The following is a 144179-nucleotide window of genomic DNA, read 5'->3' on the forward strand; positions in this document are numbered from 1 at the left end:
GATCGATGGGTTGAGTATTTTGATGAACTGCTCAACAACCAAAATATCGTCCAGTTGGAGGTCTCGCCAACTGAAGACGACGGACAAATGCTGCCACCAAGCATAGATGAAACAGTTGGTACAGTTCATCGGCTTAAAAACCACAAGTCGCCAGGAGCCGACGGAATTACAGCCGAATTGGTTAAAAATGGAGGCGACCAATTACACCAAGCACCAATACGACTGACAATGGGGCAGTTTCTGTCCCATAAATAAAAAGGGAGATATCATACAGTGCAACGATTATAGAGGTATCAGCTAAGTACCATTTATAAGATATTCTCCGCTATCTTGCTAGGCCGGATAGCCCCATACGCTCAGAACATCATTGGCCCATACTAAAGAGGCTTCACTCCAGGTAAATCAGCAACAGATCAGATTTTCTCTGTTTGAATATGGCAATCAGTCGCACCATCTTTTCATCAACTTTAAAGCCGCCTATGACAGCATAGCCAGGGTAAAACTATACACGACCATGAGAGAGTTCCGTATCCTGACGAAATTGATAAGACTGACTAGGCTGATCTTGACTAATGTAGGAGGCCAGATAAAAGCAGCAGGATCACTCTCGAGACCATTCAATATCAACAACGGTGTAAGACAAGGGGATGTCCTATCATGCGTCCTATTTAACCTGGCCCTGGAGAATGCGATTCGCGGTGCAAACGTAAATGAGAGAGGCACCATCCTCTTCAAGTCCACCCAACTACTGGCCTACGCTGACGATATTGATATTATGGGAAGAACAACCTGAGATGAACAGTCTACCTTCATCGAGGTCGAGCAAGCGACGCGAAATCTTGGACTGCACATTAAGACAGAACGCAACGTCAGCGCCAAAACCGAAGGAACGAACAATATTAAATCGCACTGGTCAAACGAAAACAATGAAGAAAAAAGACTACAATTTTGAGACCGTGGAAAATTTCTCCTATCGGGGGTCGAAAATCACAACCGATAACAGCTATGACGATGAAATTCACGCAAGATTGTTGGCTGCCAACAGAGCCTATTTCAGCTTACAACTGTGTCGCTCAAAACGTCCTTAGGGTCAAAGCTCTTTCTGTACAAGACTATCGTCTTGCAAGTCATTATGTATTGCTCGGAGAAATCCGTTTCCAGAAGAAGGCAATCTCAGGGGCGAAGATAGTGCCTGACGGCTCGCCGTTACAGGACGGTAGGAATGCTTTTATTGATACGCTGAAGAGTGCCATATGAATAATAAATTATCACAGAATTATAAGATTCAATATTGAGGGCAACTCTGAACTAGAAAGAATATAAATGAATCCCAGAAGGCGGATTGGATATCTAGTATAACGCACTTGAATATTCATGGGGCTCATCTATAGGTGGTTGGCAAATGCGTTTGAAGCGAATGAAACGGACCGGAAATAAAAAGGAAACTAATAAAAAAAGTTTGATTAGAAACTAGATTAGGATGGGCACTCCACTCACTCGAAGGCGATGAAATTTTCCCACCACTATTTCAGTACTGCTTAGTGATCATCTTATGGTCTCTCCTAAGGGCGGCAGGGGGGCCTCAAGGCTTAGGGATATATATCAAAGACATTGGAGGTGGGTAAAAGCGGTCTTTATTTCGAAATCTGGCAAAAACGACCAATTCGGGTGACATTTGTCCTGACAGCAGGAGGGAAGGTGTTACACAACCACATTAAAACTTATATTCTAACGCGCAATGTGCTTATAGCCACGTCAATATGCTTCCTGGTCAGGACTGTCAACTAGAATTGCTCTATATCACCGGATGAATATATTACGTGACACTATAGAAACTAGGGGAATTGCACTATGTTCACATCGTGGTTACTATCACCGCTAATGTGGAGTATATCATAGTAGTTGACGAACTCCTAGGAGAGTTAAAAAATGCTGGAATGCAAGGGCGAGATGTATGTTGATGAGGTTGTATTAATCTGTAAGAGCCAAGATGAGACGGCGATAAAATTCAAACGGGGTTGACAACTGTACCTGGTGCAGGCGAGCTTGGCTGAGCATCAATCCGGCTACAGTCAGCATGGTACCATTCAATAGGAAACGCAAGCTTGATAACCTGAGAGCAATTAGACTGCATAGAATAGAAGCTAAAGGAGAAACTGAGATAAAATGCTTTCGTTATGATGCGACGTTGTCAGTGATCTTCAGAATAGACTACGTGTAGCTTTAGTTTACTGGGAAGCAATTTCCTTTCTGACGGGGAATTCCGTAGAGGCTCAACTACGGCAGAAATTGATACTAATGCAAGTAGTACTAGCCGCCTTCCTCTCAAACTGCTTCCTCAGAACTTACTGATGTTCAAAAGAGGGACGAAGACGGCTATGGTTTCGTACCAGGGCAGAGGCAACTCATCAGACGCTTCCTCACCACTGCTCTAGGAGCAGAATAACCGAAGCGATTCGCACGTGTTGTTTGCCCCCTTTTATAATTCGTAAAACACTACAAGGGTACGAATTATATTCAGCGTAAATCCGCCCATTGGTCCGGTCCGACATTAAATGGCTGCGGACTTAGGACTCCTCAAATTGTCTAGCTCCGGCCAAGCTTTGGTCCAAACTATGGGCGGATGTACGCTGAATATAATTCGTACCCTTATTGTGTTTCACGAATTATAAAAGGGAGAAGGGAACTCCTTGAAAGAATTCTCAATTCTCACAAACGATTCGCTATTTCCGCTGGATGTCAAGTCAGGTAAGATTTACCTTCCCTACACTCTGAGACACTAGTGTTTCACGGCCATTCGGGCTATAGCGATCCTTAAATCCGCCTTCTCAAACGCATTTTGCACCATCCATGATGGAGGTGACGCGATATCGATCAAAAATCTTTTAAGTTCAAATGGCGTTTGGAGTTTGGTAAGCCCAAACAAAAATATGAAGTAGCTCCTTCATGCTAGTAACATTGACATGAGGTTAATATCGATACCACCTGCTGAAGCCGAAGTTAATCACATATAAGCGTCCCTTTTTCATTCGAAACGTCTCCAGGCAAATTGACCGAGCGTAAACAGGGCTGTCGAGCCTTTCATAGAGTACGATTTTTCCTGATCGTTAGCAGTTACTTAATGTTGATGTTAACTAAGTTTGGGAGCAGGAACAATGAATAATGAACTCTGTTATACTGCTGGAGAATTGCGATTGGTAAGCCCGTGAGACTTTTTCACAAAAGGTTCACCGGATATAATAATAATAATAATCGTTGGCGCAACAATCCATGTTGGATCAGGGCCTTGAAGTGTGTTAGAGCACTTCATTCAAGACCGTAACGGTGCACTAGGAGGCAATGTGGTCAGCATTGCGCTCGCCCGAGATTATTACCCTGATTTGACTCAGGTACTCATTCGCAGCTGAGTCGACTGGTATCCGACGTCAAATCACGATACAAATTCCACTGCCACCAGTGAGATTTGAACCGCGACCTTCCGTACGACAGCCTTGCACTCTAACCACTCAGCTATCCGGACGCCGGATATACTTATCCATAATTAATACCATTTTGATACATGTACACATCGTCCGCCGGCTGAGACCACACTTTCACAATATCACAAAGTTGCTAACATTTAACCAAAGGCTAAATAAAAACTATCTGGGAAATGATGATCACTCCATGCGAAGACTTGAAGCTAGGATAGACCAGTTCCCATTTATCATCGTCCACGGAGCAACAGAAGGTATTCGGTCTTGGCCTGCCTTAGTAAAGAACTAGATATATACCAGTTTTGCGCCGAGATCTACCAATTTGACATCCCTAAGAGCTGTCTCGCGTCCTGGCCTACGCCATCCCCCAATCTCAGGCAGGGTCTGCCACGTTTTCTTTTCCAATCGTAGATATTGCCGTTATTGACTTTCCGGGCTGGATCATCCTCACCTAGATTTACTTAGTTTTTGCCTACAACCAGATCGTTCATAAATTTCATCGTTGTATAGGTTACGGGATTGTCGATGCTCCGCTAGAAAGTCAAACATTTTCGGGAGGATTATTCTTTCGAACACAGATAAGAGTTGACAATTTTTTCGCTAATAACTCAAGTCAAGTCTGAAGACTAGCAAGATTATTGTCATGTACGGAGAGAGCTTTGACTGTATGATTAGGCGTTTTGATCGGAGTAGTTTTGTGGGCTGAAATAGACTGTTTAGACTGCCGGTAAGCTAGCGCGAATTTCGCCATCGTAACTGCTATCAAATTTTCGACCCTAGATAGGAGAAATTTTCAACGGCGTCAAAGTTGTATTCTTTCTATAATTGTTGTTCTCAGTTGACCACTACTATTTGATGTTTTCACTTCTTTCGTTTTTGGTTCTGGCGTTTCCACCAAGTATTTTATCTTGGCTCTATTTATGTGCAGCCCAAAATCTCGCCTCGATAGCCATCTGCTCGATCTGGGTTTATCTTTCAGTAGTTGTTTGGAATTCAAGAAAATGGTGCCTCTCTCTCTCTTAGGTCTGCATCACGGATCACTTTTCCCAGGGTGAAGGTAAGGAAGACGCATGGTAGGGCATCCCCTTGCCTTAGTCCGTTGTTGATGTTTCAAAAGTGATCCTACTGCTTTCACTTAACCTCGGAGATTAGTCGGGAACAGAATTCTCTCATGGCAGCAACGCGGCCTTGAAGTAGATGGAGAAATGGTTCAACTGATGGCCATCCAACAGTTTTTCCATCATTTGCCGTAGAGAGAAATCTGATTTGTTTTTGAAGGAGGAGTGAAGCCTTTTGTCTATGACCGGATGATATTCTGTGTATGGTGCTATCCAGCCTTGCAAAATAGCGAAGAATATCTTGTTAGACGGTATCCAGCAACGTGATCTATAGTTTTTGCACTGAGTGAAATCCCCCTTTTATGGTATGGGCAGAGAGTGTCTCGTTGCCAGCCATTAGGTATTTGGTCGCTGGCTCAAATGTTTAGCATAAATTGACAGCTTGTTTTTATTTGTTACATTATCGCTTTCACATTCACTGAATAAAACATAAATCCACTAACGGCTCATGCGTGCTTGATACCATTGACCCGAATGGCGATACTACTGTTCGCCATGTGTTTATTCAAAAGTCCTCTGCAAACAATGAGTTATTCTCTCTTTCTATCCTAAAAAAATCGGAAGTCCAGAAACTAGGCGCTTCGTGTATCTGCGACCTTTGCTGCACCTACTTCTCTCCCTTGTTCTCTCCCTTGACCCCTTCACCCTCTACGCCTCTTCTAACTGCAGACTGCTCCGCATCTCTGGTCATTCCTCTCCCTACGCCTTCCTTGATTGAGTTCCTCATTGGTCATCTTGACCCCAATATTGGACCTAGCCCCGATGGCTTCCCAACCTCTTCTTTTTAATGTAGAAAACACATTTTCCTCTCCCTGTGTATAATCTACAAAAAAAAGTCGAGTAAAATGTTACTTTCCCTGTGTTTTCTGTGCATTGTCTTCATTAAATAAATAAATAAAGATTTTGTTTCCTCTTATATGAGAGGCTTCCTATGCAGGTTTTGCAATTCGTTTCTATTTAAAAATTCAAAATACTCCTTCATAGCTTTTCTAACTCCAAGATACGAGGGTAACCCTAATTTGCGGGCCTGATTAAGAGTTGGCGTTAGGAGGTTTGCTCTTTTACTGGTTTTCTGTAAGTCTATCCCTGATCTCCATGATATTCAGCCCTAAACATTTAACTTCCGAATTTCAGAACGCCAATTAAGGTTACAAATGTCAAAATGTTTGAAAGGATCATAAAATCGTGCAGAGGGCCGCAGATTGTTGAGGCTAGGTCACAAGTTGACCCGGAGCACTATTTCGACCGCGAAATCTGCACCTTACAGTCAGCATACATATATTCATATGTCTACCTCGAGTAAATGATACTGATATACAATATAAATGATTCTAAAAATTTCCCATTCATATGAGCTCACCTTGTTGCAGTATTGACGAATTGATATAAGACGAGCACGCCATACACGTCCGGCCACTATTTTTTTCTTAAATTATGGAATACGCCAAGAACGCACCATTCGAATCTTTTCCGATGGTGAAATAGCATTATTAGCGTGGTAAGCTAGCTTCCAGTTAAATTTGATCGACTCGATAAAGCATCCTAGATATTGTGGTACTTGAATACTATCAAGGCTATAAAGGATTTGATTCCAAAATGTTGGTGCTAAGGCAGAGCTGTTAAGTCTTCTCTGTAACAACGCCTTAAAAAGCGAGACATGAAAACCCTTGTAAAGCACTAACCCCTGAACTGCCCCATGCAGAGAACCAGCTACATGACTACAGTTTCTTTTTTTCTAAAATCCTTCCAGTAGTTTCGGGCGCTAGATCTTTCATCGATCAGTGCTAAGTTTCCTGCCCCAAGTGCATCCCTTTACTTAATGACTATGATTTTTTTAGAAACGATACATATTTTTTGGGTCAGAGGAGAAAATCCGGGCAGGTCAGGGGTGAAGCAGGAATCAGGAAGCCAGCCATTAGCTATGCTACTGCGGTCAATGGCGTATGACTGGCCATACTGCCAAAAACGTTTCATGAGCAAATACTCACTCGTGAGAAGCAGAAAAGTATCAAAGACCTTGTCTTCAGGCAGTTGTGCAAGAGATGGACCGCGAAACTTGTGTTCATCGTAATACGCCTTCGACCAGGTCATACGGGATGATATACCAGAAGCACACATAGTGACAGTTTTTCCCCCGAAAGCCACAACAATAGAGATGGATGATCTCATGGACCTCCTAATCGCTCAGAATGAGGATCTCCATACACGATTATGGAGAGTCTTCAGAAGCAAGGTGGAAGGTAAGGGTAAATTCCTCACGATCGGAGTAGATGACCGAACCATGGAAGAAATCAATCGTCGGAGTTGCCACACCATACCGAGGTCCCCGAAGAACTCCCGAAAGCCATAGAAGCGGAAAGGACTGGATCAGCCAGACAAGTAAACCTGCTGCCCAGTGAAGAGCAGAAGCTGAAGGATCTAGACCTAGAACTTCTAGGGCTCAGGAAGTCGATACTCCTACAGTGAAGAAGAGCTCCAAACAATAACAGAGCCAATGGCCCGCACTAAAATAGCATAAATAAACCTCCACTATGCGAAAGCTGCATCTATGGTAATTGCAAGGGTAAGTTCCAAGGAGAACATTTGAATAGTGTAGGCTTAGAAGCTCTGTGTGTACAGGGGGAGATTCGCGGTCTGCAAGGAGGATCCATGCTGGTAATTCGGGACTCCTCTTGTGAAAAACCAAGAGCTCGCATAATTCTTAAACGTAATTTAAAATATATATATATATTTTTCAGAGTTCCAAACCCGGGAATTTGTGGTTATCCAAGTTTCACTGGAGCACTTGAGAGGCAGTCGGGGCATCGGGATACTTCCTAGGAGACGATATCCGATATTCATCGGAACAAGTCGCTAAACTGGTGAAGTACTGAGAGAAGAGGGCATTACCACTTCTCCTCGGTTGCGATGCCAATGCCCATCACAAAGTCTGGGCAAGCAGCGGCAGCAAGAGGTGAGAACGTTCTTGAATTTATTTTTAGCAATAAGTTAGAAATAAATAGCATAGTGGCAGTAGAATTTGTATCATGATTTGACGTCAGATACCAGCCGACTTAGCTGTGAATGGGTACCTGAGTCAAATCAGGGTGACAATCTCGGGCGAGCGCAATGCTGACTACATTGCCTCCTATAGGGTACTGTAACTCTGTAGTGTATCATTACGGTCTTGAATGAAGTGCTCTAGCAAACTTCAAGGCCCTGATCCAATTGGATTGTTGCGCCAACGATTACTGTTATCATTATTACTAGACAGGAGGTACTAGCCAAACTTTAGGAAATACTCGGGCTGGTCAGGAATTGGAGATCATAGAATAATCAGATTGGACATTGAGGGTAACTCCGAAATAAAAAGAATAATAACGAGTCCCAGGAGAATGGATTGCGAATCCTATGAAACATACCTGAGCAACAACATGGCTCACCTTCAAGAGGCCGGTGACATCAGGAGCAAGCTGGAACTACAAGCAGTGGTGGAAAACCTCAACACAGTCGTCAATGACGCATATCAGGTCAGTTGTCCGGCTAAGACAGTTAAATAATCAAGGGATGTACTATGGCGGAACAGGAACCTGGTCAGAATCAGAACAGAGGTAACAATAGGTAACCGGCAACACAAAACGGGGACTGCCCAAAATACAAAAAGTGCGCTGAATGCGTATAGCAACGGCACAGCTTCAAGCATTCTGTGAAGAGATCGAACGCAACCGGGCTTTACAAGACTGTAGCCAAAGACGTGGCAATATCCTCTGTCTATTTGAAGAAGGAAGATGTGACTTTTCCCGAGAGTTAGGAGGACGTAGTACACCTGCTTCTCAGAACTAACTTCCCGGGGTCCTACCGCAGAACAGCAGTAGGCGATAACATTATGCCTGACACCCCAACAATGAATAAAAGACGAAGAAAGGAGAACTGGAAAATAGCAAAAGAGGTATGGTGGCGGATTAGGATAAGGTGATCAGTGGGAACTTTTAAACCACTGGAATCGCCCGAAGTAGATTACATTTTTCCAGCACTAATCCAGAGAGGTCGAGAAATCTCTTCTGAAGGTGGTAAGGGCAGCATAGTCCTAGGATATATACTAAGGGTATGGAGACGGGCAAAAATGGTCTTTATTCCGAAAAGATAAAGAGTAAAAAGAATCCTTTTCACCCTAAATCTTCAAACCAATTTATCTAACATCTCTCACACTCAAAACGGTGGAGAAGGTCATAGACAACTGTATTAGAATTAGCGTTCTAAGGCGTAATGCCGTACATCAATGTCAACACGCTTACCGGACAGGACAAACTGCTTTGCTGAAACTGCTTTGCATCAGCTGACGGATATACTTCGGGAAGCCATAGAAGGAACAGAAATAACACTGTGCGCGTTTTTGGATATCGATGGAGCATTCGACAACACATCACACACAGAGATACAAGAAGCCCTGAGCCGCAAGGGAGTGGTGATTTCTGGATGGGCAAAAATGCTAGAGAGTAGGCAAATAGAAGACCCGACAGGCAGAAATTCTATTGTCGTGAATACTACTCAAGGTTGCCCACAGGACGGGGTATGATAAACTCCCGGATGTCCTAAAAATACTGAAATTCAGGTCCATGATTACGCGAATGACATTGTTTTAATCTGTAGGGGCAAATATGAGGATACCCTATGTGATAGCGGGTCAATCCAGCCAAAACCACCATAGTACCATTCACTAGTATATGTAAGCTTGATCACCTGAGAGCCACATTGAGGTGAAACGAGAAACAGAGGTCAAATATATGGGAATTACGCTAGACCAAAAATTACACTGGAGGACACATCTCGGAAACACTTGTTGGAAAGCCACGAGGGGTTTGATGACTTGTAGGTATATAGCAGGAAAAAAATGGAGTTGCAGCCCGAAAAAAATACTTTGGATATACACTACAATAGTAACGCCAATGATTACCCAAGGGGCAGTAATCTGGGCAGAAAGAACTAAACTCAGCACACAAGCCAGGGAGTTACACAAACTCCAAAGACTGGCTTGTGTGTGTATAATGGGGGTAATGAGGATATGTTCCACAACATCCGCGGAGGTACTTCTGGGGATAACCCCTCTCCATCTGCACATGCAGATGCAGACAAGGAGCGCAATATTCAGAGTGGCCGGGAATATCAATGAGGCGGGGAGCTGCCTAAATCAAAGGAAGATTGATATTCTTTCTATGCGGTATCCCGAATTACTGATAACAAGGGATATTATGACAACGAGGTTTCATTTCATTAAAAAGTTTGAAACGTGTTGGAGTAATAAGGCAAACTAGGAGAGCGTGGCTCTGACATACGGCTTAAACCGTCAATTGGTTAATTGGTATGCTGACGGATCCCTCACAGCACATGGAGCGGATGCCGGTGCCATTGATCGAAGGAAAATGTACTTGGAGCCAATGGGTACGAACACTAGCATATTCCAGGCGGAAATACACGCCATAGACAAGGGTGCCTCCTTTAATTTCCAAAGGGGCATTGCTATACTCACCAACAGCCAAGCAGCGATCAAGTCCCGTAGGTCCAATTCAATGCATTGAGAGACTAAATACGTTCGCAACAAGGTCTGGATACTCTGTCTGTTGGGTGGGAAGGCAATGAGGCAGCTAACGAACTAGCCAAGAAGGAAGTAGGGACGCCTTTATATGGGCCAGAATTTCTCTGTGGAATGGAAAACGAGCTCATGGCTACGACATTAAAAAATGAAGAGGAACGGTTGAGGGAACTATATCGGGTGGGTCTACCCGGAATGGCGCAATCCAAGCTGCTTATTAGGGGATATTGACCCACGCGCACAAAGAATTGATTTTTTTTTTTAGTAGGGTAGGTGAATGCGTTTACGCACAGAGTGTTGGACTCCCGCAACAGCACGCTGGCGGACTACCAACTAAACACCTCCCTGTCATCAGAGAACTAGCCTGGAACCGTTTGACACATTGCTTCGGGCTCGCCCTTCTGCTCTCCCGGCTTTGGGAGCCTTCAAGTCAGGCAATTTCTTTCACCAACGGGAGGGGAGGGGAGGAAGGGAGTTGTTCTTAGTTCAGGGAACCCTTTACCGTCCGATCCCTCCGCCGGTCGAGCTCAATCTTCTTCGTAATAAGAAGAGCCCGAACATTATGCGCAATACCCTTCCAGCTGCAAGCGCTCTTCAGCATCTCTCTGACAATGTTGTCTGGAGGGAGCTCCCCTGCGTCTACATAAAGCTGTTGGCGGAGGCCGTCCCACCTCTCGCAAGAGAAACAGGTGTGTTCGCGTCATCCGCCACTCTATTGCAGAACACACAATCAGGATATCGCGCCTTCCCAACCCTGTGCAGGTAAGACTGGAAACCTCCATGCCCACTTAGAAGTTGGGTAAGGAAGTAATCAATCTCACCGTGCATTCTGTTCAACCATGGGTCTAATTTGTAGATGAGCCGCGCAGTCCACTTGCCCCTTCGCTCATTTTGCCAAGAAAGTTGCCACTCGCTAAGGGTGCGTTGACGTTCTTCACGGGCAACCACTTCTCTTAAGTTTTCGCCCTTACGGCGATAGATAGCTTTGTGCTCCTTGACAAGGAGGGCAACGGGGATCACTCTCGCAATCACCATCACAGCCTGTTGGGAGACGGTGCGATAAGCAGACGCCACTCGCAAAGCTCCCCGTCTCTGTACTTGAGCGAGGCGATTACGATGCACCTCCTTGTCAAGGGCATCACCCCATACCTCCGCACCATAGAGAAGGATGGACTGCGTTGCTCCCATGAGGAGACCTCCCCTATTTGATATAGGGCCCCCGACATTCGCCATTAGCCGACTCAAGGCCGCGACTCCTGCTGCAGCCCTGTCCGCGGCTGCTTTGATTTGCTCGAAGAAGCTCATCTTCGAGTCGAGCATTAAACCAAGGTATTTGATCGCTGGTTTTGACTCTATAGTCAACTCGCTGATCGATATGGGACGCAGGGTCGGGATTCTTCTTCTGGTCAGGATGACTACATCGGTTTTTCCCAGCGCAAGGTTGAAACCGTGAGCAGAGAATTGATTAAACCTCACCTAAAAGAACCTCCGAATCATAATGGGAATTCTCACTGGTTACTATCGGCTGAACTACCACCTAGGGAAGCTAAGGATATCTACGGACACTGCCTGCAGGTACAGAACCCTACATATTCTAGGACAGGTTCCGGCACTTGTGCAAAGTAGGTGAGGCATCGGGGAGAATACTTAATACCAGATTCAAAGTTGAAAGATTTGCGGTTATAGGCTTGCTTGAGATGCTATGATTAGTAGGTACACTATAACCAGAAAAGGGGCACGATAGTTCTTTAAGGATGCGGTGGGACTTCCGTTAGCAGAATAATAATAGGTTCCTTCTTTCCGAATTGCTCATTGTCAAGTTATTTGATCAAGACATATGGTAAAGCACCTATAATTCTGATCTGAAGTGATACGTTATTAACTTTCACGTTCACTTACCTTCAATTTTAACTACAGTTATACACGATCTCAAAACGGATCCTAGTTAAACGATAAGCCTACAAACGTTCAGCGTTATCTGCTTTTAAGGTCAGCGTATATAATATGTTATAAGTCTACACCAGCGGTACAAAAAGTAAAAACGGGCAGTGCATCTGTGATACAAGCGGGATCCGAACCCTAGAATTGAAATCGAGAAACCAACTGCATATTCATCGATATTTTTTACCCTCAAACATTCAATAAAAATTATTCTACTTTAATAAATCGGGTACGTTGCATCTGTCATTCATTTTATTGCCTTCGAAAGAAAATAACTAGCAGCCTCTTGTTCTAAAGAAGTTACACGCAGTATTTCAAAGTGTGAAACGTGTCCCATTCACAATGGGCACTGCAGCAGAGGGCGTCTGTATCGCACTAAAATTACAAAAGCCAGATTTCGATTTAATTAACCAATCAAACAGAAAATGGTTAAAAATCTTACCTGGAACCCAGTTAGTTTACAGGCAGTAATCCCATCTCCAGCGCTAAAATCAGCTGTCGCTAATATTGCTAATACAGAGAGCAGACCGACTACGATCCCAGCGGTGAAAATAACTTGTGTCACCATATTGGAAGCTAAAACGGATCTACTATGTAAGTCACTTGAATAAATCATACTCCAAGTAGCAACAACTGTTTCTAAAACGCATTTCAAGTGTAATGAATGATGAATAATTAACATTAGTCGACCCTATCAGTAGTTTTACGCTCTCAGTCTCCTACAAACGTAATGGGCTATGTTCCGCTAGTGATTCCAATGAACATCTTTCTAGGTGGCAGACTGTGCTAGATTCAAGAGCACTAGGAAAGCTTAAATATAGACAATCGACAACAAAATAGCGTACAACGAACTCTAAATACAACCGTTACTTCTTCGATCGTATATCTGCCAAAAGTATCACTGTCTCTCTCTGTTTGCAACCCCAAGAAACCCGTGGATGTCTGCTAAACTTTACTCTCTCTCGGTGATTACACTCTTCCAGGTTATCCTTACCACACATATTTCTAAATGTTTAATTATTTGAGCTATCTGAATCTGCTCCGTCGGTAGAAAGGACGCAACTACTTATCTTTACGTTTTTAGTGAACATAACTAGTGTAGGCTTCCTAGTATACTCCTTTCTGATCTGGAATAACTCAATCCACTTTATAATTAACAAAAAAAAAATGTTTTTCAAGTAGCTCCCATCCAGGTAGTAACCACTTGTAACGACGCTTAACTTCAGAGATACGGCACCTACATACCATTATTCTTGTTTGGCTAATGCTATTATCAAAAACTGGGAACAATCTTCCCATAATGGCAAATGGAATACCAAATTCTCCCCGTCAGAATCAAACAAACATACTCCAAGGTTTAAATTGACGAAAGTAAGAAGACTTGCAGAAGTAGTGTGGGCATATAATTAACCAGATAAGGGGCGACTGTTTTCTCTATGGCACAGGTAACTCCCTCAGATGCTGGCAGTCCTGATTTGCTACGAAGTTCCAAAAAAAAACAAGTCGGAATACCGGAAGCTCGCGCTTCGACTATGTAAGTCTTATGTAAGAAACTTCAACGCACATTTTTCTATCCCTATATGGCTACAAATCCAACATATTCCTGCATCATTGATTCATTCATTCATTCTTTTCCAAACTACAAAATACACGTACATATTATAGCCATTGATTATCCTCACTCTAAACAAACATTTCCGAATACTGTACGTATATATGCACGTACATAAATTGGGCATACCCATGTTTCCGATTTACTTCGTGCACAATATAGTACGTACATACATTGAATGCGACTGGTTCAATGTGCCTATATATCTATCTGAATTAGACACTACCCGCAAACTTCATTAGCACGCATGTCTGGTTGGAGTAATTGATATTCATATACAAATGACTAGAAAACTAAAACAAAATAATTCTTTGTGACCACATTCATACCAACCATCCTTCGGTGTGTTATTGACGAATTGATATGTGATGAAGACGTCATACTTAAATTTCCTAGAGATACATCACTGTAATTTTTTTCAGATTTTTCGGTTGGATAGGTTCTAAAAACGAGACCTGTTACACTTTTTGTGGGTCATATTTTGAGCCCTCACTCCCCTATGTTTCACCCAATATCAGATATGGAACCAGTACTAATTGAGCACTTTCGTCTGATACTCCACATGTCCCCATTTTGTGAAAAAAAATTTGCACCCTCCATTCACATTTATGGGGAGCCCCCTGGAACTTAACACAAAATGGCGCTACTTGCTGCATGTAAAGGGAACAACAGATCACATACTCTTACCTATTTTCGTGACAATCGGTCTAGCCGTCTCAACAACAAATGCTACAGGCTGCATATTGCTCGAAGTATTTTCACATCTAATCGTTATTCTGGCAAATACTGGCGGCGTCAATACTTTCCGGAGACGGGATATGGGATCGGTAATAGACCTCACCTTTGTTAGCGGTTCATTATTTAAGGATCTGCAATGGCATGTGAGCGAGGAATATACGCACAGTGCCTACCAGACTATCATCTTCCAGATGGACCGTACGACAGGAGCAAAGCGAATCAAGCACACTGGTGGCCTTAGACCTCCAAAAAACTTGATGAAGAAATGTTTGAGGAAACACTTCTGGAGGAAGCGATGCCGGTGGGAAATGCACGAGAAAAGGTGGCGCAGGTCTTTGAAAAGTTACAAAAAGCTTGTGACGCCTCACTACACGTTACTCAAACAACGAATGCCCAACTTCAGGTGGAATGCTGAAATCGAAGAACTTCGTAAAGTTTGCCTTAAAGCCAGAAGACACAGCCAGCGTAGCAGAAACCGGTCTGAGTCTGAGGACACCAATATTAGAAACCGAGGAAAGAATTGCAAGCAGTCATTTCTAGAAGTAAAACTGAACACTTCAAGAGGTTATGCAAGGAAGCGGACTTCGACCCATGGTGAGGTGCATACAAGGCAGTTATGGCAACAATCAAGGGAAAGCGCTCACCGCTGATCACCAACTCTGATTTGCTGCGGGAAATCATTAGCACTGTCTTCCCACAAGTTTCAAGTCAATCGAACCTACCCACTGTCCGGGTAGATCCCGGTGAAATTCCTGAGGTAACCACGAAAGGAGTCCTGGAAACCGCGAAGAAGATTGCTGAAAATAAAGCCCCAGGTTTAGACGGCATTCCGAATAAAGCACTGACACGACGTGCCTCATAGATGGGATTTTCCCGGAAGCGTGGCGGAAACAGAAGCTTGTGCTAATCCCGGAGCCAAATAAACCATTGGGTGATCCTTCGTCCCTATGCCTGCTATCGGCATCGGCAAACTTTTCGAACCGGTCATCTTCAATAGGCTTATACCAATCGCAGAAAGGGAGGTTGGTCTCTTATACAGGCAGTTTGGATTCCGAAAGGCAAGATCTACGGTCAATGCCGTCAGCACGGTGACGGAAATTGCGGAAAAAGCAATGGAGGTCAATAAATCTTGCGCGGTAATTACTCTCGACGTGAACAATCCTTTTAATACGGCAAAGTGGAGCAAAATAATTGCGGCTTTAGCCAAATTGGACGCTCCTAAATATCTGGTGCACATAGTCATGGAATTTCTCCGGGAGAGGATATTGTGTTACGATTCGGACGATGGACCTAAGACGTATACAACAATCTGCGGGGTTCCACAAGGATCAGTCCTCGGTCCTCTCCTGTGGATAATAATGTACGACGGAATTTTAAATTTGCAACTACCCAAAGGAGTGACAATCATTGGCTTCGCGGATGATATCGGAGTAACTATCGTGGCACAAGACATTGATGACATCATACAGTCGCAGACAACGCTTCAATAATTAGGAGTCATGGTTGACCAAAGACTGAAATTCAAGTCCCATCTTGAAAATTTAGTAACCAAGGCTTCCTGAGTGGCTACATTGTTGGCAAGAATGCTACCAAATATAGCTGGTCCTAGGCAAAGCCGTCGACTCCTGATCTCGAGTGTTGTTAGCTTCATCTTATTTTATGCAGACCCAGAGTGGACATCGTTTTTGAAGATGGAAGCAAAGAGAAGAAAAATGACAGCCCCATACCGATTGAACGCATTACGTACGTCATGCGCTTACTATACAACTTCAGATTAAACAGCTTGTGTGATAGCAGGCATGATCCCCATCGACATCTTGGCGAACGAGGGTCGACGCCTCTATGACCCATCATATTCAATCGGCGAGTCCTGCCCCAATCGTCGGCAATTAGCACGAAGTGAATCTATTTTGGAATGGCAAAAAAGGTTTGGATGATTCACCTAAAGGACGCTGGACACACAGGATTATTGATCAAATTGATCAAGCGAAAGCACGGTGAGGTTAGTTACCACCTAACTCAATTGCTAAGCGGACACGCACGGTACCGTGAATACCTTCATCGCTTCGGGCGTGACGACTCCCCATATTGTCCGACATGCGTGATGATTCCGGAGATGCGGAGCATATTGTTTTTAACTGCCCGCAGTTTGCTGCACATAGAGCGCAGGCGGAAATTGCCGCCGAGGCACGGTTGACACCCGAGAATATCATGGACCACATGCTAGCCTCTGAAACATCTTGGAGGGCGGCGGAAAAATTAATGAAGGCGATCCACAATCTGCTGAGGAGGGAGGAGCTTCGGAGGAAAGTTACAAATAACGACAGAAGCCACAGTTCATAACTGATCCTGCCCCGCGATGTAATACCGAAATGGCAGTCCCGCGCGGTAAGCGAAGGAGAAGGAGGTGGTTTTAGTGAGTAAAAGTCTCACATAACTGTATGGCAGGAGCCAGCGGTACGTTTTGAACCTTTCCACATTCCAACGTATAAAAAAAAGACAGACAGACGGACAAACAGACATCGAATCGATTCTAATAAGGTTTTATTTCACAGAAAACCCTAAAAACTCAGCTTTTCCGATAACTATAATCGCTTTAAACTGTGGACCATTAAGATGCTGATAACGTGGTAAACATACGCAAAACCACCCTAGACTAAATAGAAGTTTCTTGTGCTCCACCATTAGATGAACATCCAATAAGAACATTAACAATAATGATTTAATTAGATTCTACGCTTAAGAGACTATCCTTTTAATCTGCGGCGTAGGCGACGCGACAAAGAAGTAGCATTATCGAACTGCTAAAACCTAAGCAAAAACTCAATGACTTCCGATCAATATCAGAGCTGATACCAACAACGACCAGATTGAGAATTGGGAGAAACTCATCAATTATAATATCTCCAATGTAAGGAATAGGGAGAAATCTAGGCCATGAGTATTCCCTTAATATACTGGGTCTCCAATCAAAGCCAATATCAAAATTATAGAGAATAAGTTTAAATGAATAGGTTTAAAGGACTCCCCACATTTCCGAGCCTGGCAAGCACAGAGGCGTGCAAGAACGTCTCAACCGAGCACTTTGATGGAGCTTCAATCTTTGTGGGCGGATCTTCACGGTCAATTTCGCCAACTTTTTAGATTTCTGGGATAGCTCTTCCCTCTAGGTCGTTCTCGGCCACTTAGGATAATCGTTTGATCCTCCTATTTCCCTTAAGTTCATTACATGTTGTTGCCGTACTTCCTCCTATTTTCGACACTGCTCGGTCCGATTGGTTACCACTTCGTGGAATTATTTTTGCTGCGTCATTCAACGCTTTTCAATAGTTGTCCGTTCCCTGTCTGGAGGACTATGGGTAAGGCTTTGTGCGCAGCTAGTGGTTGTGCTTTCGAGAGTCTTGCTGGTGTGCGATAGGGTTTAGGAGTTTCTCTTGCTTCGTTTTCCATAGGACCACCTCTCATTTCTTGAGTAGCCTTCTTTGATCCCCCTCGTGTTCATCAACCTTTTTTTCCCGACAAGTAAGTGTCAAGCAGCTAAGAACTTGTCATCTTTTCATTCGTGGCAATTTTTCCGACCCCAAGCTCGATGGCACCTACTCTTTTTGGCCGCCTCAACTATTTCCTTCCACGGTGCTACTCTCTTTCTCACCACTGATCCGGTTTTCTATTGGCTTTTAGCTTTGCACTTCTTGGAAAAGGATTTATTAGAGAAACACTTCGTATAGTTGCTAGAAGCGATGGAAGTGCAAATTTTGGTAATTTTAAATTGTCGTCGTAATTGTTGCTGCTGTCATTGTTAGTGTTATTGTTCTTATATTATGGGTCCCTGCTGCTAGTCTGTAAAAGCAGGGAACTAACGCGCGGGTTGACACATATATGAATTTTTGTGAAGAGCCAGAATCAGGTGCTCGTCAGGAGTTCATCTGATCTGAGCCTGCAGTGGTAACTTAATGGTTTCTAGGTTGGACGAACTTCAGAGCTTCGGAGATTATAATCGGAGATGTGACTCGATTTGACTGGGAAATTAACCAGGGTCGTTTGCAGCCATTAACTTTGTCCCTTCAACCCTTTGATCCTGCGTTGCTTATTGATTTTGATATTTTGCTCGAAATTAATTACCAATTACAAACAATATCAAATCAACAAAATCATGGATACAAATAGCTAAAATTTGAACATATGAAGAAAGTTCTTATCGCCAATAGTAAGAGAACCAATGCAACCAATGCCTTGTTTGATGACCCCGAAGCAATTTCGAAGTCGAATAATGGAGAAAATACCGGAAGGACCACTTAACCTCCAGCTGAAATGGTAGTTAGCATCAGGAAACCAATATACCGTCTAGGTGACAGAATCCACCCTGCACTACTCGACTCCGGAGGACTCCAGGAGGGAGCATCATCCATATCGTTATACGTCATAAACTGAAGAGTGAGTTCACATACCACGAAAGTATGCTGGGAGTGAGCAGTCCATTAGAATCATCTGCGGTAAGGTACCGTCGGAGAAAGTATCGAAGACGGAACGCGTCCTATAAGTTGAAACAGTTCATCATAATCTAATCGAACAAACTTTCAAGGCGGAACGGCCATATATTGCAGTTGTCAATATAATTTCAACAATGTAAAACAAGCAGAAATAAGTGAGTTGCATTCATAACACGAAATCAATCCGTACAATAGGCAACACGAACGTCCTAATTTTGGTCAGAAACACGAACCACGAAGCACCCCTTTACGGTGAGCCTGTGAGGATGTGGACAGGTCAGGCGGCCTGGCGCAGTGGGAGCAAATCCCGGCGCTGCTTACTTATACTTCTGTACTTATTATTTGGCATTTATTCGTCCTTTACATCCATGGAAAATACAAAGAGTTAACAAAATAATGAGTCCTGTTCCTGTTTGAGAGTAGTAAGCCGGAACATTATTGTCGAAAAAAGTCATTTACACTTGGAAACAAAGAAATCCCATCTACAATAACCACTGCAGCACTCTTCATTGGAAGTACACTAGAATAGGGGGAATTAAGTTTAGATTTGGTTTAGGAAAGGTTCAGCTATGAAAGTATGAACCTCACTTTAAATCGGCTTAGTAAGCACTGGCTAACCCCATCTCCAAGGTCAATATCAGCTGTCACTAATTCAACAATCATTGAAAGCAGTCCAACTATGAACCCAATGTTAACAATTATTCGCGTTATCATATTGGAGGCTTCGGTTCACCCGAAGGTACCAAGAAAGTAAATTATTTCCGATATGACACTGCGAACAGAAACAATTTCCTTGAAACGAAGCAAAATAACCTCCAGCCTTTTCAGAAATATCTGATATATCCATGCGAAAAGTCTGTAATTCGCCCCCGGTGAATGCATGCTTAAATTATTAGTTAATTATTATAATTCTTAATTTGGTTTGGTAAGGTAGAGCTAATAGAGTTGGCACCTTTAGTGCCACTATTACATATTCCTGGAACTTCTAATTATAGTTATTTTACTTGATGCAGAATTCGATCTACATAATATGGTCATTAGTTCCCAAGCCTTGATTATGTAGCTACAAAGACGTGAAATTGAACAAATATAATTGATAAGGGGCTCAAATGATTACTGTGGCTAATGACATCAATCACGCGTTCAACCTATCATTGTTGATTTTTAGTGTCAAATCTAATCTTTGCAGAGAAGAGTTCGCTCGTTTGTAACCAGTCCTCTTTATTTAGCGAACATCCCTTGGATCCCACTGGCAGAGCAAGCTGCAGCACATAGCGTATCATTAGCAGTAATCTTTCTACTTTGTAATTTAACCATGCAATCTTTCTAATCAACTCAATAAAGATCTCCACCGGTAATCATACTTTGGCTGAACATTGCAAGTTGCTTTTGGACCCGCAATACCGCAGTTAAACCTGATACGAAGCCACAAATGAGCTATAAGATGATCATCGCACTGGACTCAAGATACAACGATAGATCCGACAGAGAGGAAGAAAAGAAACGCCTCCAGAAAAGAATGAATATACCATATATTATATATGCCATTCCGTAAATTATGGACTTACACTAGGTCCCTTAGTCAGCCAAAATATGAAACCTTCCGCAATCTGTTTTAAAAATGCATGAACCCTCGAAGGCTGACCCCCGTATCACGCCAAAACCACGCATGGGCGGCAAAGAAGTAGGGACCCAGACACAAATAACAACGACCCACGGATCATCCAACTAGTTATATCAGACGAAATGGTTGCCGCAAGTACTGCAAGGAAAATATCCATAATAACCGTATACTTCTAGAAAGGAAATAATTTTCAGCCAAATTGATCATACTCATATTTTAAGGCAAAGTACATGGTGGAAACGGTACAAGAAAGGTAAAACAGTGGCAACATCCAATAGCAATGGTCGATTGAGAACAAAGTGGTGGGACTCGAGAGAGCAGTCCTTTGCCTCCTGAACCATTGTCCTTTCGTACTCTGGTTGCTTAGTAGAAGCAGGATATTGACTAGAAGGTTTCAGTGTAGGTTGTCAATTGTGCACTGCAACGCATCAATAGGGAATTCCCGGACGAAAAAAGAAGCCCATTTCTTCGACTAACAGCACGTAGTTCAGGAGAGGTTCCTTAAAGGTGACACTGTTATTGTGAAGGGTGATTTGAATGATAAAAACCGATAAAACCTTGTTCAGACATATGGTGAGGAAGTATTCATGACCGTAATAATACTTTTTATCGCCAGTAACGATACGATGCAAAAAAACCCTTCTTTTTTGCCGTTGAGGCAGTTATTCACATGTGAAAAAAGGCCTACGTTACTCTCTCACTTCAGTTCGTATGATACCCAGCTTCCTTCGTTTTGAAAGCTGTTTGACTCAGTTTCATCAAACTATTGCTTCTGTTCATAGGAGAACAGAGCCCCGAAAGCATCAGCACATGGTCTTCATGATACGTCTAACATCCAGCAGTGGAAAAACTCTCTTATTTATTTACTACTAACCCAAGTATATTGACGATCACTGGGCCGCCACAAAATTACCTTTTTTATGCGCGATTTAGGGCGCATCGCAAGAGGCAAAATCTGGCTGACTCTGAAAACATAGAGCCGGCACAACGAAGATAAGGAACCAAGAGCTCTGCTGATAACAATAGGCTCGGCTGGGCAAGATACGCGGTCAGGAACACGGAAGCTACTTTAAATTGCAGTGTTTTCGTGTATGAATCGTCAGGAATTGAGGAACCGATGACGCAATACACGCTGCGCGGTTACTCATGGACAAACACCGTGAGAGGCATCGCCCTCTTTTCATTATATTTCTGATTTCTATAGAACGCGGTTCACCGTGTGGCATAAAAACTCATCTGATATGCTGAGCGGCAACCCTCAGTGATAGAGAAAAACGTCTGGTGGGTTAAATTGCCCTACCACCATCCGGGAACTAAAGCGCAAAGTGTGGCGGGTATATCAAAATCGCTTTGTACCTCTGTCGGTTTTCATCAAGGAAACGCTCTCTCACCATTCCATTTTGTTCCTTATACAGATACTGTTCGCCGGGAAACCAAACGTCTAGCGCCCTATACACTACTCTATGCAAATGATGTTCTAGCGTCTCATAGCAAAGCAGATCTCGACCACTCAACCAAAAGTGGAATGATCGCCTCATGCAAGACAGTCTGAGACTGAATCTGAACAAAACCGAATTTTTGACGCCCAACCCCTACAAAACAGGCATTATCACTATCAGTAGTAGGGCTCTACCGAAAACTGAGCGATTTAAATATCTCGCATCAGTTATATCGAACAATAGTGAATTGCCTGTCGCCCTCCGTAGTTCCGAGTGCTGACCGATTATAAAAGACAATGAACGGCGCCTTGTAGTTATGGAGATGACGATGTTGCTTTCAACCAGTTGAGCAGCCAGCCTGAATCACAAGAAAAAATTAGGATATCGGTGATCGACATAGGGTTCCACCGATTGGAAGAATTGGGAAAGAGCCATGTCTCATGTTTGATTTTTCGGGAGGTTCATCCATTAGCCAAGCTTTATCAACAAGTTAATTCTTCCCATTTAGCCGGGCTGCGATTAGTTTCTCCACGCGCACACATCTCTGAGTGCCAAATATGCATGATAATGCATCCGCCTCATGTACCCTAAATTGCAAAGGATACTCTCGATGTGACATTTGAAAACTCCATTTGGGATGTATGCATGTAACGGCCCTTGTTACTAGAGGCTGTACAACGTAAAAGGGGTGGCAGTCTATAAATAGGATATTCAACTCCCAGCACATTCTTTGATACTTTTTGGAGACGGAAAAGCCTTGCACACCTTCGAGCGCGACGGAAGTTATACAAAAAAAAAATCCGTGCCTAAGCGCTGTTGTTAGTGCCATGTATGTGATGCAGCATCTGTCATAACAATGTTTTTTGCACAGCTGTTTATGGCTTCCCATATTCCAGCAGAAACCAAAGACAGAACTTCCTTAAAGATTCATTTCGGAATAATGGTAATGGATCTTAATAGAATCACTGAACGAATGCCGCTTCAAAATTCCTCTATAGGAAACTTTGTGGAAGCAAGCAAACATTCTCGTCAACTGATCCATGTTTGGTCTCCTAGAAAGTAAGGAAATAAGTAGTCGCATCCAAGATCAATCTTTCGAATGCATATGTGTCCTACTAGGATAAGATGAAAAAACCCAGACAAGAAAATCATCCAGGCAACATCGACACACGAATATCACTTACTTACTTCATCCCTATCAGAAACGGAAACAATGAGATTCCGTGTCCTTTTCTGCTGAAGTTGCTCCTCTTGCTAATAGTCTTTCTTTTTTTTGGGAGTAGGGTAGGTGAATGCGTTTACGCACAGAGTGTTGGACTCCCGCAACAGCACGCTGGCGGACTACCAACTAAACACCTCCCTGTCATCATGCCTGGAACCGTTTGACACATTACTTCGGGCTCGCCCTTCTGCTCTCCCGGCTTAGGGAGCCTTCAAGTCAGGCAATTTCTTTCACCAACGGGAGGGGAGGGGAGGAAGGGAGTTGTTCTTAGTTCAGGGAACCCCTTACCGTCCGATCCCTCCGCCGGTCGAGCTCAATCTTCTTCGTAATAAGAAGAGCCCGAACATAATGCGCAATACCCTTCCAGCTACAACCGCTCTTCAGCATCTCTCTGACAATGTTGTCTGGAGAGAGCTCCCCTGCGTCTGCATAAAGCTGTTGGCGGAGGCCGTCCCACCTCTCGCAAGAGAAACAGGTGTGTTCGCGTCATCCGCCACTCTATTGCAGAACACACAATCAGGATATCGCGCCTTCCCAACCCTGTGCAGGTAAGACTGGAAACCTCCATGCCCACTTAGAAGTTGGGTAAGGAAGTAATCAATCTCACCGTGCATTCTGTTCAACCATGGGTTTAATTTGTAGATGAGCCGCGCAGTCCACTTGCCCCTTCGCTCATTTTGCCAAGAAAGTTGCCACTCGCTAAGGGTGCGTTGACGTTCTTCACGGGCAACCACTTCTCTTAAGTTTTCGCCCTTACGGCGATAGATAGCTTTGTGCTCCTTGACAAGGAGGGCAACGGGGATCACTCTCGCAATCACCATCACAGCCTGTTGGGAGACGGTGCGATAAGCAGACGCCACTCGCAAAGCTTCCCGCCTCTGTACTTGAGCGAGGCGTTTACGATGCATCTCCTTGTCAAGGGCATCACCCCATACCTCCGCACCATAGAGAAGAAAGGACTGCGTTGCTCCCATGAGGAGACCTCCCCTATTTGATATAGGGCCCCCGACATTCGCCATTAGCCGACTCAAGGCCGCGACTCCTGCTGCAGCCCTGTCCGCGGCTGCTTTGATTTGCTCGAAGAAGCTCATCTTCGAGTCGAGCATTAAACCAAGGTATTTGATCGCTGGTTTTGACTCTATAGTCAACTCGCCGATCGATATGGGACGCAAGGTCGGGATTCTCCTTCTGGTCAGGATGACTACTTCGGTTTTTTCCAGCGCAAGGTTGAAACCGTGAGCAGTTATCCATCCGCTTACCCGTCGCATCAATATACTGTCTGCTTTGCGCCTGTTCACCAGTGCGTCCGGCAACAAGTGCCGCAACGACCAGGCGCGACTCTTCGGGCATATCGGGTCTCAGCAGACTATTGTAGCAAGCGTTCCAGAGATCCGGCCCTAGGATGGATCCCTGCGCTACTCCCGACGTGATTTCCATCCTCCGCTGGCCTTCTAGCGTCTCAAAGAGCAGGGAGCGGAGATAATCCCTCAATATCCGCAAGAGATAGCTTGGCACGTGAAAGGAGTTCTCTAGTGTGCCTAGCATATCTGTCCATCTTACGGAATTAAAGGCATTTCTGACATCAAGCGTTATGAGGAGCACTATCGAGATCGGCGGCTGTGTGCCCCGGCTCGATTAAACGCATCTACGACCTCCATAACAGCCTCCACTGTAGATTTCCCTGTTCTAAACCCGAACTGCCTTGCGGATAAGTCCCCGGCAGCACGGATCGCTTCAGCGAGTCTACCCCTGATGAGCTTCTCGAGCACTTTTCCGGGTCTCCTTTACTCTTACTTATCAACGCGAGTCTGCCCACTTTCCAGCGACAAAAAAAAATGCTCTCCTTCAAGCACGCGTTGAACACTTCCAGCAGCAATTCTGGCCGTTGGCGGAACAAGCTTATAGCCAAGCCTGCACGGGTCATCATTCACCTCATTAACAAGATTTTGCCAGCCGCGAGCTTTGCTTTTATTTATAGCGCTGCGGAGTCTCCTTTTTGCTGATCTATATTGTGCCTTTATGGCACATGCCTCCTGGTTGGCGTACAAACGTTGTGCCAAACGGCTGAGCTTATGACACTTCTTCCGTAGGTCGGCAATTTCTGCCGTCCACCAATACATAGATGGCTTTTCGCGCCTGGGGCCTCTCCGGGGCATGGAAGCCTCACACGCCGTCGTTATCAGATTCATCACTGAATTTACGACGGTGTCAGCTGCGACACCACCACCCCCCGAAGTGCCCCCCAGCGCGGCCCTACCTGCTCTAAGAGCTTCGACAAACTTTCCGATGTTCTTCTAGGACTCGCCACCCGTCCACCGATGATGCCAGAGATTCCGACGCAAAAGTGATGTCAGGAATGCTTCCTTCACAACCTGGGCGCCGAAACGTTGGCGTGGATCCGGTGTTTTAAACTATGAGCCCGGTTCTCGCCGCCATTTCCAGAATCCGTTTCCCTCTGGAGTCTGATTGAGGCATGCCCCATTCAAGAGCCCTGGCATTAAAATCACCGCCAACCAGGATTCGTCCCTCCGTGCTCGAACCGGCGTCCTCCAGAGCATCAAGCCGGCCGACTCATTCGGCGTCAGGTAAACGCTAAAAAACGTTATCTCTAAACACCGGATCCAGACAAATCCGTCCCCCCGCCCTCCGGCAAGAACACGAAGTCGAACGTCGTCCCGAACCCAGATAGCAGCGGTGTCCGATAAGTCGAGATACCATGAGGACCGGTCCTTGTTTCGGTATTGCTCGCTAATCAGCACTAGATCAGCATTTACTTCCACAGCGAACTGTGCTAGCAACTGGTGAGCGGTTGCACTCCGGTGCATGTTAATTTGCAAAATGCGGATCATGGCGTTCGCACCCTAGCCCTCTCCAATTCCGCCCTGAAGATCGGTCACCGTCCCGAGCCCGCAGTGTGTGCGACGCTTTCGCCAGACGAACCACGATCCCTGCAAAGAACACAACTCTCGCTTTCCTTGCAAGTCTTCGCTTGATGACCCACTTGGCCGCATCTCCGGCATGCTACCCTCCTGTCCGGACCCTTGCAAGCTGCTGACGTGTGTGCTTATAGTCTTGGGTGACAGATATGTTTAATGGACATGCCTAACACGAAATAGGAGATGGGTTCGGCTGAAATGATGTTACCATCTAACGATGTGAAGGTGCTTGCAAGTCGGAATATTTGGATGCTATTTCTTTCAGATGGTACAAATGCGGGAAGAGTGGGCTAATGATGATAGTGCAGCTCGATTTTACAGTAAAAAGGGAGGGAAACCTCACTTCTCGTCTAGCTCAAAGGACTCTCTTCCATGAGGCCCCAACCAAGATCACCGTGAAACGCTTACAACTAGGTCGGCCTTAAATATCCGAGCTAGAAAAAATTTTTCGAAAGAGCGCACGCCTTTACTGGACGACCAGAGAAAACCTCCGTTTGGGTGTCTGTTGAATCCCATTTCGAGATAGAACAATACCTACTCCTATTTGGTAGGATTGCTGATGCTTTCTGAAATTCACCGAAACGCTTTTCAGATTCCTTCGTGACAGGTAACACGTTTAACGACATTTTAAGACTGCATTACTTTCACAAAGTAGTATTTGAAAGCCAGACACGTCTGCAAAAGGCCTCATTTTCCACCAAAGCTCAGTGTACTGGTCGATGGAATATTTGAATGTGAATTTTTCTTTACATTTTTCATGCTATAAGAACCTTCGTAAAATTACTTATTTAACTGTGCCCCATGGAAACAGATCTTAAGAAGCCGAAATTTCTTGTGACCGCAAAGGTACGCAATAAATTTTATTCGTTTTTATGACACCAAGCGTCCCCGATAAAAAGGACGAATTCGCAATAGAATGTTCATTTTCATTTATTTTGAATGACATGGTCCTTCTGCCGGATGAAAATCGGTATGATGACATTTTCGTGGGCCTCAGAGCGTGTATCCTTATTTTAAGTAGAAGAAACCATGTGACATTATTCATGTCTTGTGTGCGTACGTATACTGGTATATATTGGAACATATGCCCGCTCTCTTACAAAGGAACAATTTCCTCATGAAAATTCCACAGGACATATCTTTTACGAACCTGATGTATACGTATTTCGATGTGTCTTTTATGTGTCCCAAGCGGAACATGAAAATGTCATGATGGACTCAGTGGAAACTGAAGGAAGCAGGGAACGAGTCTGTATATCAGAAATTGTATTTCAAAATAAGATTTCTCCGAAATGAGATGGACTGGCTTTAAACTTATGGCCTGTGTTTGATGGTGAGTTGCATGAAGCCTAAGCTCAGACTTGCCGTGACAGATAATTATTCCCATAACCGAAAAACAGCCTTCAGAAAAGCCGACTAATTTCGCTGCCGAAGCCACCCTCTTCAGCAAACACATCGTTAGCAATCACGTTAACTTAAGAATTCTTATTGAAATTTTCTATCATGAACTTTTCCAAGAAAGTAAATGATTACATTCCACACCATCACTGCCACTATCATATCATATCTTGTCGGTATCTTTTAGGAAAAAATTATCCACTTTATCTACTTTCTCAAGGCGTTCGAGGAGACGAAGAGTTTCCCCAGAAGAAACCTTTTCGAGAATTTTCCTTCTAAACTTCGCCGTACGTCCCCCCTCGTTTGCTTCTTGGTCTACGCCTTTAATGGGAAACTTAATTCAAAATTCAATTTAAGTTGAAAATGTTCGATCATCGATGCTGCTTTTTCGATAAAGTGATAAAACTAGTTATCCTGTTTCAAGGATTTCAGTTTTGAGTTTAGAACGAGACATGAGAAGACACCGAGACGGAGTTCACTTTTGGCGGAATCAGGACCGTCATAGGAAGAATTTATATATTTTCTTGCTCTCCCTGTCGTCCAATATCTTTGATTTGTAGATGGGCGTGACAATATTTTCAATTGAAATAGGAGATAATTTCTATTCCTCTTTGACGGTGTCGTGGATATGGTGAAGTTTCTGAGAAATTGAGTTGGTTGAATTTGAAGGGCAATTTCTTTGGTGATTGTAGTTTCGGAATTTCCATTGTGTAAATTGTTTATTTAATAAATTATGAAAAAAAAAAATAGTTTCGGTTCAAGTAACTCAATTAGAAATTGTGTTAAGCGCTGACAATATTTTATTAATTTGGCAATTTGACGGGGTGATGGACAAGTCGGTAGAGCGTAAAGATTTGCATCTCGTTACCCCGGGTTGGAATCTCGTTTGGTCGTGTATGTTTTCTGTTGGCTTTTGCGCTGTTTCGCCATTGTAAGCTTGTACAGCGTTAGTTGTGATGATAATTCAAACAAGTCGGAATGACGGAGCTTGGCACTTCGGGTATAAAGGGTTTCCGATTCCTCCATAGCTAAGAATCCAAAATTTTAAAGGCATAAATATTGTTCTCATTCAAAATAAACAAACATTGCCTATTACCATAAGCTGATGCATACTTGCAGTATCTATCCATCGGATCATGAACCCTTTTTGGAGAAAATTTATTATATCATCGGGTTTTCGATTGTGAGGAAAAACCCAAATATGGTGTCACTTGCATTTGTTTTTTCCACTACCTAGGGTGAGAATTACAACGGTTATTTTTCCGCTAGTTGCTTTATTCTATCGAAAGTCGGATTTTAAGTTTGCTGCTGTGTTGTGCTTTTTGTACTTTTCCTCGGGATCCTGATTAGATTAACGTCAATATAAAATGACCAGGGCTACCTGCATTTGAGTAAGCAACCTAAAGGCAATCAATCCAACAAATATGGCTTTAAGATCTGGTCCCTCAGCAGACGGTGAAAACGAACCACGGATACCGTTGATTCTCCCTCTTTTATTAGGATGCAACTTTATCAAGTTCTTGTTATAGCGGCGATACTCGACAAGCCATTGTCCACGTTGCAACTAACTGATTGCATTTAACGTCAAAGGGTATCGTTATCTAATGGTCGTCTTCGATTGCGTGGTGTTCCACATCCACTTCCATTTTTATGGCCCTGAGGCTCTTTATAGTGAGGTTTAAATAATTCTTCGAGTTCATGGGTTCGTAAAAGTCCTGGGGTTCCTCACTATTCTTTCTTCTCCAAAGCTTTCCTCAATGCCAAATCTTATTATTTTGTGATCTGCCGTAGACATTCTCTAATATTTAATTAACCAATGTAATTAATAAGTCAAAATCTATTTATTAAAAAACAAGTCGGGAAACCGGAAGCTTGACGCTCCAGGTATAAAAGGTTTTGTGTTTCCCTGTGTGAGGAGCATACCGTAGTTCTCCATTGGCTTATAGCATTGACCCGAGATATTGAAATTGCTCAGTTCTGGGCAGGTTACTGCCATTGCCAGAACTCAGCGATTTAAATATCTCGAGTCAACGCTATCAGCCAATGGAGAACTGCGTAATGAAATTGTTTCACGCATTAATGCAACCTGGATGAAGTGGCATTCCCCAACTGATGATCTTTGTGATCGACGTATCAGCTCACGTCCGAAATCTAAAATTTACTGCAATGTCGTCCGTCTGCCACTCTCTATAGTTCTGAGTGTTGGCCGACTATAAAGGACAATGAACGGCGTCTTGCGGTAATGCGGACGAAGATGTTGCATTGCACTGGTGGCGTGACACGTTTTGATTACGTCTGAAATGAGAATATCCGCGATCGATATGGGTTTGCATCGATCATGGGAAAACTGCATGAGACACGTTTTCGATGGTGTGGTCACGTAATTCACGCTAACGAGAATTCAGCAACCAGTATTGATCAGAACATCGAAAGCAATGGTAAGCAACCAAAAAGCCTGCCAAAACAATGGTGGTTTGATACGCTGGATGGGGATTTAAAGGTCTCGCGATTACATCCTGATGAGGCATTTGATAAAATAAAATGACGAAACCGATCATCACGAGCCGACCCCGCTTGTGAACTGAAGGCTGAAGAAAAAGAAAAAGATGTGAGGAGCGACGAGTGCACCTTGTAATATAGCTAAAAATTCCATTGCCCCCTATTTTCTAGAAAGCGATTTAAATAAATCATTTGATGGAAAGCTCTGTGTTGATAATGGTCAACCTCATACGCTTCACGCTTTGAGTTTAATATTATTAGCGAATGAAAACAATTTAACCAACATCAAATATAAAACAAGTCGGGAAACCGGAAGCTGGACGCTTCAGGTACGAAAGGTTTTGTGTATTTCTTAGTACGTAGCACGTAATATATCCATATATTATGTGAGAGTATCCACTTTCGGGAGATATTGACATTCATAGTCTTCAATTTTCAAAGAAACAACAAATTTGAGGTATTATAACTTTGTTAATAAAAGTGCCATTTGCACCAAACTTGGCAAGATCATGCTCTATATTATAGCCTATATCACTACGAAATTTCATGGTACTAAGATGAACTTAAGGGGGGTTTCTAACCAATTACAAAAAATTGTAGTAATATACTATTATTAACTTTATTTAAACAGATATCGGCATGGAAGGTATTTCGGAGCCCAGGCACCATATAGTGGCAGCCTTCTGATTTTTTTCAGATTTTTCGGTTTGGTAGTTTCTGAGAATGACCCCCTTAAAGAAGTGATCACTTTCAACCCCCCGCGCTCCCCACCCTTCCAACGGATGTCAAAAGTAAGATCGGCTTTGAAAAGTAATAATGGGGACCTTTAATTTGATACCCCACATGACTATATTTGATGAAAAAAAATTTTACACCCCCCTTTTGCATGTATGGGGACCCCCCCTTAAATTCAACGTAAAAGGATGTAATTCACTGTATGCGTGAGCGTTCACAGTTCCCACCTTTCTACCAAATTTGGTGTCAATCGCTATAACCGTCTCCGAGAAAAATGCGTGTGACGGACAGACAGACAGACAGACAGACAGACAGACAGACAGACAGACGGACAGACAGACAGACAGACAGACAGACAGACAGTAAACCGATTTTAATAAGGTTTTGTGTTTACACAAAACCTTAAAAAAGGTAGCTAACAATAGTGATATACGTGGTGCGGTGGGAGCTTGTCTGCCCGTCGATCACGAAGACTCAGGCTCGAACCCGAGTAAGGGCGGGGCACTTTTTTATCAACATTTTAAATCTTTGAATTTTGTTCGTATAGTGCTGCGTATAACCTATTGATACTCATTTACCAGAATTCCATTTCCACCCTGGGTTTGAATCCCACTGAAAGCGAAATTTAAGTTTTCTATTGGTCAATAATTACAGCTTGTTATCTTCACAAACACTATGGAATGCAGTGCTACGGTGGGTAACTTGCTTGATTTGTTTTGATTAGTACATTATTTGAAAAAATGGAAGGTGAATATAATCAACCCGGAGAAGAGACATCCGCCCGGACGTTGGATGCTAACACAACATCCAGCCTGGTCCCCACTAGTAAGAGCGTCGGCGAGAAGACGCCACTGTTAAATATTGGAGGCGACCCATTTAAGAGGAGCAGTAGAGTCATGCGATCCCCGACAGCAAAGCCCGATAATGCTCACAAAATTAGCCAACGCGCCTCGATTAAGGATGCGAGTAGTGAGCCGGAGGCGATAACTAAGCTAGGGACAATGATAAAAAACCTCATGGAGTATGTAAACGCTCGACATAATGTCCATCACGCGATTAAAGACCAAGTGCGTGCTATTAGAGCTGCGTATCTTGAAGTACGAGAAGAACTAAAACAAAGTAGTGAAGGGAAGAAACAGGGAGAAACTGCAGCACTGCAGTCAACGCCTAGAGTGCTCCCATCTAGGGGCAGCCCCTTCACTATTAAGGATGTACAACGTATACTCAGCACAAAGGAAACTCCGGAGCTCCGTAAAAGACCGAGAGAGTCTAATGGGGAACCGGAATCTCCTCGACGTAGCCAAAAACGCAAAATGGAGAAAACGCCTCCACAGCAAATTCGCGAAAGACTACCAGAGCCTATGGCGAAAGACGGTAACTCCAATCAAGGTTCCACTTGGACTAAGGTGGAAAAGAAGAAAAAGCTGCAGAAGAGAAGCAGGCCCGATGCGCTAATAATAACAAAAACAAGTGAGCTTACGTACGCTGATATTCTGCGCAAGGTCAAAACAGACACCTCGTCAATGGAGCTAGGTGAAAGTGTGAACCGCATAAGGCGAACACAGAAGGGCGACCTATTGCTGGAATTCAAACCAGGAGAAAACAAGTCAGAAGACTTGCAGAAAAAAATCGAGTCGTCACTGGGTGAGGCAGCAGAAGTGAAGCTGAGTCAAAATCGAGTGGTTATTGAGTGTAAAGACTTGGACGAGATCACAACGAAGGAAGAAATTTGTCAAGCGCTACGATCCCAGTTGGGAATACAGTCGGTCCAGGAGCAAGATATTCTACGGCTGAGGAAGGCATATGGCGGCACACAAACTGCGTCCATAAGCCTAACACTTGAAGCGGCCAAAAGGGCTATAACAGCCAGTAAAGTTCGGATTGGCTGGGTCGTCTGCTGACTACAAGAGCAGATAACTCTGAAAAGATGCTTAAGGTGTTTGGAATTTGGGCACGTGGCGAAGAAATGTACTAGCGTTCACGATAGGTCCGACCTGTGTCGTAAATGCGGAAATAAAGGCCACATTGCAAAAGCCTGCGAAGAAAAACCCAATTGTCTGTTCTGCAGGCAAATAAACGACATTGACAGCGCCCATGTCACAGGCAGCAGCACATGTCCGGTGTATAGGAAGGCGATCAACACTATGCGCAAATGAGGTTCCTACAGCTAAAACTGAACCATTGCCAAGCGGCTCAGGACCTGCTCTCCCAGACGATATTCGAAAACAAAATCGACGTTGCTATTATCTGCAAGCAGTACAAAAACCTACACAGTGGAGTATGGGTCGCGGATAAGAGCGGAAAGGCAGGATATGGACATGCGGAAATCGGGCCATAGAAGGAACCACCAAGATCCTCGAGAATGGCTTCACTAGAGCAAAAATAGGCGGAATATCTATTTACAGCTGTTATGCGGCTCCAAGCCTTACGACAGAGGAGTTCCATTCTTTGGTGGAGAGGCTAGCAACAGACGCACAAAACCATAGTCCTAAGATAGTGGCTGGAGATTTCAACGCATGGGCTGACGAATGGGGCAGCCGAGAAACGAACGCAAGAGGACGAATACTACTCGAAGCTCTTTCTCGTCTGAATCTTGTAGTGGCTAACACTGGATGCGTGAACACTTTTCGTAAGAGAGAAATGGGGTCCGTGATAGATGTCACTTTTGTTAGCGATGCTTTAGCTAAGGATCTGCAGTGGTATGTCAGTGACGAATATACACATAGCGACCACCAGGTCATCATTTTTGAAATCAGACATCGAAAACGAATGAAACGGTCTCGGACGAGAGCTGAAAGGTGGGCAGCTAATAGGTTTGACAAGGAGATTTTTGGAGAGGTTCTGCAGCAAAATACAGCGCTTGAAGGAAGCGCAGAAAATAAAGCTCTGCAGATTGGCGAGAAGTTGCGACGAGCATGTGACGCATCCATGCCAAGGTATGTTGTATCACAGAAGCGAGTTCCGAACTTTCGGTGGAATTCTGAAATCGGAGAATGCCGCAAGGCCTGCCTCAAGGCCAGAAGGCGCAGTCAGCGAAATAGAAACCGATCTGGATACGAGCAATTACATGAAGAATATAAAAACGCTCGGAAGAAACTGCATGTGGCCATCATGAAAAGTAAAAGTGAACACTTTAAGCGACTGTGTAATGAAGCTGATACGAACCCCTGGGGTGGCGCCTATAAAACCGTAATATCGAAAGTTAAAGGCAAACGCTCCCCACCGATCTCTTCCCCTACTCTGCTTAATGAAATAGTAACGGATCTTTTCCCAGAGAATGTGAGTACCGCTGACCTTCCCACTGTCGAGATAGACACCGCCGAAGTTCCAATGGTAAGCGAAAAGGAGGTCCTCGAAGCTGCGGATAAAATTGTTGGAAACAAAGCACCTGAACAAAGCACCTGGCTTGGATAGCATCCCCAATAAAGCTCTGAAGGCAGCAGTAAAAATAGCTCCAAATATGTTTGCCGAGGCGTTCACCACATGCCTTAAAGAAGGAGTATTTCCTACACAGTGGAAGAAGCAGAAATTAATTCTAGTCCCCAAGCACAAACTTTTGGGTGAAGCTTCGTCCTACAGGCCGATATACCTTCTAAAAAATACTGGCAAACTATTCGAACGAGTAATCTACAACAGATTAATTTGAATTGCCGAAAAGGATGGCGGTCTCTCCGAAAATCAGTTCGGTTTTCGAAAGGGGAGGTCTACAACGGATGCACTTGTCCTAGTAGCTAACACAGCTAAGACCGCACTTGACGAGGGCAAATGTTGTGCAGTGATTACACTTGATGTGAAGAATGCCTTCAATTCCGCTAGATGGAGCAAGATACTTGAGTCCCTAATCAACTTAGGCGTGGCGAAGTACCTGGTGCGTATTGTTGCCGACTTCCTAATCGATAGGACTCTGTGCTGCGAGTCAGATGAAGGAATGAAATCCTACCAAACGACATGCGGAGTTCCACAAGGGTCTGTCCTAGGGCCACTCTCGTGGATTATTATGTATAACGGGGTACTGACCCTAGACCTTCCTACTGGTGTGGCCTCCATTGGTTTCGCGGACGATATTGGTGTGACGGTTGTTGCACGCCTTCTCGAGGAAGCCGAGCTCTATGCAAATGAAGCAGTCTACGAGATTAAATCCTGGTTAGAGAATGCTGGTCTACAGCTCGCAGAGCATAAGACGGAAGTAGTACTTATTACCAAGCGGAGAAAGTGCACTTCCATGAAGATCAAAGTTGGAACGCAAACAATTTATTCGAAGCCTGCACTTAAGTACTTAGGTGTAATGATTGACCAGAGGTTGAATTTCAGATTGCATGTGGAGGGTACAGCAACCAAGGCATATAACATCGGAGCGCTGGTTGCGGGAATGCTACCAAATATAGGTGGCCCAAGGCCGAGCCGTCGACTTCTTATTTCAAGGGTGGTCAGTTCGATCCTACTGTATGCAGCCCCAGTATGGGCAGATGCACTGGAAAATACAATAAATAAGAAAAAGATTGGAGCTGCGTATCGCATAAGTGTACTCCGAACCTGTTGCGCTTACAGAACAATTTCTAATGAAGCAGCTTGCGTGATAGCAGGAATGATCCCGATTGAGATTCTGGCGAAAGAAATACAACGACTTTACGATCGAACGTACCTCACCGGAGAATCTCCTGCCCGTCGGCGACAGTTCGCACGAGGTGAAACTGTCGCGGAATGGCAAGAGAAGTGGGACGAGTCAGAAAAAGGCCGTTGGACTCATAAAATCATATGGGATATCCGGAAATGGATCGAACGACCTCACGGCGAAGTAGGTTTCGACCTAACTCAATTCTTGAGCGGACACGGAGGCTATCGAGCATATCTGTATCGATTTGGGCGTGATGATTCGCCATATTGCCCACAGTGTGCAAACATTCCAGAGGACGCAGAACACGTCTTTTTTCACTGCCCCAGATTCGAAACCCAAAGGGCTACATTAGAAGCTACAGCCGGGGAGCACTTTACACCCGAAAATATCATGGAGCTTATGGTGAAAGCCAAGGGGATATGGACCGAAGTTGAAAAAGTTATTACAGCCATTGGAAAGAAGCTTAGGCAGGAGGAAGTCATCCGAAAGAATGAACGCGAGAGGAGCACGAATGTTGACATGAGCGCAGAATAAATTCTGATCCAGCCCCGCGACGTAATACCAAATGGGAGTCCCGCGGGGAGAGTGGAAGGAGAAGGAGGTGGTTTTAGTGGGTAAGAGTCCCACATAACCGTGTGGCAGGAGCCTGCGGTAGCTTTTGAAGCTTTCCACCTTCCATCGGGAAAAAAAAAAAGACAGACAGACAGACAGTAAACCGATTTTATTATAATAAGGTTTTGTGTTTACACAAAACCTTAAAAAAAGGGCTAGGGAGAATTAGATTCTTCTTGAATGGAATTTTAATATTTCACTGGAATTTCAATTAGTCTCGTTAATTATGACGTCAGCATCTTATTTGTATGTATGTATGTATGTATGTATAATTAGCACGAAATTGATAAGTTTGAACTGCTATAACTTTCCCACTAATAGTTGGATTTTCATGAAACCTGGCATGTGTATGCACGAGGCTATCCTCTATGTCGGTGCAGTACAGTGCGGTACAGTTTTAGTACACTTAGGATGAACTTAAGGGGAGTTTTTTAGTCTATTTCTAAAATTTGATAATATACCATTAGTAAATTTTTTGAGCAGATACCGGAATGGGACATCTCTGGAAGATTAGATTTCTCATAAGTGTTTTACACAAAGCCTTAAAAAGGGCTGCAGATAAATAGGTTCTTCATAAATGTGACTTTAATATTCCACGCGAATGTCAATTATTCCGGGTAATTATGACGTCAGCATCTGATTTGCATGGCTTTGGAAGCAGTAAACTCGCGCGAAATTGCTAAGTTTGAACTGCTACAACTTTGGCGTTAATTGTCTGATTTCCATGAAATTTAGCACATATATACGAAATATTGTTCACTATGCTGGTACAAAATTCGGAAGTCCTAGGATGAATTTAAGGGAGGTTTTTCAGTAAATTTCTAAAAAGTAGTAATATACTATTAGTAAGTTTATTTGAGCTGATATCGGAATGCGACATATTTTGAGCCCTAGATTTCATCTAGGCGCACCACCCTGATTTTTTTCGGATTTTTAGGTTGGGTAGTTTCCGAAAATGACTCCTGTCTCACTTCAAATGCGTACATTTTGACTCCTTACTCACGCACTTTGCAATTCATGCCAAAACTAATGTCGGAAAGTACAAATTGAGACCTTTCATTTGATACCGTAAACAACTATATCCGGTGAAAAAAATTTTTGAATTCCCCCTTCGCATGTATGGGGAGCCCCCCTTTAAACTCCACCTAAATTTATGCCACTCGCTGTATGCGTGGGATTTCAAAGTTCCCATCTCTCCATCAAATTTCGTTTGGATCGGTTTAGCCGTTTTGGAGAAAAATGCGTGTGACAGGCAGACAGACAGACATTGAATCGATTTTAATAAGGTTTTGTTTTACACAAAACCTTAAAAATGGTGCATTAAAGAAGAATATTGTGTAAAATTTTCATGAAGACATATTAAGAAGTAAGGCAATGGCAGCAATTATTCTGCAGGCAAATAAACGAAATTGACAGCGCCCATATCACAGGCAGCAACACAAGTCCGGTCTGTAGGAAGGTGATCAATACTATGCGCAAATGAGGTTCCTACAGGTAAACCTGAACGATTGCCAAGCTGCTTTCCCAGACGGTATTGGAAAACGAAATCGACGTTGCTATTATCTGCAAGCAGTACAAAAATTTAGACAGTGAAGTCGCAGTGAGGTCGCAGAAAAGAGCGGAAAAGCAGCGATATGGACATGCGGAAATCGAGCCATAGAAGGAACCACGAAGATTCGCGAGAGTGGCTTCACTAGAGCAAAAATAGGCGAAATATCTATTTGCAGCTGTAATGCGGCTCCAAGCCTTACGAGAGAGAAATTCCATTCTTTGGTAGAGGGGCTAGCAATGGATGCAAACGACCATAGCCCTAAGATAGTGGCTGGCGATTTCAACGAATGAGCTGAAGAATGGGGCAGCCGAGAAACGAACGCAAGAGGATGTATATTACTCGAAGCTCTTTCTCGTCTAAATCTTGTAGTTGCTAACACTATATGCGTGAACACTTTCAGAAAGAGAGAAATGGGGTCTGTGGTAGATGTCACTTTTGTTAGCGATGTTTTAGCTAAGGATCTGCAGTGGTATATCAGTCAAGAATATACACATAGCGACCACCAGGCTATCATTTTTGAAATCATGCATGGTACACAAATGAAATGGTCCCAGGCGGGAGCGTTTGACGAGGGGATTTTCGAAGAAGTTCTGCAGCAAAATACATCGCTTGAAGGAAGCGCAAAAGATAAAGCTTTACAGATGGGCGAAAAGTTGCGCCAAGCATGTGACGCCTCCATGCCAAGGTGTATTGTATTCCAGAAGCGAGTTCCGAACTTTTGGTGAAACTCTGAAATCGGAGATTTCAGGATTCTGGCGAAAGAAATACAAGACTTTACGATCGAGCGTATCTCACCAGAGAATCTCCTGCTCGTTGGCGACAGTTGACACGAACTGAAACTGTGCCGGATTGGCAGGAGAAGTGGGACGAGTCAGAAAAAGGCAGCTGGACTCACAAAATCATATGGGATATCCCGAAATGGATTGAGCGACCCCACGACGAGGTAGGTTTTGACCTATCTCAATTCTTGAGCGGACACGGAGGCTACCGAGCATATCTGTATCGATTTGGGCGTGATGATTCGCCATATTGCCCAAAGTGTCCAAATATTGCAGAGGACGCATAACATGTTTTTTTCTATTACCCCAGTTTCGAAGCCCAAAGGACTACATTGGAACCTACAACTGGGGAGCAATTTACATCTGAAAATATAATGGAACTTATGGTGAAAGCAAAGGGAATATGGACCGAAGTCGAAAAGATAATTACAGCCATCGGAAAGACGCTTAGGCAGGAAGAAGTCATCCCAAAGAATGAACGCGAGAGAAACACGAATGTTAACTGATCAAGTCCCGCGAAATAATATTAAACGGGAACCCCGCGGGAAGAGTGGAAAGAGAACGAGGTGGTTTTAATGGGTAAGAGTCTCATATAACCGCGTGGCAGAAGCCTGCGGTAGCTTTTGAAGCTTTCCACCTTCCATCGGGAAAAAAGGCGAGTGATTTCAAATATTTAGATATGAGATTCGATGCTAAGCTCAACTGGAAAAGGAACATCCTAAGAAGAAAGGACGAATTAAACGCCATATGCAGACATATGTACTGGCTGTTGAGAAAGAATTCCCAACTGACAACCGACAACAAGCTGCTAATTTATAAATAGATCCTAGGACTCATATGGACGTACGGCATCCGGCTCTGTGGCCGTACCAAAGAATCAAACCTGAAGGTCATACACAATAAAGTGCTTCGCAGCATAGTAGACGCTCCCTGCTTCATTCTGAACCTGAAATGATTAGGGAAGTCATCAAAGAAGATGCATAGCCACCGACTACATCATATGAAAATAACGAAATCTGAAAATTGACTGATGTCTCTAATATAATGAGACGAATGAAAAGAGTACTGACGAACACCCAGTTCCTCAGCGAAGCCAACCAAGCTGCTGGGATGGACCACACGGTCATCTCCAAATAAAAACCAAACTTAAATATGCAAAAAAAGATGCTGAGTGGGGAAATCTCGGTTGTAGCTTGGTGAGAGGTAGTTTTAGTGGATAAAAATCCCACACTCTCAGGGATCGTGTTAGTCTTTTGAAAATTTCCACCTCTTATAAACAAAAATAATGGTTACATGAATTCATACACACATCAAGCATGATCACTTTGGTAAATTATCTGATAAATTAAATTTATAAAAATAATGTTAGCAGTTTACCTCTTTGCGATAGCAAGAAATTCTTTAACTGTTTACGCTCAGACGGTGTTATCTCTCTTGATTTGACTTTCTTTCAACAAGCCTAGCAACAAATACAATATAATAAATAACAGAAAATTGGATCAAAATTTAACTCATGCCAAAGTTTGGTAAATATCATAAAACATGTCACGCGAAATTCGGGTACGAGGGAGAAAAGTACGGCCTATTTTAGATACTTTCGAAGTAATCACTCCTAGGAGGTAGTATCTAACGTTGGGTAATTTTTTTCTATTAAAAACTAATAAATTTTCTCGTATCACTCATCCGTACTGTCACACCTAGTGAATTTTTGGATCGCACTACATAAAAGTCTGCTACGGCAGATAAAAGTATTTAATTTCGGGAGTTGAGAATGAAAGAGAAAAATGAACGTATATAAACTTGCGAGAAAATCCATTGTTCGTTCACTCACATGTTGGAACACTTTCAGGAAGGTATCACAATTCATCCCAGTAAAAAAATAGCTGAAACATCCGACATTTGAAATAATTTCAAATTGACGTTGTCGTGGCATAAGAAGTGAATTGCCAAGTTTGCCAGATGTTTTATTGCCAAGCTTCGACGTTCCTATGAAAAGGGCTCTTGGATCCTAGAAGGGTTCTGTGTTTAACTTTGACAAATGCAGTTAATAGTCCAGTTTGTATAAGGCGATAAATAATATAGATGCCCCTAGAAACGGCGAAAGTAGCCATTATAATACTGGATCTTAAATTTCCAAAAATCAACCAAAAAGGGCACCCACATTCTATTTTTCCACTGGTTTGGCTTTCCTTGCTATCTCGTTTCCAGAATTTACACACAATCATCTAAGAAACCGTCTCCGCTGAACCGAGTGAAATCGAGTTGAAATATGGAAGACACTTATTATCACGAAATCACGTCACGAAAGATTTCTTTTATGTTTCAATGAAGAAAATTTATCGGCCATAAAAAAATCTGTTTTATTTCACAACCTTGCCTGTTCTTAGTGCCGCCTCCCTAATTTTCCAACGAAAAAAGAGCATGAATGCCTGTGACAGCAAGAAAAGTAGGGAATCCTTTGAAGCGGCAATTACAGATTTAATTTTTCCTTTCTCTTCTCTTTCTTGAAGAAAATCCTAAAGCGGAGAGATACGAATGAGTTATTGTGCGGTGATTTTCCGCATAAATTTCAGTTCCACCCGGAATATCCTTTTTATGGGCAACATTACATCTTCGTGGAGTGTTGTAAGGACGTTAGGTAACAGAGGGATTATCGAATTTATCTAAACTCATTCTAAAACGAATACAATGGAATGCTTATCTGCGAGGGAATGTAAGGTAATGCCGCTGTTCTAGATGGATTCGTTTGTAAATGAGTGGATGAAAGTATCCTTCACAAATAAAATTATGATATATAGGTACTGCCTTTGATTGATACCATGCAGAACTTTTCATATTGATGGTACTTTCATTTTCTGAACGGTTAAAATTCGCCGGGATAAATAGATACAAGCAACATATCTAAATCTAACTTCAAAAGAATTGATGCAGGAAGATAATAGCAGGTTTTCATTAAAAGTGGGTAATATAGAAACTTTAGAGCAAAGTGACATATAGTAATGTGCACGTAGATCATTTCGCGGTATCTGGGACAATCAGTGCTCAATTAGCGACTTTTCAGGATCCAAATACTAAGTTCTTTTGTATATTCCAATATTGTCTGTCTGTCTTCCCGTTCATCTGTCTGCCACAGCCACTTTTCTCTGAATTAACGCGGTATGGTAGGAACTGTGGACTACCATTAGCACACGCATATACTGAGTAACGTAATTCTTCATTGAGTTTTAAAGCAGGTTCAATACATACGAGAAGGGGGTGTACAATTTTTTTTCAACGAATATAAATAGTGTGGATCACACATGTAGGATATCAAATGAAAGGTCTCGATTAGTGCTTTACAAAGCTCTCACATTGGATGGATCATCATGTTTCTTTCACAGAGCCAGTTTCCAAAGCTACCCAACCGAAAAATTTCAAAGAAAATAATAAAGCCAGCGCTATACCATGTCTAGGCTCCGAAATTCCCTCCGTATCCCGTATTTCTATTCAAATAAAGTTAATAATAATATATTGGTATAGTTCTTAGAAATTGATTGCAGATTCCCTTTAAGTTTACTCTAGAACCATATTTTAGCAATACTGTATATACACTATGATATGAAGCATGACTCAGTGGTACAAATTGCCCTATTACTAACAAAGTTATAATAGCTCAAATTGTTTGGAGTAGGTTTCCTACTCAACCAAAAAATGAAACCTACTGTTATCGGTTTTGAAGAAATAAGCTAATGACGAAATGCAGGCCTCATTAACGCCCATTCCATTACAGAGTGGGAGAAGGATACCCTCTACGAGGCAGTAGAACAAACCCTCATTTGATATCAAAATCATACTTGGAGATTTTAGCAGCCAATTAGGGACGGAGCCCGCATCAAGCGATACGTTGGTTTTCATAGCTTACACAAAATGACAATGGACTGCAAACTATCCAACTACCTGGTCTGCGCGGAAAGCGGTCAACAAATATACGTAGCTCTTTCCAGACGGGACCACTTTCAACCAAATTCAACCGTACGCCGCCCCTTCTCAGTCTACATGAATGTCAGGAACGACAATATAGACTCGGATCACGATCTAGTTGGCATGGTGCTCCGAGTTCCAAACACAACACTACCTCGAATCCCCTACGACAATCAGGTGAGGGTGAACACTGAAGCCGTCCATTATTATTATTATTCTGTTAAGGGAAAGTCGCACCGCGTCCTTGAAGAGTTATTGTGCCCCTTTTACTGGTTATAGTGTACCTGATCATAATATCTCAAGCAGGCCTGTAACCGTTAGGAACTTTAGTATGTTCCCCACTTCCAGATGTTTCAGCTTTGCATTTGGTATTAAGTGTTCTCCCAGATGTCTCGACTTACTTTGCACAAGTGCCGGACACTGTCCCAGGACGTGTATAGAGGTTTCGTCCTCCTCCTCACAAAACCTGCAGTCAATGTGCGTAGATAGCTTCCTTAGGTGATAGTTCAGCCGACAATGACTAGTGAGAATTCCCACTATGATTCGGAGGTTCTTTTTGGTGAGTTTTAAGCAATCCTTTGTACGCATGGGTTCGTATCCCCCAATAAGCACCCTGGACTGCTCCATCCCTGGTAGGCCCGCCCAATATAGTTCCCTCAACCGTTTCTCTTCATTTCTTAGATTCATAGCCATGAAACCGTTTCGGATTCCACAGAAGGGTTCTGACCCGTGTAAAGGCATCCCTGCTCCCTTCTTGGCTAGTTCAGCCGCTGCCTCATTGCCTTCCAACCCAGCATGGCCTGGAACCCAAAGTATCCAGACCTTGTTGGACGAGCCGAGTTGGACCTAAGTGCCTTGATCGCTGCTTGGCTATCGGTGAGAATAGCTATGTTCTGCCACCTGTAGTTCCTTTGCAGATTAAAGGAGGCACATTTGTCTATGGCGTATATTTGCGCCTGGAATATGCTAGTGCACCTGCCCATTGGCTCAAAGTGCATTTTCCTTGGACCAATGACACCGGCACCCACTCCCTCTGCTGTGAGGGATCCGTCAGTGTACCAAGTAATCAGTTGCTGGTTTAAGCCGTATGTCGCAGCCACGCTCTCCCAGTTTGCCTTGTTACTCCAACGTGTTTCAAACTTCTTATCGAAATGAAACCTCGTCGTCATGTTGTCCCTCGGTATCACTAATTCGGGATACCGCCTAGAAAGAATATCAATCTTCCTTCGATTTAGGCAGCTCCCCGCCTAACTCATATTACCGGTTATCCTGAATATTGATCTGTATGTGCACGCAAGCCAGCCTTTGGAGCTTATGTAATTCCCTGGCTTGTGTACTGAGTTGGGTTCTTTCTGCCCAGATTACCGCTCCATAGGTAGTCATTGGCCTCTTCATATTTGCCCCTACAGATTAAAACAATGTCATCCGCGTAGCCCTGGACTTGTATTCCAGTATTTGTTAACACGTCCAGAGTTCATCCACTACCATACTCCACATCGGCGACGATAGTACTCCACCCTGTGGACAGCCTTGAGTGGTGTTCATGATAATAGAATTTGTACCTGTTTGTACCTCTATTTGGCTGCTTTCTAGCATTTTGCCCATCCAGAGTGCCAGGGTGTTTCCCACGCCTTTGCGGCTCAGGACATCCTGTATCTCTGTGTGCGATGTGTTGTCGAAGCCGTCCATAACAGATTCCCCCGTAACACTTGCAAAGGGGAAATGGACGTCACAATAGCCGGTCACGTGCAGAGACCTATCACCAACTTCTTAGTGTGAAGAAGTGACATCACGGACGGAATAGGAAACGAAAAGTACAGGGAGCAATTGATTTCAGATGCAGATAAAGCAATACACACCTCGATGCTTACTTTTCCGAGAAAAAGAGGAAAATCCAATTTACAAAAGAATGGACATATTGGACCAATGGGTTAAGTACTTTGATGAATTGCTCAACAACCAAAATATCGGCGAGTTGGAGGTCACGCCACCTAAAGACTATATATAAATGCTACCGCCACCAAGCATGGAAGAACAAGTCACTCAAATTCATTGGCTTAAGAATCATATGTCGCCAAAAGCCAAAGGCATTACAATCGAACTGTTTAAATATGGGGGCGACTAACTACACCCAGCGGTTCATCAACGTTTGCTCAAGTTATGGGACGGCGAATCGATGCCTGTCAATTTGCAACGAGACATTATCTGTCCTATACATAAAAAGGGAAATATCACGCAGTATTGCAATTATAGAGGTATTACACTGCTGAGTACCATCAATAAGATATTCTCCGCTATCTTGCCAGGTTGGATAGCCATCAGTTGCACCATCTTTTCATCGACTTTAAAGCCGCCTATGATAGCATAGCCAGGGTAGAACTATACACGGCCATGGGCGAATCCCTTGTCCCGACGAAACTGATAAGACTTACTAGCCTAACCTTGGCCAATGTGGGAGGTCAGATTAAACCAGCAGGATCACTATCGAGACCATTCAATATCATTCGGTCGGTCTAAGATAAAGGGATGCCCTGCATGCGTCCTTTTTAAACTTAAGGTTAATGCAAGAGGTACCATCCTGTTCAAGTCCATCCAACTACTTGCCTATGCTGACGATATTGTTATTATCAACAATCGGAGATTTGCAAACTGCCTTCATCCACATCGAGCAGGTGGCACGAGATCTTGGGATGCACATCAAAGAAGTCAAGACGAAGTACCACAAAAAGTGGACCGTGTGAGGACGACGGCTGAAGCTGCCAGTGAGACTGTTGCATTCGCGACTTCGGGGAAATGGAGCGGATCTCCCAAGCTGGATACGAAAAAGAAACAATCGGGGAGAGATAAGATAGAAAATGATTATCATTTTCAAACGAATTTAACTGATATTGAGAGTGAAGGCAGACCCCGAACTTGACAGCTTGGGAGATAATGTCAGGCGCACTACACGGTCCCAAAAAAGAGATCTTATTTTAGAGCCCGAAAAATCCAAGCATATAAAAAGGCTAGCAAGACGGAAATCACAATCTGCAAAGATATGTATGAGATCACTACGAAGGAGAAACTTCGCGAAGCCTTGGAAAAGCAGTTTGATCTTATCGGACCAAGAGGCCAAAAGGCCAAAATGCCATCACTTAGAGCAATTATGCACTGGACTTTCTTGTCGTAACAGACAGCAGCTGTAATAAGCTTTTCTGCCACTTCGATAGGAAAACCTATCTTTAAACCCTAGTTCCAGTGTTGGTCATCGTATGCGCGTACAAATTTCATTTACATTAGTCAGGGAGATTTCGCCATTGACTTTACTCAATTTTGTGGCCGACACTTCATTCCCTACGACCACAAAAGCAACACATTGACGCACAGCATACATATATGGTCGCCATTTACCCCTTGATGGGCTATAGGTCGTCCACCACACCTATGCTTGCGATTACCCGAAATGAGCTTCAGCTCTCCCAACAAATTCCCTAGATGTCGTACCCCTTCTTGGCGCGACCCGTTTGCGGCTATCTTGGGAGAGTAAGTTTCACTACATGACGTTAGCTAGAAATACAATTGTCACCCCTCCCTAATGGGTCACCACCATTTTCACCTTCGTTTGTAATAGTATCAGGCAAGAGTGCTCCGAAGAAACGAAGCAGACAAGTGTTGCGAAAGACCTGGAGTTTTCGGACTTCGCCGGATGCCGGACTCTATTTTGGACCTCAAATTTCCCTGAGATTTTACCTCGATGGAACACATAATATTCCGCGCTATCCTATGTCGACTAATAATAGCTACTAGTTTCTTTGGAATGCCCCTGCCGCGCAAAATACGCCAATTTAACTCCGTCTTCACGCTGCCGAAACTGTTCTCGAAATCGATGAAGAGTAGGTGAAGCGAAGATCTAAACAAAATGATTGGCAGGGTGTTGATGTGGTGAACTTCGGAGGATCGGGAGCAAAAACTAGCCTGTCGTTTGTCGATTAAGTGTTTTAGATATTCTTTGATTCGTTCCAGGATTATTATAGCTATGATTTTTGCGATATCAGGGGTCACGCAAATACCCTCAAATTGCACACTCAAAACGATCATCTCCTTCTTACACTCTCTGGGAACAGTCTTGGATCCATGGACGAAACTAGCAGATCTGCAGAAACTGCAGATGTAGGGATAAGTAACCTTCCGGAGAAATCGCCAAGCCCATTGGCTTTACTCCATTTGTATGCATTGATGCCGAAAATGATTTCCCTTCTGCTTCAAACAATAGTTCGAATCGGCATGTTACGATGACGGGCCATTTTATCCAAAAGAGGAGGGCCTTCACCGAATATAATACGTTTAGGAATTGTGATAAAGTATTCTTTCGCTAGATTTTATGATGAAATTTCGGGACATTGCCTACAGCCTGGGTAGCACTCAAAAAAGAACACTTTTAATGGCGGTCAAATGGTTATCGATATTCTCCCACTGTTGAACAACACCTGGATCATACAAGTGGCAGAAGTTGAATTTGTAGATCGCAACTTTTGAACCTAGAAGCCCTGATCCAATATCGATTGTTGCGCTTACGATTATTATTTTATAACTTTCCAACCTTGTGACACGTGGCGAACACACCACGTAAGCGAACGTAAAAGACCATCAAATAATGATCACCCTTAAGGCCAATGTCAGCTCTACTCTTGTTACTCGCATTCAAAGGACAGTTCCTAAATATATTGCTGATCGCAAAACGATCAATCTGATTGCTCGTCCGGTGTCGGTCGGTTGAAACCCAATTGACCTTATGCAGGATCTGTGTTCGAACAATATGCCACCAATGACGAAGCGGTAAAAGCTTGCGAAATGCATAAACCTGCCACCATCGTCCTTAAGACCACCAAACATGCCATAACATCCTATTCAGATCATTCATCACGATGAGAACGTGACCTTTAGAATGTCTCTCCTGAACTGCACGTAATGGTTGGTAGAAAGCATGCTTCTCTACTGCATCGGAAATCCTCGTTGATGTATAGCTCTGTAAAGTTGTGTTGCTCCTTAACCTGGACAGGAATCTTACAATCAGAAGCTTGTCAGAAATTGGATACCAGGTCAAAAGAGCGCATATCGTAAGCCACTAGAAATAACCCGATACCGAATTCGCGTCTGTTACCACTTGGCTTCCCAGAGTACAAAAGCACATTGCGATTAGTGTGGGAAGAGGGAGAGGAGTACTCTCCAAAGTTCCACCTTCTTATTTCGTTTACGCATTTTGCATTGGAATGTGACAACCAAGATCCTGTCAGAAAATGTTCACCAGGTTGAGAGAGTGCGCCTTCCAATAGCTGTAAGCAACAATTCGCTACCGAATTCTCTTCAATTATCGGTAGGATTTCCAGATGCCAAAAGCGCAGTGCTGAGTATGTATTCCGGAACTATTCTAGATAGCCAAAGGTCCTAGTCGAAAGATCAACCGTTATCCGAAGAACTGTAATCGTATGGCTGGGGGTTTAATTTGCAGATGACAAGCCCATTAGTTCAGGCGCCTTTGACCACAAACAGGTAATGCTTCGACAATATTCTTAAACACCAACTCAACCGATTGTATTCCCAAATAAATGTAATAGAAGCTGCCTCATTTTACATATGAACATAGCCAAAACGTGTAACCGACTGCATCTGACAGAAAGTATCTGTTTTAGGGTGTCCAGAATTTCACGGGGTGTCTCACTGGGGATGGCATAGTTCCGGTAAACCCTCTGCACTTTATTTCTCACCCGTCTGCTGGCATTGCCAGTGCTGATCTGAATCAGTCTAGTAATGTCCTGCCTTAGTGAGTCCCGCCGACGTTCCAGACGAATTTTCCATGGTGGATCTCTCTGGTCACTCAAGCCAATAACACGAAAGCGAATCTTCTGACCGTGCAATCTGATAGCCGCAATTGCACCACAATACACAAGTGATTGTAGTTGCAGCACACAGTCGAGATGCAATCTCATCATTGATTTGAGATAGAATTTCCGGAGTTGCTGGAGATGCATAGAGCCTGAGAATACCCGGTCTGTGCAAAGGATCCATATCCGAGAATTCTATACACGCTTGGAATTCGTCCCGAACCTCACCGGAAACCTCAGCTGGACGGTGTAGAAGAGTGTTTCGGTGAGTACTAAAGCTATTACCTGCAGTGCGGCATGGTGCTGTTGATGCCGCCGCCTCTGATGGTGGCAGGGATTGTGTCGCTGCGAATAATAAAGCGGTACTGGTCTGCGACTCGCTGCACAATCACATGCGCGAATTGCGGGAAACGCTTGACGAATCTCTGGTGCAACAAGGGGTGGTATGATTTTCTACCCACCCCCGCCGTTATTTTGTAGTAGGAGCGGATGATGAAGAGGTTCATTTCTTCAATCCATTTCATCCGCTGCCTACGCGAACCTGCTGAAGTGGTCGCCACAGATTGTGGCGAAACAGCTGCAGCAGGCGGAGAGAGAGGTCGAACCGCCCCACGACTACCAGTTTCGATGCCGTGCTGTCTATTACGAGAGCCCGACCCAGTCACCAACTCAGACGGCTCCGCCGGTTGCCCGTACCGAACCTCAAATTTCTTATTCTTCTCATTTTTGGTGGTGCTCCCTAGCTGCTAGGTGTTGGGATAGCTTCCTTAGTGAGTAATCTGCAAGACTGCAAAGTTCCTGCACTTTCCTCACCTACCCCCTGAGCCGTTGCGGTGGCGTACAGCAATTCAGACTAAAACTGCCCACCCATTCTCCTTTCACAACCGGGCTTGCGACCGGCTTCGGCGGAGTTATTATTATTATTATTATTTGTAGAATATTTCAGTGATAGCTTGGATGTCATGAAAGCTATGTCCGGCATGAGGCTCATGATGACCTTTGCGGATGGTTTCAATTTGTCGTGTCTAATATAAATTTCATCCGAATATCACGAACATGACTACTATTCGCAACAGACTCTAAATTGGTCATCAGTACCAGCATACAGATCGAAGTCGTCCAAGTACAAGTATGTCAGCTCGCGCTTAGCACGTAAGATATACTTTATTGTGTAGCCACGCCTTCTAGCATCATTCAGTAGCCATGAATGGGGTCCAGTGATATTCAAAATTAAAGATTACTCAACGAACCCTTTCGGATATGTATAGGCTCTGAGGTGTTCGTACCCTCAGATGAGTGCACTGATAAGGTGGTCTCCCCCCTGCCATGACTATCGCAAAAAACTTTATTAGTTGCAGATCGATGCGATACAGATGTGGGACATCGATTAGCCGGGTGTGCGGAACGTTGTCAAAAGCTTTGACATAATCGATATATAACTAAAGAGATTTCTTTGCTCTTTGCAAAACCTTCAGTCTACTCGGGAGCCCTTCTGCTCCTCAGACAAAATATTATTGGTCTCAAGGTGCACATGAGCCCTTGTGTCTGCGGTGTCTGGCACCGTGTCCTTCTTAGGGAGAAGGTAGGTAATCCCCACAGTAAGGAAGGGTGAAAATTATTAGGGTCGACAAATGACCTGGTTTATGCTATGTGCCAACCGACCATGTACACACAAAATTCTTGCCAGGAGTGGTAGCATGGCGGGTGTCTTCAGAGGTAATCCACTCAGCATACTGGGCGGGCAACGCTCGAAGACCACCCTAATATTCTTTCGCTTCCGTTACTGAAAATTGCACTATATACGGTTACATTCTGGACACGTCTGGAGTGATTTTCGCCAAACCGTCGCAGCAAACTCCATACAACAGAAAGTTTCTACTTTAGTGTGTCGCCTCTGCCCCCATCGACTCTTAATCACTAGGTTCTGCGGTGACCTCAAGTCGAACCCTGTCCCTGATGGTGGCCAGGATTTTGGCGCTGCGAGTAATAAAGCGGTACTGGTCTTCGACCTGTTGCACAGCCACGTGCGCGTATTGCAGGAAGCGCTCGACGAATCTCTGGTACCCCAAGAAGTGGTAAGATGTTGTTGCCCCCGCCGTTATTTCGTAGTAGAAACAGATAATAAAGAGGTTCCTACGAGAACGTGCGGATTGTGATGAAACAGTTGCAGCAGGCAGAGCCATGCTCCTGGTCATCGTGGTGGCTAGATTAGCAGTTTAAAAACCGTGCTGTCCATTATGAGAGCTCGAGGCACCCATCGAGTCAGATGGCACCCGCCGATTATCCGTAACGGACCTTAAATTCCCCTCTCTCCTTATAATTCGATTTGGATATTTTATCGACCTGCTAGCTGTGGTGATATTTTACTCAGTGAGTAATTTGGACGACTGCTAACTTCCTGCACTTGCTTCACCCATTTGATCCTCGATTCCGATAGGGAAAAATGTAACCCATTTATCATTGCTTGGAAATTACCTAGCAACCTATTAATTGCCCCTTCCTGAATCCGTGATAGAGTGGTGCAAGGTGCCGCATTCCTCAGAGTTTTCTTCAAATTCTCTTTACATATTGAATAAGTTGTTATGAACTTTGGAAATTATTTTTTTCAAAATGAAGACCTTTTATTTGGATTTTTACTATTTCCCCAAACAATCTTAATTTGAAACGGTAATTCGAATTTTTAGGCACTTAACTATTTTTATATCAGATTTTTCTTTTGAGCAGATATTCTATAATACTATCAAAAGAAAAATGGTTTATCATTCTTCCAGAAACTGCACATACTTTTTCATTCTTACTTTACTGGTAGGCGACACATCTATCCAGAATTATCAGATTCTGGAGTAGTAAAATATGAATCTGAATAAAACACCAGAACAATAGGAATACAGACTTTATTGTGCCTCCCTTCAATGAGCTGGGCTGCTAGATAGCGCCCTGTCTTCATCTGAATATCCTAGGGTTCTTGTGGCACTTATAGAATGGCTGCATTTCGTAATAGAAAGGCGTTATCAAATGCAAAACATCTAGATAGAACTTGATTGTTAACGTTCCTTGGAAATTTATCCCAACGTACAAGTCTACCATGGCGCGGTATGAAACACCTTTAGGTGTTACATGTGCCTTTACACAGTCTATACCGGAAATCTTTCATAGTAATGAATTGTATAAAAAGAAGATTTCAGAAGATAGCAATGAGTTTGTTTAGTTCATTCTGTAAATAATTTCTATTTTCTAGAATGCTGCATATCAACGGCCAAATAAATCATTCCCGCGAAAAGGGCCAATTGTTTTTTATATTCGTTATAACCAAATACAATGCTGTCTATACCAATTTTCACTACGAACTGTTTGCCCTGGAACTAAGTTTCGCCGAAAGAGAATCAAGAAGTGTGGCTTCATAACTATATTTGGGGAAGCGTACCACCCGCTGTCAGTGCAAGTCTTCATATGATGGCACCAATTTGCATATAAATTTAAATCCATATTTAGGGGAGCGGTCCATCGTGTTAGCATGATCTGTCATACACAGGGAAACGTTTACCAGCACATGACGTATGTCCCTATTTGGATAGTACGTAATTATGCACCTATGGATTGCAATTTGCGGAAATTTCTCACCGTTTTGCTAAGAATTTAGAATTTTGAACTAAACGCATCCGTTGATATTGCAGATTATTTTATTCTCATTCCAAAGATTAATGTATGCATATTTGCGGTGATTTAGAGCTGCTTTAGGTTGCTTTTCAAGGTTATTCTATTTTAAAAACTGACATCCTTTTTTGAAGAGAAGAATTTTTTTTCACATTTTAGAGAACTGCTAATTCAGAAGAGCCGAAAATACCGTCGGGAGTAATTCTTTCCATCCAAAATGGCAAAACGATCAAAGCCGTGTCGGAAAAACTACCAAAAACAAGTTGGGAAACCGGAAGCTTGACGCTTCAGGTATAAATGGTTTTGTGTTTCCCTATGTGAGGAGCATAACGTAGTTCTCCATTGGCTTATAGCATTGACCCGAGATATTGAAGTCGCTCAGTTCTGGGCAGGTTACTGCCATTGCCAGAACTGAGCGATTTAAATATCTCGAAGGGCAGGTTACTGCCATTGCCAGAACTCAGCGATTTAAATATCTCGCGTCAATGCTATCAGCCAATGGAGAACTGCGTTATGAAATTACTTCACGCATTAACGCAACCTGGATGAAGTGGGGTTCCACAACTGGTGTTCTTTGTGATCGACGTATCAGCAGACGTCCCAAATCTAAAATTTACTGCAATGTCGTCCGTCTGCCGCTCTCTATAGTTCTGAGTGTTGGCCGACTATAAAGACCAATGAACGGCGTCTTGCGGTAATGGGGACGAAGATGTTGCATTGCACTGGTGGCGTGACACGTTTTGATTACGTCTGAAATGAGAATATCCGCGATCGATATGGGTTTGCACCGATCGTGGAAAAACTGCAAGAGAAGCGTTTTCGATGGTGTGGTCACGTAATTCACGCTAGCGAGAATTCAACAACCAGTATTGGTCAGAACATCGAAAGCAATGGTAAGCAACCAAAAAGCCGGCCAAAACAATGGTGGCTTGATACGCTGGATGGGGATTTAAAGGTCTCGAGATTACATCCTGATCAGGCATTTGATAAAGTAAAATGACGAAACCGATCACCACGAGCCGACCCCGCTTGTGAACTGAAGGCTGAAGAAAAAGAAAAAGATGTGAGGAGCGACGAGTGCACGAGAGCTCCGTGTAATATAGCTAAAGATTCCATTGCCCTCTATTTTCTAGAAAGCGATTTCAATAAATCATTTGATGGAAAGCCCTGTGTTGATAATGGTCAACCTCATACGCTTCACACTCTGAGTTTAATATTATTAGCAAATGCTAACAATTTAACCAACATCAAATATAAAAAGGGGTTAGGGGAGAATTCGATTCTTCTTGCATAGAATGTCACTCGAATTTCAATTATTCTCGTTAATTATGACGTCAGCATCTTATTTGCATGGCTTAGGATGCTGTTAATTAGCACGAAATTGATAAGTTTGAACTTCTATAACTTTGACACTAATAGTTGGATTTTCATGGGGCTTGGCATGTGTATGCACGAGACTGTCCTCTATGCCACTGTGCCTATGCCTAGTACACCTAGGATGAACTTAAGGGGAGTTTTTTAGTCTATTTCTAAAAGTTGATAATATACTATTACTAAATTTATTTGGGCAGATACCGGAATGGGACATCTCTCGAAGATTAGATTTCACATAAGTGTTTTACACAAAACCTTAAAAAGGGCTGCAGATAGATTCTTCATAAATGCTACTTAAATATTTCACGCGAATGTCAATTATTTCGGGTACATGACATCAGCATCTGATTTGCATGGCTTTGGAAGCGGTAAATTCGCGCGAAATTGCTAAGTTTGAACTGCTATAACTTTGGCATTAATTGCTAGATTTCCACGAAATTTAGCATGTACTTACGAAATATTGTCCTGGAAGTCCTAGGATGAATTTAAGGGGGGTTTTTTAGTAAATTTCTAAAAAGTAGCAGTATACTATTAGTAAGTTTATTTGAGCAGATATCGGAATGGGACATATTTTGAGGCCTAGATTTCATGTAGGCGCACCACCCTGATTTTTTTCGGATTTTTAGGTTGGGTAGTTTCCGAAAATGACTCCTGTCTCACTTCAAGTGCGTATATTTTGACTCCTTACTCACGCACTTTGCAATTTATGCAAACTAATATCAATTTCGAAAAGTACAAATCGAGAACTTTTATTTGATACCCTACATAACTATATCCGGTGAAAAAAATTAGTTTTGTTTTGCTAATTAACAGCTACACGTAACGTGTAGCGAGTCCAACTTTTATCTGAAGCAAAAAGCTTTCAATTTTACATTGTTAATTTATTTTCTAAGAATATGAACTTGAATGCAGCTGAAAATAATAAAAATAAAAATTTTTGCATATATTCAAAAATAAATATTTTATTTAATCCATTATTTTTCTCGCAAACCACGCAAAAAAGGCACCCTTAAAAATATCTGCCGGGAAGGTTCAAATCTCACTGGCGGCAGTGAAATTTGTATCGTGGTTTGACATCGGATATCAGTCAACTCTACTGTGATTTACTACCTATGTCAAACCAAGGTAATAATTTCGGATTTGGATTTTAAAATCATTTTAGTTGGAAGGAATAGCTAACAAAACCATCTTTTAAACTAACAAAAATAACCTAAATCTAATCGCTACTGTTGGCTCTCAAAATTTTCTGATTAAGGTTTACAGACTAAAATTGATATGTGTAGATAAACAGTAAGAAACAAAATTCTCATTTTACAATAAGTTATTGGGAAATGGAAAAAACCGACAAAATTCTCTTGGCCTTGGTGGCAAATGAAGAAATATGCAAGTAAGAATAATAATAAACGTTTAATCGTTTGAAAAGATATTTCTAACTTAAATGGTCAAAGGGTAGTATAGGTCCCATAGCGAAACATGGACTGGCACCCACGATGGAGCATAAAACCTGCGAAACGGCTGCTAAACCAACCCCTACCTACCAAACCCTATCTCCACCTCCACGTGGTGACCACTGGGAGCTCTTTTTAAACGAAAAGTTGCAAGCGGAGAAGGATTAAGGCCAGTTTCCCGCGCCTAAAAACGGCACAAATTGTACCAACTGTTCCTCCAGGTTGGGGGTTGGGTAGAGTTGACAACCCTACATGGAAAAAATGAATTACGATGCCACAAAAGGAGCAACGGACTGGATTGCAACGACCAACCTGGCAACGACAACGAAGTCCCGATTTGAGCATTTTCTCATGGAACGTGGGTTTCCTGTACAGAGATAGAGCTGCCAAGTAGCTAGTCGATACCCTGTCCCAATATAGGGCTGATGTAACAGCTTTCTAGGAGATGCGTTAGACAGGGACCGGTTTCCTGGAGAAGAGCCACTACACCATGTATTATAGCGGCTATCCAGTAAACCATGTGCTCGGAGTACGTTTCTTAGTCCGCCAAAAAATGAAACCTGCTCTTATGGGCTTTGAAAACATAAACTAACAGCTATGCACTCTGCGCTTCCGAGGCATTAACGTTCACGCCCCTACAGAGGAGACTGCAGAGTCGGAGAAGGATACCTTCTACGGGGCAGTAGAACGAACCCTCGAAGCATGCCCTAGATATGATATCCAAATTATATTTGGGGACTTTAACAGTCAAGTAGGGATGGAGGCCATATTCAGACGATACGTTGGCTCCCATAGTTTACATCAAAATACAAATGATAACGGACTGCGGAACGTCGCCACCTCTCAGCCTTGAATAATGTCAGAATATATAGGGGGGCCAATATATACTCGGATCGCTATCTCGTTGGCATAGTGCTCCGAGCGCATCAGAATCCCTTCTGACAATCAGGTGAGAGCAAATATTGAAGCCATCCACAACATAGCCCTCCGTAACACCTATAAGAGGTAAGTGGATGTCGCAATAACCGCAGTCAACAGAGACTCTTGAGATGAAGCATCAACAAATAATCTTCTTAATCACCTGAAGAACGTTCTCATAACTACGGCCACAAATATACTTGGAGCAACCACATCCCGAGCGGAAGTTTTGACAAAAAGTCAGCGCTGGAGTCAGAGCTGGTGGTCCCGCCAACTGAAGACGACGGACAAATACTGCCACCACCAAGTACAGAAGAAACAGTCCGCGCAATTCATCGACTTGAAAATCACAAGTCCCCAGGAGCCGATGGAATTACAGTCGAATTGGTTAAATATGAGGACGGCCATACACCGAGCGGTTCATCAATTTGTGTTCAAGTTGTGGGACAGCGAATTAATGCTTGACGATTGGCAACGAGGCATTATCTGTCTCATACATAAAAAGGGAGATATCACACAGTGCAGCAATTATAAAGGTATCACGTTTCTGAGTACCATCTATAAGACATTGTCCGCTATCTTGCTGGGTCGGATGGCCCCATATACCCAGAGCATCATTGGCCCATACCACAGAGGCTTCACTCCAGACAAATCAGGAACAGATCAGATTTTCTCTCTGCAACAAGCGATGGAAACGCTGTTGGAAGATGGCCATCTGTTGCACCATTTTTTCATCGACTTTAAAGCCGCCTATGATAGCATAGCCAGGGTAAAATTGTGCACGGCTATGACAAAATCCGGTATCCCGACGAAATTAATAAGACTGACTAGGCTGACTCTGACCAATGTGCGAGGTCAGATAAAAACGGCAGGATCACTCTCGAGACCATTCAACATCAACAACGGTCTAAGACAAGGTATGCGTCCTCTTTAACCTGTCCTTAGAGAAGTAATCCGTGATGCTGAGGTAAATGTGGAAATGGAATATGGAATATGGACATCATGGGAAGAACGACCCGGGACGTACAAACTGCCTTCATCCAGATCGAGCAGGCGGCGCGAGATCTTGGGCTGCTCATTAATGAAGGCAAAACAAAATATATGGTGGCAATCGGAGCACCAAAAAACAACCAACCAATAACATCACACCGCACTGGTCAAACGGGAAGAGTAAAAATATTAGACTACAACTTTGAGACCGTTGATAATTTCTCCTATCTAGGGTCAAAAATCACACCCGATAACAGCTTCGACGATGAAACGAGCACACGGTTGTTGGTAGAGCCTAGTTCAGCTTACAAAAACTGTTTCGCTCGAAACGTCTCACCATAGGGTCAAAGCTCTTACTGTACAAGACAATGATCTTGCCAGTCCTCATGTAAATTGCGAACTCTTGGCCGCGTTCGAGAGAAGAACCCTCCGAAGAATTTTTGGCCCCCTACATGAGGATGGATGATTCCATAGCCTACACAATGACGAAATCTATGACCGTCCCTTTGTGGATAAAATCCGGCTCAATAGGTTACGGTGGGCGGGTCACTTAATCCGTATGGATGAGGATGATCCCACCCGGAAAGTCTATAAGGGCAATATCTATGGTAGAAAAAGAAGAAGAGGCAGACCCTGCCTAAGATGGAGCGATGGCGTAGGTCAGGACGCCAGCCAGCTTTTAAGGATATCGAATTGGTGGACCTCGGCGCAAAACCGGGATGTCTCGAGCTCCTTATTAAGACAGGCCTAGGCCCGACACCGGCTGTTGCTAATGTTGATAATGAGTTTTCTTAAAACTATTTACTTAATCTAATTAATAATTTATTCGAAACAAATACAAAAATGTTTTTAAAGTGAACTGAAAAAGAATAACTTAAACTTGAAGCTGTCAAGATACATGAACGCTTCGGAAGGAACGAAGCCTATAGCGAGAGTTTTTTCGAAATGCCCACCATTTGGGTAGAACAACTGCAAAACCCAAGCGTTCTCCCCATGCGACATGGATCACACTATATGATTCAGAATCAATCTGACGATAACTGTGTCCATTCTTGGTACAGTAGCAACTGTACACATCACCTCATTAGTTACATAATGTTCATAGTTCGACGAGACAGTCCTATTAAGTTATTGACTCTTCTCTTCCTTTGGGGTGTAAGTGAAGTTAGGAGCCTTCACTCGCTCGACTCCGCCCCGCCTTTTTGATAATAAAGTTCGAGAACCCTGCGCTCCTAATAAGTAGAGTGGCTAAATCTGTTTTGCCTAATTCATATACATTAATGAGGGGGCCCTTTCGTCCTTTTCTTTATTTCGGGTGCTATTTGTGGCCCAGCTCGAACCATTTTTTAAAGTTTCAGTCCTGTTTATGTTATTCTTTTAATCAGCCGTCATTTTTCCTTCATTTTTGTTTTTATTTTTTAATTTTTTGGTACATGAAGCGAAAATGCATCCAGTTTTCCCTTTTCAGGCCTATCATTGCTGCACTTCTCACAAACGCAACCCGCCTGGGAAGCATCCTCATCTGGGACATTTTCACCGCCACCATTGTCATTGCCTCTCGTACCATCAGCTTGACGGTTTTCTCCATACGAACAGATTCGCTGCCGAAAACTTGTCCACCCTCAAGGCAGCCCGGCTCTCGCGCGAGCGCAATGCTGAACACATTGCCTCCTATAGGATACTGTAATCCTGTTGTGTACCGTTGTGGTCTTAAATGAAGTTCTCTAGCACACTTTAAGGGCCTGATCCAATTGGATTGTTGCGCCAGCGATTATTATTAAAAGATGATTTCATCGGAAATGTTAGATCGAATTTTTGGTAATTTTGTAAAGAATCATATCTCCAAATTTCATAATGATCGGTTCATTACTTTTTGAACTAAAATTCCTGCAGATGTGAAAAAGGTCATTTTGCGTTTCAACATTCCGGACCGGACCGCTTCCCAGTTTTAGCTTCTAATGCGACTCTTTTAACTGTGAAGTTCTCCTTTCTTTCCCAGTGCATCCGCCCAACCTGGGACTGCATTTAGTAGGATCAAGCCGACCACCCTTGAAACAAGGAGGTGACTTCTCAGCCTTGAGCCACCTATATTTAGAAGCAGTCTCGTCAGCAATGTTCCGGTGTTATATGTCCTAGTTGCTGCACCCCTCGCATGTAATTCGAAATTGTCATTACACCTAAATATATGAGCGCAGGCCAGGAATATACAGGGTGCGGCAGCATAACTTCCTTTTTCAAAACTCAATAAAAACTATTGTATGCATCGGAAAATATTTATTTATTTTTTATAATGTAGGTACATGTCTAAAGTTTTTATTTACATTGTTTTGAAGATCAAATCTGTTAGGTGACGTCCCCCATTCTCCATACATTGCGTAAAACGATTTCTGGCGTTTGTCATGACTCTTGTTAACATAGCAGGTGTTATGTTGGCAATTTCTTCTTGATTGTTGATCTTCAAATCTTGTAGGCTTCATGGACGGTTCACATAAACACGGGATTTCAAAAAATCCCATAGAAAAAAATCGCAAGGAGACAGATCGGAAGAGCGTGCCGGCCATTGCAAATCGCCTCTAATTGAGATAAGGCGCTCTGGAAAGTGTTCCCTCAAAACAGCCATCGATGCTCTTGAAGTGTGTGCTGTTGCACCGTCTTGTTGGAACCAAGTGTCCCCCAAATCCAAATTTTCTAGCCGGGGGAAAAAAAAATTCTGTAGCATGTTTACATACCGGTCCGAATTCACTGTCACTGTAACCTCATTTTCCTCAAAAAACCAGGGACCAATAATTCCAGCTGAGGAAATTGCACACCAGCGATTCCAAAATGCACGCTGTGTTGCAATAACCGAACATCCGCTTGAAAAGTAAACCTCAACGGCAAAGGCACGCTCCTCACTATTGCAAAGCATGATGGCGACTGAACCGTGTCGGGACAAAGCTTTACAGTATCCCCTCTTGAACGAGACCACTAGCGCTCCGCTATGACATCAACTAACTGAGTGGCGCGCATTTTAAAAAAGGAAGTTATGCTGCCGCACCCTGTATTATCTGTATCCTAACTTGGATCTTTATAGACTTCCGTCTTATGCTCTGCGAGTGATAGGCTTGCGTTCACCAACGAGGGCTTAATGTCGCAAACTGTTTCATTGCCGTAAATCTTGACTCTTTCGAAGAAGAGTGCAACAATTGCCAGCCTAATTTTACAAAGCCGATGGTGGCCAACCCGGCAGGGATATCTAACGTCAGCACTCCATTATAGATAATTAACAACAAGATGGATACTAGGATGGAATTCCGCATGATTTGACTTCTTCATCATCATAGAAGCCAATCAATTAAAAAGTACTTCTAGTGTAATCACTGCACAACATTTGTCCTCGTCAGGTACCGCATTAGCTGTGTTAATCACCGGGCTAACTGGATTCGTCGTAGTCAAATACTTCAATTGACCCATTCTCAAAAACTACTCAATCGACAAAATCAATGAGGTCCATGCGCATGGTATCAGTGCCTCAAAACACTACTTGCCAGATAGATATCTGCTCAAATAAAGTTAGTGATTGCATATTATTACATTTTGAAAATTTACTGCGAACTGCCCTGAAAATCATCCTAGACCCCCATTTCAGATAACACCTTAAAAATGATTCCGGCCCTTCTGATTACCTGAAATCAAAAGCCCAAACAGCTGGATAATATAAGCGGTTGATGTTAAGGGATCGCAGCTCTCCAGCCCTACAAGAAGGGGCGGATACAACAAGCAAGCGGGGGTCCCTGTCGAGACCGATGTCAGCGCCTCTCTTGTTAAGCACATCTAGGAACCAACTACTGCTAAATCAAGTGCTAATCGTAAAGCAGCCGATGTGATTGCTCATACGATGTCGGTCAGTAGAAACCCTACTGACTTTTTGACAGGCTCTGTGCTCGAACAATGTGCCACCAATGATGGCGGTGGAAGTTGCAAAAATCCACTAACCTCCCACCATTATCGTTACGATTGTCAAGACGGTGTTTGTTCATCACATGTCCGAGCAAGGTATTGTCAGAGCCCACCTTGGCATTCAAATCACCCTTCGCGACTACAATATCACCTTCATGACCATCTGTTTTTTGAAAACGGTGTGGCATGAAAGCGTCAAATGCTTCTGTTTCTTTTCACCAGTCTGCATCACCTTTTACTCTTTTGTTGCCGTCCGCATCGTCTCCTGGATTAGTATTCCTGGGAATATTCGCTTATCGAGTTTCCTGGATGCTCAACTCGTTACTGCAGTTTCCTTCGGTCTGGTGTGTTCTGATCCTATGTTCCACTTGAAAAATAATAGCCTGATCACCGCTGAAATCTATATTCCTCGCTCACCTTTTGATAATCATTCGAGCAATATTCGGTCTCCTGTATTTGTTTCGCGATTACTCCAATCTTCGGTGTTGTGGCTTCTTACTTCGAAAACTTATTTTCGAAACTAATCTTTCCACCATCCACTTGCCGCAGCGTAGCAACTAAATAAAGTGACTATCGCCTACCCATAGCTTGTGTAAATCCGTTCTCAGGGCTGATCGAATTTTCAAACGTTCGGCTTACGCAGGTCTATATTGTCGGTCAGTCTGTCACACCCGATTTACTCCGAAACGACTCTACCTATAGTTCGTGGGAAGCTGAAAACTGTGAACCCCAATGCAGCTGAGTTACATCGTTTAAAGGGGTCATCCCGTGTGTCCGATCCGCAAAATCGATTTCTTTTACCTCAGTTGTATCTAGATATAGTGCAGAATATATGGGCAAAGTAATTTTTTGATATTCGGAGTCGTTCGGAAATTATAGTGTTAAACACGTAATAAGTCAAATGCCAGATTTATGTCGGTCGCCGTAATAAGGCAAGTATTGTTCGGTCCGAATGACGTTAGAAACGCTAAAAGGGAATGACTTGAAGCCAAGGCTGAACATGTGTTCCTTGAAGAAACCTAAGGCTTTGGAGTAGGTATAGCAGATTAATGGTCAGTTAAGATTTGATGGCTAAAAATCACATTCTCCTTTTTAAATGCTTTTTTCTCGAAAATGCATATTGAAAACCTACTGCCACCATAGCCCAAAATCTATCCAAAGAAATTCTTTGAAATTTTCAGGACTTATTTAGAACATATTTCTACGGTCCGCAAACTAGGATAATTGCGATTCATTCAGTAATTCATTAAAGAAGCCAGAAAAAACACCAAGATTCACCAAAAAAAATTTAATACGGCACCACAAATTTAGCTTTTAATATTTTTTAATAATCCTAGTTTGCGGACTGTAGTTAAGTCTGCACGTTAAAATGCCGTTTACTTCTTTCTTTTAAGATGATCCCAGCGCCCTCTAGTGTGGGAGCAGAAAGACACCTTTTTTTTGGAGATGGGTGTATAAATTGCGCTGTGTTTCAATATTGAACTATGGTACTGCGAATGGTCAAGATATTAATTAATATATGATGAAAGAGTCGTATTTGTATCTTTATCCAGTTCACAAAAAAATTCTAAAAAAAGCGGAAAAAAGACTTGTCACACGACAAGACCCCTTAGGTGTACATACATACAAAAGGGCGATCCATTGAATTACTGAATTACTTCGATTTGAAATGAACGGTATCGATTAGTCTTTCTAAAGCTGGTATTAGTTCTTGCAGGGTGGCAAAAGCGGGGAAGTGCGGGTATCCGAAAGTGAGCATTTCTTTCACGAACCCATTCTCAGAAACTGTTCAACCGGAAAGACTGGAAAAATCAGCTGCCAGTATAGAGTGTCTGCTTAAATAAAGTAAATAGAGTATGAAATTAGGTTGTTGCACATGAAATAGCCGATTTGGTACTAAGATTTGAAACGACTGTAAATAATAATAGTAATAATAATCGTTTGCGCAACAACCCATGTTGGATCAGGGCCTTGAAGTGTGTTAGAGCACTTCATTCAAGACCGTAACAGTACGCTAGGAGGCAATGTGGTCAGCATTGCGCACGAAACGACTGTAAAGCTTACAAAAATTTATTTAAATATTCAAAATAGGTGCCAGTCGATTCAAAATACTTCTCTCAACGAGATACAATGTATGCTAGTTTCGTAGAAGTCCAATTTTCGGGTGTTGATAAACTCGTCGAAGGCAATTTTGATGGTCTCTTCATTCCTAAATTGTTTTTCGCCAAAAATTAGCGAAAAGTCCGGTGAATATGGTGGATGAGGCAAAGTCTCATGCTGCAATTCGCTCAATTTTTGAACCGTTGTTCTGGATACATGAGGTCGTGAAGGAGTATCACACCATCTCTGTTGACTAATCTTGGCCGTTGAATACTCAATTTTTGGTGCATTCCCTCGAGTTAGGCACAGTAGGTGCCAAAAAAGAATAGTGGATAACTCCAGCTGTAGACCACCAAACAGTCATCATTACCTTCTTCGGATGGAGGCTCGATTTCCGCATATGCTTCGATGGCTCATCAGCATCAAGCCATTGTGCTGATCCGCGACGATTGTCGTATAATATCCACATTTCATCAAATGTCACTATTCTGTGCGGGAGAGCAAAGAACTGCAAATTTCCAATCGAAGCGCCAAGTTTTGCTCCGTAAGGGCATGCGGAACCCATTTATCGAGCTTTTTCACCTTTCCAAGTTGTTGGAAGTGCCGTGAAACTGTCGAATAGTGTACGCCCAGTTTCCCTGCAATGTCTTTCACTGACTGACGTGTGTCGGATTCGACCAGCAAACGCAGCTCGTCATTGTCAGCCAACGGTCCTGGATGTCTAACGTTTAGTCGCCTGACTGGAATTTTTCGAACCACCGCCGTGTGGTTCGTTCGCTTACCGTATCAGCTCCAAATGTGCTGTTGATGTTCCTGGTCGGCTCCGCTGCTTTATGACCGAGTTTGGACTCATACAGTAAAAGTATAAGTTCTTGGCCTTTTTATATCTTTTTTTCCATTTTATTCACTGTTATCACGACGATGGTCAAAACTGAAATGACTCCTTGACTAAATGTAGGAGCATTTATATTTCATTATCCGATACGAACAGCGCCAACTGGTGGTGGTTTGATACAGCAAAATCGCAACTAACTCCAGCATCCAGCTTCTGGTTTGCCAACCTGTGCTTCAAATTATTTTTAGAGTAAAGTATGAAGTTACCTCAGAGATTCAGGTTAATTGGCACCACTAAGGAAGTCTTACGGTATCAGTTTATTCTATTGATAAAGACAGACCAAAGCACATGTATTACCTGTAATTGAAATCGTTTGGAATCATATTTTGGGAGCATTGCCATAGGGTATAATTCATTCAGTTGAAGCCAGTTTTGCTATGGATATAATTCCTTTCTGCTAGTTTATTTCCTAATTTGTTATTTGCTGGTTCGCTTCCTTGAATCATCTCCTCTATTTTATGTTCACGATTTTATTATATAATGTCTGCGCTATTTGTTGGAGCTTAGATTTCAGCTATGCTATTGACCTAATCATATTTGTCATCCCGGTTACCACCAATTCATTCACAAAATTTACTGTAACTGTTTTAGTACACCTAAAATCAAATTATGAGGAGCATCAATTACTGCGCGACCTAATACCGCCTCTACTGTAAGCTCTACGCCTAATTTTGCGAAAAGTTCTATTCCCAGGTCCGCAATATCTCACCGAACACCCTTTCTCACCCCATTCGGGTTCAGATAATTATTCCGATTTATTGAAACGAATGAATGAATGAATGAATTCCACGAGCAATTTAAAACCCCAATTCCGAACTACATTAATTCCTCCACTCATTGATGATTAAATAACTTTTGTAGCATTAACGAAAATATTTCGGGAATCTGTTGCGGTTAACCGGAGTGACCGATGGGTGCTCCCGTTGGATTTTCAATTTTTCAACGTGACTAAATGCCATTTTAATACTACGTCCTGGGCCTTTGCAAAATGGGATTTAATGACATGATGGGTAACTTGTGCTGTGGTTGTTTGTTCGTATTTGGAGGTAAAACTGGCGAATGGGACTCGTATTGTAATGGGGTGAAAGTGGAAGAGTATTTGAAAAAGGGTGTAACATGTTAGTATATATTTTGTACCACACCACCATGCTCATAGGTTTTATGCAGATAGGGCTTGGAATACTTCAAAAAGATCAAGTAGGATCAACACATGGAGAGGCATAGTAAATTGACGCCACTTTCCCAGAATCAACTATGGTTTGATTTTGAACAAAGTATTGCACAGTTAAGCCCAATACCAACTTTAGTAAATGAATCTAAAAGCAAATGGGAATCAGAGTCCTATCGATATCTGAGGAAAGGTGGCAGTAAGAGATGAACAAACTAAAATATATCGGTTTTTCCTTACGCGTTTGGCGGCAATATATCAATCAACTGGATATATCGGGATATCGAATAAGTAGGGAACCGGAAGTCGAAAATATTTTGGGAAGTAACTCCTTTTTGCAGAATAGAGTCGTGTGGTGTATCAAATGAAAGAGCCCAATTTGTACGAAACTTTTCTGTCCAAGAAATGAAACAAGCGTTAAGGGGGGAAACCATATAAGGAGGTTTTCGGAATCGATTTTCAAATTTTTGGAAATTCGAACTCGAAAAGTAATAAAGCGATCATTATGAAATTTCGAGGTATGATTCCTTGTAAAATTACCCAGAATATGAATCAACATTTGGAAAAAATCGTATGTCCAAGGGCGCTTTTCTCGCATTATTTCTAAAAAAAGTGAAAAAAATTTTTCAACAGCTGCCAAATTTTTGATTTTGATTATATTCAGCTGCATTGACGTTCACATTCTTAGAAAATAAATTAGCAATGTCAAATCAGAAGCTTTTTGGCTTCAGATAAAAACTGGTCTACACGTCCCAAAGTTGGAGAACTCTTGTTATAGAAAAAGGTTTACTATTTTTTTTATCAAAGCGAAGTGATTTTTTTTCTGAAAGACCACATTTTTCTTTTTAAAGTTTCAACAAGTTGAAATTCTTGGGTTTCCTTCCGTTTTTAAGGTTTTATGTGAAACAAAATCTTATTAGAATCGATTTGATGTCTGTCTGCATATTTGCCTGTTATACCCGATTTATTCGGAAACGGCTGAACCGACTGCCACGAAATTTGGCGAGAACGTGTGGTATGTGAATTCCTTTACATGTAGTAACTGGCACCATTTTGTGTTGCGTTTATGGGGGGGGGGAGATACCTGCAAAAGGAGGGTGCAAAATCAAGTGAAAGGGCTCAATTAGTACTTTTCGAAACTGTTCCCATATTTGATATCGAGTGAAACGTAGGGAAGTGAGGGCTTAACATATGACCAACAAAAAGTGTAACAGGTTTCCATCTCAGAGCTTATCCAACCGAAAAATCTGAAAAAAATCACAGTGGGGTATTTGAGTGAAATCTAGGCCTCAAAATACATCCCGTTGCGAAATCTGCATAAATAAAGTTAATAACAGTATATTCCTATATTTTGCAAATTTAGCTGGAAACGCCATTAAGATCGTGTTAGAAGTACAAAATTATCATAAGTATAAAGGATATCATAGGACATAACTTTGGAAAGTTTGAAGGAATTCCAACTATTATTAACAAAGTTATAGAAGGTGAAACTTGTACATTTTACGTGAATTTCGTGCATTCTAAAACGTGCATGACGTCATCATAACATACAATATCAATTCGTCAATACCACAATAAGGTGGGCTCGCAGGGAAACATTTCATTTTAATTTTCTAATCATTTGTATATCAATATCATTTACTCATGACAGGCATATGTATATATTTATATAGATATGCTAATGAAGCTTTTGGTAGCGCATAATTTAGATACATATATTTGTATATTAAACTAGCAGTATTCAATATACGTACTGTATATGTACATATGTATGCTCTTGTGCACGAAGTAAGTCGGAAGTACGTGTACGACCAAGCTGTATATATAAGCATAGTGTTCAGTAGTAGGCAATGTTTGCCTGTTTAGGGTGGGCATAGTATATGGTGGTCAAAGGGTAGTATAGGTCCCAGGGCGAAACGTGGATTGGTACCCACGATGGAGCATAAAACCTGGGAAATGCCTGCTGAAACAACAACAACAGCTCTACTACCAAACCCTATCTCCACATCCACGTGGTGACCGCTGGGAGTTTTTTCGCAACGAAAAGCTGCAGACGGAGAAGGATGAAGGCGAGTCTCCCGCGCTTAAAAACGTGACAAACTGTACCAACTGGTCCTCCAGGTTGGGAGTTGGGTAGCGCTGACAACCCTACACGGAAAACCGATGTTACGGGGCCACGAAAGGACCCTCGGACAGGGTGGACTTTTAAACGACGGACCCGGCAACGACAACGGATTAACGATTTGCGCATTTTCTCCTGGAACGTGCGCCCCCTGTAAAGAGATAAAGCTGATGACCAGCTAGCCGATACCCTGTCCCATATAGGGGGAATATAAGCCTGATATAACAGCGCTACAAGAGATGCGATGGACAGGGACAGGTTTCCTGGAGACGAGCCACTACACCATATATTATAGCGGTCATCCAGTAAACCATGTGCTCGGAGTAGGTTTCTTAGTCAGCCAAAAAATGAAACCTGCTGTTATCGGCTTTGAAAACAAACGCGAACGGCTATGCACTTTGCGCTTGCGAGGCAAGTTAAGAAATACAAGCCTCATTAACGTTCAAGCCGCTACCGAGGAGACTGCAGAGTCGGAGAAGGATACCTTCTACGAGGCAGTAAAACGAACCCTCGAGGCCTGTCCCAGATATGATATCAAAATCATACTTGGGGATTTTAACAGCCAAGTAGGGAAGGAGCCCGTATTCAGGCGATACATTGGCTCCCATAGCTTACACGAAAAAACAAATGATAACGGACTGTGGATTATTCAATTAGCAGGGTCACACGAAATGGTTGTTGGAAGTACCTGGTTCGCGCGGAAAGCGGTCCACAAACATACGTGGGCCTCTCCAGAAGGGGCCACTTTCAACCAAATTGACCACGTGTTGATCGAACGCCGCCACCTCTCAGCCTTGGTGAATATCAGAACATATAGGGGGGCCAATATAGACTCGGATCACTATCTCGTTGGTATGGTCCTCCGAGCCCGAATAACAATACCACCTAGAATCCCCTCTGACAATCAAGTGAGAGCGAACACTGAAGCCATCCACAACACAACCCTCCGCGACACCTATAAGTGGGAAATGGATGCCGCAATAACCGCAGTCAACAGAGGACCTGGAGATGGAGCATCAACAAATGATCTTCACAATCACCTGAAGAACATTATCATGGATACGGCCACAAACATACTTGGCCCCAGCCGTAAAAGGAGTCGGAACGGCTGGTTTGACGATGAATGTAAGCTAGCACCGGAACGGAAGAATGCCGCATACCGAGTAATGTTGCATTCTCAAAGAACGCGGGCACGCACAGGTCCCTGTCCATCGCATCTCTTGCAATGCTGTTATATCAGCCCTATATTGGGACAGGGTATCGGCTAGCTGGTCATCAGCTTTATCTCTTTACAGGGGGCGCACGTTCCATAAGAAAATGCGCAAATCGTTATTCCGTGTTCGTTGCTGGGTCCGTCGTTTTAAAATCCGTCCTCTCCGAGGCTCCTGTTGTGGTGCAATTCACCACATAATTCATAAGTCGCCAGGAACCGATGGAATTACAGTCGAATTGGTTAAATATGGATGCGACCAGTTACACAAGTGGTTCATCAATTTGTGCTCAAGGTGTGGGACAGCGAATCAATGCTTGACGATTGGCAACGAGGCATTATCTGTCTCATACATAAAAAGGGAGATATCACACAGTGCAGCAATTATAGAGGTATCACGTTTCTGAGTACCATCTATAAGATATTCTCCACTATCTTGCTAGGCCGGATAGCCCCATATGCCCAGAACATCATTGGTCCATACCAAAGAGGCTTCACTCCAGGCAAATCAGCAATAGATCAGATTTTCTCTCTGCGGCAAGCGATGAAATAGGGACAACAGTTGCACCATCTGTTCATCGACTTTAAAGCCGCCTATGATAGCATAGCCAGGGTAAAACTCTACACGGCCATAAGAGAATTTGGTATCCCGACGAAATTAATAAGACTGACTAGGCTGACCCTGACCAATGTGCGAGGCCAGATAAAAGCAGCAGGATTACTCTCAAGACCATTCGACATCAACAACGGTCTACGAGAAGGGGATGCCCTATCATGTGTCCTCTTTAACCTGGCCCTCGAGAAAGTGATCCGTGATGCTGAGGTAAATGCAAGAGGTACGATCCTCTTCAAGTCCACCCAACTACTGGCCTATGCTGACGATATCGGCATGATGGGAAGAACCACCCAAGATGCACAAACTGCCTTCATCCAGATCGAGCAGGCGGCAATTGGGGCGAGATCTTGGGCTGCACATCAATGAAGGCAAGACAAAATATAAGACAACGTCAGCACTGAAGACGAATCAACCAACAACATCAAACCGCACTGGTCAAACACGAAGAAGAATAAGGATAGGAGAATGCAACTTTGAGACTGTTGACAATTTCTCCTATCTAGGGTCGAAAATCACAACCGATTACAGCTACGATGATGAAATCCGCGCACGGTTGTTGTCAGCCAACAGAGCCTATTTCAGCTTACAAAGACTGTTTCGCTCGAAACGCCTCACCATAGGGTCAAAGCTGTTACTGTACAAGACTATGATCTTGCCAGTCCTCATGTATTCCTCGGAAACTTCTTAGGTTCTTAGCAAGAAAAATTGCGAACTCTTGGCCGCGTTCGAGAGAAGAATCCTCTGAAGAATTTTTGGCCCCCTACATGAGGCTGGACGATTCCGTAGCCTACACAATGACGAAATCTATGACCGTCCGGTTGTGGATAAAATCCGACTCAATAGGTTACGGTGGGCGGGTCACTTAATCCGTATGGATGAGGATGATCCCACCCGGAAAGTCTATAAGGGCAATATCTATGGTAGAAAAAGAAGACGAAGCAGACCCTGCCTAAGATGGAGCGATAGCGTAGGCCAGGAAGCCGAGCAGCTTCAAGGGATATCGAATTGGTGGACTTCGGCGCAAAACAGGGATGTCTGGAGTTCCTTATTAAGGCAGGCCTAGACCGGATACCGGTTGTTGCGCCGTTGATGATGATAGTATCTATATCTGTAATATTCACTTATATCTTGTAGTTTGAAAAACTCCAAGATGCTATTAACTAGTACGCTGGTCTCAAGCCCAGTTAAAGGAGGAGGGTTTGAGGCAACACAACATCGTGTTGCTAGAGAGCTCAGTTCACGATACTACGAATGATCACCTTTAAAAACGAAAACATCTACAGAGAGCTACTTTATGCTATCCTCAGTAAAACAAAAATAAAATGCTGAGATCAAGCAAAGTGATAAATGAAGTATGGTTGGAATTATTCCACTATGCTAAATCCTATCTGGTGAAAAAACGCATCCAATGTTGTTAGAAACAGCATGATCGGATCTAGTTACCAGCCTCGGAAAAATGCTAATGCGTCTACCTCAGCCGATGGGTCGGGACGGGCCTCGATCCTGTCGAGAAATGTGAAGTTGGTCCGAGCAAAACAAATGCGCGTCTGCACACCAAATGTTGGCACTCTAACAGGAAACACCGAGAAACTTGCAACGGTCCTTCCGGAAAAGGCGCATTGATATCTGCGTTCTGCCGGAAACCTGTTGGCCTGATGCCAAAAGCTGTGACATAGAATGCGAACGCGGTAAAAATGGCTATAAACTTCTCTATTTTGGTAGCTCACACACTCAATATGGTGTTGGCATTGCCGTCTCAGAGGGTTTCCGTGATGCCAATGAAAAAGTCGAACGATGATCGCCTGATGAACCTCACCATTATATCAGCTGATCGCACTATTCACTTCTTCACCGCAAACACACCACCGACAGGTCGACCTGATGCCGAGAAAGATGCCTTCTGGCAACTTCTCGAAAAAAGACTTGTCACGTGCCTACTGACAACTAGATGATCATTGCCGGCGACCTTAATGGTCATGTGGGTGAAAAGGCAGACGCGAATTAAGTCACCGATAAAACAGCGTGAGGAACGCACTGGCCCGCGGTACATTCAATGGAGGTGATTTGGTGATAAGAAAGAAGAAACGATCTCACTCTCACGATTACCCACCATTACGAATGTGGAAGAATCGTGGAACTAAATAAAAGACAAGATCCACAAAGCAGCCTCAACAACCCTCGGGGTCACCAAGCGGGGTAAGCGGTACATCTACTGAGATACTTGGCTTTGGAATGATGATGCTGAAATGAAGGTCCGTGAAAATAAACGCCTCTACCACAAATTTATCGACAATAAAACACCGACCAATTGGCAAATTTATAAGAATGCCAACCGGGAAGCAAAGAAAGCAGTCGCTGTCACCCGAGCGGACCATACAAAAAGCTTTACAATAAACTGGACACTCGGGATGGCGAGAAAGGCCTGCATCGACTTGCCAAAAGCCGAAACGAATGCATACAGGATATCGAACACCTCTGTTGCGTTAATGACAAGAACGGTACTCTGCTGACCAAACGTCAAATCACGGCGGATAGATGGCGAGAATATTTGTAGCAGATTTCAACTGAAGAATTTGCTTATCCCCAACTTCCACAATCATTGTCGAGATTAGAAGCAGTTCCACCTGTCAGCGCAACTGCAGTCGAAGAAGCAATAAAACGAATGAAATCGGGGAAAGCAACGGGACCCGACGACATCGCATCTCGGTGGCTCAGTGAATTATTTGATCGAGTTATTGTGTAAGGTAGAACACCATCTGACTGGCAAGAAAGTACCACAGTTTCAACATGGAAGAAGAAAGGTTGTCCAGCAGAATGTTCCAATTACTATCCGATCTGGTTACTTTCCCATACTGTGAAGATTTTGAAACGCATCCTTGACAACAGTATTCGCGAAATCGCCGAGATAACCGTAAATCAAGCCGGATTTGTCAAGAACTGTGGAACTACTGACCCAATACACTCTGTGCCCAGTTTAGATTGCATTTATGGATCTAGAGAAAGCGTTTGGCCGTGTGCCACACAATGTCCACACTTAGCGCCAGCAGAACTCCTGGATTCGATTGTTCTACCACGATCCAAAAAGTAAACTTCGAAATTTCGCGGGTGTATCAAAACCATTTCATGTCTCTGTTGGTGTTCATCAAGGAAGCGCCCTCTTACCACTCCTCTTTGCGCTTGTTATGGAGACTGTCACACGGGACATCTAACGTCCAGCGCCCAAAACAATGTTTTATGGAGATTATGTTTTCCTAGCGTCTAATAGCAAAACAAAATTCGTGCAGCTTGTCAAGAAATGGATTGATCGCCTCAGTTTTTAACGACCAATCTCCATGAATCAGGCACAATCACTGTCAGTGGCAGTGACCTGCCGAGAACTGAGCGATTTAAGGGGGTCATCCCGTGTGAAGGCGTTTTAGCTTTTTTTATTATTTTTTTGTGAAGAATTGGATAGACATACAAATACGAATTTTTCACCATAGACTTAGTAATATCTTGAGCATGCACATAATTTTTCCACCCCGATCGCATAGCTTGTTATTGAAATACAGAGCAATTTATACACCCATCTCCTGCTTAGAGAAGAAGCTGCTGCCACGCTAGAGGGCGCTTTGATCATCTTAAAGAAAAAAAATAAACGGCGTTTTAATGCACAGAGTTAACTACAGTCTTCAAACTAGGATTATTAAAAAATATTAAAAGCTAAATTTTTGGTATCATGTTAAACTTTTTTTTTGCGAATTTTGGTGTTTTTTCACGGCTTTTTCAATGAATAAAAAAAAAATACTGAACGAATCGTAATTATCCTAGTTTGCGGACCGTAGAAATATGTTCTGAATAAGTCTTGAAAACTTCAAAGAATTTCGTTGGATAGATTTTAGGCTATGGTGGCAGCCGATTTTCAACATGCAGTTTCAAGAAAAACGTATTTAAAAAGTAGAATGCGATTTTTGGCCATAAAACCTTAACTGACCATTAATCTGCTATACCTAGTCCATGAACCTTAGGTTTCTTGAAGAAACACATGTACAACCTTGGCTTCAATTCTTGTTCTTTTAGTGAAGTCATTCGGACGTCTTTCGGACCGATAATCAACAGCTTTGTTACGGCGATCGACATAAACCTGGCATGTAGCTTATCAGGTGTTCAACAGTACAATTTCCGAACGACTCCGAATATCAAAAAATCGCCTTGCCCATATATTCTACACTATATCAAGATATAATTGATGCCAAAAAAAGAAAATTCGATTCCACGAATCCGACACACGGGATGACCCCCTTAAATACCTCGGGTCAATGATATCAGCCAATGGAGAACTGCGTTATGAAATTGTTTCACCCATTAACGCAACCTGAATGAAGCGGCGTTCCACAACTGGTGTTCTTTGTGATCGACGTATCAACAAACATGTCAAATCTAAAATTTACTGCAATGTCGTCTGTCCTGTCGCTCTCTATGGTTCATTTGAGTGTTAGCCGACTAAAAAAGCCAATGAACTTCGTTTTACGGAGACGAAAATATTGCGCTGGACTAGTGGATTGACAATTTTGATCACATCCGAAATCTGCGATCAATATGGGGTTGCACCGACCATGGAAGCGTCGTCTTCGATGGTATGGCCACATAATTCTCGCTAAAGAGAATTCATTTGCCAAAATTGGTGTAAACATCGAAATCGATGGTAAACGATCAAAGGCCGACCGAAACAACGGTGGCTTGATACGCTGGATGGGGATCTAAAAGCCTCGTGATTGCATCCAGATTACACCCAAATGACGAAATCGATCGCGACGCTTGTGAACGGAGCAAAGGCTGAAAAGAAAGAAGATCTGGCAGTTTGAAAAAATAAATGAAAGTATGTTTTCGGTTTTAGCCAAATATAAATGCGTAGAAAGTTTGTCACAAGAAGAAGAACACAAAACCTTTATACCCGAAGAACCAGCTTCCCGTATTCCGTCTTGTTTCTTTTTTAAAAAAAAGTCAAGAAAAAACGCGTTTTTGAATCCTTCTAAAGCGAGCCTCCCTTACGGCTTCCGGGAATTAAATCGTAATATAAAAATTCCAAAGGGAGTTGAAGTCATCATTTACAAATAAATGGGTTAATTTTTTTGAATAATGTGACATCGTGATAGAAATTAGGAGTTTAAAGGGGTGATAATTCAGATACTAAAAGATGTTAAACAGTGAGAGTAAGGCGAATGAATTGTTCTCCTTCTTGGTGTAGGGCAAAGACGAAACAAAATTGTGACCATGGATACTACAAATTTTGAATTCAGCATTAATTCGTATTCCACAATTTTACGAATTCCTGTCACCGCACTTTCCACAGCAGCTAAATTTTTCATTGATAAAGACCAAGAGTCCTTGGATATTTCTAGTTACTCACTCCAGGAAGCGGCTGGTATCTTTTCTTTAGCCTTTTTTGGCCATTTTCCATTTTTCATATGTTCATTTTTGATCCCATTACCGATTCCGCTAGAAGCGTAAATATCTAAGCCACCATTGAATCACCGAACAGCGAACGCTGGATTTACTTTCCAAGCAGCGTGTGTCCAGGCATTCGCTCCACCATTGCTTAAAATTCGCTCTAATCAAACGAATGGAAACGTCGAAGCAGCAGTTTCAATACGCTCTTGGAATTGGTTCAACATCCTCCCTTATCACTTGTTCAAATACTCTATACCCCTTGGATTAATTGAAATTCAAGGAACAATCTTGTAAAACTCCGATAAACAATATAATTTCAAAATTTCCTCGCTAGGCAAAGTGTATTTCGTCATTCGTTTGCATAAAAACCATTTTGTTACCATAAACAGGACATTCGATAGCGAACAAAATGTCGCTAGCGGCAAAAAGACGATGATAGATGATTTTTACGCTAATCCCGATTCCATTAAAAGATTTCTCCAACGAAATGGTATTCTGTAAGGATGAACGAAATGTCACAAAGACTATGTGTTCCATACTACGTTTCCGTTTCATGTCATCCTGCCGCCGCGGCATCCTTTTCTGACATTTTTTCGCCGTTCTTTTGCCAGATAGGGTAAGGAAGGGTTTTTACACAAAGGTGGTGAAGTTGTGCAGGTGAAGAGATAGTAGAAAATGTCCTTCTATAATACACGATCTTCAATGATAAAAATCCGCTACTTTATTAACGCTTACCCTGAATAAATACAGTATAGTATAACAGTTCAGTTTCTACTGCGATACGCTACTATTCTATTTCTGTAAATATTTATCACCCATTTTCACTTGGAAATCGCAACTCAATATCCTTGATTGATTTCATCCTCCAGTTGACATTGATGCCTGCCATTAATTCTGGGACCACATTTCACAGTTTAGGGATTGTAGGAGCATACATATTCCTCCAGGACTATCTGTTTCACCCGATTCGAAATCAAACCAAAAACTACCCCATTTTACGCTATAAATTTTACCATTGTAAGGTTAACTGTAATGGCTGGTACGCAATGTAATTTTCCTCAAAGTTTATTTTTTGCATGACAATGCTATTTTATGGGTTTTTGTTAAACTACCAAAAGGACGTGACCAGAATACGAAATTACAATAATATGGCAAAACCGAATCCCGTCCCATCATAGTTGAGCCGAAATTTTTATGTTGGCATGGACAAGAAAGTGAAATAGTGTCAACACAGAGGATTATGTATCCTACGAGAGAGTGAATTATTGCTTGTACCTACTTTTTATGTTGAAAAGATGGTTGCGGGATTCGCAAGGATTTAAAGTCCCTCCTTTCGCACTACCTTCGGTTCTGCTAAGATTTCACCCATACGTGTGTTATTAATATGTGAATGGATTGGGATGTCGGTGAGAAATGTAATCTGGCTTGTGTAGAGATTTGTTACGAGGAGGATACGGTCTTACGTTTTAATTCTTTTGGGCAACGACTGAAGTCGTAGAAATAGTCATTTCTGTGAATAGTGTATCGTCTTTGAACATGTTCTGGTAGTAAATTTGCTACGATAATTTTGATATTTGTAAGTCTTTTCGAGTTGCTCCAAAGAAAGTTAAAGCATCTAACGGCACCGAGTTGCTAGGGTTAGAGTAGCTGGATCCTTCGTTATATTGGCAAAGAGCTTATTTCAAAAACAATCTGTTTACTAATTTCCTTATGTACCTCATTCCTAACGGCCGGAACAGTGATGACCTTCCTAATTTACATCCTGATTCCGTTAAGGTCGCGATTAATGTAGCCCGTGAGTGTGTTAGAGATCCTTCAGTGCCGTAAATCGATCTGGAGTAACTAAAATACTTTTGTTTTCGCGCCGCATGATTTCAGTAAGATATTGTCGGGATTCGTTTATTTTATCAAGATCAGCGTATACTTCATCATTGAAATTACTTGCAGTACATTCTCCACAACAACTCATCGTTTCCTTGTCCCGATCGAGGGTTGTGTCGCACTTATTTTTTATGATTCAGTTGTTCGATGAGTTCATCGCAACATACTATGTTATCTGAGTCACTGCTTACAACCAATGAACATATCATACCATATGTGACGATCTTTTTCCTTTACTTTAATCTTACCTGACCACACCCACTGGAAGTGACTCTTTCACAATTTCTTCATAATCGCTGCAACTTCATATCGATCGCAGGTATCCTCATTTCGGATGTAATCAAGGCGTGTCGCGCCACTAGTCCAACACAATATCTCCCAATTACCAAGACGTCCCAATTACCGCAAGACTCTATTCAGTGTCTTTTATAGTCGGCCAACACTCGGAACCATAGAGGGCGATATAGCGGACGACATTGCAATAAATTGTAGATTTGAAACGTTCGTGGATACGTCGATCACAAAGAGGACCAGTTGTGGAACGCAACTTCACTCAGGAACGCTTCATTCGTTAAGCAATTTCATAACGGAGGTATCCATTGGGTGATAGCATTGACTTGAGATACCAAGCATTAAAAATTCGGAAAAACTAGAAATTCGGAAGATCGGGGATGAACGATTTTTCGTATTTTTTATACAAGAATATTTTAGTATTTCAGCATTTGTACCTAGCTCATAATGCACATGTCGATATTATGCCAGACTATCCACTTTAGTGTAATACTGACATGCAGTACTAGATTGTAGTAAAGTTACTTAAAATCTTCAACTTCAACCGCGATTTGCAACAAACTCGGTAATATTTCTTTCTATTATACTCAATATTATTACATTTTATGATTCTACGATGGACTAAGAGGACTTGCAGTTAATTTTTAAAGAAAATACAGTAATATACAGTATATCGGTACTTCGAAGCATATACACCATATACAGCCAACTTCATGATTTTTTTTTTCAGGTTTTTTGGTTGAGCATTTTGTGAGAATAGGTCCGTGAAAGGAATGTTCGCTGTCCAACCCTCGCACTTCCTCAGCTTGCAATTCGCGTCAAGACCAGATTTGGAAAAACCTTTCTTTTAATACCCCACATGATTATATTCGGTGAAAAAAGAAGAACCTCCTTTTGCATGTATGGGGACTCTTTTTAAGCCCAACGTAAAATGTTGTAAAGCCCCGTTATGCAGCGTACTACAAAAGCGTATGTGTTATCTGTGATTAAGTCAACAGTTCATTACAAAAGAGTGAAGAACATCACAACAATTAGGAGTCGTCGTCTACTTAGTAATTGCCGAGAGGGTGAACAGGAAGGATGCAGTCCAAAAGTGGCATCTCCAAAATACTTGTATAAGTAAAGTATTTAAGTCACGTTCAAATCGATAGCCATTTCCACGTGTTTGGTTCCGTCAAAAGCTAACCCCGCCATGTTATTTACATAGCATGCTAGTCCCAAACCCACGTAAAAGAGAAGGCTTCGAGGCAACATACTTTGAACTCTCCTTAGTAAAACAAAAATGAAATACGGAGATCAGAGAAAGTGATAAATAAAGTATTGTTGGAGTTTTTCCACTGTGCTAAATCCTACCCGATCTCTCTTGGTGAGAGGTATCGCGACAAGCCGACCAGTGAAAAGGCACATCAATTTCTTTATTTTGGAAACCCGTGCAATTTATAATTGAATATGATTTTGGAATTGCCATCTCAATGGATTTCCGTAATGCCATTAAAGAAGTAGAACGATATGATAACCGGTTGACGAAGCTCATCATTTTATTGACTGATGGCACAATTCACATTTTCACACGTACGCAGTACAGGCATGTCAACCTGATGCCGAGAAAGATGCCTTCTTCAACTTCGCGATGCAAAGACCTGTAATGTGCCTATTGATGACTATATCATCGGGCGACCATATTGGCCGCGTGGGCGAAAAGGCAGACGGTATTAGGTGTTATAAGGGAAAATAGTTTGGAGCACGCAATGACGGACACCCATGACCTTCATCATCGTCATCAACGGCGCAACAACCGGTATGCGGCCTAGGCCTGCCTGGAACTCCAGACATCCCGGTTTTGCGCCGAGGTCCTCCAATATGCCTTGGCTCTATTTCAGACAGGGTCTGCCTCGTCTTCTTTTTCTACCATAGATATTGCCTTTATATACTTTCCGGGTGGGATCATCTTCATTCATACGGATTAAGTTACCCGCCCACCATAACCTATTGAGGCGGATTTTATTCACAACCAGACGGTCGTGGTATCACTCAAAGATTTCGTCATTATGTAGGCTACGGAATCGTCCATCCTCATGTAGGAGGCCAAAAATTCTTCGGAGGATTCTTCTCTCGAACGCGGCCAAGAGTTCGCAATTTTTCTTGCTAAGAACCCAAGCCTCCGAGGAATACATGAGGACTGGCAAGATCATAGAGCGATCCTAGAGCGAAACAGTTTTTGTAAGCTGGCTCTGCTGGCTGCCAACAACCGGGTGCGGATTTCATCATCATAGCCGTTATCGAATGGTCTTTAGAGTGATCTTCCTGGCTTTATCGGGCCTCGCACATTGTTCATGGTCAGCCTAGTCACTCTTATCAATTTTGTCGGGATAACGAATTCTCTCATGGTCGTGTACAGTTTTACCCTGGCTATGCTATCATAGGCAGCTTTAAGGTCGATAAAGAGGTGCAACTGATGTCCCTATTCCAACAATTTTTACATCGCTTGCCGCACACAGAAAATCTGATCTATTGCTGATTTGCCTGGAGTGAAGCCTCTTTGGTATGAATCAATGATGTTACGTACGATGAGCGTATGGGGCTATCCCGCCTATCAAGATAGTGGAGAATATCTTATAGATGGTATTCAGCAACGTAATACCACTATAATTGCTGCACTGTGTGATGTCTCCCTTTTTACGTTTGAGGCAGATAATGCCTCTTTGCCAATCGCCAGACATTGATTCGCTGTCCCACACCTCGAAGACAAATTGATAAACCACTTGATGTAATTGGTCGGCTCCATATTTAACCAATTCGGCTGTAATTCCATCGGTTCTTGGCGATGAATTGCACGGACTGTTTCTCCTAAACTTGGTGGTGGCAGTATTTGTCCGTCGTCTTCAGTTGACGAGAGCTTCAACGCGCTGATGTTCTGGTTGTGCAGTAGTTCATCAAAGTACTCAACCCATCGCTCCAATATGCCCATTCTGTTGGAAATCAGATTTGCTTGTCTGTCTCAGCAGGATGAGCATCGAGGTGTGTAAGGCTTCATCCGGCTGACTTATTGGTAAAATTTGCGCGGCTGGTGCCGCTGTGAGAACAGTAAAACGCTCCGGATAGCTGAGTGGTTAGAGCGCAAGGCTGTCGTACGGAAGGTCGCGGTTCAAATCTCACTGGAGGCAGTGGAATTTGCATCGTGATTTGACGTCGGACACTAGTCGAATAAGTACATGAGTCAAATCAGGGTAATAATCTCGGGCGAGCGCAATGCTGACCACATTGCCTCCAAGTGTACCGTTGCGGTCTTGAATGAAGTGCTCTAACACACTTGAAGGCCCTGATCCAACATGGATTGTTGCGCCAACGATTATTATTATTATAGTAAAACGCAAATCGACTATATTCTCATAACACACCCACATTTTACCACCTAATCATTTTATAACTGACTGCAAAGTCGTTCCCCATGAGACAATTGCTTCCCAATATTGGCCGTTGATTCTTGTTTTGGGAATCAAGCCACCGATAAAACAGAATGAGGAACGCATCGACTTGCCGTGGTAGCAAATAAGAAATTGTCTCACACACAAAGCGAGCTATGCAACCGGGATATTTGTTTCTGGAATTACAATGTCTAAACGAAGGTCCATAAAAAGAAACGTCTCTGGCAGAAGTTTCTGACAATAAATGTCAACCGGGAAGCAAGCACTCGCTGTCACCCGAGCGGTCCATCACAAAGATCTTTACGATAAACTGGCTACTCAGGATAACGAGAGAGATCTGTATCAACTTGGCAAAAGCCGATACCAACGCACACACAATATCGAACACTTCTGTAGTATTAATGAGAAAAACGGTACTTACCTTACCGACTGACGACGAGCTGCGATGGATAGATGGTGAGAATATTTCCAGCAGCTTTCCACTGAAGAATTTGTTCATGCTCCAATTCCACATGCATTGTCTGTCTAGAGTAATTAATATTGATATACAAATGACTTGAAAACTGAAACAAAATACTTCTTTGCGATCCCCCATTCATATGAGCTCACTTTCTTGTGGTATTGAAGAATTGATATGTAGTGATAATGTCATATACCTTATAGAATGCACGAAATTCACAAAAAATGGCAATGTTTAGTGGTTAGATTTTCTTTAAACTCGACCAAATTGTACTCTATGTTATCCCTTATAATTCTAGGATGAACTTAAGCAGGGTTGCCGGGCAAATTGCCAAAATATGGAAATATACTATTATTAACTTTATTTGTGCAAATATCGGAGCAGGATGAATTTTAAGGCCTCGATTTCATAGAGAAGCAGCACTGTATTTTTTCAGATTTTTCGGTTGGATAGATTCTGAGCACGAGACCTGCTTCTTTTCAGGGCACATATTTTGAGCCTTGAAATCTCTATTTCACCCAATATCACAAACGAAAAGTACCAATCGAGCCCTTTCGTTTGATATTCCACATGACCATATTTGGTTAAAAAAAACTTACACTCCCATTTCCCGTGAATGAGAGGAACCCCGCCTCAAACTCAACACAAAATGGCGCCACTGGCTACATCTAATGGGATTCACCACCACATACTTTGACTTTCTGTTGGAACTTCCCAGAATTATGTCCTCAATTATCGCCTGATGCCAAATTTTCCACTTCTAAGGGGAAGGAGTTTTGGGTAAATTTCCAAAATATGGAAATATACTATTATTATCTTTATTTGTGCAGACATTGGAATGGGATGTATTTTGAGGCCTAGATTTCGAATAGATGCGTTACTGTGATTTTTTTTAGATTTTTTGGTTGGATAGGTTCTGAGAACGCAACCTATTTCACTTTTTGAGATAAACATGTTGATCCCTCACTCCCCTAATATTAGATCAATTTACTAATCAAGCCCCTTCATTTAATATCCAACAAGATATTCTATGAAAAAAATGTTACACCCCCTTGCACATGTACGGGGAGCTCCCTCCAAACATAACAGAAAATGGCACCACTGGCTGTATGTAAAGAGACACACAAACCACATATTCTTACCAAATTTCGTGACATTTGGTTCCGTTGGAGGATCAAGCTCTATGCTGTAGCCTATACTGCTGCAAAACTTTGTGATTCTAGGGTAAACTTAAGGGGGCTGTCCTGTCAATTACTAAAAATTATACTAATGTACTATTACTTTACTTTATTTGAACATGTATCGGTATGCAAGGTATTTAGCGTAGGCACGATATTGTTGCAGCCCCCTGAGTTTTTTCAGATTTTTGGGTTGAGTAGTTTCTGAAAATGGGTTCGTCAAACTCCCCACCTTTGCAACAAATGCCAAAACTAAGACCGGCTTCAAAAAGTACTAACCGAGACCTTTAATTTGATACCCCACATGACTATATTTGATGAAAAAAAATGTACACCTCCCTTTTGCAATTCGATGTAAACGGATGTAACTCATTATATGCGTGAGCATTCACAGCTCTCACTTTTCTACCGAATTTGATGCCAATCGCTACAACCGTCTCCGAGAAAAATGCATGTGGCGGACGGACAGACAGACAGTAAACCGATTTTAACAAGGTTTTGTGTTTACACCTTAAAAACGAAGGTTTCTCCTTAAATCACTAAATAATTTCGCCATTTGTAATGATAACCGCTAGTGAATCCTGTGCCGATTGCGATTAATTTTGATGACAAAAGACAAGACCAAGATGAAACTTGCAATTGCCGAAAAAAAACATTTACATTTTTATATTCCCTTTAGAATATGGATACGAATTTCAAGAGGTTGTTACATATTTTGTTGTAGGATTGGTTTTTGATATGCATTTGAATTAAAAGCGCTATTTAGGTGCAAGTACAATTTGTAAAGGAACAAGAGGCATCCGTGCATATGTTATACTTTGAAAAGGGGGAGGGCATTTTATTTTTTTATGCATTCTATTTACCTTTTTTATGACAGTTGCGGAATTTTATCTAATCATAGCGCTTAGTAACAAGCATTTAGGCTCAGATGGTCCCACCGACTTAAAATTTACTAGGGCTTCAGTTGTGGTAGCCGCGAGTAGTTTAATGGGAGAAATCCTCGCAACATCGAGCACGTATACTGAGTGATGTGTTTCTGAATAGCTTGAACTTGACTGTGTGAGAGCCCGCTGTTGGTCTGCCCTCACCCGACTCAAACGATTGCAAGATCCATGCTTCAAATTAAGTGGAGTCAGCCCACACCCAGTAAAATTCAAGCGACTCGTTGCTGTAAAAATTATCATGATCTTGTGCCGTACTGTCAATCACCCCCTTGTCTATGGTGGCATTGGTGTGGAATTGGAATTTAATTGGCTGTATCCGCCGCACGACTTCTTCCGGATCAGTTTTCGTCCACGGCAATATTCCGAACACAAGAGTCAATGAAGGGATAGCGAACACATTCAGTGTACGCTTATTTTATTGTTTCCCAAGAGATACCATTTCAGTAGCAGCTTTACACATCGCAGGAATTTGGGCAGAAGAGCATCTCTCAAGCATGGATTCCTTGAAGAATTGCTAGGTATTTATAGAAGTCTGTCTCGGTCATAGCTTGAAAGTGGAGGTCATCAATACTATGTTCGGCATGCGGCTCGTGATGACGTTTGCGGATGGAAACTTGTCTAATCCGAATTCCATCCAAATATCATAGTTAAATATATCTACTATTCATAACAAACTTCTGATATGCTCAACAGAACCAGCGTACAAATTGATGTCATCTAAGTATATCAAGTGTGCCTGTCAACTTACATTTCAGCACGTGGGCTGGATTATAAAACCATGCCCTCTGGTATTATGTAGTAGCCATGAAAGGAGGTTCAATACATAGAGAACCAAAGAGGACGTTATAAATCCACCTGCAAGATGCCCCTCCGCAACGGATAGGCTCTGAGTTATTGGTACCCTCAAATGAATGCATTGATATGGTGATTAGCCTCCTTTCCATGACTATCGCTATTGCGTCAGAACCGAAGGGATACCACAAAAAATTTCGCTGTCTCACTGGTGATTGCATGAACCCTCTGCACTTTGTTCCTCACCTACCTGCTGGCATTGCCAGTGTTGGTTTGATTCAGCTTAACAAGCAAAACCGTAATGCGTCCCGGCTACGTTTCGGACGAATTTGCCATGGTGGGTCTCTTCGTTCACTTAAACCAATAACGTGGAAGCTGATGCAATCTGACGCATCATTCATTTGGGATAGAACTCTCGGACTTATTGGAGATTCATAGAGTCTGGGAATATTTGGTCTATACAAAGGATCTTTGAGAATTCTTTACAAGCTGTTTGGAATTCGTCCCGAACCTCAGCGAAAACTTCAGACAAACGGTGAAAAAGAATGATTTGGCTAGTACTGAAACTGTTGCCTGCAGTGCGGTGTGGTGTTATTGATGCAGCCGCCTCCGTGCCCAGTTTCCGCGATGACCTCAAATCCAGCACGCTCCCTAATGATGACTGAGATTGCGTGGCTGCGAGTAATAAAGCGGTACTAGCCTACAACTCGGTGCAGAGTCACGTGCACGAGTTGCAGGAAACCCTTGACGAATCGCTAGTGCAACAAAGGGTGCCAATGTTGTATCTGACCCCACTATTGTTATTTCGTAGTAGGAGCGTAGGAGCGAGGTTCATTTCCTCAATCTACTTCATTCTCTGCCTAAATGAACCTGCTGAAGTGGTTGCCACCAATTGTGCAATGCTCCTGGTCATCGTTGGGCCTAGGTATCAAACTGTCCCACGATTAGCAGTTTCGACGCCGTATTGTCCATTACGGGAGCTCGATCCAGTCACCAAGCCAGCTGACTCCCCCACCCCCCCCCCCCCTCCTTATCAGAACCGAACCTCAAGTTTCTCCTCCTCTTCGTTTTTTGTAGTGTATTTTATATCCAGTTGCCAGGTTCCTCGGTGAGTAATCTGCAAAACTACATAGTTCCTGAACTTTCCGCATCTATCCTTTGAGACGCAATCCATTCAGACCATTCAGACTGAAGCTAACTATTCCTCCTCCTCTTACAACCGGACTTGGGACCAGCTACGGCGTAGTTTTATTTGTTATTAATTATGTGATATTAAGTTTATTTATTTATTATTTACATCTTTGATCTGAAGACTTCCTGTTCACCACTTTGCCTCTAACCCTCAAGACTAATAATAGTAAAAAGATTTAAGGACGCTATAACAGGGTGGGAACCCCGAAGGCCGAGGTGCCTTGAAAGCATAAGAATCATCGATTGGGTGCATCTTCCCTCTCAATCGCGATACTTGGGTTCAAAGTTTGACACTTCACGCGGACGGTTGAGATGTGATTTTTTTAATTTCCAGATGCCTACCTTTAGTCAAACTCGGACAATGTTCTATGAAGAAATGATTGCAGATATTTTGACGAAAGCGGTTCAGTCAGGTCTGGTACTATTTACGCTAGTGTTTCGCTTTTTGGGCTTCTGTTGTTTCGCAATGGAGTGTGCCAATAAAGAAAATAGAATCGCGGTAAAAAGTGCGGGATGGTAAAAAGTGCGATATTGAAAACACTAAAGCCACTCGGTATGAGCCGGAGGTTTGTTAGTCGTGCTATAAAACTATCTGAGGACGCTGGAGGACACCACGTACTGTAAGAGTACGGCAGGCCATAAAAACGGTCAACGATCGAATCTGACGAATCTCGATGCGTAAGCAAAAAGCATGTAAATGAAATGAAAGTATCGAAAAATTCAATATCTTGAATATTCAACGAAGACTTGGAACAAGAGACTTAAAAAAGACATACGGGACATTTGCTAACAGAGAATTTAATGAAAAATAGGTTGAAAAAACGCAAAAGGCCGTTGGAAGAGGTTGCACGCAATGAGCTTCAAAAGATCCTCTTTTCTTATGAGAAGAAAATTCGACATTCATTCAATCTCCGTTTACAGATCAGCATTAGACGTTTAAATAAGTTTATGCACCGGCGCATAAAGCTCACTAAACTCAAACCTGGTCCAAAAAACCTTTCGCGGTTTCATTTCTGCAGAAAGTTGGCCTTCTGGTAGTCCTGATCTCTATTCATTCGACTACAAATTATTCTCAAACGAGTAGTGACGAATTGTCCTATGTATGTACATAATGTCGGTATCAAGGCTAAGGGTGGTCGCTGCTGTTCTTCGTTTTGATATTCCTTAGTGTATTGACAATAAATACTATTATTATAGATTTAAAGCATTCTATTGTTTTGTTTCCGCATCACTGTATGTTTGCAGCAATATTTATGGAAGTACTAGGTATATGTAGGACGGTTTCATTCAGGGCAGAGCTGCTCAGCGGACGCAACGTCACCTCTGCCCTGGGAGCCGCGGGACCGAAGTGGTTACAAGCGCCATTTGTTCCTTATATCAATTGAAAAACAGGTAGTAGCTAACTTTGTACTGATTAAGGGGGTAAGTCACCCCCGTAATAATATATATTTACATTTAAAATTAAAAATTGTAGTCTGGAGGAAGCTACCCCATATCTATCAATTTGAGGCTAGACTACAAATGGCAGACAAAAATCAAATCTTTTGGAAACTAGACATGTGTTGGAAAGTCGAGGGATTCCTAAGTTCGCCAGCCACTTGTTGGTGGTCCGGACCACTTGGAAATCAACATACGTCCACGGTTGTAGTCCACGGAACCCTCATTTTTGGGCAAGCACGCAAATCGCAAAAAGCATATGACTTGCGGTTTAATCTAGGGCCTGCCCTGGGGGTTCCATAGACCACAACCGTGGAAGTATGTTGCTTTTCAACTGGTCCTGTCCGCCATCAAATGGATGGGGTACTTAGAAATCCCTCGACTCTTAAACAAAAGTCTACTAGGTATGTGGTAGACCCAGCCTCAGATGGGCAGACAGCTTTTAGGAATATTGAGCTGGTAACCTTAGTGCAAAGTCAGAATGTCAGGAGTTCTTTATTATGTCAGGCCTAGACTGGGTACATGGGCCGTTTATAATGGTGATTGTAAGTCAAATTTGTCCATTCCACGTAAAGTTACTGGAGCCTAAGGTTATACATAAATATACATAGAACGACGAAATTGCATTAAAGTGAATAGCCTAATTTATTGCAAACTCTATAAGCTTTCGAATATTCTTACATAACGATCCGCAAAATCTTTCCAGTTCCTACCCGTTCTATTTTCTTGGTTTATTGTGCTCAGCATTCAAATACTCCTTTCTACCCGAATACTAAACAGTCTACAAGATTTATAAAAAACTACTTTTAGTTTGCGACTGATACTCGAGGAGGCATAGTGTAGTAAGGTTGAGTCCACAGTCAGTAAGTGCCAGTTGAACTTGGGATGATTCAAGAGTCATTAGAGTCAATGTTTGGTTTTCAAAAGCGGGTGATGTTATATTTCATAGCCTAATGCGGTAAGCATTTTCTCGTATTTCTAATGCTGCTCATATTCGTAAGTTTATCCTTTTCAGAATTTGTAGTTTGCAGTTAGATATAAATGTATGTAATTCACTTGATCAACAATTCGAGAATCTCCCCTCAAATCTCATCCAAATATTCCACTTATTTTTTGCACCCATTCCAGAGAAGAAATCTCATAAAAGGGTATCATTTGAAATATGCTCATGACTTCAATATATTTATTAATGCCACATTTTCTGCTTGCTCTGCTTTACGTACACGTCCTGGAAAAACGAAAGTATTGAATAATCGAAAATTCCCAGATGGGTAGAACGGAAATGAAATTTTCTTGTTAAGCGTGTAGTATAAAAGTAAAACATATTCGCCTTTACATGTCATACATCTAGGCTCACGTAGGGAGAGCTCCTACAGTTGCCGACGAAAAGTTTACATCCTGGCAGCTTTTCGACCCCAGGTAAAGTGCTTAAGGGAGCCCTGCTTCCTCTATCTGGTTCGCGAAGTGTGAGCATAAAGAGGACTTTTTGAAAGATTAAGTGGAAATTACTACATGTTACGTTCGGAAATCAAATTTTCATTAGGAATTTAAGGGAAACTTGTTCCAAATTTCGTTTCACTTGATTGTATAATGATTTCCGTTGGAAGTAGTATCAAAAGAAAGCAACAAAACCCCCGTCCGGATATCGAGTAGCTGCGACATCAGACCGGATTGGAACGACTCGACAGCGACTTAAATTTTAAAATATGTCGAGTGCAGGTTCCATCCATGTCCTTGTTCTCCGCACCGAATCGGTTTTACGGCAAGTACTGACACGATAATAGAAATAAAGGCGCAGTGGGAGTACCCCTTGGAGCACAGGAATGTGGGTACATGATAAAGGCCGAACCTGAGCAACCGGCTCCCACTGACAAGCCTTTCATATTTCGCAATATTATCTATCTTACAATATATTCTGAATAACAAACAGAAACAGAAAGATCTGCGTTTATTTCAGATTTCAATGAATTTCGTAGGAGTCGGTATCTAGGAGCGCTTATAACATGTGTAAGGCTGAAAATTCTTTTACAAATTGTATGGTATCCTAGGGAGGGAAATGTGTCCCAGTCGGCCTCAGGTATCATGCACACATACGAGCACATACGCAACATTGGATAGATGATATATTTGCGTGCCAAATGCTTTATGTTCGTTTTATTTAAATCAAACACGAAAATTCCTCCGAAAGAATGCTGGAATGAAGAATTATACAGGATTCGTTTTGTCTGAGGACTAGGCTTACGTACAATAGAAATATCATTTTCGTGTTGTGAGTTATATTAAATTCCTTATGAATATTGCCCGAAATGAGAAATAATACTGATTAACATCGTGGCTTATTCTGCACAGAGGAGCAATTTTTCAATTTAAATTGATTCAAAATAGAATTCTCTGTAATAACGGCATATTGTGAAAGGGGAATTTCAATTACATTTAGGATAAAAGATACTTGGAATATAATGACTTATATGCATTCATTTATAAATGCGATTCGTCATCACCAAAGCTGGAAAAAGCTGAGCTGGTGTACACTAAAAATGCGCCATATTACACATAACGCCCCTCTAGGTAAGGGTAATATAAATTTTCTCTGAGAGTATTTCTTCTTATTACAAACTACTAGAAAAGGAAGTTGATTAGGCCTTTCATGAACCTGGGCATTTTGAGACGAAGTTTGGCGTTCAGTTCTGAATAGAACTATCGTACCCATGGTTTGTGGCGAATATGCATAGTCACTTAAACAGGATAGTGACGTGTTAGAATTCTGCTAATTTATGCGGAAGGGGCAACTTCGATGTAGTTTAACCTTGTTAGAAGTAGTAGTATTTTCACCAAACTTTGCAATATAGTCCTGTGAGTTGAGGCTTAAGAAAACACTTCAAGTTCTACATGCCTTTCGTAAGAGGCGACTAAAATTTCCAAGTTTTACTGCTACGGAAACATCAACAACGTGTCGGATAGAGACTAACCTCATGACTACGAAAGGTGGCTATCGGAAATGGGTTATGATTTGTTTCTGAAATGTGAAATCCTTGACAACAGAATCAAGGGTCTTCAGAATGCACGTTTTCTCCAACCAGATCGAGAATTCCAACGATACAAGCTAGAGAGTCTGAGCCTAAGCAACGGAACATAGTGGCACTCAGGAATGTACTTGTTCCCTCTTTCGGCAATGCGCTTTTGTACTTTGAAAAGTCTAGTGCAGTTGTGAAACCGATGTCGGGTTATTTCAAATGACTACACCAGGGCATGCTCCCTTGACCTGGAAACCGATTTCTGAGAGGATTTTGACTGAGGTTAAGGAGCATTTCAATTGTACAGTACTATGCACCAACGGAGACTTCCGATATTATGCGGAAGGATATTTTCTAGGAAAAATTACACGCAGTTCAGGGAAGGCTTCCTAAAGGTGACATTAGGATCGTGCTGGGTAATTTGAATCCCAAGATGAGCTCTGACAACATGTTGCTGAGGTATGTGAGGGGGAAGCACGGTCTTAGCAACTGTAACAATAATTGTGGGAGGTTTGTCGATTTCTGTAGCTTCCACCGCTTCGTCATTAATGGCAGATTGTTCGACCACAAAGACTGCCATAAGGTCAGTCGAGTTTCAACTGACTGCTAACGCACGAGCAATCAAATCGATCCCTTTGGGACCAGTAGTGGACTAAGGGGTTGCATTTTGGATATATGTAACAAGAGAGACGCTGACAACGGTCTTGGAAGGGATCATTATGTAAGGGTCGCTTGCCTTCGTTTGCGTGTTGCACCGGCCACGTCTCGAAGGGTTGGAAAACTATGATTCCCTATGTTTAGCATTGATTGCTTATACCAATGCTGAAGAAAAGCTGCGGGTTATAGTGAGCGTGACGCTCTCGAACTCTATTACCGTGTAAAATCCCAGAAAGTTCAGCGTGACGTCTGCGTGACAGAAGGGAATTTGTTATCCCGTAAAAGATGTTAAGAGTCAACTTCTCAGCCACGATGGCAAGCAACTGAAAAGGTGAAAAAAGCACTTCCCCACAGTACTTAACCATATCATACCCGAGAAGGTTCCTCCATTACTGGATGAAGTCGCTAGCAACCCTAACATGCAGATGCGGACTGTTCCTCCAAGCTGAATAGAAATCATTTCGGCCTTAATGCGCTCAAACTGAGTTAAGCCGCCAGATTCTAGGGTCTTCCCAGTGTAAAAAAGGAATATATCTGGGGGGATCTACACAGAAAGGCGTTCTGGAGAAACTAATAGTTATAATCAGACAGACAAAGCGCAAAATGTTACATGCTACACCGAAGTGAAATCTAAGAGGATTTTGAGGTCGAAAGCGGTGTTCGCCAGGGTTGCATCCTGCCACCGATATTATTTCTTCTTGTTATAAGTGACTTTTTAGAAGTTAAGAACAACGGTGTTCACTGGTTACAACACTTCATTTATTTCATTAAAAACAATGGAAGTGACAACTTCAACAAAGGTTGAATTTCATAGAAACTTTTTATAAGAATCCTTTCACTTTTTCCAACAACAAAACTGACATCTTGTCACTTTCGGTATTCACTTTTTTCTCCATCAAAAAATATAACATTTTCCGTCACCAACATTCGAAATAAATTTCGAATGCCGCGAACCCTGCCGCGCCACAACTTCCTTCATGCTACCTTTTCGGAGGATATAAAGGATTTTAAAGGGCTATGAGATTTTCCTCAAACACCTTGACTACGCTCCGGATGCTGACATCTGTTTGCTCCCTCACCGGATCATGGACCTCTGTCAATGAATTTGAAATCAGAGGCAAGTATTCTTGGACTGGAGATAAACGCCCAAAAACTGGTCATCCAACACTCTCTATCTAGATTAATGGTCAGAGCATCGATGGTGTTGGTTAATTTGTATATCTGGGAAGCGTGGGAAGATGGTCGACGAGTGGGTTGCCCAAGACACTTAGCGTAGAACAGTGGGAAGTCTGCAATAAATTTAACTTTAACTTTATTCGAGCAGATATCCAAATGGAGAATATTTTCATGCTCATATACAGAAATCGCCAGGATTATTTTCAGATGGGGGAGTAGTTTCTGAGAATGGGTCTCCGATTTAAGTAACAACCTCGCCACACACTCACTCAAGTTAAACCCAAGACCTGCTTACCAAGTATTAATTGAAACCTTTCATTTAATAGTCAACATGGCTGTTTGTAAAAGAAATGTACATCACTTGATTTAGAAAGAGACATCAATTGGATGCGTTACAGTTCTGAACTTTTTATTAAATTTCATGTCTGTAAGTGGAAGTGATATAATAGATAAGCTGCCTGCAGTAAGTGGCCACACCTACCATTGAATACGGATAGGGCAATGATCGTCGAGTACGTATGAACACGTAGTCGAACGATTTTATTCATGGAAATTGTTGATGTGCATGATTCCGGCGATCCGCGCCTACGGACTAAGTCACACGGATACCACTTCAATCGCAAACTCCGTTAAATTTACTTACTATTACTTGGAGTCGCTATCGGTCGTCTCAACCTTTCCGCAGTACTGAGATCTTTTAAGATATTTATTACAATTGCCAGTAAATCCTGCTATCTTCCATGTGACTGTAGCAAATGATCCACCCGGAAATGGATACTCGGAATATTATTTCTCCATGTTGTGGAGCATCTGCGAAAGAATATTGTATGCTCTTTCCTCTGCAATAAAATGACTTGTTGGTAAAAAGCGCTTAGTGGGGTTGCCCCTTGTCTTTTTCGAGTTCATAGTCTTGTTCTCCTAGGTTAGCTTCCTTTTTCTGTCTGTAAAGTCGCATCTCTGGTCGACGAAGTGCATGATAGATCTCTGCACGTGGCCCTGTTCTTTGAAAGTGTAGCATTTCCCGGTAAGCAGCATTCTTCCGTTCCAGTGCTAGCTTACATTCATCGTTCAACCAGCCGCTGTGGCTGTATCAATGAGGAGACTATGAAGGGCACTTGTCAGTATTTCATCTGCAGAACCTCTGTTAGCTGGGGTTATTACATTTTCCCCTTATAAGGATTTCGGAGGGCTTTGTTGAGGATAGCTTCAGTGCTCACCCTGACCTGATTATCAGGGATGATTTTAGGCGATATTGTTTTTCGAGTCCGGAGCACCATCCAACGAGATTGTGATTCTAGTCTATACTGAGCCCTCTATATGTTTTCACCTTCACTTAACACTTGATCGATTTGGTTGAAAGAGATCCCATCGTGAATGGCCCACTTTTGTTTGTGGACGATTTTCCGCGCAAACCAGGTACTTCTTTTAACCATTTCGCGCCCTGCTGTTGCTAATTGAGTAATCCGCAGTCCGTTATCATTGCTGCTTTTATGAAAACTTTGGAAGCGTACGTATCGCCTGAATACGGGCTCCATCCCTACTTGACTGTTAAAATTTCCAAGTATGCTTTTATAACCTACTTGGGGCGTGGTCCGAAGGTTCATTTTACTGCCTCATAAGTATATTCTCCGACATTGCAGTCACACCAGTAAGGGGGTTTAGCTGATTCAAAGTACTTCTACAGACTTCTTCATAACAGACTGCAGCGTTAAAATTTACATTAACTTTGCTGCTCACATCACTCGAATGAGGCTTATATTTCGAATTGCAGGGAACATTTTCATTGTTGCGTTTCCGGTAGTAGTATCCACTCAGTCCGAGACTCCTATTGTGGTTTCGTAACAAATTGCCCTATCCCTAACCTGGAGGAGCAGTTGGTACAATTTGTCCAATTTTTATCCGCGGGAAACTCGGCTTCATCCTTCCGTCAGCAGCCACTACATGAGAGTTATTGGTGTTCACTCAACAGGCGTTTTGTATCTTTTATGCTCCATGGTGGGTTCCAATCCATTCTTTAACCTGATAATTGCTGAATGCCAATCGTTCGCTAACTAACCACTTCGTTTTAGGCAATGGGAGCAACTGGCGAAGGTGATGTCAGTGATAAAACTCATACCCGATTCACGATATGTGGTTGACACATAATTGCCAACAATTTCCATTTCCAATGATGCAAACACTTCCAGTAACCCACGATCCTTCACGGTGGTATACCTTCTACCCCCTTCTGTCACCCTTGCGTTAAAGCGCCTCTGATAATTACTGGATAACTATCTAGTGTGTGCATCAGAATCACACTATAGCAATCTTTTGGGCGACTGGTTCTCGCCTAATAGTTAGAAAAGTTTATACCATTTATTTTGTTCTGGGCGAAAATATCTGCTTGATCTTCGACTTCTTGGAACCCCCACTTCTCGCAAACTTACATGCAGCACAACGCGTTTACTCTTGCCGTGAATTCTTACCCTTCTCTCGGAATATATACGGTTCACTGAAGGATGGAGAGCAATGTTCACTATTTGTCTATTGTAGTTTTTACCAGGAGATATGGGCTGGAGGTGTGCGTGTTTATTCACACGTCGGGTAAATAGGCCAAAATCACCTACACGCAAACCAAAATGACTAAAGCCTGATTGATCAAGAATATGGTGAAAGGTACACAATAACTTATTGGAGAATGAAAAATAATCAATGAAAAGCTCGAAAACTACTTCTTCGATTATTGGTGGCAAATCTAGGAAGAAAAAAAAATTTTTGAAAAGAAGGAAAACTGGACAGAAAACTCACTTTAAGCAGTATCATGCTCTATGTTATAGTATACATTGCTGCATTTTCATGATTGTAGGATGCGCTTAGGGGAGTTTTGCAGTCAGTTACTAAAAATGATTTTAAAATACTATTACTGACTTTATTTGAACAGATTTCGGAGGGGTATTTCGAGGTCTAGACACTAAATAAGCCTCTTCATTTTTTTTTCAGATTTCGATTGGGTAGTTTCTGAGAATGGCTCCTTTAAAGAAATGATCACTTTCGACCCCCCGGGCTCCCCACCTTTCCAACAAATGTTAGAAGACTCGTTTCGGAAAGTCACTATATTTGGTGAAAAAATTACACCCCCCTTAAATTCGACGTACAGTGATGTAACTCACTGTGTGCGTGAGCGTTCATAGTTTCCATCTTGTCACCAAACTTGGTGTCAATGGCTACAACCGTTTCCGAGAAAAGCGTCTGACAGACGGGCTGTTAGGCAGACAGTAAACCGATTTTAAGAAGGTTTTTTTTACACAACACCTTAATAAAGGGAAATATGTCGTACGTACGAACTACGAAAAATGAAAGATGACCTCCACTTTAAAATAAACAAGTTGGAATACCAGAAGCTGAATGCTTCGGGTTTTGTGTTCATCTTATGTGAGAAATTTCCAATCCATGTTTTCCCATTCGGATATACCTCCAATTCAAAATATTCCTTGATATAAATATGTTTTTCTGAACTCCAACTCTCCCGTTCATATGAGTTCATTTTGTATTATGACGCCTTAGGGTGGTTTTCGCAAAATTTCTAAAATATGGTAACATACTATTATTAACTTCAATTCAGCAGATATCCGCATGGGTTGTAATTTTTGGCCTATGGATGTTTGTAATTTTTTCAGATTTTTTGATGGCACACATGGCACATATTTTGAGCTGTCACTCCCCTATATTTCACCCCGTATCAAATCATCAGTTTCGAAATTTACTTACTGAGCCCTTTCATTTGATACGCCCTCTCACATAGGGTGCCCCCCCTTAAACTCAACAGTAAAATGCGCAATATATAAAGTGATTCACAGATCATACCTCCTTACCAAATTTCGTGACAATTGGTTTAGCCGTTTTCGAGTAAATCGGATGTGATTACCAGACAGGTAGACAGACAACGGATCGTTTCTAATAAGGTTTCGATTTACATATGCTAGAACTGAAAAACTGTGGCGAGGTGTATAAGCTGCTTGACAACGTGCAAAGCTACGAACGTAACTATACGCGGTCGAATAGCCATCCCACCCTGTGAATACTTCCGAGCGTTGACAGTCCAGGTCCGAAAGTTTTCGTCGTCAAGGTACAGGTCGCTATCACTAGAAAATTAATGCCGAAGCCTCCAAATTCATGAAACCGCGTCGCTGCATTTTGGGAAACGCCACCGGGATTCGCTAGTTACGCTAAAACCCGCACGATTAGTTCCGGATAAACAGAACATCGGTAAAAACAATTCAAGGTCATGATCCAACTAGGACGGCCGGGTCCACTAAATAGTTCTTGCACTGTACTCTAGGATATTTTGCCTAAAATTAATAATGAATGACTCCAATTCGATTTCACCCAGGGACTAGCAAAAAGTGTCTTTTCAAAAGTAGATTTGGTGAACATTTGGCCAGATCCCGGTAGCGAAGATGATGTACAAAAAACTTACATCATGGCATCTTAACGAGTTTCCATTTACGACGTTCGGCCTACACAATGCAACACAATTGATCCATCGACGTGGCTCTGAAAGGCTTGGACTTCTGTGTACAAGAGTACGCCATCCACTTAAGGTCTCTGTTCAAGAGAATGAAACGGTGTGCGATGGTGTTTAATCCAAACAATTATATTTTTGGTCAGTTTCTTAATACATCCGATCTTAAAGAAGTGAATATGTCTTTTGCTAACCAAATTCAAGGCGATCCAATCATAGCCGCAGTCAACTGTGAAAAACGCAGAGCATTTTTGGATATATTAAACTTTCACAAAAAGTTTATTGCTAGAGCAGTAACAGTACAGACACAATTCAACAAGAATTTTCACGGCATTAGAGGAACCTCACCATTGTACCTAATTTTCCAATGTACCGCAGCTTTCGAAGCTCCTAAAAAAAGCACTGGTACAGGCAATGCTCTTTGGGCATCCGAATTTCTACGCACGTTTGGTAATCCTATGTACCTGGGTATCCTCTCAGTCGATGGAACATAAATATGGAGGGTACGACCGGCAACCACTAGCTTCGTCATATGGTTGAAATAAGACAGCTGGATCATGGATCATAAGCCATAAACAGAATCCATAAAAGAACGGGTCTCATTTCTTCAGTTCCATCATCTAAATTATATCGGGTAGCACGTATCCGGTTGCAATAACGCTGTCAAGAATACATTATCTCGTTTTGAAGAATTAGTATCATTTATTGATTACGCAAAGCTCACAACGTTCCAGCCCCCTGACGAAGATGCTGTTACAAGGAAACACAGAGTTTCGACTAAGGCAATTACAGCTTGCGGAGGCCAGCTGCAAGGTAGGCCGTGATGTAGGAACTAATATCACCCGACATCGGTAATTCATTCTGGTAAACTGTTTTCAACCGTTTAAATCACCCCCGGCCAGGAAAAAGACACACTGTTAAATTGGTAACACAGTGGTACATATGTTCACCTAACTGCAGGTACTGGACTCGAAATTTTAATATTTTTTTTTAATTATTAAATATTTTTTATTAAATTCCAACCATAGGCTGCAAGCTTAAAATACATTTCAGTTCTTAAAACTAGTAAATTATTTACTTAATTCCAGGCCAATGCTGGAAATTTTATGTTTTAGCATTAAATTAAGTTGATACGCAAATTTTTGGAGGGGTGATCAATATTAATGAATTAAAAAAAATGCAAAATATTCAAACTGGTGCCAGTGGAGATGCCTTTCCGAGGTCCAGGTTCTTTTATTTCCGATGGGACAAAATTCTCTTAGCCATGTGTTGGGGTGACTCTTGAGTCTGGCTAAGTGTTTAATACCAGAACATTCAATTTCTTCCTCTATTGTCCTGGTCTCTAAGTCTTTATAGACATCGACGTTGTTGAAATACCAAGGAGCACCGGATAAACATCTTAGACTGAAACCGTTGAAGCTGATTAATATTGGATGGTTTGGCAGTGTTACATAATTGAACCTCTTGAGCCCATACAGGCTTAAGTACCGATTTGTAGATCAAAAACTTACAGTTCAGAAAAAATGGTGGATTTTTGTGAAGCATCCACAAAAAAATGTTTGAACTTGATTTTTCGCCTCTATATGTCGTTTCCAGGTGAGTCTTTTTTCGAGATGTACATTTATTTGACGTCAACCGATTGGCGGATAGCAACGTTATTGATCTTCAATGAGGACAATTTCCTTTTCGGAAAGTGAAAGTTACTTGCACACACTTCGAATCGTTAACTTCTTTACATTTGAAGCCAGTTTCCAACTTGCCTTAGATGGTTTCCCAGGTACAAAGAAGCTATTTTTGGGTGAGCATGTGAACTTAAGATTGCGCTATCGTCAGCAAAGGTGGTGGTTAACCCACTAACAGTAAAATCGGCCGTGTAGTTTGAAGTTTGAACTGGACAACAGGGACGCTAAAATGGCTTTTGTAAATGGATTGGTTGAAATACGTCTTCCAAGTTAGCTGCGAATGCTTTGGCTTTTTCTTAATTACTTTTAGCCCAATTTTCTAATCGGGGACTCTCTGATGGTTGGCTTATTTACCCTTAATGTTGAATATCAGACTGCTGATCCTCCATGAGTACCGATTTAAGCTGTTTTGTGGTTTCATTGAGTCTGCTTTTTACTTGGGGGGCCTGTGTAGTGGCCATTCCCTTCTTTTATCCCGCAAAAGCTTTCAAATTGTCTCGACGAACAGAATTCTTTGAATTCGGCTCTCTTCGAAGTAGTAGGTATTTCTAATTTTTCACTCTGAACATCTTATTGTGGGCGATAACGATATTGCCTCACCATTGTGAACCGTTCCACCCGTCGGTCGGATCTAGCACCACTTTTCAATCAAGAAACCATCACAATTGCCAGAGCATTCTTCAACATATGATCGCCCGCTTTTATTGTCAGCTCAAAGCAGCGATTCGCTGTGACAATAGCTGCTGGACAGAAGTACGTCGGAAGGAAGATCTCGGCGCATACGCTGCGGAAATGGTGTATGGTTAACCAATACGTCAAGCATTTTCGACTCACAATTGACAGGCAAATACACATCTCTAATTTTTCAGACGAGTGAAAATAGCGTTTAGATGTGTTACCCCCAATCAATGGAAGTCGACACGACAGCAAAAAAAACATATACAAGGACCTTTTATCCATAGTTCTTATGGGGGAATCCACAGAACGGATGAGCTTTTTAAAGTTGAAGTTGTGGACTTAAACCAGCTTACACGATAGCCGGTGATATTAAAGAGAACTGGATGACAGACCAACAACAACGGAAAAGACATCTCAGAAATGTCCCGTTCAGCAACCTGCAGTCGCAAGCCCAACGAAATCTGACAGACCGGTTAGATTTGTTGATCGCTCCCAGGCCGGCCTTCAGTAGTTTTACTGATCCCAAAAAGTTTACATAACGGCATCACAAATCGGCAGCTGGCATCGCGTTCAGCGGAATCATAACTAGTTTACTTACCTTTCTTTTCTATGGAAGTGATTTTCACCCTAAAAGTTACTCAATTGTTAGAGTAATAAGTAGAGCTGACTTTCGGAAGAAATATCATCCACATCACCTGGTAATTCCCAAAGCATCTCTGCAGGCAAAACTTCTTCATAACAGACTGCAGCGTTAAAATTTACATTAACTTTGCTACTCACATCAGGCACCTATCAGAATAATATTTAATCTCCAGCGGTGAATATCAAAGACAACCTTATAAGTAGCTGCACCGAAGTTGGTCTTGCTTATAAGCTCTTCTATTGGCGTAAAACAATTCCAAAATTGAATTTCGTTGCTTTCAGCACCACATGAAATATTGCAAAAAGATAAATATTCAATATTTACGTGTTTGCTTTTGACCGAAACTTCCAGTCAAACGGACTCTGGGTCAAATCAAATTCAGCTCCGTCTCCGCTCTGACTACTTCTGCATTTGCCAGGAACCTAATAACATTTCACGGAGCTCAAGCTCTGCAGAAACTTTGTTGATTCTTTTCCAACATAAATTCCCTTCAAATAAAAGTGATACGCTTCAATGTTTTACATTGCAGGTATGCCCTCCTTTGGCGGATGTTGTAAAGTGTTCGCTCGCTCAAAGATAACATAGGGACCGTACGTACTTTGACCGAATTCAATTATTCCATCAAACTATCTGAAAACTGCCAGGCCTCAGTCTACAGGCAAGTGGACAAGATAGTTGGTCCTTAACTTTGCAAAATCTTTGGCTTGAATTTACAAACACAGATTTGTACGGATGTGCATGTAGTATGCACTTATCTTGGGTATGCAATTTCAGTCAGTCAAATGGTTTCGTTTGGATATAAAAGGGTGAATCGGAAATTTGTGCGAAAAATAATTTGAGTTTTGTTTGGGCGATTAATCATTAGCATGTGATCCAAAAGGAAAATGGATGGAGCTCTCATTTTAGAGAATGATTCCAGAGTAAATGTTACATTAGGGAAAAATGATTTTCATAATTTTCGGCAGAATTGAACCTGAGGTTCGGTGGAATACCAAAACTAATAAAAGCGGTCGACTGTTCACCCGTGTATCACACGCACTTTCCTCAAAATCAGTTGCAGTTATTAACACGGTATTCTGAGGGGGATTCTGACATCAGTTGAAAAGGGGTGGCGGGGGTGGATAACCTACTGAACATTACATGAGTAGTGGTCATCAAGCTTGACTTCTTAGTGTAATAGACAGCAACAGAATGATGAATTTGCAGAAGATCGTGAGAGCTTGAAGATATTTGACAGGCAAATATTCACTGGCATATCTAAAGAAAGTTCCGCGCCAAAGTGTAACGCTGCAGAAAAATCTGAAGAAATTGTCAGTAATGTGTGTCACACCTTTTGATAGTTTTATGCCAAGGCGCCGAAGCAATGCCCGCAGAGTAACGAAACCCTAGTGGAATGACACAATCTGACAACTAGGAATTGAATACCTACAAACAAGAAGGAAATTACTAACGCGCAAATGATGAAGAAGTTATTACACAAAGAGGGAAACATGGAAGTCTTGATGGAGAAAGGCATTCCGTGAGAGTAAATGAAATTTCTAAGGAACTGTCTGAAGAACACTTTCTGGAGCGGTAATGGCTAACTTGAGAGAAGTAAGATCCCGCAACAAAGTATCCATTTTTATTACGGAAGATACCACAAACCACTGCCTTTTCACATCGAGTCTAATGCAATATAACGATAGAAGGAGAGATAAAAACAAGACTGAAGTGATTCATTTTCCGCGTCCGCAGAAAAAACAGATGGTAATGCTGCTACCAAAGTATGATAAGCCACCTGGTGGTGAGTTATCATTAAAGCAGTGATTTGTCTGGTAGAACAAGGAATTGCAGGCATAAGGGGACAGGTCAGCACCAAAAAATACTGCCCTCGATGTGGCGAACGCTTTAAACTTTGCACAATGGCAGCAAGTTATTAGTTCCCTAAATCATTTCATCATCAGCAAACACCTCTATGAGAGTAACATAGTGTCAGTCGAGTATTTAGTAACCGACGGAATTCCTCAAGAGTCGATAGAGGGCCTATTAGACTTGAACAGGATGAACAACCATGTGCGAGGACCCTACACGAGCTACAGCTTTTGACTACATTGACAAAATTGTAATCAATCTGGCCGTTCAAGGAATGACTGGTATGGACTGGCTATAGTTGGTGGGACACAAGCCTGCAATGGTCAGCAGGCGTAAGTTGAAGGACGTTTTAAAGCTGCGTGTGGTACAGCATAATCCTAAGTCAACCGTAAAACAAATACGTGGGTGTAATGCTAAATCATCGATTACGTTTCATGTACAGGCAGGAAAGCATAGAAAATTGTACATAGGCTAGTTGAGGTGCCCAACGTAGGTAGACAGAAACCATCTCTAAAACTGCTACTGGTCATCTGATATACACAGCACCCGGTGGAGCAAGGCTTTTAGTGTAAACTACCAGCAGTGTGTCACTTGAGCACGCTAAGAGTTGCTAGCACAGTACGAACTGCATAAGACGAAACAGCATTCGGGATTACGGGTTTTAGCTGAAAAAATGCAAGAATTAGAAGATTCTCAGTTGGGAAACGCGCACAATCAGTTTGCGGCGTAGGCATTAAATAAAATTGATAAAGCACATTACAACAAGGTAAGGCAGCATCCGATGAGTTACCTCGGCCCTGGACTAAACCACAAGTCATATATTTCGCGCTATTAAGTAGATAGCAGACTTTGGAATCCCCGGATTCTTAAATAAAATTTTAGTTTAGGCCCAAATTTTACAAGGCGGTTTTGTCTTCAATATATTTCATTCAAATGTAATGTTTTTAAATTAATATAAGGGAGCAAATACCAACTTGCTACCACTTCGGTCACGCTGCTCCCAGGATGGAGGTTTGACAATGTCTGATGAGTAGTCTCTGCCCTAGACGAAACAGCAATTCATATGATAAAGCATATAACATGTTTTGAAAATTTACTAGAAGAGCGCCGTAAGCTTCATTTTAGAAGTGAAACGTTTTTGTGAAACATAGCGCATAATATAGGACACAATACCGGAAACTTTGCTACCTAGAACAAGGTAATAATAGGTCCGAATGTTCCCTTTGATGTTAACTCAAAATCAAATTAATAATCACTTCCAACAATAATTCAATCCAGAAATTGCCTAAAATTGCTCAGTGGTAGAAATTCCTTTCTTAAAAATATTTCTTACGCAACTCAAAAATTTTTTTACAATTTGACTGAAATGACGCACACGAAATTTTATATAAAATGCTGCTTTCCGATGACCACTCGAACATGAAAATTATTCTTCTGGAAAAGTGAAAGAAAAATACTCTCATGGTAATGTAATATAATCGTTGGCGCGGCAATCCAATTGGATAAGAGCCTGGAGAATATTAGAACAGGTCATTCCAGACCTTAACTGTACACTACAGTACATTGTAGGAGAACGATCGCCCGAGATTATTACCCTGATTTGACTCAGGTACTCATTCATAGCTGGATCGACTGATATTAGACATCCTCCAATTCGCCGTCCTACAATTCCTTTGCCACCAGCGATGCAAGATTGAGAAGTGAATCCATCGCATAATTAATACCTTCGGTGATGACAGATATAAGCCTGGGAAGCCCCGTAAAAAGACAAGCACGATATGCATTAAATAATTAAGAAAATAGTGGGAGTCAGCGACTACTATACTATAAGTCGGTGGAGGGAGAAAAAAATCAGAGGAAAGTCACGAAACTACTCCTTCAACGGTCATGCAGTCAACGCAGGTGCCACTGAACCATATACTCGAGTTTATTCGGAGGAAGAATATGCGAAAAGAAGAATTAACAACTAAGCAACCAACTAGTGCTACATACCAAAAATTAATGTAGCGCATTCTGAAGAAGAAGACTAGGTCCAAGATGGTGGAAAATTAGTCCGCAAACTACTAGTGTCAGTAACTAAACCAAATGAACATCACCATCGGGTTAAAGTTGAATCAGTAAGGCTAAACAAAAGACGAAGAAAATGGCGATCCGCTGAAACCTTGCTCATAAAAACCACCTACGAATCGGAGGTGCAAGTGGCTATGATAAACGAATCATCTTAGAACCCTGGTAATAATGTGTGTATGGCGCCAACTAGGATATACAGGAACATATGAAGAGGCTACAATTGCCTATGCGCCTGGGAGAGTTGAGCACATCGAGCAGGCCGGCATTGGATGCAAAAGGACGGACAAAAAAAGTCATTGCCCATGAATATTTCGCTTGTCCCACAGAGTAGGAAAGTTCACTGATGAATACACAAGACTTTGAACAAGGACTGTACAAAATGTTTCCCATTAGAAGGCACGGTTGCTATTGGAACCGGGAACCTTCGGGTTTTTTGTCGACACCAAACGATGTGACAAACGACCGACCCAAAGAAATAGGTAGAAGTAACCAGCGGGTGAATAAATGCTAGGATGCTCGCAGGAGATTGAAGATACAGCAAAGCAAGGGGAACTGCTTCTGCCCGGAGACCAATATAAACCCATGAGAGGACCTTCGGGATTGTAATGGTAAAATTTAAAGGTCAAGCATATCCGTAAAAGCATGTCTCTACCTGACGCTAGAGCCCTTCAGGTTTTCTATTAGCCAGTCGAAACAGGTAAAGTAACGAATCTCTCAAAGGGAAGAGGCCAGAAAGTCAATTAAGATGTCTAGGGTGTGATTCATACACCCTAGACGACAAAACTGCGTGTGATATCAACGTTACCACTAAATGGCGGGAATATTTTGCGCGGAGACTGAAAGTCGCCAAGATCACTCTACAATGGATAGCATAGGCGTGGTGTTGAAGTTAGATACAATCTTCCCTAACAAATACCGAGAGGATATCAAAAATTCGGGTTAATGGTCATAGCATGAGGTAATTGAGGCGAAAGCCAAGGAACGTTTTGACTATATTTGCAGTGAAATGCAAATACAAGTGTATCGTTAGCAGGGTTAATGCTCAACACCTGGACCTCTAAGGTCCACGACAGAGTTGCGAATTGCTCATGGCCAGAGTCCTTCGCCCTATCCTTTTAAATGCGACGCCTGACAAGAAACTCTAGAGTGTAAATGCAATCGAAGGATAGGAAACATGACCCATCGCTCAGCGAAACCAAAAATCTACAGCGCCTTTAAGACAACCTCAGGTGTTGTTGCAGCAGTAGAGATAGCCTGTAGGTGAAAACGAGAATAAATTCATCAGAAGGAACAGTATACCGAAGAACAGCTGGATTGGCATCACTAGAAAAGTGACTACAATGGTATGATGATTGGGGAAAGGGTCGCTAGATCCATACACACCGGCGATACGGCAAAATTCTTACTACTAGATACGCTCCTTATCAGGCGAAAGTGGCTGCAGGAAGAATATGCACTGATTCAGGTTTAATGGTCCTCCTTTTTGCCCTGCAGATCCAGAACTTTTCATGTTCATGGGGGCGTAAGGAAAGAATGGTCACTTGAAACGCAGCTCTCCTTGCGAAACAATTGTTTCAACACTTCTGCGGGAAAGAAAGAAAAACAAAGAGTGAGTGATCCAGGAAGCGAAATAGCTTGGATGTACGGTAAATAGGGTTTTGACCCGTAAAAACCTGAAATAAAGTAAAGGAGTTGTCTATGTACGAAACACTTTAGTACAAAGATCACTTTAAGCTTAAGCCAATAAAGGGCAAAATGTACACAAAAATGAGGGAACTACCATGTTTAAGATAACCTCGGAAGGACACTGCGAATAGGATCAACATTTTTCTACGAAGATTTATAACGAAAACGAACGCGAGTTGAGTTACAGAAAAACGTCTGTAGGACATAGCCCACATGTTATCACCAGTACGAAAGGGAGATGTAAGTATTGGTTCATCGACGAATGCAGAGACTTGTATGTAGCTAGTAGGTCACAGTTTATATGAAGTTAATATATAAGAATATTCACTTGAATGTTCTAATGGCATATACATCGCTCCCATAGCTTACTAAAATATTTCAATAACAACAGACTTCATTCAATTCAACAGTGTGGTTCAATGATAATTGTAAACTAGCCATGAAACGGTAGAATTCTACATCCCGATTACCACAGCGATCTCAAAGAACGGGAGCACATGCAGAGATTCATAACGAAATTTGTCGAGCGGAGAAGCGACTCCATAGACAGGGAAACGAACCCAAGAGAAAGCAATAAATTTGTCAACTCAAGAAGCACAGAGACCAACCAGACCAGGGTACAAATTTTGACTACGGGTCAGCTGAATGAAACCATACACATCGAAGTGTAAAGACCAAGCGGGGAATCTGATTTGCGACCGTATTTGCATATTGGAGCGACGGGATGGGTATTTTTATGAATTACTGAACAACTAGAATGTTCGCGAGCTATAACGGTAGCGAGGGTCTTCAGAATGCTCGCTTCCTCTAACTCGAGTGAGAATTCCAACGCTATGGAGCCGTACAGTTTGCATCTAAGCGAAGTAAAATGGTGGGATTTTTTCTCCCTCTGATGACGAAATGTGCTTTTGCACTCTGGAAAGCCGAGTGGCGCATTATCTTGACCTGGCAACCGGTATCTGACAGACTTCTGATTGTAAGATTCCGAGTGAGACAAAAGAGCATTACATTTGTTCAGTACTATGCACCAAAAGACACTTCCGGCATAGTGAAGAAGGATGCTTTTTGAGAGCAATTACACGAAGTTCAGGGGAGGCTTCCTAGAGGTGACATTGCATTCGTGTTAGGTGGTTTGAATACCAAGGTGGGCACTGATAACACCTTGCGCGGAGATGTGATAGGAAGTCACGGCCTATGCGATCATAAAGATAATGGCGGGAGGTTTGTTGATTTCTGCAGGTTTCATCACGCTGTCATTATGGCGCATTGTGACAGCACAGAGTCCACCAGAAGCGCAATTAGGTTTCAAACGACCGCTGCCGCATGAGCAAGTAGACCGCCCATTTTGCGGTCACATATCTTTCTATGATTCTATCGAACACGTTAGCGGTCGACACCTCTTGAACGATAACGAGCAACTTTAGAAGTGGGAGGAGCATTTCACTACGTTTCTTAACCGTATCACATCCCGTGAAGTTCCTCCTTTTGTGAATGAAATGGTTAGCTACCGTAACATACGGATATGGACTGTTCCTCCAAGCAAAATCGAAATCACTTCGGTCATCAGGGCACTCAAACATAGTAAAGCCGCTGAGCTCAGCGGTCCCCCCACAGGGTTATTATCACTGTATCTGCAGTTTTTTCCAGATCTGCCACTTCTATTTCGAGGCCTTTCCCAGAGAAGGGAAAAAGGGAATGTACCTGGAATGCTCTACGCGGAAGGGGCATTCCAGAGAGACTAATAGTTGTTATCAGAGCGACATATGATGGCCCAAAATGTTACGAAGTCCCCCAGGGTTGCATCCTGGTACCGATATTATTTCTTCTTGTTATCTGTGACATTCTTCATGCTGCCTTGTCCGCTAGACGTGGAAGAGCGCCTGTGACATCTTTCCTTCAACACTTCGGCTACACTGATTACATCTTATTGCTCTCTCACCTGGTCTTGAACTTGGGCCAAATGGTTTTGGATTTGGAAAAAGAGGCAGGGTATTACTATCACTAACTGCATTAATGGGTAGAGCATCGAAGGCGCCAATTAATTTTGTATACGTAGGAGGCGTAGTTGTTGCCGAGGATGTCACCTAACTGGATGTTGCCCGACGCATTAACAGTGCTAGATTCGTTTCTACTCGCTTGTCTAAAATCAAAAAATGCAGTTATCTCAACACCAGAATCGGGTTGAGACTGCCTTTTCTAAGAGTAGCACATAGAAAGTAACCCCATTATCGATCGAAGGTTCCAAGTCTTCGTAAACACCTGCCCACGTTGTATCATCAGAGTACACTAGCCTGATATAGAGGCCAGGTACCTGTACGCGATGTGATCAGAATGCGGAAGTGGAAATGGATAGGTCACATTAAGGAGAGGCGACAATTTCATTGTTCACTATGCCATGCAAGCAGCGTCCAATCTCCAGGATGTCCAAAAGAGGGGTCTCCTCAAGAGCATTTAGAGCAGAGCAGCAGAGTAAGAAAGCGAATGTCTCTATAGTCCCACGACTTCAGAGCTGGAATGCATTTCAGCGAACCGCAAGCAATACTGCGTATCTGTGGTTGATACAATGTTCGGGTTATAACATCGAAATTTAAGAGCAATGATTGTGGATGAAATCGGGCTGAGTAGACTGCGTTGGGCTGGTAATCCATAAAGATGAGGATGAACTAACCTGAAAATTTTATAAGCAAAGTATATATGGTAGAGAAAGTAGGCCTTGCAGAATGCCAAAAAACTGGCAAGGATGTTGGCATTGGTGGACCTCGGGGCAAAACCTAGACTCCTGGAGCTCCTCACTAAGGTTGGCTTGGACTAAACAGCGGTTGGGGCGCCGTCGATGATGTTAATAATCTTATATGGAGACGTCTTGATGATTTCGTTTATAAATTTTTATTTACTTGGGTAGTTCTTGATCACTTCAAATTTGTGCTTTTTAGGCTCTCACGTCTCCACTATGAAAGCGATGTCTAAGGTAAGGCATGTTTAGAAAGGTATTAATCAAGGCTTTTGATTCGAAACCATGCTCGGCTACATTTAAAGAAAACAAAACTTACATTCCCTCTCCCCGCTTGAACTTGCAACGATAAAAAAAATATGTATCCAAATACTGAGAAGATTACAGGCGATATATCGTACAAGTGAAATACCTAGGCATTGTCCTAGTGCCCAATGAATAGTACTTATTCTCCTTGTACGAAACTGCCTAGCACTTCCTTAGCTCCTTTCTGTGTTTCATCTTGAAATGATATGAAGTTCACAGTTTAAGATTAAATAATCAATTGTCTACCCTGGACTACCTGAATTTCATCAGAAATAGATTCACCAATAATGGGAATGAGAACGGTATGATTGAAAGAGTAATCGAATATTACTATTGGCACACATAACAATAGCCTCAGCAAGTCCTAACCTATTTTCCTGTTACTGGCAATCGAATTAAATCAGTTGCACAGTTCCAACTCCATTTTACTTAGCATGCCGAAAAGTTACCCTGTAGTTGTTTCAACAGAAACAACGAGTCGGTCTTTCTGAAATAAGATGTATCTGCTGCAATTTTACGAACACATTTCTCCAACAAATTGGATTTCCTTTTCCGAATGTTAACTCAGTCACTATCTGCTGCTTTCCTCCACTTGGGTAAAGCTACATTTATATGTATGTACACATGTATATGCGGATATACCTACGATGATGGATAAACGAACAATCTACGGTGTTTCAATGTTTCCCTGTATCTTTGCTGGGGATACCTTCACATTTGTCATAGTGCCCACTCCCTCCGCCTGCATCTCGTCTTCCCTATTTGTATCCTCGTTGTCGTCCTTAAGTAAATTACAATCAGCTTTGGAATTGGAATTGACAAGAAGCTAATTCGCAAATATGTGCTTGGAAGAAGAAGTCCTTCTTGCGTTTTAGTACTCTGTGTGCACTAACAAATGCTAATCTACCAATTTAAATTCGTCTGTCTCTTGCTTTGTAATGGCTACATGGGAATAATGGAAGGTAGGAAATTACAGATGGCACTGAAATAATATTAGGTGAGGGTTGTGTGAGTTCTTTTCGGTTAGGTTACGTAACAGCCACTCCAAGTACCATGAGATTTTCGTCACTTTGCGGGATGAGAATGCAATTGGTGAAAATATTGCGTTGTGCAGAAAGGGTAATTTGCGTGTATGTGCACTTGTATCGGTTTAAATTTAGTTTCAAAGGGGAAGGACTCAGGATCGAGATTATATATGGTAAGATACCGAAGATAGGAATTTTTAATTTTCAGAAATAATGAACGGCGGTGCCTACACCACTTGAGTCTACAATTTATCATATTAACATTATTTTGAAATATTAACGCTATTTTGAAATCATATTAACTTCCAAATTCCGGTAACCGCGAATTCACAAGAAAAGTGGAATAACGATCTCACTCGCCCGACTGCGGACAGGGTCAATGAAACGTGGGACTCAAGAAACCAACTTATCGAAAACTCGGGGTGGATGTAGGGAAGTGAACTGCGTTCACGTCTAAAGTTCTGGGTTTCCGTCACAGACAGACAACCGGATAAAACACACCTCTGTTACATCTCGGACACTACCCCGGAACCGTTTGATACATTACCTCAGACCAGGCCTATTCAGTGTAGAAGTGCATACCTCGTGTTTCAGGGAGCCTCAGTTACCCTGCCGCCACTCTTCTCCATCTCACTCTTTTTTGCCTGAACATTACCTTCAGCGTGCTACTGCACTCTACGTGTCCTCGCTTTGCAACATGGGCTCAATTGTGTTATCAAGGCACTGTGCACCCATCTGTCAACTGGCACTACTAAATATCTGCAGCGCAGTCTGGCGACTGGGATTGTGCGCAGGTAGGAGCAGCTGGGTTGGGCTTAAGTCAACATCACCGTGCTTTCGACTGAACCACGGCCACACGACCACACGTCACTGTTGAGATCCGCCGTCCACCTATCCCTTTCATCTCTGCCATGCGCTCAGAATACGAGCTGTTTCTTTTTATTAGCGACGGTTTCCTCATTCTCTTCTTCTTTTATGTAATATATAGACCTCCCTCTGCAGCATGGATAGCAATCAAAGTAACTCCGGCATTAGCATTTTTGCTTGCTCTGAGGCGGCGCGATAGACTAACGCAACTCGCAAAGCTCGAGTCTATCAAGATGCCCCCGCTGACTTCGATAAGGCCAATCTGAATGAGGAAGACAGTAGGAAGACTTTTCTTGGTCACTTCGAGTTTTTCCACAGTTAGAATCCATGCTCATTCTAACATGCTCAGCCATCCACCTGCTGACTTGCCGCATCACTATTCGTAGTGAGCACTGAGCTAGTCTGACGCATGCCTGTATTCAACAACTTGCGATTCACTAGACATATTGAGACATAACCGCCTGTCGTAAAAAGCATTCCAAATGTCCGAAGCAAGGATAGACCGTGAACCGCCGCGGATTCTACGCTATCTTTAAATAGTTCCTCGATACCTGCAAAGGTAGCGTGCAATATGGGAACAATTTTGAAGCGCCTTGAGTATGTCGCAGCACCTTACAGAATTGAAAGGGTTTGTTCTATCACAAGGAACGCTGTTTGTCGCCGTAGGCCAGTCTTACCGCTTAGACCACTTTCTCAATCGCATCAATTGTGTTTTGTTGAGAAGTCTTCTGCAACACATATAGCAGTTGATCTTGGCTTCATGCGCTCCCTAAAGAGTTTTCCGCTATTCCCAACATACTGAAGGAAGAGTAGGGTGACGGCGCCTAGGGGTCGGTCATCAGTCCGAGCATCTATCTATCACGAGGGAAGAATACTTGCTACTTGCTAGTTGCCAAACGTGCTTGAATACAAGTTTCAGTACTTTACTAGGAATACCATCCCGCCCTGGTGTTGTTTTGTCCTTTATAGACATGACCGCCTCATTCAATTCCTTTACTTTCCACTCGCTCTCTCGTCAAGAATGTTAGCACGAATGGGGTGGACAGAAAAGAATTACTGCACGATTTCTTCCTTCTTTTTCTTCCTCCTTTCCCGACGCTCCAGGGGTCCCTGTTAATGTCACTGACTAACGCCAGCTTTCTGAGTGTTTTTTGCTCTCTTGTAAATTGAAGATCTTAGAGTTATCTTGGCCTCTTGTCTGCTATGGAATCTGCCGAAGTCTGAAGTAGTTCTTTCACAGACATACATTTTCAGCTGTGTACCCGTATACAGGTTATTTCCCGTGAAGAAGTCGCTCCGATACATAACAAATTGCGGTGATATGACACAATGTTGAGTTCGCTAACGATTTAGCCACATTTTTTATCCACTGACTGGTGGCAGTGGGATTTATGTCGTGATTTGACGTCGGATACCAATGACTCAGCTGTAAGTGGATCCCTGAATCAAATCAGGGTAATAATCTCGGGCGAGCACAATGCAGACCATATTGGCTCCTATAGGGTATTGTAAATCCTGTAATGTACCGTTACGATCTTGACTGAAGTGCTCTAACACACTTCAAGGCCCTGATCCAATTGTTATTGCGTCAACGATTATTATTATTATTTTACCCACATGCGGGCCTTGTGTTTCAATTACCCTTTTCGATGGAGTTTCAGCAAATTTGCCAAGGTCCATTTTCCCGATGCTCCAGCTGGTAGGTATTTGTCGGACATTAGAATATTGGGAGGAGTCGTGTGTCAGTTCGAAGCAAATACACGCATCATTGGCTGCAAAAATTTTTCAATAACCTTCATCGTTGCATTGTTGATACTATGAGCTCCTTAGGAAAGGTCACGTCAAGGATGGCTGTGTGTATGTGTATAAGCTGAAGGAAGAAGCAGTATTTCCGTTAGTGTGTGCGATTCTACCCGCTTCAACTAGAGTTGATTAGCATGAAAAATCTGATGTTTTGTGCGTTTCTACGAGCACTCATTTAGAAAATATTTCGCACATTCCACTTAATTTTGACAGGCTGAGCACATATCACGTTTTATAACTTTGAACATATACCTAAGTAGCGAATTATAATCAGCCTGAATGCCTACAACACTTATGCAAATCTTCTCGCTTTTCGACGGGATAAGCTTCTCAGTATCTTCCTTTCCAAACAGAAAAAGTTTGGTGTACCTATTGGCATTTAGTCTCTGCCACCTGCCGTTATTGGAAGCTTGTTCCCAGTTTTTGATAGGAACATTAGACTGCGAATAAATATCACCTTCACATGACGCAGTTGAAATATAAACACGTGCTAGGCAAACACGTTATATATTCTGAATATTTATACCCAGAGCGTTCATTCCTTCCCCTTACTAGCCAGAGCCTGATCTTTCGGTTGAAGGCTCTATGCACCGGTTGGCCCTGTTCTAAGATTTTGGATGCTGCCTGGAAAGTGTAGATGATTTACAGTTTCTTCAATGCTTTCTGTGTACCTTTCGCTCCAAGAACGTAGATAACCTAACTGTTGGCTACATTTTTTGATAAGGTCCCGTTTCAGTTTCGAGGCTGTCTCGACAGAGTTGCTTTTCTCGCAAAAGCCATGATGATCGTGTAACCGATCTTATGGTTTTCTTTAGAGCTTTCTGAGCCTCTTTGTACCGATTCCAACTATTCAATCAGCTGAGGAGTACCCTTGCCTTTCTCCTGTCAGGCAAATCCGAGTTTCATCATTGTGCTTCACGCTTCTTTGACGTCTAGCCACCTCTCCTCGAAAGCTTCTCTCATACTAGTCACGATCACAGGCATCTACCCTAATTGCAGCAGCAGATTACAGTGTAGGACCCCCCTTGTGAGCGCAATTATCTGGTAGATACAAGCGCGGAAGTTTCAGTCCTCGCCGTCTTTATTTACCAGGCAGCTGAAATTAGCAATAGTAAACTCCACACCCATTGCAACTTACGGCCATCGTTACGCGGAAGTAGTTTGATCAACTACTTAAGCAAAGTAAATGCAGACCATTTGATCCCAAACCCCAATTATTATTATAGACGTCTAGATACTCAGATGATTCCAGACCGGTACCTCATTCCATTCATCCAAGACTTTGCGCATTGTTTAGCAAACTCTCGTGTTTTCTCGACCTAGCATCTCCAGAGCCTGCCATAAAATCACTGTAGCTCCCGAAGATATTTCAAAGACAGCAATTTGTATACCTTTCGGACTCTTTGAGTTCACACAGATGGTTTTCGGCTTGCGCAATGCTGCGTCAACTTTCCAAACATTCATCCATTCAATACTATCAAATTTGTATCCCTCATCTTTCATCGATTCCGAGCATTTGCCACACCTCGAGTGCCGTGTTCGTCGATGTTTCAGACACCGCAGTAGCCAACGATCTTCACCAAAACGTGAATCAAAGCTGGTAACCTTTAGGTTTTTCTCATGGTAGTCGAATCCTACTCAAAGGAATTACAGCGCCAATGATCGTGAATCACTACATCTGAGTATCTGGGTAGCTGTGGGCCAGAAGCGTTTGAATAAATTTGTAGATATAAAAGAAAATCCAAAAACCGTTCTCTTTGACTTTACTAAAAATTATTTATGAAATGGCAAATATCCATATTTTGGCGACTAATTGTCGCCTTCTTCAATGTTTAGTTTTGGATCCAAACCTGCTGGATTGTAGTCGCCGAAATATGCATATTTGCCATTTCATAAATAATTTTTAGTAAAGTCAAAGAGAACGGTTTTTGGTATCGGAATAATGAAGTTAAGTTGAATAAAAACGCCTCTGCCCTAAGTTTCTCGTAGACAAAAACTGGTCAATTGGCAAATTTACAAGAATATCAACCGGGAAGCAGACGGGAAGCAAAAAGAGCCATCGCTGTTAACCGACCGGCCCATTGCAAAGATCTTTACCCCAAGAGAGTTTGTATTGACTAAACTCTGGAGTTGATGAAAGTGTCATCCGGTTTCCTATGAGAGTTCAACTAAGCCGACTCACTCTTTCTAAGGATTCTTCATGGCCGTGAATTCTCTCATTCGCCTTCCTACAGTATATTTTTAAGGAATATCTTATCAAACTACTTTCGAGCCTTTTATATTCACGCTGGTATTTAGTTCCTGGTCTGATTAATTTCCTAAGAATCATGAAACCATTCATACTTGAGGAGTCCGGATCCGGTTTTCGATTTGGTTGAGGTCCATTAGGTGCTGGCTTCAACTGAACCTGAAGGGGTTACAGAAGTGTTTGCAATATTTCTTACAGAATATGCTAACGATTGACTGTCTGTTGACTGTCGTCTAAAAAATTTCTGCGTTGGGTCTCAAATTGGGTACTTTCTTTCATGAAATTTCGAGTTACAATAACGAAGAGATACTTACGAGTATATATGAAACCGTGACATATTGGAATCTCATCTAAGGAGGGTGGATAATGAAAACGTTTATTCTTACAGTCACTGTCATCTATAACGTTTACGTTGACTCCCATAGGAAGACAAACAGCCAATATGTGGTGTTATTTTTGTAAGTTCACGTTTAAGCTCACTTTTCGTTCCGTTTTTCCTCCTTTTTCTGTTCATTTCGAAATGTGTAACATTCGCACAATTTAAACTTCAGAAATATCTTCAAAATCAACACCATTTTAATCCTTAGACTAATGGCAAAGTGGATAATGAAGCAATTTCTATATAAACATAATATCCTGGAGTTGAGAACAACGTCATTACATGAAAGGAGGCAAATTATATGCTAGCAACATAGCCTTAAAATAAACATCGACGTGTTATACAGTCACCGGTTGGAAGCCGCGCGACGCCATCCTACGCACCTTGGCATGCAATGGTGTCAAATGGTTGAGGTAGCCATGCTTGTACAGGTGAAGGCTACGGAAAATTTTGTTTTCAACATTTATTTATGTTAATTAAGTTTATTATGGAGGCATGCGGCATTTTAAACAGTTGCGTTACCTCCATCGTTGCGACCGCAGGATTCGCTGAAACGGAAAGAAACAACATGGAACTTGTTGTTGTATACAGCCTGTTTCCCTATATCCTAGGGATATATGTGCATATATACAGGTAAATATGTGTACTGGTATTTATTTGGACTGGATCCTGCTTATGGGGAACTATGTGAAAAGAGATACGGTCTATCTGCGATGCGAGGTTCTTGTAGGCGAGATACGTACGTACATTTCGCTGTACGTTTAATCTCTTTGTGTGCACATGGCATTATCCTTTTTGAGATTCTAATTATTTTAATTTTATGTGTTCTTCTCGTAAAAGGTTATTAGCGATACTAATGCTTCGATGTGGTAATGGTTCATTTGCATAGATTAAATGAAGGAGGAAGGACTTGATGCGGAATATTGAAAGTGTTTCGCTTTCACCTTTACTAATTTTTTGTCGGAAATTTCGTCTCCCATCGAAACCTTGCCAAAATTTACCGAAAGAATAAAAACAACACGCAATCCACTATAAATATCTTCTAATAAAAAGATCGCATCCTTTCCCTAGCAACCGATCCCCGATTAAGAGATAGCTGATCACGCCGATATCTTTGTTTGCGGAATGTCTTAGTTGTGAGAATTGTTGTTATACAAGTTTTAGAATTGAATAATTATCACGTTTCATCAACAAAGCAAACCTTCAGTATCCGCTTTGAAGCAATATTTAAAAATAATTTCAACAATACCAAAAAAATTGACAAGATATATTTGACGGCAAAATGACTGTGTTCGTTGAACGTCAGCCTTAAGATCTTCATGTTGCGGCTTCGAATCCTGGTCGTCACTGATACTTATGTTCATCTCTATGATTAATTATTATATCCAAACATTATTTTTTTAAATCACTTATATTTATTCCTCTTATTTCTGACTTAAAATATCTATAACTTTTAGAGAAACGTAAATGATCAGAGAGGAGCACTTCTCTCTTCTGACTCGATTTTGTACTGACACCAAAAATTGTTTTCCCAGGTCATGGTCACCAAGTGCGTCCGATATGCAAGTTGCCCACTCTACCACAACACTCCACCCTCAGCTGAAAGTAAACGAGTTTCCGCGAGGAAGCGGACGCTCGGCTGCCTTAAATTGGCTGCCGCAAGTCAAAACAGATGCGTCGCGCGCCTCGTCTCCTGATTGGTTTTCATTGCTGGACGATGGGCTTTGGCTGAGCCAAGAAGGTCCGTTTGACCGTGTTCCCGTCGGGCTCGTTCGAGGACTTCGAAATGGGCCTCATTGGGTGGCTGCAGCGCCTTTGTATCGGCCGCCTGTCTTAATTAGAATATGCAAACAGGATCCGAAATCTGTAGGCACGTCTGCCACCGTTTTCACGTGGTTGGTGAGTAGGTAGGCGCAACAGACCGGTAGCATTGAGTCCTGACCTGATGTCGAAGACAGGGCGCTGGGGAGTCCTAGGTTCTTCCCCGTATACCAGCTCTGCGGGTAGAACGAGTGGCAGGAACTGCGACCAAGAAGGGTCGTGCTGGGGCATTAAAGCAGGCTTCAACATTCTGCTCCACCTTTCGAGCATCCTATTGGAATGCCGGTAGTACACGGTTTTCCGACGGCATGGCCGAGGAGTTTGCCCAACTCTGATAAAAGGGAAGACTCAAACTCTATTCCCTGGTCGGTGATTATAATTACTGGCACACCGAAGCGTTCCTCAACACAAGATTGTGCAGTAATATCTTTCAGAGGTATCGCCTTAGGCCACCGCGGGAACTTATCGATGATTACGAGGCAAAACCTGGAACCATACGAGTCTCGGAAAGGACCAATGATGCCGAGGTGCACTGTGTGGAAACGTTTGGTTGATTGAGTGAACACTTCCAGTTCTTTCCTTACATGCTTTGTAGTCTTGCACTTGTGGCGTGCAATGCATTGTCTGGTCCAAGAATGAATATCCTTCTTCATGGATGACCAGAAATACTTAGTGGTGACTAACCGATTCGTTGTCCGAATGTCAGATCGTGAACGGCGTTAAATACTTCCTTCCGGAAACCTTCCGGAATATATGGCCTTGATCCCTTGTCTGATGTCTCGCAGTATATGCTGGATGTTGAGCCAAAGATAAGAAATTCCTTAAATATGTATTTGGAGTTGGTCCTCAAGCTCTGAAGAAGTGCCTCGTCCTTCTGCGCCTTGACGATTGCGGGGAAATCGACGGTGACGGGGATCTTAGCCTCTGCAACACATGACAAAGTGTCAGCAACTATGTGATCTTTTCCAGAAGTCTTCCGCGTGCTGAATGTCGGAAGTGGGGACGCTTTGTCGGGCTTTTGTTTCAATACACAGCTGAGTTGCTTATGGTCCGTGAATAATGTGAATGGCCTGCCTTCAAGGGCAGATTCTTAATTTTTGGAACCAGAAAGCTCCAAATCACTTGCGCCTTGACTGCGTCCGGCTGGACTCTTTCAGAGGTTATCAGGTTGCAAGAATTTGCATTTCTGAACGTTCAGAACTAGACCGGCCTCAAAGAGATGTTGAAAAATTCACTCGAGTTGCTCTAAATGCTCGGACTCAAAGGAAGACGCGACATCCAAACATACGAAAGAGAAGTGAAGGTTTCGCATCTCTGAATCTCTGAAAGGTTTACGTGCGTTGCATAATTCGAAAGTCATCCTAGTGAACTCGAAGAGTCCGAAAGGTGTGCATATTGCTGTTTTCGTAATGTCTTCCGAAGCTATAGGGATCTGACGGTACGCCTTGACTAAGTCCAAGGTTGAGAAAATTGCTATAAAGTGAGCAAAATCTTGAAGGAGTGGGATGGAGTATCGGTACGGAATCGTCTGAGCATTTAGACGTCTGTAGCCGCCACAAGGTCTCCCCATTGTATTTAGGGACCATGTGAAGTGGCGAAGACCAAGAAATATCTAAAGATCTTGAAATACCCTCCTTAAAAAGGTTTCTAATGGGCGCACCTTAGATAAAATCGGGGGTAGTGTTGATGTGGTGCTGAACATCATGCTTAACAGGCTGAGAGAGACAATGGTCGGTAGTGATTGTTGGGGTATTTTTGAAGAAGTGTGCGAATATGTGTGCCGACAACGCTTTTAAAGAAAATGGAGGGTTGAGTGAGCAGTATGAGGTGACTATGTTATGTATATCTACTAGCAATCCATAGTAGCACAGGAACCTGTAGCGAACAACTAGGCAACGGAAGCTGGTAGTGCATTTCTTAGTTTTTCCAGCAAACTTACCATAATACCAGCCCTGGTAGTTGTCAAAGTTCTTCAGGACCTACTATCCGATCGCCCATTTCAGGAAGCGCGCCTAAGGGGAAGCATGCTGCCGGGCTCCTACGCCAAAACGGCGGCACTCGTACAGTTACAATAGTTATCGTCTTTTCTCTATTCCGATGGTCAATTTTAGCGAATTCAATAATAATATTTATTTCAATAAATAAAAATAAAAAACTATAGGTCGTTGCTGGTGTGTCAAAATTTCTAGTCCGAGCGCTCGAGTTGGAAAGTGGCCCAACAGACAGTCAGTCAGCCTTCCTGCAAAAAGGACGAAAATGGAATATTGGAAGCAAAAGGGAACCAGGCCGGATGCACTCATCATAACAAAACGCCAGCGAGCAGACGTGCGGGGAATTTTTTAGGGAAGAAGCAGATACAATTGCTACGTGAATAAGACGTACACTAAAAGGCGACCTGTTCCTAGAGCGAAAAATCGATAAATATGGAGGTTAAGACCTACGGAAGAAAATCGAAGCGTCATTAGGAGTTGCTGCAGCGATCAACACCAGCAAGGATGGGGTAGTGATCCAGTATGAGGACGTGAATAATGTCATCACGAAGTCCGAGATATGCCAAAGTGTGAATGCAAGCTCAATTAGACCTACAAGCAGTGGGTGAGGCTAATGTGTTACGATTTAGGAAGGGATACGCTGATACATAGCGTCAATAAGCTTGTCTACTGAAGCAGGAAAAAAGACGATTGTAAGAGGCAAAATACGCTTTGGTTGGGTGGTCTGTGTACAAATGCTTTGCACTATCTAGCAAAATAGATCCGAACTGTTCCGCAAATGTGCAGAACAAGCCAATTTGCAAAAGACTGTAGTTTTTAACTTTATCTTTTACTGTTTCAAAAGCAGCCAGTGGTCTTTTAAATTGTAGTTCTCTAGTACTCCTAAGCCAACGTCTCCTCATACGCTCGGTTCACCATCCAATCCCAGATCGAACTCGCCCCCAAAAAATACTAGCCGCCAAATTTTTGGTATTCTCATTTTCGTTTCCACTACTTCATTTGGCCCATCTTTCCCTCGCACCAAGTTAAATAATTTTTCGCAGATCCTACTACCCTTTAAATCAATATTCACCTTACTTTTATCAAATTTTCATGGAGTGTATGTTGGAGTGCAAGGTGGATGAGGGGCAAGGCTTCTGAGCACTCAGAACTTAGGGGTCTTGTGTATCCGAGTCGTCCGTGTAACGGAATATCCCGTATTGGTTTAGAGAGAGAAAAGTGAGCCCCCTTTTGCTAAGGCATCCGAGATTTCATTTTCCGCCTGCCCTTCAACCGCCCGTCGACCGTCCTTTGGACCGCATACAGTTCTGTCTGAAAGACCATTGAATACGGTCCCAACGGAAAAACTCACTTCTCATTTTTATTCATAGCATAGACCCCTGATCCAGAACCTTCTTCTGTTTTTGAGTCATCGGCGTAGAATACGTGAGTGTATCCTGACATGCATTCTTCTGTTTCACCCCAGTTTTCTGTTCGTTTCAAGATAACTATATCTTCTACCAAAAAGGGGGCCGAAATCAGAAGGTTTTGAGAAAACTGGATTTAGTTCTGCCTATAACTCTTCCAAAGTGTGAATGCAAGCTGCTCTGTACATCTCCCAATAGATATATATAGATAGAGATATGAGCTGGGCTCATTGCAGTGTTCTGAGAAAAAATTCAAGGACTGCAAATTGCTCCGGCTGCGCCGGATGTCATGCTCATGGCACCGGTGATACTCAGCACACAATTCATTACTAGTGTGACTAGTGACTAGTTTGCAGCGAAAACACCTTAACCCGCCACAATATGGATGCATAAGCGAACAAAGATGACAACATATATCTACATTACTACCTGAGGCTAGGTTTCATCTTAATCTCTACATGATATTTCACTTCTTCGGAGAGTTGAAGGGTTGTACCCCTCACGAAAAGACTATTCAGCTTCCTCTTTTTATAAACAATGTCATTTTAATTTTATTCGGATTTACTGAAAATCTATGCCCATCAATAAAATCAACTGCGCATTGTGTATTTCTATACACCATTCCGAAGTCTCAACCAACATTAGCATAATCACATCATCAGCATAAGCTGAGGGGTGGTGAGTCGATCAACATACTCCTCAGAAGTGGCGATAGAGCACCTCCTTGAAAGCAGCCTTCGTCGCTTCCGTTGTAAGGTAACGATCAACACCCATAGATCAACTTAATTAAAGTTTCATCGACATCGTGTTCTCTAGCAGCATCAAAAAGCTTTTGGAAAAATGGATAGTTAAACGCCCCATCAATGTCCACGAACACCGCCATCGCGTATTCGGCTTGTAGGAAGGATATCCTCTATCTTTGGAACCAAAGAGCGAAAAGCAGACTCACAGAACTTTCTACGCTGCTAAGCATGTTAGTTTTTATTTAGTGGGTGCAACCTTAGCACCTTCCCACGAATGTGAGCCTCAACCTTTCCTTTTTAAACAGTTCAGCAAGAATGATGTTAAACTCATTTGCCTGAAGTTCTTTGAGTTTGTCATAGTCATCTTTTCCGCTTCGGTTCTTCTTGGCACCATGTACATAGGGGCGTAACAGCTAAAATCATAATATCAAAAGGCTTATCTCCATTACGATTGCATTTGCTACTGCCGAACATGAGTTCAAGCACACCTGATACACTACCAGATCCCTTAGTTCTTGTGTGGCTTTTGTACCAGAAATATTAAAGGAACCGCGAAACTGGTGTACGTACCTCCGTTACTGGGAGCCATACTTGAAGACCCTCCCCCCCTCGCCGGTATTTCGTTTGAGCAGTTGCCCTCATCTTGTATCTGTCGTGGCTGATTTATTGCTTCCGGGGGCATCCTTCCTTGAATGAGTTGTCTCTACTCACTAGACTGAGTTGTCTCTACTCTCTAGACTCTTACTGAAAAGTCTGCTGCCTGTCCTTACCTCTGGCCAAAAATTCCCCTCGGGTTCTATTTATGTGGATATTGCCACACTTGCTAGTATAGTAAAGGACACGTTCCCATTGCTACCTTTCGTTGCCGTTGCCTGGCAGTCTTCCCAGGTTTCCGATCTTCAGGTTGCATGGACAATCGTCCAAATGTCGGTAATAAACCAATTGCGTCTACTTCAGTAGCTTCCCTGTCTTTTGGTTTCCCTGATAATGACCCTAACCACGGCAAGATGGGGTTCAACAAAGATGCGATCGTTTAAAATTTTCCATTGTGCTCTTCAATTTTCCGAATATGTTCCCTGTTACTTTACCCTGCAATTTAAACATCGTTTTCTAAATTCTCCTCCCGCTACAATAGTAATCATAAATATCATCCTTCTTCTATAAATTCTTCGTATTAATGAAGGTGTTGATGTTTAGAGTTTTCTCAAAGATCCGCCGACTTGACCAGCACCAAGAAAGATAGGGACAGTTCCCAGAGCTTAATCGTTAAGATCCCAAGCTTCCCCGTTTTGAGTACGGCAATTCGTCAATTAGTGCTATCTGCGTCCTTCCTGCCGTTGTAAAGATAATAACTAAAATAATCCTAAAACAAATCAAACAACATCTCGAAAACTTGATGGACAGAGAGCACGCATTACGGATCATTTTAGAACAGTGCGCGGAGTTTAGATCATCGCTACACCTGCTCTTTATCGATTCCGAGAAAGCTTTTGATAGGATCAGATTTATCTAGACTACTCTACAAAGGGAGGGAGACTCCGGAAAACTAATAGCATCTTGTCACCGATATTATTTCTTCTTTTATCAGTTGAATTCTTTATGTTGCCTTGTACGGAGGACGTTGAGGAATTCAATGGCCCAGGACACTTTCCTGAAACATCTCGATTACACTGATGAATTCTGTTTGCTGCTGTGATAGACGCACTATACTCCACGAGAGGGTGAATGACAACCATACCGACTTTCAAAAGTTACTAAATTTTCAGGCCCATCCTTTCGGCTCTCGTATTACCCTGCCTACAGCAGCAATTGTGTATTTTCTGCAAATAGTGTTAACGTTCTTAATTTTCCCAAGGGCCATTTCTTGGCCAAAGCTGGTAATTATGATTTCCCTTCCTTTCCTCTTAAGTTTTAAGTTGTAGTGTCTGTGGCTTCCCTTCCTAGGTCAACCTGATAAGATAGTGCATTCAAAAATATGTTATATTCCTCTTTATTCTCCCATTTAATTTTTACATATTTAAAAAAAACCTAACAATTGGTCGCTTTCCCCTAAACCCAAGACTCCATTTTCATTTGAGCAATTTCGATTTGCATTTGCTCAGATTACATATTATTGAATGCAGGCAAACCGATTAGTGGGACGAATATGGATGCCGCCATAAATGTAACGACTTTGAATTTTGAAGTTTAGAGCCGGGGTCAGCAAGAGTAGAAACTAGCGGGACCAACTGATGAGGTAAAAGTTTGGATCAGCTGAATTTGAGCAGAGATCACGTTTGTCTTTCGGAGAAAGTGGAGTGCGTTCCGTATTTTGAGGGAAAGGAGTTGTTTGAAGGTGAATAACTGCAGCCGAACAAAAAAAACAAAAACAAAAAGCTAAAAGAAAAATGAAAATTGAAGAGGAATGGAATTTCAGACGGCAGTGATGAGTTGATTATTTTTTTATGAAGGAGAGACGAAACTTTTAAAACTATTGATTTTTTGATGCTTTATCAATTGACGACTCACCAGAGTCCAACAGTATGTAACTACACCGCGAAAATATGCAGAGAGAAACACGCAACAGTTGACTGCGCAAACAAAAATGAACAGAAGTGCCATAAATGGTGAACTAATGCGAGGTCCTTGGATCCTTTAGTGATATTCAACTATTCCCAGAGACGGAATTAATCTTTTTTTCGAAATATAATAGCAAAAACTCTGTATACTGCGGATTGTATGACTACTAACTGTAAATATAGAAACTCTTGGACAATAATTGGGCTACATACATGCAACATCCTATTTTCGTTATTTTTCTTGTTTATGGAACTTGAACAGAATCTTAGGTTTTTTTGGACGAAGCGAGGTTTTGATTTGATTACTTTCTTTTCGTGCGTTCATGGTATATCTTTCATTGTTGCGTTTTAGTATCTCACCTCAGAAATGAGGCGTAATGAAGTAGCTGGTACTTTTGGCCATAATCCACTCAGCACGTTCAGCGTGCTGGGCGGTAAACTCCAAATTGAACTCCAATATTCTTTCACTTCCGTCACCGAAAACTTCACGGTCGGAACCCTCGGTTGGGGTTCGTTGAGTAATCCGGAAAGCTCCGCTGATTCCTCGCGTAAATAGTATTTTCAAAATGTGTGGAGTGACTTTCGCATACCATCATTACCGACTGCATACTACAGAATTTCTGCTTTAGTGTATCCATAATTACAACTATGAGCGCCTCACTGGAGATGACATACTTCCCGTGAACCCAATGTACTTTATTCTTCAGCCATCTGGTAGCATTGCTGGTGCCGATTTGAATCAGTCTTGCAATGTCTTGTCTTAGTGGGTCACGCCGATGTTCCAGACGTTTCATGGTGGACCTCTTCGGTCACTCAAACTAATATTGGGAAAGCGAATCCTCTGACCGTGCCATATGACAGCTGTAACTGCACCACAATACTCAAGTGATTGTAGTTGCAGCAGCGATGTGGTGTTGTTGATACCGCCAGCTCTGCCCCATCGACTCTTGGTCACCAGCTTCTGCAACGACCTCAAGTCGAACACACTTCCTAATGATGATCGGGATTGGGTCGCTATGAGTAATAAAGCGGTACTGGTCTGTGACTCACTGCACAGTCATGTGCACGAATTGCGGGAAACGCTCGACGAATTTCTGTTGCAAGAAGAAGTCGTAAGATACTGTACCTGCCCTTGGAGTTATTTCGTAGGGAAGAGAGGATGACAAAGAGGTACGCGAACCTGCTGAAGTGGTCGCCACAGATTTTGGTGAAATACCTACAGCAGGTGGAGCAATGATGCTGGTCATAGTGGTGCCAAATGTCGAACTGTTCCACTACTAGCAGTGTTGAAGCCGTGCTGTCCCCTGACCCAGCCTCAATTTTTTGTTTTTATTATTTTCGTATTTATTTTATTAGTTTCTTTTGGATTGTTTGTCGTTGTGACAATTTCGTATGAATTATTGTTTCTTTCATTTAGATTATCCTTTATTATTCTGCTGTTTCTGATTTTTGAGTTGGGGTTAGGGGTAGTCAGAGACATGAAAAAATTATAATTTAAAATATTTTTTTTTGTCAGTAAATTATTTTATTTTATAAAAGTAAAAATATAACATCATTACATAATGTTTTATAATTATAATTTTTTTTGGCTGTTTGTGTTGATTCAGTTCCAAAAGAAGGTCGTTGCTGGGCCCATCATGAATCGTTGGAGATTCATCTAAAATTAATCAGAAAAAAATTAGTTTTGTTAATTGAAAAAAAAAATAACAAAATGGCCTCAGGAATTTTTTTTTGAGTTGCCAAAGAAAACCTACCGATGAGAATTAGGCGCACAATTAAGTCCCAGTGTGTCCATTATGGTCAATAATGAATTCATACTTTCATTGAGTATACTAGCAGCTATGTATGCAGCAATTTGTACAATAGTAAAACTAGTATTTATTGTTTTTGGGCATTTTTTCTGCACTAGTTGGTTGAAGCTCTCATTATTATTCTGATTGAATCCACCTACACATCTTGAAAGTAAATTTTCATTACGGAAATCTTCATAAACTGATCTAACAGGTTCTAAAACATCAGGAGGTAAAGAGGAATAATCTTGAGTATAAGTAGCAAGCTCTCCACTTTCTTCAGCGCGCTGGTAAAAGCACTAAGAATCTTCGCCTTTGGGACACCTAGTATGATTCGGATTTTTAACCATTGAGCCGTAGTGATCAAAAATCAATAGACAAGGGGTAGCTTCCTCCAAACTATAATTGTTGGTTTTAAATGTAAATATATATTGGAATTGGATAAAAAAGTTGCAGCTGAAAGTCGTAGTTTTGAGTCGATCGTCCATCTTGCGGAATTCACTGGAAAGCCTCAAGGCTCCTTTGGCAGCGGAGGCAAAAAGCAGGATCTACCGAATAACGTGCAGCGACTGTAATAAGATATACAGAGGACAGGCTAAACGCCTGATAACGACTATATTCAATGAACACATCAAGGAAGCGGTAAGTAGTGTTCGGAAACAAAAGTCGTGAATAAGATCATCAGTTACAGCGCACATAGTCGAAGAAGGCCATACCATTCACCGGTAAATTTTGAGTTCTTGCTTTGCAAACCAATCTTGGGCCCTTGGAAAAGTTTAGAAATTTTGAGAGAAGACGCGACGTGGTTATTAAACACAGATTCAGGTCACTGCCTCTCGGAATTACTAGGATTCGCCGTGGTAATTAGCACGTAACTAGGTTAATATAATAGTTTAAAAAATGTTTAAAAGCAATTTATGTAATTAGTGAATAACTATGAAAGAACCTAGAAACAGCTTTCTACTGATGAAAGGGGAGGGTCGCTCCCGAAATATATATTTACATTTAAAACCAAAAATTGTAGTTTGTAGAAAGCTACCCCTTGTCTATTAATTTTAGGATAGACTGCAAGTAGCAGACGAAAATTTAATCTTTAGATAAAAAGTTGCCATTATAGCGGACTTCATATCATGAAGATAATCACAATATCCACATATTGATAAACCATATTACACAGTTTATTGGTCTATTAGGATCTGCTTTTATAATTCCGGAATAGGTCTTGGAATCACCATCGCCAATATAGTTTTCATATTTTGAATTAGACTGAAGAAACATTTCGACCATCGCATCCACCTCCATTTTCCCGGAAGATCTTTGTGATTAGCAGCACACTCATCTTCATGTGATTGAAACCACTTTCTTCGTTTTATGCTACGTGATACTCACATCGCTTACAATATATACTTTTAAAATTTACTTCAAGAATCTTTCCAGTGAAATTGGATTAAAGCAGATACTCCAAATGACGTGGTATATCCTCGTTTTTTCCAGGATCCATCTCCCGATACAGTTAACTTATGCGTATTTTCATTTTTATTAGAATCGATTCGATGTCCGTCTGTCCGTCTGCCTGTCTGTCTGTCGGTCTGTCTGTCTTTTTTTTTTTTTTTGAGGAGGCGGAAATCTACCAAAGACACTGGTCTGGACACACCAGCGTGTGGGATTTTTACCCACTAAAACCACCCCCGACTCCCTCACTGCCACGGGGCGGAGTCAGCTCACTCTAGCTTAATCCCATTTCTTCTATACGCGGCGCACGCAACCGCGCTTTTCTCCTTTCCTCTGCCTTTCGCAATTTATCTTGAATAGATGCGACCATGGAGTTGACGCATTCCAATTCTCTTGATGTGCTAGCATTTTCGGCACCAGATTTTCTGGTACCAGCACCTCTCCTAGAGTCTCCTCTAGATTCCTCCTTTCTTCCGCAAATCTCAGACAGTGGAAGAATACATGCTCTGGGTCCTCTGGGACTCCATCACAATTTGGACAGTCGGATGAGGTCTCCAATTTAAACCTGTGAAGGTATTGGAGATATCCTCCATGTCCCGTGAGAAACTGGGTGAGATTATAATTAATCTCACCGTGTCGTCTCTCCAACCACTCCTTGATGGCAGGAATGAGTCTGTGAGTCCACCGACCCTTTCCCGAGCGTTCCCACCGCTCTTGCCATCTATTTATAGATCTCTCCCTCTCAGCGTTCTTCGTCTGCATAAGGGAGAGATTGGCTTCGCATGATATATATTCGCCATCTCATCTGCCAAGATGTCAATCGGCATATTCCAGAGATGACGAATGCTGCGTCATCTGAGACAGTCCTGAAGGCAGAGCATACCCTCAGAGCTATCCTCCTGTAGACTGCATTCAGTTTGCTAGTGTTAACTGACATCCGCAATGCCTCGCTCCAAACTGGGGTCGCATAGAGCATGATTGAGGTCACCACCTTGGCTATAAGCAACCTAGAGGTATGCAGTGGCACACCCACGTTCGGCATCATCCTCGCCAGGGCCATACTAGCAGTGGATGATTTATCACAAACATACTGTACGTGTTGCTTATAGCTGAGCTTCCTGTCTATCACCACCCCCAAGTATTTGATGATCGGCTTGGAAGTGATGATATGATTCCCGATTTTAACACAGGCGTAATTTCTCTTCCGGCGCTTCGTGATGAGGATCGCTTCTGTTTTTTCCTCCGCAAGCGTCAAACCGGAGCTTTCCAACCAGCGTTTGACAGCACTGATTGCCTCATTTGAGTATAACTCAGCATCTTCGAGATGCTTTGCGACAACAACCAGTGCTATGTCGTCAGCGTAACCCACCACTGTGGCTTCCTCCGGAAGGGGAAGATTAAGAACATCGTTGTACATGATGTTCCACAGTAGTGGGCCCAATACGGAGCCCTGTGGGACACCCGCGGAAACAACATACTCCTGGGGTCCGTCATCAGAGTCATACCAGAGCCTCCTTTCAGTTAAGTAACTATCGACGATAGCAGCGAGATAGGCGGGAATTCCAAACTTCGCTAGGGATTTTCGTATTAGATTCCAATTGGCCGAATTGGATGCATTTTTCACGTCCAGGGTTACTACCACGCAATACTTGCTGGTACTACCCTTTCCGTGAATTGCATTCTCGGCTAAGCCAGTAACCAATTTGATGGCATCAATGGTTGATCTGGCTTTTCGGAACCCATATTTATTCTTTTTCTTCAGCCTTTGTCCCGTTCACAAGCGGGGTCGGCTCGTCGTGATCGGCTTCGCCATTTGACTCTATCGAATGCCTGATCTGGGTGCAATCTCGAGGCTTTCAAATCCCCATCCAGCGTATCAAGCCACCGTTGCTTAGGTCTGCCTTTTGGTCGTTTACCATCGACTTCGATGTTCAGACCAATCTTTGCAAGTGAATTCTCGTTTGCACGAATTGCGTGACCATACCATCGAAGACGCCTCTCTCGCAACTTTTCCACGATCGGTGCAACCCCATAACGATCGCGGATATCCTCATTTCGGATGTGATCTAAACGTGTGACGCCACTAGTCCAACGTAGCATCTTCGTCTCCATAGAGAGCGACTGGACAGACGACATTGCGGTAAATTTTAGATTTGAGACGTTCGTTGATACGTCGATCACAAAGGACACCAGTTGTGGAACGCCACTTCATCCAGGTTGCGTTAATGCGTGAAGCAATTTCATAACACAGCTCTCCATTGGCTGATCATCATCATCACTGCCGCTGACAGTGATTGTGCCTGTTTTATGGGGATCGGTCGTCAAAAATTCAGTTTTGTTTAAATTCAATCAGAGACCGTATTGCATGAGGCGATCATTCCATTTTTGGACAAGTTGCTTGAGATCATTTTTGCTATCAGATGCTAGGAAAACATCATCTGCATAAAGCAGAGTGTAGGGCGCTGGACGTTGGATATCCCGTGTGACGGTGTCCATAACAAGGACAAAGAGGAGTGGTGAGAGGGCGCTTCCTTGATGAACTCCAACAGAGACACGAATTGGTTTTGATACACCCGCCATACTTCGAACTTTACTTTTCGGATCGTGGTAGAGCAATTGAACCCAGCGACCGAGTTCTTCTGGCACGAAGTGTTGTCATAAAGCATACCAGATGAGTTCGTGTGGTACACGGTCAAATGCTTTCTCTAGATCCAGAAAGGCAATGTAAAGAGGGCGATGCTTCTCACGGTGTTTCTCCATGAGTAACCGCGCAGCGTGTATTGCGTCAGTAGTTCCGCAGTTCTTGACAAATCCGGCTTGATTCACGGTTATTTCAACGATTTCGCGGAACCCATACTGCCGATCTGAAAGGCCGCCTTGGCTTTCAACAACCGGTGGTAATCTATTATAGATTACCCGCTCCAACATTTTCGCCACCGTGTCCAAAAGACATATGGGTCGGTATGACGATGGATCACCTGGAGGTTTACCAGGCTTAGGCAGAAGTACCAACTTCTGTCGCTTCCAAGCCGCTGGAAATATTACTTCGGACATGCACGCTTCGAACAACTCAGCGAATATGTCCGGCCTGGATTTCACGGCAAGCTTAAGGGCCTTATTCGGTACTGCGTCCAAGCCCGGCGCTTTATTGTCGCCTATTCTGCCGCAGATCTCCAGCAGTTCGTCTCTGGTGACTGGAAGAATTGCCGTCACATTCAGAGGTGGTTGGAATATGTCGGTGCTCTCCTCTTGCTGGGGGAATAGCCCCTGGATGATTTTCAGCAACAGGGTGGAACACGTGATCTGCGGAGAGGAGCAGCCTCTGAATCGTCCCATCACTATTCTATAAGCACTCCCCCACGGGTTTATGTCCGCTTCTGAGCAGAGCTCCTTAAAGCATTTCGCCTTGCTACGCTGGATGGCGAGCTTGAGGGTTTTGCGGGCCGCCTTATAGGCGCACTCTTTCTGCCCCTGATAGACTCTACCTACCGCCCTCTGAGCCGCTCATCTGGCTCGGTGGCAGGCTGATCGAAGACCGGTCAATTCATCATTCCACCAGTAGTTTGGTCTTCTACTGGGGAATGAGCACCTCCTAGGCATAGACGCGTCACATGCTTTGGCGATGCATTGAGCCAGATGGACGGCTCTTTCCGTGGAGGCGCCTGCTTTATCAGGTTGATCTAACCACACCTCTATGAAGGTCTGCTCATCCAAAGATTTTACGGACCAGCCTGAAACCTTTTTCGGTTTCTGGCATGATAGCTCTTTCCCTGTGGCTCGACACATGTCTCAAAGAAGATTGCCTGGTGATCGCTGTGGGTGTAGCGTTCGCTGACGCACCAGGACATACCACGCGCCAGCGAAGGGCTGATAAAGGTCAGGTCTACAACCGAGCCTGACCCCCCTTTCTGAAAGGTGTTTACAGCACCTTCGTTAGCCAAAACCACGTCCATCTGCGCAAAAGCCTCTAATAGACTGTGCCCCTTAGCATTTGATTCTCTGCTACCCCACTCTAGGGCCCAAGCATTGAAATCACCAGCAATCACCTTTGGACTTCGTCCCCTTGCGTCGACAACAAGATTATCAAGCATTTGCTCGAATTCAGGCAGTGTCAAACTTGGTGGGGCGTAGCAGCTGTATATGTATACACCACTTATTTTCGCCCACACAAAGCCACTGGCTGCCTGACTTGCAGTACACTGTATGGCCTGTCGACCACAAGCCCATATCGCCGCTCCACTAGTCGAATCTGTGACCCATACGCCACCGTGACGGTTTCTATACGGTTCACTTATGATGGCAACTTCCATCTTAGATTCGAACGTGGTCTGCTCAAGTAAATCCTGAGCGACCCTGCAGTGATTGAGGTTTATTTGAATAAACCTTATTTTCTCATTGCAGTGAGCGCCTTCCTAAATTCTGGACGTTTGCCATTTCCGGCAATGTGCCGGTTATCCTGTCCCTCTTTTACTTCGCACAATAGGCATTTGGGGTCCCTATTGCACTCCCTGACAATATGGCCTTTCTCCCCACACCTTCTGCATCGATCGGACCGATCAATGCTGCTGGTGCATGCCTTCGCGAAGTGCCCAAACATGAGGCATTTAAAGCACCTCTTTAGTGAAGTTTGCTCCCTTAAACGGCAAACAACCCATCCAATCCGAACCCTTCCGGCAGCTAACAACATCTGCGCTGCCTCCGCTGGCACTCGTATGGTGGCCGTTTGAGTGCCACCATAGGCTTTCCGTAGACCGACAACAGACTCCTCTGTAAGTTCTTTCAACTTGAATTGCTCCTTCAGAGCAGTACAAATTTCTCCTTTCGATGTAACTTCATCGAGATCCTTACATTGTATATAGATCTCATGTTTTTGGGCACGCACTGCGGCATTCTCCCCAAGTGAGTTTTTCACTTGAGTGCGAAAGTCATCAGTTTTGCCACCGCTGGATCTTTTCAGCTCGAACATGAGATTCCCTTTCTGGGTTTTTCGGATTCTGTTCACATTTCCGCTCAGATCTTTTAGGTCGGGATCAGCTTTGACCTTTTTGAGTATCTCCGCATAGGACAGATTGTCCTTACTGGAGATAACAATTGCATCAGGACGAGTTCGCACTTTTGCTTTTCGTTTCGCTTTTTTGTTGATAACTTTAGTCCATCCATCGTTTTCGTTCATTTTGGGCTTCGCAACGCTGGTCGAGTTTCCTAGATTCGCTGTATGCTTTCCTCCTTCTGAGCTGTTGGTGTTGGTTTTCAGGATTTTCAGGATTCGATGGTGGTACGGTTAGGCGTCACTTGGGTCGCTTGTAATACTGTTGGCACAACGGGGTTCGACGTGTTCTTATTATTCTTTTCCTCCATCTATGATCTACTATAGAGGGCTATAATAGCCCTCATCATATTCTTTATGGCTTGGTGCACGTTGTGCTTGTCCTTGATAAACTCGGACAGCTCAACTATTTTTGCCCCAAGCTGGGTGAAGGGAACTCTGCTCCCTATAAGTCCCGGCAGGGTTACTCCTTTTACATGGTCCTTCACTTTTGGCCTGTACTTTATCCTTCATCGTCTTTGGCATTGGTGGAGATCTTAAAGTTGATGAGCTTCTTTTGAATGGATCTCTTCCTTGTTCCTGGAGTACCTCCTGCTGTCGAGCATCTTGAACATGTGCGGTGGGTGTTGTCACGGTTTTCGTTGTCCAAAAAGCTGCTTTTAGTTCATCTTTGTTTGCTCTTGTTATTGGTGTTCTCGGTAAGGTCGTACTTCACTTGAAAACCTCCATCTCCAGATCCAAATCACTTGTAGCATTATATGCCAAGGTGGCCAAGTTGTCCACCACCGAGGCACTGCGGTCGAGAGATATCGACGACCGGGAGCCGCTTGCTCACTCCCAAAAGCCGCCGGTACTGGGGTTCCGAGCCCCTGCACCGTAAGTTTCCTCCTTCTCTCGTCTTCCATGGTGGTTTTATATTCTGGGTATCCTTCCCATAGCCATTTTGGTCCGCGCACCAGAGATGAGCAAACACTAGCCCATGCATAGTCAGAAAAGAAAAGTGCATGAACACATATTTACACATCAATAGTTATGCCCCAATCCGCCAGTTGGGGTCGCGCCTGATGGGAGATCTGGCCACTCCTCACAGGTCGGTCTGTCTGTCTGTCCGTCTGTCACACCCGATTTATTCGGAAACGGCTGGACCAATTGCCACGAAAATTGGTAAGAGTATATGATCTACCGTTCCCTTTACATGCAGCAACTGGCGCCATTTTGTATTAAGTTTAAGGGGGGGGGGGGTCCCCATAGAGGTGAAAGGAGGCTGCACAATTTTTTTTCTCAGAATGTACCCATGTGAGGTATCAAATGAAAGGTCTCAACTAGTACTTTTCGAAACTGGTTCAATATTTGATATTGGGTGAAATATAGGGTAGTGAGGGACCAAAATATGACCATCAAAAAGTGTAACAGGTCTCGTTCTCAGAATCTGTCCAACTGAAAAATCTGAAAAAAATCACAGTGGTGCATCTCTACGAAATCTAGGCCTCAAAATATATCCGGTTCCGATATCTGCACAAATAAAGTTAATAATGGTATATTTCTACATTTTAGAAATTTACCCGGCACCCCCCTTATATTCATCCCAGAAGTACAAAAATTAGCATAGGTGTAATGAAGAGCATGGTGCACAATTCGGTCAAGTTTGGAGAAAATCCATCTATTATTAACAAAGTTATAGGGGGTAAAACTTTACAATTTTTTGTGAATTTCGTGCACTCTACAACCTGCATGACGTCATCATCACATATCAATTCGTCAATATCACAACGAAGTTAGTTCGTATCAATTGGGTGGAAAAGGATTATTTTGTTTTAGTTTTTTAGTCATTTGTATATGGATATCAATTATTCCAATGAGACATGTGTGTATGTGGGTATACAGTATATGCGTGCTAATGGACTTTGCGGGTAGTGTCTAATTTTGATAGATATAAGAAGTAAATCGGAAATATGGGTACGATGAATTCATATATGTGCATATATGTGTACAGTATTCGGAAATAGGCAGTTTGTTTGTTTAGGGTGTGCGTAATATCTACGGCTGTAATATGTACGTATGTCTCGTAGTTTGGGAAAATATGAAGGAGTATGTTGGATTTGTACCTATATACGGATAGAAAAATGTGCCTTGAAATTTCTTAGATAAGATGAACACAAAACCTTTATACCCGAAGTGCGAGCTTCCGGTATTCCGAATTGTTAGTTATTGGTACCGCTTCTTTTTCTTCATTCATAACTTTTTCATCAAGGCTTCTGCAGCGGTTTTACTACGATCTAAAACATGCTTCAGTAATATTTCATGCGAAGCTTTATCTAAAGCTTCAGGCATGAAACGTTTTGTGTATTTATAAAGACGTTTGAATATGCATTGTCCCATTAGTACCTATTAAGTGAGAATAGCCACATTCAAGTGATATTGACATTCAAAGCTTTGAATTTGCAAAGAAGTGACAATCTTGACCTATTATAACTTTGTCAGTAACGGTGCGATTTCCACCAAAATTGATAGGATCATGTTATACGCTATATTATTGCAAAATTTTATGTTGCTACAATGAACTTAAGAGAAGTTTTGCAGACAATTACTAAAAATTATGGTAATATATTATTATTAACTTTATTTAAACAGGTATCGGTACGGAGGGTATTTCGGAGCCCAGCCACCATATAGTGGCAGCCCCTTTATTTTTTTTCAGATTTTTCGGTAGTTTCGGAGAATGGGTCCGTTAAAGAAATGATCACTTTGCCACCAAGTATATACATCAAAGTATATACATCAAAGTTGTGAGCCAGTAATAATAATAGAATTCGAGAAACGGGTCGCTTGCAGCTATCTGCTCTCGGGCGCTCTGGAGCGCCCTTTGTTAATTGTCGAATTACTGGAAACGTATTTGTCGAATTCACTTCAAATTTCCAGAGAATATTTTTAAGATAATCTACTTTAAGAAAGAAAAAACAAGTCGAGAAACCGGAAGCCAGACGCTTCAGGTACGAAAGGTTTTGCGTATTTCTTAGTACGTAGCACGTAATATATCCATATATTATGTGAGAGTATCCACTTTCGGGTGATATTGACATTCATAGTCTTCAATTTTCAAAGAAGCAATAATTTTGATTTATTATAGCTTTGTTAGTAATAGTGCGATTTACATCAAACTTGGCAAGACCATGCTCTATATTATAGCCTATATCACAACAAAATTTCGTGGTGCTAGGATGAACTTAAGGGGGGTTTCCAGCTAATTACAAACAATTTTCATAATATACTTTATTTGAACAGATATCGGTTTGGAAGGTATTTCGCATCCTAGAAGCCGTATAATGGCAGCCTCCTGATTTTTTTCAGATTTTTCGGTTGTGTAGTTTTGAGAATGGCCCCCTTAAACAAATGATTACTTTCAACCCTCCACACTCCCCACCTTTCCAACAAATTTCAAAACTAATACCGGCTTTGAAAAGTACTACACTACCACATGATTATATTTGATGAAAAAACATTTTAAACCCCCCCTTTGCATGTATGGGGCCCTCCCTTAAATTCAACGTAAAAGGATGTAACTCACTGTATGTGTGAGCGTTCACAATTCCCACCTTTCTACCAAATTTGTTGTCAATCACTATAACCATCTCCGATAAAAATGCGTGTGACAGACAAACTGACAGACAGACAGACGGACAGACAAACAGACAGTAAACCGATTTTAATAAGGTTTTGTTTTTACCTGAAACCTTAAAAACGAGGTTTTGAAAATTCTAATTACCCCTAACCTCTTCCAAGGCTTCCTCACTCTCCAAGGCTTATATTGATGAGTGGTATCTTCCAACCAAATAGCCTTATGATGCCAAGGCAGGGAGGGAACCTCGAAGGCCACGCCGCACAATACATCAGAGGTAGGAGAAGTATGGATTCAGGCTGCGGTCCGTCGTAGATTTGTGAGAACGTGTCACCTGTAAACCTCTTTACGTACAACGGGTGACATCATTTTGCAGTGGGATTAAGGGGGTACTCCCCATTCATGTAAAAGGGGGTGTAAGTTTTTTTGCAGAATCTGGTCGCCTGGGGTATCAAAAAAAAACTAATGATATTTTTGATACCAGGTGAAACATAGGAGTGTCCCTCGAAAATGTAATAGGTCTTGTTCTCAGAACCTATCCAACCGAAAAATCTGGAAAAGACTCTAATAATGCATCCATCCGAAATCGTAGGGCTCAAAACACATCCCATCCCATAATAGAGTATATTCATCATCTTTTCGGTGCGGACCAACGCAATGGTTGAAAGGAGATGAATTTTTGTATAGTGAGGAATCGAAGTGTACAATGGAACCGCCAGCATGTGTAAAACAAAACCCTATTAAAATCGGTTTAGTGCCTGTCCGTGCGCTGTCCATTTGTTGGAGAGGTAGGGAGTGTAGGTGGTCGAAAGTGATCATTTCTTTCGCGGATCCTGAAAAAGGTCAGGAAGCTGCTACTATATGGCGCCTAGGCTCCAAAATATCCTCCATATCCATATCCGTTCAAATAAAATTAACAATAGTATATTACTATAATTTTTAGTAATTGGCTGGAAGACCCCCCTTAAGTTCATCCTAGAATCACGATATTTCACGGCAATGAAGAATAGCTATAATATAGAGTATGATTCGTTGAAGTCGCACTGTTATTAACGAAGTTATAAGTCAAAATAAGGGGAGGTGAGTTCTGTGCAAATTCAAGACTTTGAATGTCAATATAACGCAAAGATGATATTCTCACATAATATCCGCATACATTATGTGCTAGGTGCTAATGGCCGGTTTCCCAACTTATTTAAAACTGATCCAATGAAAAAACATGATGATCGACTTGTGACCTCATCCTCAAAACACAGCACACCTCAATACCTTTTCGAATGGGATTCATCACAGGTTCGTATACTCTATTTCAAACATTAAAAGACAGTTCGGTTTTTGCCTTTAGGGCGCACGGGGCCTGTGTACAGGAGCCCATGCAGGCAGAGTGTCATATTGATGCCTAGTAATTTGTACCTTTGTGAATTGAACAAAGCAGCATAATCTTAATCATTCTCTTCTTTTTCACAAACTTAAAGTTTCAAATACTACTAAAATTTACTTGATTATGCGGTTAAAATAATATTAAAATGAAAGACTGTATTTGCTAATCTGTTCCGTAGTTGCAACGTTTTCTACAGAAAATTATCCTTCCAAGAGGGCCCTGCAAGTCGGTAGGGGCAAGGACTTCTTTCTTAGTTAAGACGTCTATGTTAACTGGCCTACCACCATTGTGATGAGATCATAAAAAAAATATCGGCAGCTTCCGCTTTTCAACTTGGTTTCAGATTTGGTCGTCAAATCATGTTTTTCGCTGTACTCAGTGCCTCAGCCAAACGAAAAACCCGTTTTTGATAAAAGCAGTCGGGCCCACTAGGTTAACAGCCGGCATTTACCGCGAGAGGGTCAATAGATATACGTGATTATTGTGAAACCTCACTCCTTTACTAGTCTCATTTACTTTACTACATCCGGTAAATATCAACTTTGACATTCCTCTAAAAACGTTATTCGCGTCCATTAAAATTAAACTTAAAACTTTTAATGAAACTGAATGTCTTTCTTGTAATTTCGAGGAAGACGCGAAACTCTTCATAACTTTCAAGCATTTCAACGAGCACAAAACGAACGGAAAGTTAATACTTGCAAGAATTTTCTTTCCGTTTGACTTTAAACAGCCGTCGACGTAAATTTATATATCCTTTCCTCCATTCCTTGCTCCTTGCAAAGGACAGTTTTTTGGTAAGCTGTTTCCAGCAATGACCATCATCACATTTTCGAAAATAACTTTAAACTCGAGGAAACTTGTTCATGGAAAATTCTCTTAGTTGGTCGTTTGTTTGTTGGTTTGTTTATTTTGTTGCTTATTTATTCTTTCCATTTGTGTCGTTTTCTTAACTTTGACGTGTTGTAGATAGTTTCAGGAGGAGATGGATTTGAGCTGAAATAACATTTCGTTGACCTGTTTGACTTTAATAAAATTAACGAGTAACTCTTTCCAACTTTCAGTTGTGCATTGCTTAGAGGCTGTGATACCAAGAGAGGAGGGATTCCACAAGTTTGAATTGATAGTGGTAAACATAGATAGTTACAGGACTAGATATATTGGCTGTTCGATGGAGCCTTCACCATCTTTACATCAAAGGACACTCCCAAAGTGAGCGATACTACAGAATTTTACCTTGAAAAACTCCATCATATTTACTCATACAATCAATGCTGAACCATCAAAATTAATGGAGCCTACTTTTTCCAAAACAACACTTGGCTTCATCTAGGGCAGAAGCAGAGGTGCGACAGCGTCTGCTGAGTGTCGCACCTCTGCACTAGGAACAGTGCGAATGAAAATGGCGTTGAGGTCTTGTTTGCTTCCTTATATTCGCAGGATCCCGAATCATAACTTGGCTGATGCAATTATGCTTAAGGACTTTTTCCCCTCAGCTGCTACGGACCCATTCCTCAAGGACGCAAATATCTGTATGACTTCCTAAGTTGCAAAAGTTAATTATAAAGGGTATCAACACCGAACCCCGTAACCACTTTGAAATTTAGGAAATTAGTCTTCTTGGCATTTAACCGTCATAAACTTACCACTCAAAACTTAACCCTCAAAAAACACATGAATGGAATAGGCCGTTCTTTATATAAACAGACGTGATTTGTCTTGACCCAAATTGGAGGATGTCATCAATTTCCTCTTCCATTCATTCCCACATAACATGTAATTTTGTCGAGACCAAAAGGGATCTGCTCAGATTCCACCCGTACACATGTTGCGAGATGATGTGAAGAGCTTGTTAAATTTTATCTGATTAAGTTGTGCTTAATTTACATATCCGATTTGTAACTCAATTTCGGAGTCTTATCTTGTTTATGGTTTTTCTGGAGCTTCGTGAAATTTCGTATGTATTCATTGGCATTCTGTAGAGAACTTTCTAGTTACAGTCGCGGCCAGCACATGCCCGTTCCCACATCCTTATTGCTGTACTAAAATAAAAACATATTTGTCCCATCCAACAATCTATCTTTAGCCAGAATCTGGATCATTTGTCGATGTAGCAAATTAGTGCCGCCTGATTATGGGTCGCCTCTAGTAAAAAGGAAGAATTCGCCAAATTTTTGCAAATTATCAAGGATTTCGTCCTGACATGGGCGACTATATAATGGATAATTAGGTAGCTTGGAATGAATCTGGCTGAAACTTTATCTCGGTGGTTGTCGTCTACGGGATTTCTTTTGTACATGTAGGAGCCCCATCAACAAGGTTTAATGCGGCTTGTGGGGACATAGAGACGGAACAGTGATGCGAAAAATTTTCCAATCGAAAAATTTTTATTCAGGATTAAGCGATAATTTCTATAGGTAGCCTTGTCAACAGAAAGCATAAGTCCGGTAATATACAAAATGGAATATTAAAAATCAGTAATGAATTCTGAGGATATGAAGTGAAACCTTGAAATTTTGAAATATTGAAAAATCACTTGTGAGAAGTGAAACATAATTCCTATTAACGCGGCAATATAACTTTCAGCTGGATTAGCTAGACCTACTCCTCAGCGGTCTTAGACCATATTGTTCTACTTACTTGCGCTTTTGAGGAGTGGTGGTAATCACTGTCCAGTTGCAGTTGAGAGAGAACATTGCAGGAGAACAACCGAGACTTCAAGTTGGTATTGAAGCTACTACATTTTTGGATTTTGGGCAACGGTGAAACGGTGAAACTCCTTATAGCTGCAAGGACTGCATCTTCGCAAGGCGCTAAGCTTTGCTTGGAGTCGGTACGTGTATATCGTAAAATGTTACGGCTAAACTTTGCCGATTAAAGCACGAATGAATGGCTTAGACAGCTGTGGAATGGTGCGCCACCGGCCCTGAAGAGGGTCTCTAAGCTGGGTTCAGAGGAGAAGTGTAATGATTCTGAGGTTTTGGAAAAGGTTGGAGTCCACAACAATTTCAACACCTCCAACTGGATGCTGCCAGGCAGCAAAGCAGGAGAGAGAGCCGATAAGGCGGGAATTTTCCTTCCTTTTGGCGTTCCTGAACCAGATATTAAGAAGACCCGGAAACAAATGAACTGTCGGCTCTACAGCCGGCTTTGAACCATCACGTTACAAGTGTTGGCTCCTAAACGATTGAAGGGAAGATTCAACCTACGGTATTTCTACTTGAAGCGTAGATTAGTTGCTATATTTCTCAAATTTACAGCATTATAAAACCGGGGACTGCATTTATCAATCATTGAATCAATATCTGGTTTTTGGTGTTATAGTCAGGGGGTTAAACTTCCGACATGCTCACCTGTTGTATGCCAGTAGAAGTCAATGGTGTACTTAGAAGATCTCCGGGCTATTCGGTTAACGACCTATGTGCAATATAACGGTCAAGCTAACCATAAAAAGCCAACAGGAAGCTAAGGTTGTCGGTTTATTTCCCTTATGACATAGACGAAACATTCATCAGAACTATCCCATACGCCAAAAGTAATGGCGTGCGGGTAATAGCAAGACATGATGTCAACACCCACCAAATATACTGGCGAAGTTCCAACCTGAACGCAAGAGAATGGAGACAATTAGAGTATCTAGGATCCGCAGATGCTCAGTTTGGATAAAGAACTCACTTTCTTCAACCTGACCAGGCGAGAGGTCATCGACATCCCGGTGGCATTCCTTGACATGCGGCTCTTGTTGGAGAGTGAAGAGTATCAAACAATACTACACTTTCGGATCACAGGCGCTTTGATTTCTTAACGGGGTTGGACCCACCTCCAGCCACTACATTTTGGAATCCGCAGAAGACAGATTAGGCGACCTAAAGACTAGAATTGTGCGCCTGAGCCACGATCCTTGGGAGGCATATCAAATTAATTGCCGGATTTCAGGGCCGACAGGTGCATGCAGTACTCAACTGAAAGATTGGACTCTCGCATGTTAAGCAGTATCACTGGAATGAGTGAAATGAGAATGGGAACTTGTTCCATATTTGCGAGCCCACAGGTCCGGGTAGCATTATCACTGCGCTGGTAATAGAGACAATGGATGCCGTGGGTCGGCATATTTAATAATATATGTATACCGTGCAAGCCCAGCCAATGCTTATATTGCAATTAACCGATATGATGCGAAATGTGATATTTATTCGCAAACCATTGAAACTCACTTCCATGGACGTAGAAAGCTTTCGACTAATCATTCAAACGCCTTTTCTATTGAATGGATTAGAAGGACTAGTTGATCGGTTCACAACGGATGCATTGATTCTTTTAGCTACTTCAACACTTAGGACTCCTTTGGCCTAAAGTATGGGCAAATTTGTGGCGCAGCAGAATTGGCAGCATTCGAAATTCGCAGGTATGATATCAAAATTATACTTGGGGATTTTTATAGCCAAGTAGGGATGGAGCCCGTATTAAGGCGGTACGTTGGCTCCCATAGCATACATCAAAATACAAATGATAACGGACTGCGGGTTACTCAATTAGCAGTGTCACACGAAATGGTTGTTAGAAGTACCTAGTTTGCGCGGAAATCGGTCCACAAACAAACGTGGGCCTCTCTAGACGAGGCCACCTTTAACAAAATTGACTACGACTCACCTATAAGAGTGAAATGGGTGCCGAAATAACCGTAGTCAATTGAGATCCTGGAGATGAAGCATCAGCAAATGATCTCCACAATCACCTAAAAAATGTTATTATAAACAGGGCCACAGACATACTTGGCCCCAGCCGCAAAAAGGGTCGGAACGGGTAGTTTGATGATGAATGTAGGCTAGCAACGGAACGGAAGAATGTCGGATACCGTGTGGTGTTGCATTTTCAAAGGATGGCTGCATCGCGGAGATTTATCATGAACTCCGGCGGGCGGAAAAGCGACTTCACAGACGGAAAAAGAAAGCCTGGGAGAACCAACAAGTCTGTGAACTCGAAAAGTACAGGGAGCAACTGCAATCAGGCGCGGACGTTTTACCAACAAGTCGGTACGATGAAGCCTTATAAAACTCGATTCTTATCCTGCCAAAACAAAGAGGGAAAGCTGATTTCCGACGGAGTGGGCATAATGAAGCGATGGGTTGAATACTTTGCTGAACTGCTCAACACCGGAATATAGGCGAATTCGATGTTCCGCCAACTGAAGACGACGGACAAATACTCCCACCACCAAATATGCAAGAAACAGTCCGTGCAATCCACCAGCTTAAAAACCAAAAGTCGCCACGAGCCGATGAAATTACGGCCGAATGGGTTAAATATGGAAGCAACCAACTACACCAGCGGGTTCATCAACTTATGCTCAAGGTGTGGGACATCAACGAATCAATGCCTGACGATTGGCAATGCTGTATTATCTGTCCCATGCATGAAAAAGGAAATATCACGTAGTGCATCAATTATAGAGGTATCACGTTGCTGAGTTGGCCCATACCAAAGAGTCTTCACTCCAGGCAAATCAGCAACAGATCAGATTTTCTGTGTACGGCAAGCAATGGAAAAACTGTTGGAATTTAGACATCAGTTGCACTATATTTTCATCGACCTTAAGGCCGCCTATGATAGTATAGCCACGGTACACGGCCATGAGAGAATTCGGTATCCCGGTGAAATTGATAAGACTGACTAGGCTGCCCAATGTGTGAGGCCAGATAAAAGCAGCAGGATCACTTTCGAGACCACTCAACATCAACAACAGTCTAAGGCAAGGCGCCTTGGAAAAAGTGATCGGTGATGCTCAGGTAAATGCGAGGGGTACGATCGTCTTTAAGTCCACCCAACGACCGAAACGTAGAAACTGCCTCCATACAGATCGAGTATGCGGCGCGAGATCTTGGGCTGCACATCAATGAAGACAAGACAAAATATATGATGGCAAAGTCAGTACCAAAAACCAACCAAACCAACAACATCAACCGCACTGGCCAAACCGGAAGAATAAAGTTAGGAGAATACAACTTTGAGAGCCTCCTATCTGGGGTCGAAAATCGTAACCGATAACAGCTACGACGATGAAATCCGCGCACGGTTGTTGGCAAGAAGAATCTTCCGAAAAATGTTTGGCCCTTTACATGAGTATGGACGATGGTAGCACTATTGCCTAATTCTTGAAGAAAACGTGAGAGGCAGTTTCGGCAAAGGAAACTTTAGGTGCAAACAAATCTCCTCTTGACTTTAGACTACATTTTCCTGTCAGAAGAAAGGAAATCTCGTAATGTAAACACAACCAGATTAGTCAAATTAATTTGCAGCATGCCAAAGGGATTCCCTTTCTACTGATAACAAGGCCGACAATGTGACGGGATTGACTTTATGTACTTCTGGTGCAAGAGCCATGGATTATATTTAATCAAACCTGTAGAATTGAATTACTTACGGGGGTTGGCATCTTTTAAGATGAAGGATCCACATGGCCGAGAGCTGGTGTAATGAACACCATTTTAAGACAACTCTGTTCCCACGACCTGTGCGGTCATTTTACGATACAGAAGCCAAGCGTAGAAATACCGCAGTTGTCTCTGATTACTTACGCTATGATTCTTTGCTGCCTTCGCTTACCCAAGAATTAAAGGATCTTGTACTGAATGCGGACTCAAGTGGCCTGAAACTATTAATAGGTTATGATACGAATACTCAAAATATTTTTGGAGGGAGTAGAAAATGCAATTCTGGAGGAGAGAAGCTATATGGTTCAATCTCTTGTGCTGGTCTCATGACTGCGAATGTAGCGAGAAAAATTAAAATAGTCGGCCTAAATCTGCACTTCAAAGTTATTAGAGTTGATTACCACCATTACTTAGAGTTCAGTTTGACTACTGCAGACGAATAGACGAATATGAAAAAGGAGTTCAATTAGCTTCTCGGCAACAAAGTGTATCTCTTCAGACGACTAACAGCTCCTTTGGCGATAGATCAATTGGAAACGCCAAATCGGACACTTTTAGAATGCTTTAAAAAAAGCGCAATGCTGACCACATTGCCTCCTAGTGTACCGTTACGGTCTCGAATGAAGTGCTCTAACACACTTCAAGGCCCTGATCCAACATGGATTGTTGCGCCAACGATTATTATTATTAAAAAAACTTGCCCTATTGCCCAAGGCAAAGCGGTAAAACGGTGTCCTGGTGAAAGTTGGGTCTGTACAGATTCTCTTGGAAGTATACTATCTGGGACAACAGGTGAGATTGACAAGGAAAGAATTCATATTTCAACAAATCTTTGAAAATCAAGGTATCGTAATGAAGTTGGGACACTACGAGAGCAATTTCTAACAATCAAAGAGGTAGAGCTGCAATACTCCCTTTTGAGCCAACTCAAGCCAACGTTGTTTTGGACGGCCTTTTGGTCGTTTACCGTCGACTTGGATGTTCAGACCAATCTTTGCAAGTGAATTCCCGTTAGCGCATCTATCCCATCGGAGACGCCTCTTTCGCAATTTTTTCATGATTCGGGCAACCCGATATCAATCGCGGATATCTTCATTTCGGATGTGATCAAAATTTATTACACCACAAGTCCAACGCAACATATTCATCTCCATAACCAGAAGACGCCGATCATCGTCTTTTATAGTCAACCAACACAACATAGAGGGCGACATGAAGGACAAGATTGGGATAAAGAACCTCAGTTCTGGAGCACTTCATTCTATTGCATCAATCCATAAAGCAGCTCTCCATTGGCTGATAACATTGATAGGTATTTAAATTGCTCAATTCTGGGCAGGTCACTGCCCCTGACAGTGATTGTGCCTGTTTCATTTGGATTGGTCGCCAAAAGTTTTATTCAGAGTCAGAGATCGTGGTGTATAAAGTGATCATTCCATATTTGGACAAGTCGCTCAAGATTATTTGTTCAGATCAGTTTGACATAATTTGCGCGTAAATGCCTGGAGCGCCTGGTTCAGCGAGTGGGAGGATCCTAAGGGCAGTAGCCTGGATAAAGCGAAGGTGCATCACGGTCTGCACTGAAAGCGTAAAGCAGTCTCTTCATGATCTTAAAAAGCGGTCGGGAATGTAGAAACCGATTATATTCTATTTCTAAATTTAATATGGCAGCAATTCAACCTGGATCCCTGCCCACTATTATGTAGACTAAATGGAAATCTCAAATAATAATATAATAATAATAATCGTCGGCGCAACAATTCCATTGGTTGAGGGCCTTAAAGTATATTAGAGCACTTTATTCAAGACGGTAACGGTGCACTATAGGATTACAATACCTTATAGGGAGTCAGCATTGCCTTCGTCTCGTGATTTGACTCAGGTACTCATTCACAGCGGAGTCGATTGGTACCCGACGTCTAATCGTGAAACAAATCCCACTGCCAGAAGTGAGATTTGAACAGTAACCTGCCATACGGCAGCATTGTACTCTTACCACTGAGCTATCCTAACTCTCAGATGCCTTATCAAAAGAGGGTTCAATTTCCCCATTGCCAGGACAGGAAATAGCGATAAGAGGTCGGTCTCTTAGGGCTGCTAGATACAACAAAGTTTTTCTGTCAGAACCAAACAAACAAACTGAGAAACGTATAATGGGGCAAACAGGAAGACTTGCAGAAGTCTTGCCGGCATTGTAACTGGCGATAATTCACTAGTTGATGTTCAGAATAGGGACTCCATAAGATGGTACATGCCTCTCCTGTAATAGGGAAGAGAAACCCACGAAAAAGTGAGTGTCTTGCCTATGGATGCATCAGACATCCGATTTTTGGAGCTAATGCAGTCCAACTGAAGCCGATAGTATCACATCCACCAACAGGAGGATGAGTGGTGTATATTCCCTTATACGCGACGATGGAGAACAATAGACCACTACGGGATGAGTGCTGAGAGGTTATGCCTTATGTTATTAACACAACAGAAGTATTCAATATCTTGTGTGCATTGGGGTCGGCTTTTGAAAAGTCGGTACAGATCTCTTTCGCCGTACCAAGTGTCCAGTTTATAGTAAAGATCTCTGAATCGCTCAGGTAACGGTTATCACTTTCTTAGCTTCCTAGTTGTCATTTTTGTAAACTTTCCAATTGGTCAGTACTTTAGCTTCAAGAAACTTCTGACGAAGGCATCCATTCTTTCTATTATCAGGGCAGAAATAATGTCATCCAGGCTTGTAGATCAGCATTTTTCAAAGGAGTTAAATACCAAATTTACAAGCTCAAGTAACATTATTTTGTTGAAATCCAAACTCTAGGTTGAGGACAAATCTCCCGCCCCTAAAGGAGTAACAAAATGTGGCAGTTGGTTGTCCAGCTTGGTGGTTGACAGAACGAAAAAAGAAAACGATTTCCGGGTTTTCTCATGAAACATCCGTTGCCTGTACAGATCGAAAGCTTAGTAGTTATCACGGCTACGCAAGAGATGCGCTA

The sequence above is a fragment of the Hermetia illucens genome, chromosome 3, assembly GCF_905115235.1.
Source record: "Hermetia illucens chromosome 3, iHerIll2.2.curated.20191125, whole genome shotgun sequence".
Classification (NCBI taxonomy): Eukaryota; Metazoa; Arthropoda; class Insecta; order Diptera; family Stratiomyidae; genus Hermetia; species Hermetia illucens.